The sequence below is a fragment of the Elephas maximus genome, chromosome 23 (assembly GCF_024166365.1).
Source record: "Elephas maximus indicus isolate mEleMax1 chromosome 23, mEleMax1 primary haplotype, whole genome shotgun sequence".
Classification (NCBI taxonomy): Eukaryota; Metazoa; Chordata; class Mammalia; order Proboscidea; family Elephantidae; genus Elephas; species Elephas maximus.
In genome coordinates, this window is record NC_064841.1 from 44,935,160 (window position 1) to 45,079,338 (window position 144,179).

Consider the following 144,179-nt stretch of genomic DNA (forward strand, 5'->3'; position numbering starts at 1 on the left):
AAGAGAAGAAAGGGCCAAAATCAAAGAATTATCCCTACCACTTGAACAAATAGAATGAGCAACAAAAGAAACTCTCAGCCACCAGAAGAAAGTATATAATAAAAATTGGAGCAGAATTAAATGATATAGAGGATAGACAAACAACTGAAAGAGTTAAAAAGACCAAAAGCTGGTTCTTTAAAAAGAATCATAAAATTGATAAACCATTGGCCAGACTGACAAAAGAACAACAGAAGATGAAGCAAATAACCCCAAAAAGAAATGAGATGGGTGATATCACAACAGAATCAACTGAAATTAGAAGAATCATATACAATTACTATGAAAAATTGTACCCTAACAAATTTGAAAACCTAGAAGAGATGGACAAATTTCTAGAAACATACTACCTACCTATACTAACACAAGCAGAGGTAGAACAACCAAATAAAGCCATAACAAAAGAAGAGATTGAAAAGGTAATTAAAAAACTCCCAACCAAAAAAAGCCCTGGAGCCAACGGCTTCACTGGAGAATCCTACCAAACTTTCAGAGAAGAGTTAACAGCACTACTACTAAAGGTATTTCAGAACATAGAAAAGGATGGATACTCCCAAACTCATTCTATGAAGCCAGCATTTCCCTGATACCAAAACCAGGTAAAGACAGCACAGAAAAAGAAAATTACAGGCCTATATCCCTCATGAACTTAGACACAAAAATCCTCAACAAAATTCTAGCCAATAGAATTCAACAACATATCAAAAATATGACCAAGTGGGATTCATACCAGGTATGCAGCAATGGTTCAACATTAGAAAAACAATCAATGTAATCAACCATAAGAGATAAGAACTACATGATCTTATCAACAGATGCAAAAGAGGCATTTGACAAAATCCAACACCTATTCATGATAAAAAATAACTCTTGGCAAAATAGGAATAGAAGAAAAATTCCCCAACATAATAAAGGGTATTTATAATTTTTTTTTTTTATACAAAGGCAAAAGCCAACATCATCCTAAATGGAGAGAGTCTAAAACTATTCCTGCTGAGAATGAGAAACAGACAAGGATCACCACTCTTATTCAACATTGTGCTAGAGGTCCTAGCCAGAGCAATTAGGCTAGATAAAAAAATAAAGGTCATCCAAATTGGCAAAGAAGAAGTAAACATATCTCTATTTGCAGATGACATGATCTTCTATAAAGAAAACCCTAAAGAATCCACAAGAAAACGACTGAAACTAATAGAAGAGTTCAGCAGAGTGTCAGGATACAATATAAACATACAAAAATCAGTTGGATTCCTCTACACCAACAAAGAGAACATCAAAGAGAAAATCACCAAATCAATACCATTGTACCCAAGAAGATAAAATACTTAGGAATAAATCTAACCAGAGATGTGAAAGACCTATACAAAGAAAACTACAAGACTCTACTGCAAGAAACCAAAAAAGACCTACACAAGTGGAAAAACATACCTTGCTCATTGTGTCTTAGTGATCTAGTGTTGCCATAACAGAAATACCATAAGTGGATGGCTTTAACAAAGAGAAATTTATTTTCTCACAGTCTAGTAGGTTACAAGTCCAAATTCAGGGTATCAGCTCCAGGGGAAGGCTTTCTCTCTCTTTTAGCTCTGGAAAAAGTCCTTGTTCTCAATCTTCCCATGGTTGAGGAGCTTCTCAGGCACAAGAGCCCCGGGTTCAAAGGACGCGCTCTGCTCCTTGTGCTGCTTTCTTGGTGGTATGTGGTCCCCAACTCTCTGCTTGCTTCCCTTTCCTTTTATCTCTTGAAAGATAAAAGGTGGTGCAGGCCACACCCCAGGGAAACCACCTTTACCTTGGATCGGGAGGCGACCTGAGTAAGGGTGGTGTTATAATCCCACTGTAATCCTCTTAACATAAAATTACAATCACAATATAGAGGACAACCACACAATACTGGGAATCATTGCCTAACCAAGTTGATACACACATTTTGGGGGGAACATAATCCAATCCACGACACACAGATAGGAAGACTCAACATTGTAAAAACGTCTATTCTACCCAAAGGGACCTATAGATAAAATGCAATCACTATCCAAATACCAATGACATTTTTTAGTGAGTTGGAGAAACAAATCACCGACTTCATATGAAAGGGAAAGAGGCCCCAGACAAGTAAAGCATTACTGAAGAGGTGGGAGGGCTCACACTACCTGATTTTAGAACCTATTATACAGCCACAGTAGTCAAAAGAGCCTGGTACTGGTACAACAGATACATAGACCAGTGGAACAGAATTGAGAACCCAGACATAAAGCCATCCACATATAAGCAGCTGATATTCGACAAAGGTCCAAAGTCAGTTAAACGGGGAAAAGGCAGGCTCTTTAACAACTGGCACTGGCATAACTCATATCCATCTGCAAAAAAATGAAACAAGACCCATACCTCACACCATGCACAATAACTAACGCAAAATGGATCAAAGACCTAAATATAAAACCTAAAACAATAAAGATCATGGAAGAAAAAATAGGGACAACACTAGGAGCTCAAATACATGACATAAACCGTGTACAAAACATTATTAACAATGCAAATATATCAGAAGAGAAACTAGATAACTGGGAGCTCCTAAAAATCAAACACCTATGCTCATCGAAAGAAGAGTAAAAAGATTACCTATAGATTGGGAAAAAGTTTTTAGCTATGAAATTTCCCATCAGCTTCTGATCTCTAAAATCTACATGATACTCCAAAAACTCAACAACATAATGGCAGATAACCCAATTAAAACTGGGCAAAGGATATGAACAGGCACTTCACCAAAGAAGATATTCAGGTGGCTAACAGACACAGGAAATGCTTACAATCATTAGCCATTAGAGATACGCAAATTAAAACTACGATGAGATTCATAAATGTCGAAGGAGTTGTGGAGAGACTGCAACCCTAATACATTGCTGGTGGGAATGTAGAATGGTACAACCACATTGGAAATCAATTTGGCGCTTCCTTTAAAAGCTAGAAATAGAACTACCATACAATCCAGCAGTCCCACTCCTTGGAATATATCCTAGAGAAATAAGAGCCTTTACACGAACAGATATATGTACACCCATGTTCATTGCAACACTGTTTACGATAGCAAAAAGATGGAAGCAATCAAGGTGCCCATCGATGGATGAATGAATTAATAAATTATGGTATGCTCACACAATGAAGTACTCACATTGACAAAGAACAATGATGAATCTGTGAAACAATTCATAACATGGAGGAATCTGGAAGGCATTATGCTGAGTGAAATTAGCCAGTTGCAAAAGGACAAATATTGTATGAGACCACTATTATAAGAACTTGAGAAATAGTTTAAACTGAGAAGAAAACATTCTTTTGTGCTTACAAGAGGCGGGAGGGAGGGGGTGGGAGAGGGGCACTCACTAATTAGCTAGTAGATAATAACTACTTTAGGTGAAGGGAAAGACAGCACGCAATACAGGGGAGGCCAGCACAGTTGGACTAAACCAAAGGCAAAGAAGTTTCCTGAATAAACTGAATGTTTCGAAGGCCAGCGTAGCAGGGGCAGGGGTCTGGGGACCATGGTTTCAGGGGACATCTAGGTCAATTGGCATAACAAAATCTATTAAGAAAACATTCTGCATCCCACTTTGAAGAGTGGCATCTGGGATCTTAAACACTAGCAAGCGGCCATCTAAGATGCATCAATGTATCTCAACCCACCTGGACCAAAGGAGAATGAAGAACACCAAAGACACAAGGTAATTATGAGCCCAAGAGACAGAAAGGACCACAGAAATCAGAGTACATCAGCCTGAGACCAGAAGAACTAGATAGTGCCTGGCTACCACCGATGACTGCCCTGACAGGCAACACAACAGAGAATCTCTGATAAAGCAGGAGAACAGCAGGATGCTGACCTCAAGTTCTTGAAAAAAGACCAGACTTAATGGTCTGACTGAGACTAGAGGGACCCCGGAGGTCATGGTTCCCGGGCTCTTTGTTAGCCCAAGACTGGAACCATTCCCAAAGCCAACTCTTCAGACAGGGATTGGACTGAACAATAAGATAGAAAACGATACTGGTGAGGAGTGAGCTTCTTGGCTGAAGTAGACACATGAGACTATGTGGGCAACTCGTGTCTGGAGGTGAGATGAGAAGGCAGAGGGCACAGGAGCTGGTTGAATGGACAAAGGGAATACAGGGTGGAGAGGAGGAGTGTGCTGTGTCATTAGGGGAGAGCAGGTAGGCGTAAATAGAAAGGTGTGTATAAGTTTGTATGAGAGACTGACTTTGTAAACTTTCACTTAAAGCACAATAAATTAAAAAAAAAAGAAAGAAATCAAATGGCGTATTGAATAAAAAATATATATATATCATATGATCCAGCATTCCCACTCCTAGGAATATACCCTAGAGAATTAAAAGCCATCACATGAATAGGCATATGTACACCCATGTTCAATGCAGCATTATTCACAATAGCAAAAAGATGGAAGCAACCTAAGTGCACATCAACAGATGAATGGATAAAAAAATTGTGGTATGATAGGCTACGGAACACTACAAAATAATAAAGAACAATGATGAAGCCACGAAAACATCTCACATCATGGATGAATCTGGAGGGCATTATACTGAGTGAAATAAATCAATCACAAAAGGATAAATATTGTATAAGACCACTATTATAAAAACTCACGAAAAGGTTTATACACAGAAAGAAACAATCTGATGTTTACGAGGGAGGGGAGGGCTGGGAAAGGGAAATCACTAACTAGATAGTAGACAAGTATCAACTTTGGTGAAGAGAAAGTCAACACACAATATGGAGGAAGTCAGCACAACATGTCCAACACAAAGTCATAGAAGCTTCCTAGACACATCAAACACCTTAAGGGACCAAGTTGCTGCGCCTGAGGGCTGGGGACCATAGTCTTGGCGAACACCTAGGTCAATTGGCATAACATAGTTTCATAAAGAAAACGTTCTCCATTCTACTTTGGCGAGTAGCTTCTGCAGTCTTAAAAGCTTGCAAGTGCCCATCTAAGGTACGTCTATTGGCCTCATCCTATCCGGAGCAAAGAAGAATGAAGAAAACAAAAGACACAAAGAAAATATTAGTCCAGAGGACTAAAAGACCACATGAACCACAGCTTCCACCAGCCTGAGCCCAGAAGAATTAGATGGTGCCCAGTTACAACCACCAAATGGTCTGACAGTAACCACAATAGAGAGGCCTGGACAGAGTAGGAGAAAATGTAGAACAAAATTCAAATTCACACAAAAAAAGACCAGACTTACTGGTGTGACAGAGACTGGAGGAAACCCTGAGACTATGGCCCCAGGACACCCTGCTAACTCAGAACCGAAGCCTCTCCTGAAGCTTACTTTTCAAAGATTAGACATGTCTCTAAAACAAACAACACAAGTGAAGAACACGCCTCTGAGTTCAATCATTATACGAGACTAAGTGGGCAACTCCTGCCCCAAAGCAAGATAAGAAGGCAGGAAAAGACAGGAAAACTGAACAAATGGACACGAGGAACCCAGTGTGGAAAGGGGGAGAATCCTGTCACATTGTGGGGATTGCAACCAACGTCACAAAACAATGTGTATAAATTTTTGAATGAGAAACTAACTTGAGACGTAAACTTTCACCTAAAGCACACATACACAAAAGAAAAAACTACGAGGTCCCTACCACTTCTACACCTTCACTGATGTCTGTCTCCTTTGGTCCCTTTTCATGTAACTGAAACTCCTTATCTCGGTGGGTCTCTTGGGAGTATATTATCTCTTTCTAATAAACAAGAGGTGGAGGTGGGCTGCAGAGTCTAACTGGCTACATTCACCCAATATGCAACTGGATCCAAAATGAGGGGTTACGGGACAAGGATGGATTATATTAATAGATAACAGGCCTCTGATCCATTTTCAGAGAACTGTCTTATACGCCGACATCTGCTGATCCAGCAACTCCAGCCAGAAGGGCCAGCAATGCTCTTTCCCATGATACAAACACAAGGGTATGCTCTTGCGCACGTCCTGTTTAACAACCAATTGGAACTTCAGTCCCAGATGACCCGCAAAATGAGAGAACTCAAATAAGTAGACCATTGCAATAAATTCGATTTGCTTTTTAACTGTATTGCATTTACATACAGTTATGTCCTAAATTTTGTAAACAATAATATTTATAACTTTAACTTTAAAGTATGTTTGGCATATGTGCTGATGCAATCTAGCATACATTTAACATAATATTAATATGGGTACTAATTTAATGCTAATGTAGAAAACGTACAAAAATACTAGAAATTTTAATATTTATCTAACACAAAAAGTTTTATGTATCAAGTGAGTTTCTTCTTTTTATTGTCTTTTGTGCAGGACACAGTGCTTGATATTACTCTATATATGCTAATGAATAAGGTATTAGGCACATTAAAGAGTCTGGTGGCACAGTGATTAAGAACTCAGCTGCTAACCGAAAGATTGGCAGTTTGAATCCATCAGCTGCTCCTTGGAAATCCTATAGGGCAGTTCTATTCTGTCTTATAGGGTCGTTATGAGTTGGAATCGACTCAACGGAAAGAGGTTTGGGGCTTGGGGGATTTTTTAGGCATATTAACAGGACCCAAAATCCAGTATTTATTTATCACGCAAAATATATTTCTGTTTTGCAACAATGAGTGTGTTTCTAAGTTCGTCTTCCAAGAACATAACATTCATATTTTATCAGAATATTTATGTATCTCCATGCAAGGAAACTGAACAATTCCTCAAGGAAATTAATTAAATGAGTATTTAGATAATAGAAATTATATAAATGTAATTTATTTTCCATTTCCCGTCAGGCTGACTTACTTTTAAGAAATTGATTGATATTGTTATGACTCACAAAACAAGCTTGCTGGTCAAGAAATGGTGCTATTGTTACATTAATGATGTATATATCTGCAAATATGGAAGTTGAGCAATATCACAAAGAAATAAAATGTACATTTTTTAAATTTTGTATATGATAACAATCATATTTTCCTTTTCATTTTGAACTGCTTGAGTATAACCTCACATTCAGTTCTGTCTCGTCAACCACATAAGAACTTGGCCAACAGCACTATAAACAGGTGACTCGTGACTTTTCTAGTTCTGTCCTGCTCAAAGTGAACCAAAACATATTTTCAGGTTGAACATACTCTTGTATTTGTGTCATGCTCTTTGCAATTGCTCTTGCCCCCAATGGGTATCAGCAGTAGTCCAATGAACTGTGAAGACCCAGAAGGCCAGAAAGTGAGCGAGCAAGTTTTAAAGTATTATTTCAAGGCAAAAAAATACTGGTGGAGATCTGTGAAGGGCACATCAACAAACATCATACTACAAATGAAGGAAATAATTTCCAACTGCCTTGTAAGTACTATTTCTTTTTACTATCTCAGACCTGAAGAACAAAATTACATGTTCCAAACCAATTTTTTTACTAATTTTCAAATGTAAATTATATAAATTTTTATGTTAATGTCCAAATTCAAATGCAAATTTTATTTTAAAAATTTTACTTGTTTATAAATTTTATTTATTTTCAATTATTCAAATTTATTTGCTACAGTAGAACCAAATTTAAAAAGTGACAATTTTATAGTCAGGTAAAATGAAACAGCAAGTGTAGCACAAAAACTAAAGCTAGCAGAAGATAAAAAGGATTTGTGAATCCTTAAAGACAATTCTGAATTGACTTCCATTTTAAAACATAATCAATCAGAAGAGACATCTTGCATTGAATGCTCAAGTTTAATGGGTACAAATCACTGTACTAGTACTGCTAGTGCTGAAATTACTAATAGCAATACAAATGTAACAGAATTTGTTACAAATTCTGCATCCATTCCTTGCTGTAGTAAAAAAATAATAATAATGGTGTAGAAAGTGAAACTATTTTAGAATCTGAAATTATCACATCTGCAGACCCCGTAAATATCAGACATACAGATCCTGCTTTGTGAAATAATTTTTCTTCTAAAATTTAAATTATTGGATTGAAAGAGGGGCAAGTGATTATCAACATCACAATGGACCATTTGAAAATTTGTGTTGAAAATTTCTGGATAGTAAACAAACAAGGTTGTGTAGCCAGAATATATTTCTAGGGTGCAAAATTCATGGTGAAAATCATAAGAGGGAGTGGCTACTGTATTCCCTATCAGTCAGTTCTGTATATTATTTCGTTTTCAAAGTATTCAGTCCTAAATCATTTAATTCTTGATTTGCTACAGATGGGTTTAGTGATTGGCATAACTCAAATATGATTGATAAACATGAAAACAGTTTGATTCACAGAGATTATATGTTGTTATATTTAAACAAAAGACATGGTTTTTTAACTCATGAACTGGAAACACAAATTGGTGAAGAATGTCAGCATTGCAACGCATTGTTGCTGTGATTGTAACAATTGCTGAACATGGACTATCTTTTTGAGGAAGAAATGAAGTGCTTGGGACCCCACAAAATGGATATTTTTGGCTTTACTTGAACTTGTTGCTCACTTTGATTCATTTCTAGCAGGTCACATCTCAAAATATGCTGACACATGAAAGGTCAACCCATTGTAAAACAACATGTGAAGAATTAATAAACTTAATAAATGATAAAGTTTGATCAACTATTGTCAGCCAAATAAGTATATCTCAATTTGTCGATTCCACTCCTGATCTTTCTCATACAGATCAGCTAAGTATTGTTTTATGCGTCTCCGACAGATGGAAAATTTGTGGAGCGACTGATCACATTTACTAGCTTAAAAAGTCGTACCAGTGAAGAAATTGAAAATCAAGTACTTCACTATTTACATAAAGTTTGCAAGTTTCTAAGTGGAGAGGCCAATCCTATGACAATGCTGTCAATATGTCATGGCTTTATAAAGGCATACAACAGAAAATTTTAGAACATAATGAACATGCCATTTTCATGCCATGTGCTGTGCATTCACTTAATCCTGTAGGATGTAGAGCAGTAGATTGTTGCCAGGAAGCAATTGATTTTTTTGTACTCTTCAGTTACTCTACACATTTTTTGCTTCCTTTACTCACTGATAGGCAGTTCTTAAGACGTATTTAGGCAACGATCAAGTATTAAAGTGTCTTTCTAATACACATTGGAAAGCACATGCTGTAGCAAGGGGTGTAATCCTGGAATCGTACACTCAGATTCTAAAGCCCTTACAAAATATTGCTGATGACTAGACACAAAAAGGAGATACCAGAAGAGAAGCTGAAAACATCATCAACAAAACGCAAACACTAGAGTATGTATTTATGTTGGTTATGCGGAACAATATATTGCAGCATTTTCATTGGATGAGTCAAGCTCTCCAAGATTCAGAAGTAAATTCAAAAACATGCACAGATCTCTACCAGTCATTAATAGGGATTTACATACTTTAAGAGATTTTGAAAAATTTGAAAACACAACAGATACTGCCAAATATTGATTATCAAGCAGTTTACCATCACAGAAGCATTAGAAAGAAACAAGTAAATGAAAGAAGTGCTTCACAAGTATTGAGTCCCAGAGATTAATTTCATGTAACCACATATTACACCATCATTGACACATTTGAATCTTGCATGAAAAGTAGGGGAAAGTGTATAAAGTTCTTTCAAATAGATTTTTCTTCTTTAACAATGTGTATATACTTACTGAAAAAACGCATGAAGGCATCCAAAAAATTGTTGTTGTTGATGTTATGTGCCATCAAGCCAGTTCCAACTAGTGCAGACTTATCTCGATGACTTAAATACAAACCTTTACGCAGAAGTGTGACAACTTCATTCTTACGGAAGAACTAAGTTTACAGATTCTGGAAAGACAAATTTTACTCATGAGAAAAATGTCTAATCTCTAAAGTCTACGAGATACTGCAACAACAAAAAAACAAATAATCCAATTAAAAAACGGGCAAAGGATATGAACAGACACTTCACCAAAGAAGACAACCAGGCCACTAACAGACACATGAGGAAATGTTCGAGATCAATAGCCATTATTGTGCTGTTGTTAGGTGCCAACGAGTCGGTTCTGACTCATAGTGATGCTATGTATAACAGATCGAAATACTGCCTGGTCCTGCACCATCCTCAGGATGGTTGCTATGCTTGAGCCCATTGTTGCAGCCACTGAATCAGTCCATCTTATTGAGGGTCTTCCTCTTTTTCAGTGACCCTCTACTTTACCAAGCATCATGTCCTTCTCCAGGGACTGATCCCTTCTGATAACATGTCCAAAGTATGGGAGACTAAGTCTCACCATCCTCGCTTCTAAGGAGCATTCCGGCTGTACTTTTCCCAGATTTGTTCCTTCTTTTGGCCTAACCTAATCTAGCTCATTGCCATTGAGTCAATTCCAAATCATAGCAACCCTATAGGACAGAGTAGAACTGCCCCACAGAGTTTCCAAGGAGCACCTGGTGGATTTGAACTGCTGGCCTTTTGGTTAGCAGCTGTAGCACTTAAACACTACTCCACCAGGTTTTCCCTCTTTTGGAAGTCCATGATATATTCAATATTCTTTGCCAGACACCATAATTCAAAAGCATGAATTCTTCTTCAGTCTTTCTTATTCATTGTCCAGCTTTCACATGCATATGAGGCAGTTGAAAATGCCATGACTTGTTGGGTCAGGTGAACCTTAGTCGTTAAAGTAACATCTTTGCTTTTTAACACTTTAAAGAGGTCTTTTGCAGATTTGCCCAAAGCAATGCATCATCTGATTCCACGGCTGCTGCTTTCATTGGTGTTGATTGTGGATCCGTATAAAATGAAATCCTTGGCAACTGCAATCTTTTCTGTTTATCATGATGTTGCTTATCAGTCCAGTTGTGAGATTTTTGTTTCTTTATGTTGAGGTGTAATCTATACAGAAGGCTGTGGTCTTTGATCTTCATCAGTAAGTACTTCAAGTCCTCCTCACTTTCAGCAAACAAGGTTGTGTCATCTGTATAACACAGGCTGTTAATGAGTCTTACTCCAATCCTGATGCTGCATTCTTCTTCATATAGTCCAGCTTCTTGGATTATGTGCTCAGCAAACCCACTAAATATGGCAAAAGGATACAACTCTGACACACACCTTTTCTGACTTTAAATCACGCAATATCCCCTTGTTCTGTTAGAACATCTGCCTCTTGATCTATGCACAGGTTCCTTATGAGCACGATTAAGTGCTCTGGAATTCCCATTCTTTGCAATGTTAACCATAATTTGTTATGATCCACACAGCCTTCGTATAGTCAATAAAACACAGTTAAACACCTTTCTGGTGTTCTCTGCCTTCAGCCAGGATTCATTTGACATGAGCAACGATACCCCTGGTTCCACATTCTCTTCTGAATCCAGCTTGAATTTCTGGCAGTTCCCTGTTGATGTACTGCTGAAAATACTTTTGAATGCTCTTCAGCAAAATTTCACTTGTGTGTAATATCACTAATATTGTTAGATAATTTCTGCATTTGGATGGGTCACCATTAGCCATTAGAGAAATGCAAATCAAAACTATATTGAGATACTAGCCCAACCCAACAATACTGGCACTAACGCAAAAAACACAAAATAACAAATGTTGGAGAGGTTGCGGGGAGATTGGAAGTCTTATGAACTGCTGGTGGGAATGTGAAATAGTACAACCACTTTGAAAAATAATATGGTGCTTCCTTAAAAAGCTAGAAACTGAAAACCATACAATCCAGCCATGCCACTCCTAGGAATATACCCTAGAGAAATAAGAGCTGTCACACGAATAGACATATGCACACTTGTGTTCATTGCAGCACTATTGACAATAGCAAAAAGATGGAAACAACCTAAATGCCCACCAGCAGATGAAAAGATAAACAAATTATGGTACATACACACAATGGAATAATATCCAACGATAAAGAACAATTATGAATCCGTGATATATATCACAATGTAGATGAATCTGGAGGGCATTATGCTGAGTGAAATAAGTCAGGCACAAAAAGACAAATATTGCATGAGACCACTATTATAAGAACTCAAGAAAAGGTTTACACACAGAAGCATTCTTTGATGGTTATGAGGGAGTGAGGATAAAGAGAAATCAGTAGATAGTAGACAAGTGTCAACTTCAGTGAAGGGAAGGACAACACACAATATAGGGGAAGTCAGCACACCTGGACAAAAGCAAAAAGTATAAAAGTTTCCTAGACACATCCAGACACTTTAAGGGAACCAGTAGCTGGGGATGGCACCTGGGGACCATGGTTTCAGAGGACATCTAGGTTAATTGGCATAACAAAGTCTATAAAGAAAATGATCTACATCCCACTTTGGTGAGTAGCTTCTGGGTTCTTAAAAACCTGAGAATGGCCATCTAAGATACATCTGTTGGTCCCATCCTGTCCAGAGCAAAGGAGAATGAAGAAAACCAAACACGCAAGGAAATTACCAGCCCAAAGGACTAAAGGATCACATGAACCAGAGACTCCATCAGTCTGAGACCAGAAGAAATAGAAGATGTCTAGTTACCACCAACCACCTCCCTAATAGGGGTCACAACAGAAAGTCCTAGACAGAGTGGGAGAAAAATGTAGAACAGAATTCAAACTCATGTAAAAAGACCAGACTTACTGGTCTGGTAGAGACTGCAGGAACCCCCAAAACTATGGCCCCCAGACACTCTGCTAACCCAGAACTGAAAATATTCCTAGAGCCCACTTTCCAGACAAAGATTAGACAGGCCTATAAAACAAAAATAACACGTGAGGAATGTGTTTCTTAGCTCAATCAAGTATACGAGACCAAATGGGCAGCAGGATGAGAGGGCAGGAAGGGACAGGAACTGAACGAATGAACACAGGGAACCCAGAGTGGAATGGAGGAGTGTGCTGTCACATTGAGGGGATTATAACCAGTGTCACAAAACAATATGTGTATAAATGTTTGAACGAGAAATTAACTTAAGCTGTGAACTTTCACCTAAAGCACAATAAAAAGAAATGCAAAAACAAAGGCACAACAGGACAGGAAATAGAAGCCACAGTCTCTGTGTTCCACCTTCACTACCTCCTGGCCTGAAGATGGGCACCATCCTCGGCAGTTCACACAGGGTGTTGTCAGCCTTTGGTAAACTCTGCTGGATCAGCCCAGAACAGGCATCTCACCCTCCCTGAACACCCAACACTAGATGGCTAGAGAGCCACAAGAGTTTAGGGCACCTATGATAGCCATAGGGGTCAGTGGTGATTCAGTGGCAGAATTCTCCCCTTTCATGTGAGAAACCTGGGTTTGATTCCTGGCCAACGCACCTCACGTATAACTACCATCCATCTGTCAGTGGAGGCTTGCATGTTGCTATGATGCTGAACAGGTTTCAGTGGAGCTTCTGGACTAAGAAGGACGAGGAAGAAAGGCCTAATGATCTACTTCTGAAAATCATCCAACCTTGTGGGTCACAATGGTCCAATCCACAACCAATCATGGGGATGCCAGAGGATCAGCAGCATTTTGTTCTTTTGTGCATGGAGTCATAATGAGTCAGGGGCTGACTTGATGGCAGCTAAGAACAACAACATGATAGCTAAGAAACCCACCATCCATTCGGCAAACATGTATGGCTGCCGCCTCTGTTCCAAACCATAGAATACCATGCAGCCATCAGAAATAATGCACCTGCTCCATATGACTGATATGGATTGTCAAGATATTGTAAATGAAAACAGCAAGGGCTGTACAGTATGAAACTTCTGAGATTTTTTAAAAAAAGGATACCCATAGAATATCCCTGGAAGGATACAAAAGAAAATAGTAACAGTGCTCCATTTGGTGAGGAGAACTTAGTGGCTAGGGATAGGGTGGGAAGGAGACTTCCTTTTCACGGTGTAACCTTATGTACCTTTTAATTGTTCCATATGTAGAGTATTACCTATTAAATTTGATAGTAAAAAAAAAATACAATCTGGAAAAAAAATTCTTTACTCATGTGTTGTTGTTAGGTGCCATTGAGTCAGTTCCAACCTTATGTACAACACTTGACTGGTCTCTCCTGATAATATGTCCAAAATACTTGAGACATAGTGTTACCATCCTCACGTCTAAGGAGCACTCTGACTGAACTTCTTCCAAGACGGACTTGTTCATTCTCCTCGCAGTCCATGGTATATTCAATATTCTTTGCCAACACCTTAATTCAAGGGTATCAATTCTTCTTTGGTCTTCTTTATTTATTGTCCAGCTTTTGCATCCATATGAGGTGACTGAAAATACCAAGGCTTTTTTTTTTTTCGGTCAGGCATACCTTAGTCTTCAAGGTGACATCTTTGCTTTTCAACACTTTAAAGAGGTCTTTTGCAGCAGATTTACCCAATCATTTGATTTCTTCTGCTGCTTCCACTGGTGTTAACTGGGGAGCCAAGTAAAATGAAATCCTTAACAATGTCAATCTTTTTTCTGTTTATCATGATGTTGCTTACTGGTCCAGTTGTGAGGACTTTTGTTTCTTTATGTTGAGGTGTAATCCATACAGAAGGCTGTTGTCTTTGATCTTCATCAGCAAGTGCTTCAAATCCTCTTCACTTTCAGCAAGTAAGGTTGTGTCATTTGCGTATCACAGGTTGTCAGTCTTCCTTCAAACCTAATGCTCCATTCTTCTTCATGTAGTACAGCTTCTCGGATTATTTGCTCAGCATACAGATTGAATAAGTATGGCAAAAGGATACAACCCTCACGCACACCTTTCCTGATTTTAAACCACACATTATCCCCTTTTTCTGTTTGAACAACTGCTTCTTGGTCTTTGCACAGGTTCCATATGAGCACAATTAAGTGTTCTGGAATTCTCAATGTTATCCATAATTTGCCATGATCCACACAGTCAAACGCCTTTGCATAGTCAATAAAACACAGGTAAACACTTTTCTGGTATTCTCTGCTTTCAGCCAAGATCCTTCTGACATCAGCGATGATATCCTTCATTCCACTATAAAGTCAGAGAAAATAGTTCGGGTTTATCTGCAAAACAGGTTATATGATTAAAAAATTATAAATAGGTTTTTACCTACATGACTGTTAGGACAAGTGAAAGTCCCAAGAGATGAGGGACAATTTGTGTTTTATGGGACCGTTCTGTGTACTGCAGACGATCTAGCATCCATGGCCCAATCAGTGGCAACAGAAACACTTGCATTTATTTACAAAATGTCCCCAAGTTCATTGAGAATCATCACTGCAGGCCTTCAAAAAGCCTGTAACATAAAGTGAGCTGTGGAGAGGGAAACAGTTCACCTTTACTTAAACACAAAACTTTTTTTCCCCCAAGTAGCTCGTTGAAGGACTGCTGTTTCACTGCTCATACTAGCTGGGTGCCTCTGACTCAGGACTTCTTAAAAAACAGCAATCAAGTGTTGGCTGAGGCTGCAGTCATCTCAAGGATCAAGTGGGGAGGATCTGTTTCCAAACTCACTCACAAAGCTGTTGGATGAAGACATCAGTTCTTTGCCTCATGGACTTCTCCATAGGGCAGTTCACAACATGGCAGTGTGCTTCCCCAGACAAGGGCTCTAAGAGAGAAAGAGAAATGGCAAGCAAGATAGAATTTACTCTCCTTTTGTAACTTAATCTCAGAAGTGACATGTTCTCACGCTTGCCGTTTTCTATTTATTAGAATTGAGTCACTGAGTCTAATTCACATTCAAGAGGGGGAGATTTAACAAGGGTGTGAATATCAGGAGGTAGGACCACTGGGAGCCTTTTTAGAGGCTGCCTACCACACTGGGTGTATATTCCAGAAATTATCAACAGTTTGACAAGAAAAGAGGGACGAGATTATTCATTGCAGCATTGTGTGTGAGACAGTTACAGGCAGCTTAGGTGCCTATCAATGGGAAAATTGATAAGACAAAATGTGGTGTATGCATACAGTAAATACCGTGCAACAAAAAAATAATAATCCAAATTTATGTACTGTAACATGGACCCATCCAATGCTCAGTGTAAGAAAAGCAATAAAGAGTAAAATTTTTAGCACATCATTTATTCAAATTCAGCCCATAGGATTATACTATACATCTTTCAAGAACTTCAATGTATCTAAATAAAATCACGGCAGATGGACATACGTGGCATGGGAAACAACAGGAGAAAGGAAATGGGCCTGGTGATTTGCATAGGTCAAAGTCAGTGTGCCGCAAAATGAGTTGAAGGCCTTAGAAACAAATCCAAGAAGGCAATAAGTAAAAAGAATGCATCCCTCCACTGCTGGGCCCTAGGAGTTCTCCTTCCTAGAGACAGGCTCAGTTACTTGTTTTTTATAGGAGATACATGCATATATATCCTATGTATCAAGTCTTTGCACGGGTCATTCATATATTGTTTTTCAGCCCCACCTCCTCTTCTATAACTACTCTGAACATCTGGGGCTGGGAAACATAAAACTACTTTTTTGGGCTCCTTCGCCTGATGTCTTCCTGTTAGGCACTGAAGGGAAAAGAGGAGACTGACCAAAAAGAAAGGCTCCTGGCTCCAAAACTGACAGTTGCTGGCAGCTACTCCTGCTGCCAGGGAACAGAGTGATTCCAGGTAAGTGGCTGGGGCAGAGGCAGCACCCTTTGGTTAAGTGTAACACCTCTTCAACAGATCCAGGCCTGACTGTAACAGTGTCTTCAACACTGCAGCAGCAGGTCCACTCAAAGGCTGAAGCCCAGAGGTATCCGTAGCTTCTGCTTTCTAGGTATCACCCTTCATCCTCCTTCTCAATTTCTGCCCCCATTTGTCTTGCCTTTTGCACTTCTGGCCCCTTTATGATAGTACAGAACCATCTGAAAAATACTGCTTTATATTTTGTTGTTAGTTGCTGTCAAGTCAGCTCTGCCTCACGCATGGCAGCTTTATGTATAACAGGACAAAACACTACCCGGTCCTGTACCATCTTTATGATCGTTGGTGTGTTTGAGTCCATTGTTGAGGCTATTGTGTTAATCCTTCTCATTGAGTGCTTTTCTTGTTTTTGCTGGCCCTCTAACCAAACATGATGTCCTTTCCTAGCAATTGCTTTTGTATTAAGCTCAGTAATAAAAACCAAACCAAACCCACCGCCATCGAGTAGATTCCGACTCATAGCAACCCTATAGGACAGAGTAGAACTGCACCATAGAGCTTCCAAGGAGCACCTGGCAGATTCAAACTGCCAACCTCTTGGTTAGCAGACACAAAACTTAACCACTACACCACCAGGTTTTCCAAGCTCAATAATAGGACCCCACAATTTTAAACAACTGAATTTCCATTTTACAGATGAGGAGATTAAGTCACAGAGAAGGTAAGTACTTGCCTGAGGGTCACAGCTATTAACTAGCAAAACTGGGATTACAATCTAGCTCTTTAGCCCATACATTTTACTATATTCTATACTTCATTTCACATACATAAAGTAAAATTACATTTCCACTTGATGCCATATTAAAAGCGGCTGTATGATAAAGACAGCTAAATAATGCCTGTGGGCCTTTTAAGTGTTTTTTGTATCCTCATTCCTTAAAAAAAGGAAAAAGGGAAAAAATAGTTATGCAATAAAGTGACATGACTAGCTTCTATGCATTCTTGATAAAACCAAAACCTGCTGTTGTTGAGTCCATTCCAACTTGTGGCGATCTCATGTGTTTCAGAGTATAACTGTTTTCCATAAAGTTTTCAATTTCTATCATCTTATGATAGTCGGTCACCATAACTTTCTTCTGTGGTGCTGCTGGGTAGGTTCAAACTGCTAACCTTTTGGCTACCAGACTAGCACAGTTTGCGCCACCTAGGGACCTGTCCTTGACAGACTTATTTATATGCCTGGGGTAAACCTAATATGATTTCATATATGTCATACCACATAACTGATGCTAAACTTCCATGATCCAGTTAATAGAAAGTGTCAGATGAGGTAAAGATATTATCAGGCCTGTCACAGTGATTAAGAGCTACAGCTGCTAGCCAAAAGGTCAGCAGTTCAAACCCACCAGCTGCTCCTTAGAAATCCTATGGGTCAGTTCTACTCTGCTGTATAGGATTGCTGAGTCACAATCAACTCAACAGCACGTAACAACAACATAACCCATGTTAGACTGTTTCTCATCATAAACTATTTTGAAATATTAAAAGTACTAGACAAGCCATATCACAACTTTTAAAATTCTCTTCAAAAAAAAATTAGAAAGCATTTGGTTTATTGTTGCTTGTATTGGAAATTCTCAAGTCATGAAGTCATGGGGAAAAAAAGTATAGGAAATTAGTGATGTTATCATCACCGAATTAGGGGATAGTCCAAAGCAAGGGGCTGTTAGATGATTCTGTTCCCAAATCACTAAGCCTCCACAGAACTCTCGTAAGCTTCAGCTTGTTCCCAAATATTTGACAGCAGAAGAGCATGTTACTGTGAACATTCACAGCTGTGAACACTCTGAATGAAAATAAACTTTTAATTTCCTAACACAGAAGTTTTTTTCTTTTGTGGGACTCTTCTAAATAACTTCCATTAGATGAAACAGAGTAAGAGACACACACTCTTGTCACATTAACTTTTCCCTAAAAATCACCTTCAGATTATTAGGGATAAACGTTGCTGTTAGCTCCTGTCAAGCCGGCCCTCGACTCACAGTGATCCCATGCACAACAGATTCAAATCATGATCCGCAGGGCTTTTATTGGTTGATTTTCAGAGGTAGATTGCTAGGCCTTTCTTTCTAGTCTTAGTCTGGAAGCAATGGTGAAACCTGCTCAGCATCATAGCAACATGCAAGCCTCCACCTCACAGACAGGTGACGGCTGCACTTGAGTCACTGGCCAGGAATCAAACCAGGTCTCCCGTGTGGAATGTGAGAATTCTACCAATGAACCACAAGCTGCCCAATAAAATGTGTCAATATTTACTCAGGTTTCTTTCAAATAAGTTACTTGATAAAAGCTAGGGAAAAATTACCTCTTTTCCTTTATTATTAGCTATTACACATGGTAATGTTTTTTATTAGCTTTTTAAATAATTATAGATTCACGAGAAGTTGCAAAAAAAAAAAATCCTATAGAGGTCCTATGAACCCTTCACCCAGCCTCCCACAATGGCAATGTGTTGCATAACTATAGTACACAATCAAAACCACAAAACTGATATGAACCATAGTGCTTTCAGATTTCATCTAAGCACTCGTGTGTGTGTGTGTGTGTGTGTGTGTGTGTGTATACACAGATAGTTCTATGCAACTTTATCACCTGTAGCTTTGTGTAGCCATCACCATTATCAAGATACAGAATTGTTCCATCGCCACAGGGCTTCCTTGTACTACCCCTTTATTCTCATGCCCACTCCCTCCCCAAATCCCATTCCTAACCCCTGGCAACCACTAAGTAAGCTGTTCTCCATCTCTGTAAATTTGTTATTTCAAGAACATTATGTAACTGGAACAATAAATAAAGCACGTAACTTTTTGAGATTGACTTTTTTCACTCAGTATAATTCCCTCAAGAGCTACCCAAGCTGTATCAACAGTTTGTTCCTTTTATAGCTAAATAAATTCCATGAAAGGGATATACCAATTTGGCTGTAACAATGTTTTTTTTAACTCCTTTTAAAGACTTTTTTTCGAACAAAATTTTACATGAAAACCCAGTATCTACAATAAAAGTGGGGCTGCTCAGCCCGAAGCAAGGCTGGGAACAACTGGAGTTAGGTCTTCTTAGTCTCCCTCCCTGCCCGAGATACCTTCCAGAGCACTATTAAACCAGTAAATTTATAATGCAGGCAAAAATGAGAATGTGTGAGAATGAACCAGATGTAATTTTTGTGCCCACTCAGGTCCAACAGTAGCAGTGAAAGACAGGCAGCTCTCTAAGAGAACCTACAGGGACACATATACTATCACCTGAACTTTAACCCTAACAAATAATCAGGGGAGGGGAGGTATCTCTGCTATCAGAGTAAGAATTATACATCAGCAACTGCTAAGCAAAATAAGTTTTAAAAATGCAGAAGGTATTATAATGCTCTATAATAAACCACATAAAAATTCAGTGGCCTAAAACAATTATTATTTATTCTCATACACATAGGTTTCTGAGTTGTCTGGGGTGCAGCTGCTTCACATATCCCATTCCGAGCCCAGATGGGGAGGCAGTGACCATCCCAGAGCATGGGGATAGTAGAAGCACAAGAACACAGTGCATATGAGCAAAAGCATTTCAGCTCTCTGCTTTTATCAAGTCCACTAACACCCCATTGGCCAATGCAAGTTACATGGCCAAGCCCAAAGTCAAAGAGCAGAGAGGTACACTCCACCTATGGGAGGACAGGGCAAGTGTATGGCTAAATATTAATTACTACAGAGGAAGGAAGAATTGTGACCAACAAGTCAGTCTACCCTACAGAAGACTTGCTACTTTTCAAAATATTTCCCCCATCTGAAAGTGCTTTTGCTTAAGCCTATGGTCCCTGACAAAAAAGACTGTACACTCAGAAGTAACACTTTACTCCATAACTATTTATCTCTTATTACAAACATCATACAATCTCCCATGAAAAGAGAGGGCCGGCAAACAAGACTAGAAAGGGTAAAGGGTAGGGGGTTAGGAGAACAACCCCAAACAAACTTTTGCCATATTACAAATTTACCTTGAATCAGTTTACTTATTCTCACAAAAGACAAAGTGCCAAAATGGAACTTTACAATCAAAACACTGATTTTTTTTTTTTTTGTAAAGAACCTCTTTCTGAGATACAGAATTTCATACACCAGACATTCAAAGTATCACAACCCAGGATTCTGCCAGGTGACATTGTCTGGAGACTTTCACAACCATCTTTTATGTTACACTGAATCCAGAAGAACACTGATTCATCTCAGTCTTTGTCAAGTAGTCAGCCCATCAATCTTATTCTGCTCTAGGTGTATAAACACAAGAAAGCTGGCAGACAAATTCTGTGCTTCTTAAAGAAGCTGTTAGTTTTTTCTTCTGTTTATAGGTCATTTATACTTCTCTACCCACCTGATTATTTACAAAGAGCATTATGTGTCATGCTATAAAGTACTTTTTTTTAATGTTTTTTAAAAATAATTTTTATTGCACTTTAAGTGAAAGTTTACAAATCAAGTCAGTCTCTCACATACAAACTTATATACACCTTACTACATACACCCACTCACTCTCCCCCTAATGAGTCAGCCAGCTCCCTCATTCCAGTTGCTCCTTTCATGACCGTTTTGCCAGTTTCTAACCCCCTCTACCCTACCCTCCCATCTCCCCTCTAGATAGGAGTTGCCAACATAGTCTCAAGTATCCACCTGATACAAGTAGCTCACTCCCCATCAGCATCTCTCGAACCCATTGTCCAGTCCAATCCATGTCTGATGAGTTGTCTTCTGGAATGGTTCCTGTCCTGGACCAACAGAAGGTTTGGGGACCATGACCCCCGGGATTCTTCTAGTCTCAGTCAGACCATTAAGTCTGGTCTTTTTATGAGAATTTAGGGTCTGCATCCCACTGTTCTCCTGCTCCCTCAGGGGTTCTCTGTTGTGCTCCCTGTCAGGGCAGTCATCGGTTATGGCCGGGCACCAACAAGTTCTTCTGGTCTCAGGATGATGTAAGTCTCTAGTTCATCTGGCCCTTTCTGTCTCTTGGGCTCATAGTTATCATGTGACCTTGGTGTTCTTCTTCCTCCTTTGATCCAGGTGGGTTGAGACCAATTGATGCATCTTAGATGGCCGTTTGTTACCATTTAAGACCCCACACGCCACACTTTAAAGTGGGATGTTTTCTTAATAGAATTTATTTTGCCAATTGACTTAGATGTCCCCTGAAGCCACAGTCCCCAAACCCCCGCCCTTGCTCCGCTGACCTTCGAAGCATTCAGTTTATTCAGGAAACTGCTTTTGGTCCAGTCCAGTTGAGCTGACCTTCCCTGTATTGACTGTTGTCCTTCCCTTAACCTAAAGTAGTTCTTATCTATTATCTAATCAGTAAATACTCGTCTCCCACCCTCCCTCCCGTAACCACAAAAGAATGTGTTCTCAGTTTAAACTATTTCTCAAGATGTTATAATAGTGGACTTATACAATATTTGTCCTTTTGCATCTGACTAATTTCACTCAGCATAATGCCTTCCAGGTTCTTCCATGTTATGAAATGTTTCACAGATTCCTCACTGTTCTTTATCGATGCATAGTATTCCATTGTGTGAATATACCATAATTTATCCATTCATCCATTCATGGACACCTTCGTTGCTTCCACCCTTTTGCTATTGTAGACAGTGCTGCAGTAAACATGGGTGTGCATATATCTCTTCATGTAAAGGCTCTTATTTCTCTAGGATATATTCTGAGGAGTGGGATTTCTGGGTTGTATGGTAGTTCTATTTCTAACTGTTTAAGAAAACACCAGATAGATTTCCAAAGTGGTTGTACCATTTTAATTTTCACCAGCAGTGTTTAAGAGTTCCAATCTCTCCATTGCCTCTCCAACATTTATTACTTTGTGTTTTTTGGATTAATGCCAGCCTTGTTGGAGTGAGATGGAATCTCATCGTAGTTTTGATTTGCATTTCTCTAATGGCTAATGATCAAGAGCACTTTCTCATGTATCTGTTAGCTGCCTGAATATCTTCTTTAGTGAACTGTGTGTTCATATCCTTTGCCGACTTCTTGATTGGGTTGTTTGTCTTTTTGTGGTTGAGTTTTAACAGAATCATATAGATTTTAGAGATCAGGCACTGGTCGGAGATGTCATAGCTGAAAATTTTTTCCCAGTCTGTAGGTGGTCTTTTTACTCTTTTGGTGAAGTCTTTAGATGAGCATAGGTGTTTGATTTTTAGGAGCTCCCAGTTATCTGGTCTCTCTTTGTCATTTTTGGTAATATTTTGTATTCTGTTTATGCCTTGTATTAGGGCTCCTAATGTTGTCCCTATTTTTTCTTCCATGATCTTTATCGTTTTAGTCTTTATGTTTAGGTCTTTGATTCACTTGGAGTTAGTTTTTGTGCGTGGTGTGAGGTATGGGTCCTGTTTCATTTTTTCTGCAAATGGATATCCAGTTATGCCAGCACCATTTGTTAAAAAGACTATCTTTTCCCCAATTTACTGACACTGGGCCTTTGTCAAATATCAGCTGCTCATATGTGGATGGAATTATATCTGGGTTCTCAGTTCTGTTCCATTGGTCTATGTGCCTGTTGTTGTGCCAGTACCAGGCTGTTTTGACTACTGTGGCCATATAATATGTTCTAAAACCAGCTAGCGTGAGGCCTCCCACTTTGTTCTTTTTCAGTAATGCTTTACTTATCTGGGGCTTCTTTCCCTTCCATATGAAGTTGGTGATTTGTTTTTCCATCATATTAAAAAATGTCATTGGAATTTGGATCAGAAGTGCATCATATATATAAACGGGTTTTGGTAGAATAGACATTTTTACTATGTTAAGTCTTCCTATCCATGAGCAAGGTATGTTTTTCCACTTATATAGGTCCCTTTTAGTTTCTTGCACTAGTACTTTGTAGTTTTCTTTGTATAGGTGTTTTACATCTTTGGTAAGATTTATTCCTAAGTATTTTATCTTCTTGGGGGCTACTGTGAATGGTATTGATTTGGTGATTTCCTCTTCGATGTTCTTTTTGTTGATGTAGAGGAATCCAAGTGATTTTTGTATGTTTATCATATAACCTGAGACTCTGCCAAACCCCTCTATTAGTTTCAGTAGTTTTCTGGAGAATTCCTTAGGGTTTTCTGTGTATAAGATCATGTCATCTGCAAATAGAGATAATTTTACTTCTTCCTTGCCAATCTGGATACCCTTTATTTCTTTGTCTAGCCTAATTGCTCTGGCTAAGACCTCTAGCACAATGTTGAATAAGAGCAGTGATAAAGGGCATCCTTGTCTGGTTCCCGTTCTCCAGGGAAATGCATTCAGGCTCTCTCCATTTAGAGTGATGTTGGCTGTTGGCTTTGTATACATGCCCTTTATCATGTTGAGGAATTTTCCTTCAATTCCTATTTTGCTGAGAGTTTTTATCATGAATGGGTGTTGGATTTTGTCAAATGCCTTTTCTGCATCAATTGATAACATCATGTGGTTTTTGTCTTTCGCTTTATTTATATGGTGGATTACATTAATGGTTTTTCTAATATTGAACCAACCTTGCATACCTGGTATAAATCCCACTTGGTCATGGTGGATTATTTTTTTGATATGTTGTTGAATTCTATTGGCTAGAATTTTGTTGAGGACTTTTGCATCTACGTTCATGAGGGATATAGGTGTGTAATTTTCTTTTTTTATAGTGTCTTTACCTGGTTTTGGTATCAGGGGTATGCTGGCTTCATAGAATGAGTTAGTTAGTATTCCATCATTTTCTATGCTTTGAAATACTTTTAGTAGTACTGGTGTTAAATCTTCTCTAAAAGTTTGGTAGAACCCTGCAGTGAAGCCATCCAGGCCAGGGCTTTTTTTTGTTGGGAGTTTTTTGATTACCTTTTCAATCTCTTTTTTTTGTTATGGGTCTATTTAGTTGTTCTACTTCTGATTGTGTTGGTTTAGGTAGGTAGTGTTTTTCTAGGAATTCATTTCTTCTAGGTTTGCAAATTTGTTAGAGTACAATTTTTCATAATAATCTGATAGGATTCTTTTAATTTCAGTTGGGTCTGTTATGATATGGCCCATCTCATTTCTTATTCAGATTATTTGTTTCCTTTCCTGTATTTCTTTAGCCAGTCTGGCCAATGGTTTATCAATTTTGTTAATTTTTTCAAAGAGCCAGCTTTTGGCTTTGTTAATTCTTTCAATTGTTTTTCTGTTCTCTATTTCATTTAGTTCAGCTCTAATTTTTATTATTTGTTTTCTTCTGGTGCCTGATGGATTCTTTTGTTGTTTGCTTTCTATTTGTTCAGGTTGTAGGGACAGTCCTCTGATTTTGGCTCTTTCTTCTTTATGTATGTGTGCATTTATCGATATAAATTGACCCCTGAGCACTGCTTTTGCTGTGTCCCAGAGGTTTTGATAGGAAGTATTTTCATTCTCATTGCATTCTGTGAATTTCTTTATTCCCTCCTTAATGTCTTCTATGACCCAGTCTTTTTTCAGCAGGGTATTGTTCAGTTTCCAAGTATTTGATTTCTTTTCCCTGATTTTTCTGTTATTGATTTCTACTTTTATGGCCTTGTGGTCTGAGAAGATGCTTTGTAATATTTTGATGTTTTGGATTCTGTGAAGGTTTGTTTTATGACCTAATCCTATTCTAGAGAATGTTCCATGTGTGGTAGGAAAAAAAAAGTATACTTTGCAGCTGTTGGGTTGAGTGTTCTGTATAAGTCTATGAGGTCAAGTTGGTTGATTGTAGCAATTAGGTCTTCCGTGTCTCTATTGAGGTTCTTATTGGAGGTCCTGTCCTTCTCCGAAAGTGGTGTGTTGAACACTCCTACTATAATTGTGGAGGTGTCTATCTCACTTTTCAATTCTGTTAATGTTTGTTTTATGTATCTTGCAGCCCTGTCATTGGGTGCATAAATATTTAATATGGTTATATCTTCCGGGTAAATCGTCCCTTTAATTATTATGTAGTGTCCTTCTTTATCCTTTGTGGTGTATTTAACTTTAAAGTCTATTTTGTCAGAAATTAATATTGCCACTCCTGCTCTTTTTTGATTGCTGTTTGTTTAATATATTTTTTTCCATTCTTTGAGTTTTAGTTCGTGTCTCTTAAGTCTCAGGTGTGCCTCTTGTAGGCAGCATATAGATGGATCGTGTTTCTTTATCCAGTCTGAGACTCTCTGTTTCTTTATTGGTGCGTTTAGTCCATTTACATTCAGCGTAATTATAGACGAGTTTAGTGCTTCATTTTGATGCCTTTTTGTGTGTGTTGTTGACAATTTCATTTTCCCACTTACTTTTTTGTACTGAGACGTTTTTCTTTGTAAATTGTGTGTTCCTCATTTTCATAGTAGTTGAATTTATGTTTGCTGAGTTGTGTTTTCTTGGTTTTTATTTTGAGTTATGGAATTGTTATACCTCTTTGTGGTTGCCTTAATATTTACCCCTATTTTTCTAAGTAAAAACCAAACTTGTATCATCCTTTATCGCCTTGTTTTCCTCTCCAGATGGAAGATCTATGCCTCCTGTATTTAGTCCCTCTTTTTGATTATTGTAATCTTTTACATAATGACTTCAATGATTCTCTGTTTTGAGCATTTTTTTTTCTTTTTAAAATTAATCTGAATTTGTTTTTGTGATTTCCCTATTTGAGTTGATATCAGGATGTTCTGTTCTGTGACCTTGTGTTGTATTGGTATCTGATATTATTGATTTTCTGACCAATTCCCTTTAGTAATTCTTGTAGCTTTGGTTTGGCTTTTGCAAATTCTCTAAGCTTGTAAACACCTTCATATTTGAGAGAGAGTTTTGCTGGATATATGATCCTTGGTTGGCAGTTTTTCTCCTTCAGTGCTCTATATATGTCATCCCATTGCCTTCTTGACTGCACAGTTTCTGCTGAGTAGTCTGACCTTACTGATTCTCCTTTGCAGGTGACTTTTCGTTTATCCCTGGCTACTTTTAAAATTTTCTCTTTATCTTTGGTTTTGGCAAGTTTGATTATAGTAATTCTTTGTGATTTTCTTTTTGGGTCAATCTTACATGGGGTTCGATGAGCATCTTGGATAGATACCTTTTTGTCTTTCATGATACCAGGGAAGTTTTCTGTCAACCGATCTTCAACTATTCTCTCTGTATTCTCTGTTATTCCTCCCTGTTCTGGAACTCCAATCACACACAAGTTATTCTTCTTGATAGAGTCCCACATGACTCTTAGGGTTTCTTCATTTAATTCTTTTATCTGATTTTTCTTTAACTATATTGGTGTCCATTGCCTTATCCTCCAACTCCCCCACTCTGCATTCCAATTCCTCAATTCTGCTCCTCTGACTTCCTATTGAGTTGTCTAATTCTGTAATTTTACTGTTAATCTTTTGGATTTCTGAATGCTGTCTCTCTATGGATTCCTGCAGCTTATTCCACTATGTTCTTGAACAATCTTTTTGAGTTCTTCAACTGCTTTATCAGTGTGTTCCTTGGCTTTTTCTGTAGATTGTCTTATTTCATTTCTGAGGTCATCCCTGATGTCTTGAAGCATTCTGTACATGAGTTTTTTATATTCTGCATCTGGCGATTCCAGGATGGTATCTTCATTTGGGAAAGATTTTGATTCTTTAATTTGGGGATTTGTAGAAGCAACCATGGTCTGCTTCTTTATGTGATTTGATATCGACTGCTGTCTCCAAGCCATCTATAAGATATTGTAATGATTTATTTTATATTTGCTCACTGAGTCTTATCTTGTTTTATTTTGTTTCAGTATACCCAGATGGGCTACTAGATTGCGCTGTCTTAATTGTACCTTTGAATCACTTATGTCCTATTACCAGCTGGTTTGGGCTGTTACCAGATATATAAGCCTGAGTCCATTCACTATTCTTGAATAGAATCAGCTTAGGTGTTCTGATTTTGGGTCACCAAGTGTGTGGTGTAGACTGTCACCTATTAACTTAGAGGAGTAGTGATAGTTGTGTGCACCACATTCTAGTAGCAGCAGGGGGTCACACTCCAAGGAGGGCAGGATCCTGACAGGCTTCCCCCATGTGCCAGTGAGGTAGGTGTGTCTCTATTCCTAAAGCACTTTGGTGGGTGCGCTCTGCAGCTGTACCTTAGGCACCCAATGCATGTACCTCTAAAGACTGGTAGGCGTCAGTATCCTCAGGCCCCTTTGCCAGGTGGCTAGGTAGTTTGGGTGGAGCTTCAGCCCTCAGTTCCCTGCTGTGGATCAGTGAGGGCTCTGTTTAATAGGTAGAGATATCAGACCTGGAAAACTTGTCTTTCTAGTGATCTGCTAAAACAATTACAGTCAGGTCTCTATCAGAATTGCCTTTTCATTATAATAGCCACTTTGTTCCCTGTAGGGATGAAAGCCAAAGACCGTGGATCTCATATGCTTGGCTGGAGCTGGTTCTGTATTTTTATTCTAGTTTAGGGAAGTCAGGGAAGGATTTTTCTCCCTGGGTTGTTAGTAGCTGCTTCTCTCAGGCCAGGAGAATGGGTTAGGAAACACTCCCCCCCAAACCCCGCAGAGCACTTCACTCCCTGGCCCAGGAAATTCCAATGTTAGTGAAGCCGCCTGGGGTAGGGAGGGGAGGGATCAGATAGATAGGAGAGAGTAGCAGCCAGCAATATAGACAAAGTTACTTATCTTGCTTGGTGATGACTGTTTTATCTGTGTGAGCTGGCTGGGTCGAGACTGCCCCCGAGTGTCAGGCCTGTGTCCTGTGCTTGTGTCGTCTCAGAAGCCGTGGTCAGCTCCTCTGCTCCTAGTCCAAAGCCCAGTGCCAAGTTTTCCTGGCTGGGATGCTGCACTCCAGGCTCCAAAAACAGTCACTGCTTCCCCGTGGTTGCCGGTTCTCGTATCAGCCGCGTCAGTATGCAGCCTGACTGCGCTGGATGAGTGTCTGCCAAGGTTACCCCAGGGGGTTAGGGGTTAGGGCTGTGTCCCGTGCTTGCCCCGCCTCATAAAGCCGCAGTCAGCCCCACCACTTGGCACCAAGGAACTGCGAGGGCTCAAGGCTGTGGCACGGGATGATGGTTCTAGAAGCGGTCGCTGCTTCAGGGCACGGCTTTTCGCTCCCCAGTCACTCAGGTCAACTTTTTAGTTATGTGTTTGATGGTCAGGGTTCATAGACTGTCATGTATGTGATCGATTCACTTGTTTTTCCGAGTCTTTATTGCAAGAGGGATCCGCAGTAGCTTCTACCTAGTCAGCCATCTTGGCCCCGCCTCCAGAATAAAGTACTTTTGACAAAGGCAACAATTTATCTGTTAAGCTGAACAGTTTGTATTAATGCATTATTAAATGAATGTAGTTAATTAGCAAACCTCGTTTGCACAGGTTACATAAAATTTACCAAAGTATAGAATCAGATGCAGGTTTTAGGTCTATAAACAAAACGAAGTCTTGACCAACATGACAACTCTCTTGACAAGTCTCATTTACTACCTCTCCAAATCCATTCAGATCTGTTTCTTATTTCATGTACTCTTAAGTAATCATTTTTCAAAATGTCAACTCAATTCAGATTGTACTACCAATTACTTAAGGACCTATACATTGTGCCATATCTGTGCTGCTCCAAACAAATGTATAGTCTAGCTTTAGAGGAAAACAAATACATATAAAAACAATAATGAAAATAACTCAAGGAGGCATATAAAAACTAATCAAGACCACTGGTAACTGCTAGAGAAGTTCAAAAAGCAGATCACTATGGACTGGTCCCACCTGATGAGGTTAGGAGACATAAGTGAAAAGAGAAAATACACCAAGCAAGAAGATAAGATTATAAGAGGTATTCTCATAAACTGCATGGTTAAAATCCAAAAAAACTGACAATACCAAAAGCTGACAAAAATGGAGAGCAATAGGAACTCACATTCATTACTAGTGGATTTGTAATATGATATAGCCTCTTATAAGCAGTTGTAAGCAGTTTCTTACAAAGCTACATATAGTCTTACCATAAAAAAAAAAAAGTAGGACCCAAATATCACCCTCCTTGGTATTTACTCAATTGATCTGAAAACGTACATTCACACAAAAACCTGCACATGAACGTTAATAGCAGCTTTATTAATAATAACCAGAGCCTGCAAACAACCATGCTGTCAATAGGCAAATGAGTACACAGACTGTGGTACATAAGTACAATGGAGTATTATTCAATGAAATAAAGAAATGAGCTATTAAGCCATGAAAAAACATGAAAGAATCTCAAAAGTATAGCTAGTCTGAAAATGGATATATTGTATGATTCAAATTATCTGGAAAAGGCAAAATTACAGACAGTAAAATGATCACTAGTTGCCAGGGGTTGGGGATTTGGGGTGAATAGGTGAAGCAACAGGGATTTTTAGAGCAGTGATACTGTAATGGTGGATATAGCATTAAGCATTTGTAAAAACTCATGCATATTTACATAACAAAGAATGAGCCTTAATGTATGCAAATTAAGTAGTAATAATTTATGAGTTTGGGGAATCCCAGGAAGGAATGCAGACTGTGACAAGATACTCATTTGTATAACAGATATATGAAACAACCTCACTAAAGGCAAAGAGGGGAAAAGATGCTGGCGTAACTAACTGTGGAAACAAAGAAAGTCTATAAAAGGCAATGGAACGGCACATATCCACTGTACTGTAGTTAATAGTTTCTCATGTTGGTATAGGTTAACAATTCTGATACTGCTATGCATGTATACTAGAATGGAATGACTGACTAAATGGATTGCACATGGCGGGAGCAAAGTTTCTCACTATTGGAGTGGGAGTTGGAGGAGAAGCAAGGGAGGAACCAAGAATGATCCATTTGCTAATGTATTAGAGATAAATCATCAGTATGAACTTATGTTTACTTCATAGAGTCATAGGCTACTTAGAGGAATATTCATAAATATGTTTACGTACACAAGTTAGTATAAACACGTTAGCTGAGAGGGCATGCTTGGTGCCTAGACCTTGGTTTCTAGTATCATTCCCCAATAAAAGGAACCAGAGCCTCTTGGAAAAATGGCAGGTTCTAGAGCAAGGACCTTGGAAGAAGTGCGGCCAGAATGCTCCCTAGAGGCGAGGATGGCAAGATTGCGTCTTACATACTTTGGACATGTTGTCAGGAGGGATCAGTCCCTGGAGAAGGACATCATGCTTGGCAAAGTACAGGGTCAGCAGGAAAGAGGAAGACCCTCAACGAGGTGGATTGACACAGTGGCTGCAACGAGCTCAAGCATAACAACGATTGTAAGGATGGCGCGGGACCCGGCGGTGTTTTGTTCTGCTTGGCATAGGGTCGCTATGAGTTGGAACCGACTTGATGGCACCTAACAACAGAACAAGGACAGGAGATGTAAAAGATGATCCTGTTGTACCTTGTAAGGCCAGAAAGGAATAGCTTTAAAAAAAAAAAAGATCCACATTGATGGGCATATATCAAAGGAACATACGAGTCAACTAAAAGAACTCCCAACGGCCAAAGCTGGAACTATTTGAACAATAAAGTAGTACTGGATTATGATCCCCAAAATATTCATGAGTTAATACTGATATAAATATATGGTTGTATGAATATATGGTTGAATAAATAAATGGAAGACAAATCTCTCATGCAGAAGAATTCCAAATAATTTATGCAAATAACCTCCCCATTCCTTAACTGTGGCCTGCAGATAGTGGATTTCCTTCCAAAGTGTACAGCATGGAAAGGAAGAAATTTGACAAATACTACCTCAACCAGGTGGATCAAGGTCAATACCAAGAGTGATATGTCACATATATAGTATGTACCCTTCATATCCCCACATGTCAGTTTGTCGTACTCTGGTAGCTTGTGTGTTGGCTGTGATGCTGGAAGCTATGCCACTGGTATTCAAATATCAGTAGGGTCACCCATGGTGAACAGGCTTCAGCAGCATTTCCAGACTAAGACAGACTAGGAAGGACCTGGTGGTCTACTTCTGAAAAAATTGGCTAGTGAAAACCTCATGAATAGCAGCAAAATGTCTGGTATAGTGCCAGAAGATGAGCACCTAAGGTTAGAAGACACTCAAAATACAAGCGGGGAGGAGCTGCCTCCTCAAAGTAGAGTTGACCTTAATGACGATAAATGGAGTCAAGCTTTCTTTCAGGAGCTTCATTTGCTGAGGTGGCACAGCTCAAAATAAGAAGAAACAATTGCAAACATCCATTAATAATCGGAACATGGAATGTATGAAGTATGAATCTAGGAAAATCAGAAGATGTCAAAAATGAAATGGAATGCATAAACTAATACCCTAGATATTAGTGAGCTGAAAGGAATGGCATTGGTCATTTTGAATCAGACAACCATATGGTCTACTATGCTGGAACGAAAAATTGAAGAGGAATGGCATCGCATTCACCATCAAAAAGAACATTTCAAGACCTATTCAGAAGTACAGTGCTGTCAGTGATAGGATAATATCCATGCCTACAGGAAAACCAGTTAATATGACTATTATTCAAATTTACACACCAACCACTAATGCCAAAGATGAGGAAATGGAAGATTTTTGTCAACCTTTGCAGTCTGAAATTGATCAAACATACAATCAAGATGCAATGATAATCACTGGTGATTGGAATGTCAAAGTTGGAAACAAAGAAGGATCAGTACTTGGAGAGTATGGCCTTGGTGACGGAAACAACGCCAGATATTTCACGACATAATTTTGCAAGACCAGCTTCTTCATGGCAAATACTTTTTTCAACAACATAAAAGGCCACGATACACATGGACCTTGCCGGACAGGATACACAGGAATCAAATCAACTATATCTGTGGAAAGAGACGATGGAGAAGCTCAGTATCATCACTCTGAATGAGGTGAGAGGCTGACTGCAGGACAGATCATCAATTGCTCCTATGCAAGTTCAAGTTGAAACTGAAGAAAATTAAAGTCCACGAGAGCCGAAATATGACCTTCAGTATACCCACCTGAATTTAGAGACCATCTCAAGAATAGATTTGACGCATTGAACACTAATGACCAAAGACCAGACGACTTGTGGGATGACACCAAGGACATCATAAATGAAGAAAGTGATCGTTAAAAAGACAGGAAAGAAAGAAAAGACCAAAATGGATGTCAGAAGACTCTGAAACTTGCTCTTGAATGCAGAGTAGCTAAAATGAATGGAAGAAATAATGAAGTAAACGAGCCGAAGAGAATATTTCAAAGGGCAGCTCAAGAAGACAAAGTATTATAATGAAATGTGCAAAGACCTGGGGTTAGAAAACCAAAAGGAAAGAACATGTATGGCATTTCTCAAGCTGAGGGAACTGAATAAAAACTTCAAGCCTCAAGTGGCAATAGTGACGGATTCTACGGAGAAAATATTAAACAAGCAGGAAGCATCAAAAGAAGATGGGAGGAATACACAGTCACTGTACCAAAAAGATTTGGTCAACGTTCAACCATTTCAGAAGGTAGCATAAGATCAACAGATGGAACTGAAGGAAGCCAAGTCCAAGCTGCACTGAAGGGAATGATGAAAAACAAGGTTCTAGGAATTGACAGAACACCAATTTACCAATTGAGATGTTTCAACAAACAGATACAGTGCTGGAGAAGCTATGTAAAAAAAATTTGGAAGACAGCTACCTGGTCAACTAACCGGAAGAGATCCATATTTATACCTATTCCAAAGAAAGGTGATTCAAGAGAATGCAGAAATTACTGAAAAATATCATTAATATCATCCTCCCCCCCAATTGCCATCAATTCAATTCCAACTCATAGCAACTCTATAGAACAGAGTAGAGCTGCTCCATAGGGTTTCCAAGGAGCAGGTGGTGGACTCCAACTGCCAACCTTTGGTTAACAGCCAAGTTCTTAACCACTGCACCACCGGGGCTCCAGTAATATCTCACATTAGTAAAATTTCACTGAAGATCATTCAGCAGTACATACAGAACTGCAAGAAGTTCAAGCTGGATTCAGAACAGGCCTTGGAATGAGGGATATCATTGCCGATGTCAGATGGATCTTGGCTAAAGGCACAGAATACCAGAAAGATGTTCACCTGAGTTTTATTGACTATGCAAAGGCACTCAACTGTGTGGATGATAACAAATTACAGGTAACACTGCAAAGAACTGGAATTCCAGAACACTTAATTGTGCTCAGGAGAACCTGTACATAGATCAAGAAGCAGTTGTTTGAACAGAACAGGGGGATAGGATACTGTGTGGTTTAATCAGGAAACATGTGCCTCAGGGTTGTATCCTTTTGTGGATTCAGTCTGTATACTGAGCAGATAATCCAAGAAGCTGAACTATATGAAGTAGAATGCAGCATTAGGATTGGAGGAAGACTCATTAACAGCCTGTGATATGGAGATGGCACAACCTTGCTTGCTGAAAGTGAAGAGGACTTGAAGCACTTACTGATGAAGATCAAAGACTACAGCCTTCAGTATGGATTACACCTCAACATAAAGAAAATAAAAGTCCTCACAACTGGACCAGTAAGGAACACCATGATAAATGGGAAGAAGATTGAAGTTGTCAAGGATTTCATTTTACTTGGATCCACAATCAACACCCATGGAAGCAGCAGTCAAGTAGTCAGATGACGCATTGCATCTGTTGCAAAAGACCTCTTTAAAGTGTTAAAGAGCAAAGTTATTAGTTTGCAGACTGAGGTACGGCTGACTCAAGCCATGGTATTTTCAATCACCTTATATGCATGTGAAAGCTGGACAATGAATAAGGAAGACTGAAGAACTGATGCCTTTGAATTAAAGTATTGGCAAAGAATACTGAATGCCAGAAGAACAAGTCTGTCTTGGAAGAAGTACAGCCAGAGTACTCCTTGGAAGCAAGGGTGGTGAGACTTTGTCTCACGTACTCTGGACGTGTTATCAGAAGGGACCAGTCCCTGGAGAAGGACATCACGCTTGGTAAAGTAGAGGGTCCACGAAAAAGAGGAAGACCCTCAATGAGATGGACTGAAACAGTGGCTGCAATAGACTCAAACATAAAAGACTGAGGATGGTGCAGGACAGGGCAGTGTTTCATTCTGTTGTACACAGGGTTGCTGTGAGTCAGAACTGACTGGACGGCAACCTAATAACAACAATAACCCTTGATACGATGTTATGAAAACTGCATTTTACCTTTGTGGTCTTCTTCCCAATAACCCATAAACCCAGTCTTATAAAAAAAAAAAAAAATCAAATTCCAATAGTGGGGCATCCTACAAAATACCTGACCAATACACCTCAAAACTATGAAAGTCATCCAAAACAAGGAGAGTGTAAGAAACTTTCACAGCCAAGAGAAGCCTAAAGAGACATGACAACTAAGTGTAATGTGGTATCCTGAGTGGGATTCTAGAAAAGGAACATTAAGTAAAACTAAGAAAATCTAAATAAACTATGGACTTTTGTTAATAATGATGCATCAATAAAAAAAAAAAAAATTTTTTTTAAACAAATGTACTAATATAAGATTTTATTAATAGAGAACATCGTGGGGTATATGGGAACTCACCATACTATCTTCTAATTTTTCTGTACAGCTAAAACTGTTCTTAAAAAGTAATTTTTTTAAAAGAGAAAGATACCAAAATGTTAACAGTGATCATCCCCTTGAGCTGGGATTTGGGCCATTTATCCTTTTGTCTTTATAAGTTGCTGTGCCATACACATTCTCTAGAATAAGTAATATGCTGCTCTAAAGTGTACCCAAAAGCATATGCATATAAAATTTGTCTTGTGCCCGATTCATTTAAACACTAAACATTAGAACTGTGATTATAAATTTTAAAAGCAGATACTATTTGTTGAAAAATTAAAATTTGTTATATACTATGTTAAGAATTTTAGCAATACTCTGTAGTGAACAGTACAACACCCTTTTACAAGATGAGGAAACAGGTTCAGAAAGTTTAAGTCACACGGCTTAATAAACAGGAGGTAAGGTGACTTCAAAACACATTATTTCCGTATAATAGAGCCTCCCCAGAACAATTACTTGTTAAGTACTTTATAAGCTAGTGCTAGTACATGTATTATCCTAAATTATTTCCATGTACCTAAATACTCAAATTGCTGTGAAAAAACCCACTGCTATCAAGTTGATTCTGACTCATAGCAACCCTACAAGACAGAGTAGAACTGCCCCACAAGGTTTCCAAGGAGTGGCTACTGGATCTGAACTGCCAACCCTTTGGTGAGCAGCTGAGCTCTTAACCACTGCACCAGGGCTCTGAAAATGCTGTGAAGTAGGTTACAAATACCTATATGTATATGAAATTGAGTCAGAAGAAAAATGTGTGACAGACACCACTATAGTGCTGATTCCACAAAAACTTCCAGCAAACAGCGTAAGCAGGATTGCCACAGAAACACAGTGGCTGTCAAACCTACTCCTAAACCAAACCAAATCAAACCCATTGTGCCATCTACTCGATTCTGACTCATAGCGACCCTATAGGACAGAGTAGAACTGACCAAGTAGGGTTTCCAAGGCTGTAATCTCTATGGACGCTAACTGCCCCATCTTTCTCCCACATAGCAGCTGGAGGGTTCCAGCCGCTGAGTGCTTAACCACTAACTTTTAGATGCTATAGAGATCTTGTTTTACCAGAATACACCCTGAATCATGCCTGTTCCCTAGGCAATAAGGCAGTTCTTTCAAAATGTATCAAAGAACTAAAATTGAGTATTTTCATCAGATACTAAGTTCAAAAAAATCATATCTAGACTGACCTCTTACCTTCATTAAGGCTCACCATTCAATTGGTAAAGCTATTTCACCATGTGGTAGAAGTGATAAACAGGATGAACAGTCCTTACATCTAGGTTATTTTTTTATACTCTTGTTTCATGATTCGTCAAGTCACAGGAAGTCTCAACTAAGGCTGGCCTAATTTTAAAACTGTTGCTATATCATGAAAGCAAAATAAGCACAGAGCAGACCGCAAATGGGGCCTGCCCCAGGGAAACTCAAAAAACCTACCCTAGGAGTTAAACATTATAATATCAGAAACAATAAACAAACGAGCCCTGGTGGAGCAATGGTTAAGTTCTAGGCTACAAACCAAAATGTCAGCAGCTTGAACCCACCAGCAGCTCTGTGGGAGAAAAGACCTAGTAATCTGCTACTATAAAGATTTCAGCCTAAGGAAACCCTATGTGGCAATTCTACTCTGACCCATAGGGTCCCTAACCAGAATTTACTCGATGGCACACAACAACCATGAAAAAGGTAAAATAAATGGAAAACGTACCTATCAAAAGGACACTGGAGCCAGCTTGAAGGAGTTCCCACTAGCCAATTTTAGGAAAATTTGAGCATCAAAGCAAAAATTATATTCAACAATAAGAAAACAAACAACAACAACAAAAAAAGCCACTTCACCAAAGATAGATAACACTTTGTTAGCTGTCATCAGGTCAGTACCAACTCACAGCGACTCTATGTACAACAGAACAAGACACTGCCCAATCCTGCGCCATCCTCATGGTCACTGTTATGCTTGAGCCCATTGTTGTAGCCTGTCCATCTCATTGAGGGCCTTCCTCTTTTTCACTGACCCTCTACTTCACCAAGCATGATGGCCTTCTCCAGGGACTGATCCCTCCTGATAACATGTCCAAACTATATGAGACGAAGTCTCACCATCCTCCCTCTGAGGAGCATTTTGGGTGCACTTCTTCCAAGACAAATTTGTTCATTTTTTTGGCAGTCCATGGTATATTCAATATTCTTTGCCAAAACGATAATTTGAAGGCATCAATTCGTCAGTCTTCCTTATTCACTGCCCAGGTTTCATATGTATATGAGGCAATTGAAAACACTATGGCTTGGGTCGGGTGCACCTTAGTACTTAAAGTGACATCTTTGGTTTTAACATTTTGAAAAGGTCTTTTGCAGCAGATTTGCCCAATGCAATGTGTCATCTGATTTCTTGACTGCTGCTTCCATGGGTGTTGACTGTGGATCCAAGTAAAGGGAAGTCCTTGACAAATGCAATCTTTTCTCCATTTATCATGATGTTCCTTACTGGTCCAGTTGTGAGGATTTTCATGTTGAGGTATAATCCATACTGAAAGTTGTAGCCTTTGAACTTCATCAGTTAAGTGCTTTAAGTCCTCTTCACTTTCAGTAAGCAAGGTTGTGTCATCAGCGTAACACAGGTTGTTTATGAGTCTTCCTCCAATCCTGATGCTGCATTCTTCTTCACATAGTCCAGCTTCTTGGATTATTTGCTCAGCATACATACTAAGTACAGGGAGAGGATACAACCCTGAGGCACATCTTTCCTGACTTTAAATCACACAGTATCCCCTAGTTCTGCTCGAACGACTGCCTCTGGATCTATGTACAGTTCCTCATGAGCACAGTTAAATGTTCTGGAATTCCCATTCTTCCCAATGTTATCCATAATTTGTTGCTATCCAACAGTCGAGTGCCTTTGCATAGTCAGTAAAACACAGGTAAACATCTTTCTGGTATTTCTGCTTCCAGCCAGGAATCATCTGAAAACAGCAATGGCATCTTTTGTTCTATGTCCTCTTCTGAATCCACCTTGAATTTCTGGCAGTTCTTTGTCTATGTATTTCTGCAACTGCTTTTGAATGATCTTCAGCAAAATGTTACTTGTGTGTAATATTCATGATATTGTTCGATAATTTCCACGTTTGGATGGATCACCTTTCTTTGGAATAGGCATAAATATGGATCTCTTCCAGTCAGTTGGCCAGGTAGCTGTCTTCCAAACTTCTTTGCAAAGACGAGTAGGCACTTCCAGTGCTGTATTGGTTTGCTGAAACATCTCAACCGGTATTCTGTCAATTCCTGGATTGTTGTTTTTTGCCAATGCCTTCAGTGCAGCTTTGACTTCTTCCTTCAGTACCATTGGTTCTTGATCATATGCTACCTCCTGAAATGACTGAACGTCAACCCATTTTTTTGACACAGTGACTCTGTATTCCTTCCATCTTCTTTTGAAGCTTCCTGAGTCATTCAATATTCTGCCAATAGAATTCTTCACTATTGCAACTCAAGGCTTAAATTTTTTCTTCAGTTCTTTCAGCTTGAGAAATGCCACACACATTCTTCCTGTTTGGTTTTCTAACTCCAGGTATTTGCACATTTCATTACAATACTTTGTCTTCTTGAGCCGCCCTTTGAAATGCTCTGTTCAGCTCTTTTACTTCATCATTTCTCCTGTTAGCTTTAGCTACCTGACATTTAAGAGCAAGTTTCAGTCTCTTCTGACATCCATTTTGGTCATTTATTTCTTTCCGTCTTTTTAATGACCTCTTGATGTATGATGTCCTTGATGTCATCCCACAGCTCATCTGGTCTTTGGTCATTAGTGCTCATGTGTCAAACCTATTCTTGAGATAGTCTCTAAATTCAGGGGGGGTAAACTCAAGGTCATACTTTGGCTCTCTTGGAGTTGCTGTAATCTTCATTAGCTTCAATTTTAACTTGCCTATGAGCAATTGATGGTCTGTTCCGCAGTCAGCCCCTGGCCTTGTCCTGACAATATCAAGCTTTTCCATCGTTTCTTTCCACAGATGTAGTCAACTTGATTCCTGTGTATTTCATCTGGTGAGGCCCATGTGTACAGTGGCCATTTATGTTGCTGAAAAAGGGTATTTGCAATAAAGAAGTCATTGGTCTTGCAAAATTCTATCCCGTGATCTCTAGCATCCTTTCTCTAATCAAAGCCATATTTTCCAACTACCGGTCCTTCTTTATTTCCAACTTTCGCATGCCAATCACCAGTAATTATCAATGCGTCCTGACTGCATATTCAATTTCAGAATGCAGAAGTTGGTAAAAACCTTCACTTTCTTCATCTTTGGCCTTAGTGGTTGGTGCATAAGTTTGAATAATAATCGTATTAACTGGTCTTCCTTGTAGGCATATGGATATTATCCTATCGCTGACAGCACTGTACTTCAGGACAGATCTTGAAATGTTCTTTTTGACGATGACTGCAATGTCATTACTGTTCAATTTGTCATTCCCAACATAGTAAACCATATGAGTGTTTGATTCAAAATGGCCAATACCAGTCCATTTCAGCTCACCAATGCCTAGGATATCTATTTTTATATGTTCCATTTCATTTTTGATGATTTCCAATTTTCCTACATTCATACTTCATACATTCCAGTTTTTGATTAATGGATGTTTGCAGTTGTTTCTTCTCACTTTGAGTCACGCCACCTCAGCAAATGAAGGTGCCAAAACTTTGCCTCCATCCACATCATTAAGGTCAACTCTACTTTGAGGCAGCACTTCCCTAGTCGTCTTTTGTGTGCCTTCCAACCTGAGGGGCTCATCTTCCAGCACTGTTAACAGAGAATGTTTTACTGCTATTCATAAGGTTTTCACTGGCTATTTTTTTTTTTTTTCAGAAATATACAGCCAGGTCCTTCTTTCTAGCCTGTCTTAGTCTGGAAGCTCACCTGAAACCTGTCCACCATGGGTGATCCTGCTGGTATTTGAATACCGGTGGCATAGCTTCCAGCATCACAGCAACACACAAGTCCCCACAATATAAAAATACATGAAAAGATGCTCAACATCATTAGCCATTAGGGATGTGAAAATTAAAACCACCCAAAGGACACCATCACCCACCTATTAGAATGGCTCAAATGAAAAAAGTGGCAACACTAAGTACTAACAACGATGCATTCCCACACTGCTGGTGGGAACACAAAATGGCACAGCCACTTTGAAAAACAGTTTGGCAGATTTTTATAAAGTTAAATATATACTTGCCATGTTGCTGCTGTATGCCACCGAGTTGATTCTGGCTGATAGTGACTCTGAAGGACAGAATAAAACTGTCCTACATGGTTTTCTAAGCTGTAATCTTCATTGAAGGAGTGCTGCTGCTGCAATGGTTACGAGCTCAAGTGCTAACCAAAAGGTCGGCAGTTTGAACCCACCAGCATCTCCACAGAAGAAAAGATCTCGTAATCTGCTCCTGTCAAGATTACAGCTAGGAAGCCCTATGGGGCAGTTCTACGGTGTCCTGTAGGTTCACTGAGTCAGACTCAACTTGACAGCTCACAACAACCTTTATAGGGGCAGATTGTCAGGTCTTTTCTCCTACGCAGTTGCTGGTAGGCTAAAAGCTCTAACCTTTTGATTAGCAGTCAAGCACTTAACCATTGTTAAGAGCCCCTACAATTACCACAGGACCCAGCAATCCCATTCCTAGTTATTTACCCAAACAGAATGATAACCTGTACAAAATTGTTCAGAGTAACTTTACTCCTAGTCATCAAAAATTGGAAGCAACTCAAATGTCTCTCAACAGCAAAATGGACAAACTGTAGTACATCATAAAATGCAATACTACTCAGAAATAAAAAGGAATAAACTCTTTATATATGTAACAAGTTGGTTGAATCTGAAATGCATTGCACTAAATGAAAGAACCCAGACTCAAAAGGCTACATACTATATGATTCCATTTATATGATACATAAAAAGCAAATCATAAAGTTAAAGAACACATCACAAGTTGACAGTAAAACTGTATTTTAGGGTTAAAGGGGCATGAGGTCTGTACCTTAGTTTTAAAAGATCCAGGAATAACAGAGATAAAGAGAAAGGGAGACAAAGAGAGACTTGTACAAGGCAAATGAAGTAAAATGTTAATATTTGGCAAATCTCAGTGAAAGGTACCCAGGAATTTTTTGTACTACTCTTGCACCTTTTTTTTAAGTCTGAGATTATGTCAAAATTAAAAATAAGCCATTAAAAAATACAAATGTCCCTTGGGCAAGAAATATCTGATCAAGTCAACATGAACACATCTACTAGACTCTAAGGAAAACTCTGGCAATGACTCAGTACTATGCAAGGGATATGTCCCCAGCACACAGCATGAAGTTCCTAAGTCCCCAGCACACAGCATGAAGTTCCTAAGTTCAGCTGCCAACCAAAGGGTTGGAGGTTCAAATCCACCCAGAAGCTCCCTGGAAGAAAGTCCTGGTGATATACCATATTTTTTCCCAAATAACGCACTCACACATTTAATGCAGTGTCCTAGCCCATTTATGAAAACAGTGCGGGAAGGGGAGGTTTGAGCAGTTGGCGAAAAAACATATGTGTTATTTGTGTAAAAAAAGGTACTTTTGAAAAATCTGTCATTGAAAACTCTATGAAGCACAATTCTACTCTGATACACACATGGTTGCCATTGAGTAAAAATGAACTCAAAGGCAGCTTTTTTTTTTTTTTTTACTGTGGCAAGGAATTAACTTGATATTATTAAACATTTAAATTACACAACCAACTCTGTCTCCTGTTTCCTTGCTCATCAAGGAACTTCTAACTATAGACAGCAGCTTCAAGAGCAAATCTGGCTACAAAGGAAGATAATGATCATATTGAATTGTAAGATATTTATGAATTGGGTTACTAATCAGCTTCTTGTGAATTAATCAATACCAGCGTCCCCAAGTAATATAAACTTTGGGACATCAGTAAGAAGATTTTAGAACCTGCAAGCCTGGAAACCAAACTCTAAAATGGTAGATTTATCAAGGTCATATAACTTCTGTGCAAGTTCTTTACTAAGTTTTTGTCTTAGCTATATTCCTTTACCTTGTCACAGCTTTCTTTCAACCAACAGATTTCATTACTTGTAAAGACACATCATCAAAAACAGTTAAGACCAAATTGGAATGGTGGGAAACTATTTTTCAGTGGAAAAATCATATATAACAAGCACTTAAAGAACATAACAATTCTACCTTAGAAAGCTACATGAGATACCCTTTCGTTTAAATATGACGTTGATGCCATCACTTCTGTGACACACAAAAAAGGGCGGAAATGTTTCTATTTTCATACTTTTAAAAGTCTTGATAAAGAAGAGGTAAAACACAGACCACAAGCGTGAACTGGCTATGGTCAAGCTCACCTGTGAAGAACTTGGCATCCCCGTTAGATTACCGTGAAAAAGAAAAGGACATAGCTCTTAGTTCTATAACTTTAACCGACTACGTAGACAAAAAGGAAGCCACTTTAGAAAGTTCAGGCCTTCATTCAAAACTTTAGAATTGGGGTATGCAATCCTTAAAAAAAAAAAATGTTCTATTCACACTTGCTCAGTCTCTTTATTTGGTGGTATACACAGAATTAAGGAGCCCTGGTGGCACAGTGGTTAAGCACTCAACTGCTAACCGAAAGGCTGGCAGTTCAAATCCATCCAGCAGCTGCACAAGAGAAAGACCCGGCAACCTGCTCCAATATATTAAAAAAAAAAAACAACCTAAAAAACCCTATGAGGCAGTTCTATCAGATGGGGTCCCTATGATTCAAAAACTGACTGGACAGCACCTAACAACATCACACATAGAATTAACGAATTAGCTCTTAGTTCTGGTATAATTAGTACGTCTGATCTTCCTTACAGAAATGGGAGCTTAATACTTCAAGGGTTTTCTTTCAAGAATGTAAGGCATTCCTCATTCAAACCTTATTCATGGTTTTAAAAAGCATGTAGCCCAATTTTATTAGTTCATCATCAATATCCTGGTATCTATTACTCTTCTGAACAGTGACATGTTCAATGACAGCAAATTCCTTCCTTCTCAAATCATAATCAAAACTTAAAACGAAATCCTTGAAATGATAGGAAAACATTTTTATGACAAAAGCAGCTACTTTCCTGAGCTGCAGGCACAGGCAAAATTAACAGAAGTACTATTTTTTTAATTTAAACTTTTATAAATATTGTTTGCTCAAATTCCGCAACTATTTTAAATGTATTTTCTTCTACTGTAATAAAAATCAAGACAACCCCCAGTCTAACAGTATTTAAAGATGTTAACTTTATGAAGAAATAAAGACTAACTTTCCTTCCAAATGCCTGGTGATAAGCTGAGCCTCAACATCTTAAACTCAACAACGTAAAAATAATCTAAAGTGGATCAAAGTGTGTAATAAGTTTACGCTAAAACAATTTTTATAAGCTCTTTTACTAAATCAATCTATGTGAAAAGAATGTAAAAGCTTATTATATGCTTGAAAATCTAGTTAATAAGTTGAGCTTCCAAATCTAGCATCACAGTACGCTAAAAAGCAATGTGATAAAACTCTACAAGTTCAGAAGTGGCCTAAATATCAGTAATAATTACATTCTTCATATTTTTTGTTATCTAAAATTTCAAAGTCATCCATGTTTTTCAGCGCTTTGAGTGAGCAATCAAAATACTCATGTTTATTCATGTTCCAAGCTAAACTTCTCTTCTTTCAATATGGAGACATAGATGGAATACTCGGAAAAGATTATTCTGTCCAATTCCCTGAAGTTCACAGATGTGAAAAGTCTACAGCATGATCTCATTCTGTCATCATTGATGCACCTTCTTCACCAGTGGCATCCTGGGAAATGTGAAGGTCTTCAAGCATTTCAGCCAGACTAATTCGAGGTGCTCCTTCATCATCTGTGTCACCTTCCACAGGGATGGTAGAATCTAAGAAAAAAATACAAGAAAGATTTCAAACGAATATAAATATGGAAATATACAAATACCTGCCCTCCCCCCGACCACACCACTGTTTTTATCTAACTATGTTTGATCAGGGGAGCCCTGGTGGCACAGTGGTTTAAAGCTTGGCTGCTAACCAAAAGGTCAGCAGTTAGAATCCATTAGCCACTCCTTGGAAACCCTATGGGGCAGTTCTGTAGGGTTGCTATGAGTTGGAATTGACTCGACAGCAATGGGTTTTTGGGTTTTTGTTTGATCAGAGGCTTCTGGATCATATCTAGAGCAGGCATTCAAATATGCACTGAATGAATGACGTGTACAAATGTATGAAATTTCCACTAATATAAAAAAAACCCAAACCCACTGCTGTCAAGTCGATCCGACTCATAGCGGCCCTATAGGACAGAGTAGAACTGCCCCATAGAGTTTCCAAGGAGCACCTGGTGGACTTGAACTGCCAACCTTTTGGTTAGCAGCTGTAGCACTTGACCACTATGCCACCAGGGTTTCCTCCACTAGTATAAAAAACCACCATTAGTATAGAGGCCAGCAATTTGAGGAATCAGGCTGAGATGCAAATGATACCAAATGTGGTACAGAAAATATTTTACTGTCTTACTGCTCTGCAAATACTATTTTTTAAAAAAGTGTGACTACAGAGTAGTTTAAAAAACAAACAATGATAATCAAAGTTTAAGATATCAAAATACTCATGCTACGGTAATAAATCCACACACACACAAGATATGGCTTAAGTCAAACACTCCTCAAAAACCAACCTCGGTAAATGTTGATATTTTTTCTAATTGCCTCATCTTCTTCGAGATCTTCAAGGAAATCTTCATATTGCCTATACAAGGGTATAGAAACATTTAAGTTTTTCATCTTTACCAAGAAAGCATAAAGTTACGTTTACTTTCAGCGCTGTAGGATAAATGTGCTCTAAGTATTAAAATCTTACAAAAGAATATTTGCAGGTCAAATACTAATGTTAATTAAATATTTCGACATAGGTTTAAAAACTTTTTTCTTTTAAAATTACATCACTGAAAAAAATTACATAGCTTAATAAAAAAAAAAAAATGAGTTGTTAAATATAAGACAATGAGAAGATTCCCTACTCTACCTTTCTCCTAAAAGTCTCATCGCCAAGTTGAATACATACACACTTCTAAGACTATAAGTAAAATAGTAAAATATATTAGTTAATATCTGATTAATTTAACATGCATATAAATATCTATTTTAAATTACATTTTAAGATTCTATTTTAGAAATATTGCTCTTTTCCACTCACATTTTACAAAACCATTTTATTTAAACTCTTCATTTTTTAGACATCTGTCTCTTCACAATCACTAGGGTTGATTTTGGAAAAAAACAATACAGTTCTCTAGAGCACATTACATTCATTTCTATTTAAGTTGTTTGAGAAATAGCATCTTTGATATTAGTGAGTTATGTCTTTAATCTCAAATCACAGGTGTCCATTTGCTATTGGTGATACCCTTCTCACTGTAATTGTCAGGTTATAACCCCAGAAGTAATTAGCAAACCTGTGTTAAATATCATTTTGTTCTTTTATACTGACTCAATTGATACCTCAACAAGAATCCAAAATTAATACTCAGTTAGGTCATTTCTGGAAAATTTGTCTTCCCTAATTGTACTTTGTCGTTCAAAATAATATAATTTGGGAGTAACTCAAACAAGAGACTGCACCTGCAAAAAAATCAGACAAGACCCATACCTCACACCATGCACAAAAACTAACTCAAAATGGATCAAAGACCTAAATATAAAATCTAAAACAATAAAGATTATGGAAGAAAAAATAGGGACAATGCACAAACACCAGAAGAGAAACTAGGTAAATGGGAGCTCCTAAAAATTAAACACCTATACTCATCCAAAGACTTCAACAGAAGAGTAAAAAGATTACCTACAGACTGGGAAAAAGTTTTTAGCTATGACATTTCTGATCAGCATCTGATCTCTAAAATCTACATGATGCTACAAAAACTCAACTACAAAAAGACAAATAATGCAATTAAAAATGGGCAAAGGATATGAACAGGCACTTCACTAAAGACATTCAGGTGGCTAACAGATACATGAAGAAATGCTCATGATCATTAGCCATTAGACAAATGCAAATCAAAACTACAATGAGACTCCATCTCACTCCAACAAGATTGGCATTAATCCAAAAAACACAAAATAATAAATGCTGGAGAGGTTGTGGAGAGACTGGAACACTTACATACTGCTGGTGGGAATGTAAAATGATACAACCACTCTCGAAATTGATTTGGCGTTTCCTTAAAAAGCTAGAAATAGAACTACCATAAAATAGAAACAGAAATAGAACTACCATATGATCCAGCAAGCCCACTTCTTGGAATTTATCCTATAGAAATAAGAGCCTTTACACGAACAGATGTATACACACCCATGTTCACTACAGCACTGTTTACAATAGCAAAAAGATGGAAGCAACCAATGTGCCCACCAATGGATGAATGGATAAGTAAATTATAGTATATTCACACAATGGAATACTACACATCAATAAAGAACAATGATGAATCCGTGAACATTTCATAATATGGAGAAATCTGGAAGGCATTATGCTGAGTGAAATTAGTCAGCTGCAAAAGGACAAGTATTGTACACTATTATAAGAACTCAAGAAATAGTTTAAACAGAGAGGAAAATATTCTTTGATGGTTACGAGAGTGGGGAGGGAGGGAGGGAGAGCAGTATTCACTAATTAGATAGTAAGCAAAAACTATCTTAAAAAAAAAAAAACTATCTTAGGTGAAGGGAAAGACAACACACTATACAAGAGAGGTCAGTACAACTGGACTAAACCAAAAGCAAAGAAGTTTCCTGAATAAACTGAACGCTTTGAAGGCCAGTGTAGCAGGGGTTTGGGGACCATAGTTTCAGGGGACATCTAGGTCAATTGGCATAATAAAATCTATTAAGAAAACATTCTGCATCCCACTTTGGTGAGTGCCATCTGGGGTCTTAAAAGCTAGCTCATGGCCATCTAAGATGCATCAATTGGTCTCAACCCACCTGGAGCAAAGGAGAATGAAGAACACCAAAGATACAAGGTAATTATGAGCCAGACAGAAAGGGCCACATAAACCAGAGACTACATCAGCCTGAGACCAGAAGAACTAGATGGTGCCCAGCTACAACCGATGACTGCCCTGACAGGGAACACAACTGAGAACCCCTGAGGGAGCAGCAGAGCATTGGGATGTAGACCTCAAATTCTTCTAAAAAGACCAGACTTAATGGTCTGACTGAGACTGAAAGGAGCCTGGAGGTCATGGCCCCCAGACCTTTTATTAGCCCAAGACAGGAACCATTCTCAAAGCCAACTCTTCAGACAGGGATTGGACTGGGCTATGGGATAGAAGATAATGCTGGTGATGAGTGGGCTTCTTGGATCAAGGAGACACATGAGACTATATGAGTGGCTCCTGTCTGGATGGGAGTTGAAAGGGCAGAGGGGGTCAGAAGCTGGCCGAACATGAACATTACGTGAAAGATTCATGAGGAGCTTTAAAATGGATGAATTTAACCGAAAACATGAAAACCCACTGATGAAGCAGCATCACAAAAAGTGAAACAACCAGACATGTATCTTCTGATGTGATGCAATAGGAAATTCATACCATCACCTAGGAATTCTTGCTCCCCTCCTAAAAAAAAAAAAGAAGAACCTAAATCTATTAAAATTTCTAGAACTGACTACCAGTTTACAGGAAATACAATGGATAGAGAACAAGTTGAGGAAGGCACCAGCACCCCTCCCTAAAAAAAAAGTGGTATTAAGTTGCAATCTTAATTACCAAGTTTTAATAATATTAATGCCACCTCTCATTTCATCTAGTGTTCTTAAGCACTAAGTGACCATTAAGGCCTTTGTAAACCTCCTACCAAGAGATATGCCCAGCTTTTATAATAAAACACTGTTAAAGTTCTTTCCTCCATGAAGAAAAGGCTGTGTGCCAGCTCAGCAGAGAGAAGCCTGCTCAGTATCACCCTGAACAGTGATGTCACTATTTTAATGATGAAAGGAAGGGCAGGACAAAATTCAAAGTAGAAGGGCAAGACAACAATGCCGAATAGTCTTCCAATTCCCCAGTCAGAATTTCGGTATGTCCTTAGTATCACTTTAAAATATCACAAAATTCCAAACTCTTTCACCTATACTCAAGATGAAATGCAAAAACATCTTCCAAAGCACACTGTTTCCATCCCATTTTGCAAAATTATCATACTATAGACCAACCAGATCATACTACTGACAATCTGGACGCAGAGCTGAGGCTGTTCTTTCTTTCTCCAAATAAAGAAGCATGCCAGTCGTTTTCACATTGTAGTATGCACCAGAATACCTTGTGGGGTTTATTTAAAATTAAGACGCTCTGAAAAGGCAACTCAGAGTGGGAGAAGATATTCACAATACATATATGCAACAAGTATTCATATCCAGAATATATGTCAAGAGCTACTACAAATCAAAAAGAAAAAAAGGCAAACCAACACAAAAAGGAGTATAAGAATTACACACTTGATTTCTAATTCATCAGTAAATGCATGAAAAGGTACACTAAACTTCAGCAGTCATCATAAAAATTAAACTAAAACTACAATGCATCATAAATGGCTAAAAAGAAAAACACAGAAAATAACAAGTGTTGACAGGGATGTGGAAGCAACCAGAACTCTCATACACTACTGAAAGGAATGAACATGTAACACAACCTCTTTGGAAAACCATTTGGCAGTATTACAAGAGGGCATACCCTATGACCAGTAGTTTCACTCCTAGAATATACTCAACAGAAAATAATCCATATGTTCTCCAAAAGACATGTACTAAAATGTTCATAGCAGCACAGACTGGCTGGCTTCTTTCTCCCCAAATGCTCACCATAGCAGAATAGAGAAATTAAATCCTATTCAGCAATGAAAATAAACAGTATATAATGACATACAACAATATCAATGAACTGTACAGAATTTTAAGCAAAATGTTGTACACAAAGGTCTGCTATATAAATTGAATTTATATACGGTACAAAAAACAGGTAAACCTTGTCCGTGGTGTTAGAAGTTGAGACTGGTTACTTGAGGGGCAGGGAGAAGAGTCAGTTTGGTACAATGGATCACTTTTATATGGCCTTTCTCACCATGGTCTTGTAACAGGTGGGACAATGCAAATAAGGTGCTTGCGGCCCACTAAGGTGATAGGACAGCTTGCTAATAATGCAAGTAAGGTACATGGTACACTTGTGTGGGTGGGGCCGTGCAAATAAGGTGTATGGAACCATAATGAGGGGATTGGTCAGTTTTGCCATTCCACTAGACTTAAAATGAGCCATACCAGAGGCAGAAAGGGGAGAACCTCACTACCACCAAGAAGATGAGACAAGAGTGAAGCACATCCTTTGGACCTGGGGTCCTTGTGCTGAGAACCTCCTAGATCCAGGAGACAGAGAGAGAGAGAGCTGTAATACCAAAGACTTGGGCCTGGGGTCCCTGTGCTGAGAACCTCCTAGACCCAGAAGACAAAGAGCTATAACACCGGAGATGGCACAAAATGGCAAGAAGTGGTGGCAGAGAAGTGTCAGCAGCAGAACCAGTAGACGAGCATGAGATGGCAGAGCTAGGCTTGCCAGCCCACAGAGCAAGAAAGCCGAGCATCTTCAAGCCAAGACTTACTGGCAGAGTGGGGTGCATCTGGGGTACTTACTGGCAAAGCTGAACAGCTTTGTAACACTTGCCCAAACAGGCCAGAGGGAGACCTGCCTGGAGGCACAACTGATAAGAGGCTGTCCTGATCGAAGAACTGTATCCTGAGTCGTTCCTGACCCTGAATTGTAACCTGTTACTTCTCTAATGAACCCCATAACTGTAAGTATAGCCTGTGAGTTCTGCGTGGCCACTGCAACCAATTATCAAACCCAGCAGAGAAGCAGAGTGCCGTGGGACGGATGGCTGGTGTCACAACTGGTAAAAAGGCTGGAGGGTGGAGGTATGTCTGACCTTCACCTCACAGCAATCAACCTTTGGCTGCTGGTACTGATTCTCCTCCCCTTTGTGAAGTTAGACAAAGTCTGACACCACTGCCATGCCACTTTTACAGTTGATGACTAGAAATAAGTATAGGAAGGAATGGCTTCTTGAGTGTTGGAGTTCTATTTCTTAATCTGGGTGCTAGCCACACAGGTATGTTCAGTTTGTGACCATTTATCAAACTTCCATACTAATTATCTATACCCTTCCTTATGTATATTACACTTCGGTGAAAAAGTTTTTTTAAATTTTCAGATGTCCAAGCCCTACTATGTATAAATTCCAAAAGCAACTTATTTTTATAGAGGCAGAGAAGCTAAACACCCCAATCTCTGGCTGTCTTTATGTCTTTGGTCATTGCCATTTAAAATACTGGCCATTTTCTGTAACTGACATAATGCATTATCAATGATTATTATCTATAATTTATATCCCTAATATAATTCCCCATCAACAAGAATTGGGGCTCTCTGGAAAAATGGTCAATTCCAAGTACTGGGGCAGGTAAGCCAGAAAGCAAGGAAGTCCTTACCAATGAGTTACATCAAAAGGCTGCCCCTGGCCAAATTTGGGACAATTTGAGCAACGAAGATAATAATATCTGAACTTGATAACACATCGAATAAATAATGACAGCTAATAAGTGTAGAAGGAATAAGAGAAAACCACCAAATTCTAAGACCCAATGTAATAAGTGAATCAGACAGTAGATACTAAAACAAAACTATTAGATGAAAGGTGTTAGAATAGCTGCACAGTAGCAAAGTATCACCTGTCAAATTGCTCACTTAACAGCAGGGACAATGAAAATATTAGACAGTCACCAGCTTAACAAGTAGCATCACCAATAATGTCAGTTTGTCCCATCCCATGCCTTCTAATACATATAACATACACCTTCACTCATTAATTATTCTTGCAAAAAAAAAAAAAATGTAATCAAGCTCTAAATTTCTAGTTTACCAAAAATATAGATGGATGACTAAGTTAAATAACACTAGAAGGAAACAATCAAGCAAATCCAGAAAGTTAGGCATTCTATAACTGGCCTGAGCTCTTCAGAAAGAAGAATGTTATCTAAAACAAAACAAAAAAGACAAGGAGAGACTGTTCTAGGTCAAAAAAGAATGAAAAGACATAAAAGATAATTTCAATATATAATCCTTGATTGGATCTTGGTTAAGAAAAAACTATAAAAGAAAGTTTGGGATAGCTAGAGAAATTTGAATGTGGGCGAGGTATTAGATAATATTATGGAGTTATTGCTATTTTTCCAGGTGTGGTAAGAGCCTTTATTTTTAATAGCTGGAGTATTTAGTGGTGAAATGTCTTGATACCTGCAACTTACTTTCAAATGGTTCAGCAAAAAATTTGTGTAGTGTGTGAAATAAACCAATTATGTATAGATTTTAACAACTGTTGAATCTATGTGGGGGAAATATGGTAACTTTAAAATTTTCAATATGTTTGAAAACTTTTACAATAAAATGTTGATATTTCTTAATGACTAGAGTGTTCAGTAAGTTCAATCCTCAAGTCTTCTCAGCCTAACCGCTCATACCTTGGTAAATGAGATCCAGGTAAGAATGGAAAGAACACCGTGACTGTGGAATTACTAATTCTTACCAGGTATAACATGCAAAACAGAAGAAACTCTGCTTCAGTGGTTAGAAAACGCTCACCAGGCTACGTGCAAGGATCAAATGTGTGATGACTTTCTTTACAATATAAAAATCATAACAATTTGTCACAAAGATTTCCTTTAAGAGACAACATATTAGCTTTAAAGAAAAGTGGGACCTTTCATCTTTTGTATCCATGTTTCCTCTATCTCTTGCAAGCTCTTTCAGTTTCCAGTTTCTGCGACGCTGACGTTTGATACGGTCATAGCTCTTCTTGATTAATACCTAAAGGTAACAGAATTATTTGAAGAGTTACCAAAAAGCAAGAACTATATAGTAAAAAATAGTAGGATCTCAAAATTCATTAGAGTTGAAAAATGAAAGGTTATGAGAATACCAGGGAAAAATCACCAACTGATGGTGTCAATACCTCATGAGACAGGAGTTTAAGGATTAAGAGACAATGTTGAGAGGGCATTTTTTTCAAGGTACTTAATGCGGCATGATTTGTATAACTGTTAACATATACCAACTGAAAATTTCCAGTGACTGAAAATTAAGACTGTGAATTTTTTTAAACCAAATTTCAGTTTTAGCTACTATTCTTACAAATCATTCTGAAACGTTATCACAGGCAGACACTTTTTCTCCTGTTTTTCCCATTATTAGCACTTACAACACTACATCATGATTTTCACAACTATATGTCCTAGCACAGTGTTCAATAAAGAATTATGGAAAAAATAAATAATTTTATACAATATAAAATTTTTTAAGACCATCTTGATCTCCTCCTCTAACCTTATTAAAAAAAAAATTTTTTTAGGAATGCTTATTTCAACTTACACATAAACCATGCTTCTATTTACTAATTTATTAGAAATAAAAACACAAGTGGATGGTGGGAGGTCATTCTCTGACCAGAACTTCACTTCTACTCACAGCTAAAGAAATCAATGCTCATTTGAAAATATTAAAGGAAACAGGAGACAGGGTCTTTCACACTGATTTCGTATTTACTCTAGATCATGAATCTTTTAAGTTCATCATGTTACAATTTAAGAGGTTTCTCAGAAATAATTTTCTCCAAGACTTGATGCTGTGAAGATTGTATTTGCAACTGCAATTATGTTATACATTAACTGCAATTTCAAAAAAAACCCTCTAAATTGATTTGCCATTTTCAAGAAAGTGTAAACTCATTCATCTTACCCTTAAAAGAGTTTTATCGGTCTCTTTAAAATAGGGAAAAAAGGAAAAATCTAAAGCCTTACCACATCTGGGACTCTATCTGAGTTCATTTTGTTGACATGTTCATCATTCAAGTTACAGTTGGCCAAGTCAAACCTGAAATGGACACATGTAATTCACTATGCAAGAAATATGCTTCTGTAATTTGTGGTAAAATTAATAATGCTCTGAGTTTCACATATTATCCACTTGTAAAAGAATCATAAATTAGTCTAACTTTAGAACTCAGGTGGCTGGTTCCATCTAGTGTATCAAAAAAACCGTCATTCTCCAGTAGAAAGAATTGAAACCTTAAGAGCAAAAGTCATGTTGAAGACATGCTGATAAGCTCTGTGTAAGAAAGGGTTATACTATGCCTGTGAAGACCCTTTGCATATATGGCTGCCATTTTTTTAAAGTAAAACATTTACATAATAAAAAACTACTTATCCTTCCAAAAAAACTGTAAATATAGATCAATTTCAGGGTTCAATTACACAAAAACTTGGAATGAATGACAAAGATTATGGCTAAGAATAGAAAACTAATGGCTTCCACCCAATTCAGTTTAATTACTTATCAATAATAAAATGAGTTAAAACCCTCCTAAGGACTATTATATTCTTTTCAGAATAAACAACTTTAGTATTTTAGACAGCTTTCCTGGCAACCAGAGAAAATCTGCAATGCTAATTGGATGCTTAAAATACGATAAAGTAATACAAACCCCAACACCAGGTCTCCAGGATTTAGAAGATGCCCCAAGTGTGTGCGACAAAAATACTGTTTATCTGTATTCATTTCAGAAGTTTTCTGTACCCAGACTTCCCCGAGGATATGCTTAACAGAAAAGAAAATGAACTCTTCAATAATCAAAACATAACTCAAAAAGTATCTCACAGAAAAGTTAAACACGATTTTGACTCTGGGTATTCTAACTGTAATTATGGAAAAAAGGAAAAAAAATTTTATTATTTTCCAGACCTCTGAAACAATCAAAATTAACAAATTACTGTACTGTGAGTATAGAAAAATACTCACAAGAAATTCATAAAAAATAAACCACTGTTTTTTGTTAAGATTTTATTTAAAGCTTTTATAAAACATTAAATTACTGATAAAATAGGACCTAAAAATAGACAGGGGAACGTTTTCAAAAGAAATGTTTCCACAGGAAAATGGGCCAATACAGATATTACAAAAAGGATAAGGAAATCTTAAAACCAGGAAATATTTGAGGCAACCCCTTGTTTTACTGATGGGGTACAGAAAGACAGGGTTCACACAAAGCCATATAGCAATCCTACTATAGGGTCACTATGAGTTGGAATTGACTCAATGGCAGTGGGTTTTTTTAGTGTCACACTACTACAGAACCCAAATCGTTATGAAATTAATTTTTAGATACCACTAGTTTGAGGGTAATCTTGCTTACTATTTGTTGCAGAAACAACAACCTAAATTTGAAATTTTAAACTAGAAAACCATTATAATCCCTTTCCACTCTGAATATTTACGAGCACTTATGGTATTCATAACCTGACATCTCAAACTTCCTGGTTGTGTTAACTATAGGACATACCACAAAGACCAACACAAGTAAAACTGGACCAAGAACTAAGACATAGAGGTAGAATTAGGAATCTCAAAGAGATGAAAAGGTAGAAGTAGAAGAGAGAACTGATATAAAGGACAGATCCTAGAATTAGGAAAGAACTGAAAAGAAAAAGTGAATTACCAGGTAGAGACTAATTCTACTTAAACAGGATTCAATTTCTAGCTACTATATTGCTTTTGGAAACCCTGGTGGCATAGTGGTTAAGTGCTACGGCTGCTAACCAAAGGGTCGGCAGTTCGAATCCGCCAGGCGCTCCTTGAAAACTCTATGGGGGCAGTTCTACTCTGTCCTATAGGGTCGCTATGAATCGGAATCAACTTGACAGCAGTGGGTTTGGTTTTTGGTTTACATGGCTTTTATTTGTAAGACTTTTAAACCTGTTCTGTTCTAGCTAAATGTACTTAAAAATATATGTATATAATACTATATTTAGTTTTATATGTATCTGAGGGGTTGTGGTAGTATTCTATACATTTATTAAAAGTGATCAAAGTTTGTTCTTAACTATATTATTATTTTAATAAATATATAAGAAGTAATCTCTCTTCTATTTCTACTGGTTTTCCCAATTTATCAGAAGTTATTTTTATCTTAAGAAGCAACGTTACCTTAATAGCAAGGAGTACCTTTAGTACCCATAATACCCATACTGGGGTCTGTAATTGCTATTTCAAATGAAAGGAAACCATATTCTTTTAAGAAATACCTGATCTCAGATATGGGGCAAGAACTATAACATGTAATTCTATTAACACCTTGCTGTGACATAAGCAAGACAAGGAAAGTCATGTCAAAAGGACATAGGAACCACTCTGAAGGAAGGTTCCCACTGGCTAAATTTGGGGCAATCTGAGCATTAAAAAAAAAAGGAAGGAAGAGAGGGAAGAAAAGAGGAAAAGAAAAGAAATAAAGACCACAATGACAATCAAAGAGAATATCAAAATATAAAAACTAATTTCCAGGACTAGAGGGGACTTAGACAAACTCCTTACCGTAACTGAAAATAGGTGCTAAAAGAGAAAGAACTAAGAAGTTATCCAGTGCTTCCATAAGAATAGTGTTTCACTGAGGAAACCACGGTGCTATTAGATAAGAGCACCATGCAGCCCCTCTGCCCCCAAAACCCCAAAAAACTAAGTAAAACAAATGCAAATGTCAATCCTGGAACCTTAAGTACCAAATGAAGGAATAAAGAACTCGATCAAGCACCGAATGGAATAAGAAACTGACAGAGAACAAGGAGCACTATGGAGTGGAAGTCCCATACAGGCTAACATGGCCGGATTTGCCATCTGGGGTCACTTCCTCCAGAGAACTGGGAGTACAGGAAGGTAACTTCATTGAGCTCCCAACAGAGACAGGGTATTCATGATTCAGGGATACACGCTTTCACACCCCATACCCTTTCTCCCTGTACAAGACCTCAACCGCTTGCCAATGGACCCGGGTGCTCAGCTGGAGAGATGCCAGCTCAACGCCACCCGGATTTGCCATCTTGGGCTACAGTCACCAAAGAACTCCAGAAAGGGAGTAGGGGAAGGTAACTTCACTGAGCTCCTAGCAGGAGACAGAGTACCTGCTGAGTGATTTGGACAAGGTACCAGAAGAATCATGCCCACAGGCAAGCAAGCAACAAAACACACCAAGCCCACCTGCTTTAACAAAACCAAATAAAACAAAAAAGCAGAAGGAAACAATCAAATCTACAATCAATAAACAAAATAATTCCTCAATGCCTCAGAGGCAGCAGATAATATCAAAACACTAAAAAGTAGAGGAAGATGGGTCCAGAAAGCAACCAAAATAAGATGACCTACTAATCCACCACGAAGACATAGTTATACTACATAAGCACTCAATGACAAACCACCAAAATACGTAAAACAACCTCTAACATTACTGACAAGAGAAACTGATAGATCCACAATAATAGCAGGATTCTTCTACTACTATTTTGTTGAGGAACACTCAACATTTAGATAATACCAAGTATGTTCTCTGATCACAACTTTATCAAAGTAGAAATTAACAATAGAAGAGCAAGGGAAAAAAATCAAATACATGGAAACTGAATAACACCTTGCTTGAAAACCACTGGGTAACAGAAGAAAATCAAGGATGGAATCAAAAAATTCGTAGACTCAAACAAGAGTGAACACACATCATACCAAAAACTTTGGGACACAGCAAAGTTACTGCTCAAAGGTCAATTTATAGAAATAGATGCACATACCAAAAAAGAAGGACAAAAAGTAACAGCTACACAACTGAAACAAATAGAGAACTGAAAAAGAAATCCACAGCCATCAGAAGGAAATAATAAAGATCAAAGCAGAAGTAAATAGAGAATAGAAAAACAATAGAAACAATCAACAAAACCAAAAAGTTGCTTCTTTGAAAGATCAAAACTGACAAATCAATGGCCAAACTGACAAAAGAAAAACAGAAAAAGACACAAATAACCCAAATAAGAAATGAAAGGGGAACATTACAAAAGACCCAACTGAAATAAAAAGGACCATGACAGAGTACTATGAAAAACTATACTCCAACTAATACAAAAACCTAGAGGAAACAGACAAATTTCTAGAAACACACTATTTACCCAAACTAAAACAAACTGAAGTCAAAAATCTGAACAGACCCATACAAGACACTGAAAGGTAATAAAAAAAAGGTTTTTTTCAACAACAAAAAAAGTCCTGGCCTAGATGGCTTCACTGGAGAATTCTACCAAACATTCAGAAAACAGCTTACACCAGCATTACTCAAACTATTTCAAAACACAGAAAAGGAAGGAATACTTCCAAATTCATTTTATGAAGCCAGCATAACCTGATAAAAAAAATTAGGCAAGGATAATACAAAAAGAAAATTACAAACCAATCTCTCTCATGAATATAGACGCAAAAATTCTCAGCAAAATTCTAGCCAATAGAATTCAGCATCATATAAAAAATACACCACGATCAAGTGAGACTCATACCAGGTATGCAAGGATGGTTCAACATTACAAAACCAATCAATGTAATCCACCATATAAATAAAAGAATCACAGGATCACCGCAAAAACAGCAAAAAAGGCATCTCACAAACTCCAACACCCATTCCTGATAAACACTTTCAATAAAAAAGGTATAGAAGAGAAATTCCTCAACATAATAAGAGCATTTATACAAAACCAACAGCTAACATCATTCTTTTTTTTTTTAACTTTTATTGAGCTTCAAGTGAACGTTTACAAATCAAGCCAGACTGTCACATATAAGTTTATATACACCTTACTCCGTACTCCCACTTGCTCTCCCCCTAATCAGTCAGCTCTTCCAGTCTCTCCTTTCGTGACAATTTTGCCAGCTTCCAACTCTCTCTATCCTCCCACCCCCCCTCCAGACAGGATATGCCAACACAGTCTCAAGTGTCCACCTGATATAATTAGCTCACTCTTCATCAGCATCTCTCTCCTACCCACTGTCCAGTCCCTTTCATGTCTGATGAGTTGTCTTCGGGAATGGTTCCTGTCCTGGGCCATCAGAAGGTTTAGGGACCATGACCGCTGGGATTCCTCTAGTCTCAGTCAGACCATTAAGTATGGTCTTTTTATGAGAATTTGGGATCTGCATCCCACTGATCTCCTGCTCCCTCAGGGGTTCTCTGTTGTGCTCCCTGTCAGGGCACTCATCGATTGTGGCTGGGCACCAACTAGTTCTTCTGGTCTCAGGATAATGTAGGTCTCTGGTTCATGTGGCTGTTACTGTCTCTTGGGCTCTTAGTTATCGTGTGACCTTGGTGTTCTTCATTCTCCTTTGCTGCAGGTGGGTTGAGACCAATTGATGCATCTTAGATGGCTGCTTGTTACCATTTAAGACCCCAGACGCCACATTTCAAAGTGGGATGCAGAATGTTTTCATAATAGAATTATTTTGCCAATTGACTTAGAAGTCCCCTTAAAACATGGTCCCCCAGCTCCCGCCCCTGTTCTGCTGACCTTTGAAGCATTCATTTTATCCCAGAAACTTCTTTGCTTTTGGTCCAGTCCAGTTGAGCTGACCTTCCATGTATTGAGTATTGTCTTCCCCTTCACCTAAAGCAGTTCTTATCTACTAATTAAAAAAAAAAATTAATCAGTGAAAAACCCTCTCCCACCCTCCCTCCCTCCGGCCCCTCGTAACCACAAAAGTATGTGTCCTTCTCAGTTTATGCTATTTCTCAAGATCTTATAATAGTGCTCTTATACAATATTTGTCCTTTTGCCTCTGACTAATTTCGCTCAGCATAATGCCTTCCAGGTTCCTCCATGTTATGAAATGTTTCACAGATTCGTCACTGTTCTTTATCGATGGGTACTATTCCATTGTGTGAATATACCACAATTTATTTAACCATTCATCCGTTGATGGACACCTTGGTTGCTTCCAGCTCTTTGCTATTGTAAACAGAGCTGCAATAAACATGGGCGTGCATATATCTGTTTGTGTGAAGGCTCTTATTTCTCTAGGGTATATTCCGAGGAGTGGGATTTCTGGGTTGTATGGTAGTTCTATTTCTAACTGTTTAAGATAACGCCAGATAGATTTCCAAAGTGGTTGTACCATTTTACATTCCCACCAGCAGTGTATAAGAGTTCCAATCTCTCCGCAGCCTCTCCAACATTTATTATTTTGTGTTTTTTGGATTAATGCCAGCCTTGTTGGAGTGAGTGAGATGGAATCTCATTGTAGTTTTAATTTGCATTTCTCTAATGGCTAATGATCGAGAGCATTTTTTCATGTATCTGTTAGCTGCCTGAATATCTTCTTTAGTCAAGTGTGTGTTCATATCCTTTGCCCACTTCTTGGTTGGGTAGTTTGTCTTTTTGTGGTTGAGTTTTGACAGAATCATATAGATTTTAGAGATGAGGCGCCGGTCGGAGATGTCATAGCTGAAAATTCTTTCCCAGTCTGTAGGTGGTCTTTTCACTCTTTGGTGAAGTACTTAGATGAGCATAACAAAAGATGAGGCGCTGGTCGGAGATGTCATAGCTGAAAATTCTTTCCCAGTCTGTAGGTGGTCTTTTTCTCTTTTGGTGAAGTGCTTAGATGAGCTTAGGTGTTTGATTTTTAGAAGCTCCCAGTTATCTGGTTTCTCTTCGTCATTTTTGGTAATGTTTTGTATTCTGTTCATGCCTCGTATTAGGGCTCCTAAGGTTGTCCCTATTTTTTCTTCCATGATCTTTATCGTTTTAGTCTTTATGTTTAGGCCTTTGATCCACTTGGAGTTAGTTTTTGTGCATGGTGTCAGGTATGGGTCCTGTTTCATTTTTTTGCAAATGGATATCCAGTTATGCCAGCACCATTTGTTAAAAAGACTATCTTTTCCCCAATTAACTGACACCGGGCCTTTGTCAAATATCAGCTGCTCATATGTGGATGGATTTATATCTGGGTTCTCAATTCTGTTCCACTGGTCTATGTGCCTGTTGCTGTACCAGTACCAGGCTGTTTTGACTACTGTGGCTGTATAATAGCTTCTGAAATCAGGTAGAGTGAGGCCTCCCACTTTCTTCTTCTTTTTCAGTAATGCTTTGCTTATCCGAGGCTTCTTTCCCTTCCACATGAAGTTGGTGATTTGTTTCTCTATCATCTTAAAAAATGACATTGGAATTTGGATCGGAAGTGCATTGTATGTATAGATGGCTTTTGGTAGAATAGACATTTTTACTACGTTAAGTCTTCCTATCCATGAGCAAGGTATGTTTTTCCACTTAAGTATATCCTTTTTAATTTCTTGCAGTAGAGCTTTGTAGTTTTCTTTGTATAGGTCTTTTACATCCTTGGTAAGATTTATTCCTAAGTATTTTATCTTCTTGGGGGCTACTGTGAATGGTATTGATTTGGTTATTTCCTCTTCGAGATAACATCATTCTCAATGGAGAAAGGTTGAAATCATTCCCTTGAGGACAGTAACAGGACAAGGATCCATTGTGCTAGAAGTCCTAGTTAGAGCAATAAAGCAAGAAAAAGAAATAAAGGGCATCCAAAGTGGTAAAGAAAAAGTAAAATTGCCCCTATTTGCGGAGAATATACTATACATAGAAAACTCAAAAGACTCCACGAGAAAACTAACGATCTAGTAGAAAATTCAGCAGAGTAGCAGAATATAAGATAAACATATAAAAACCAATTGGATTCCTATACACCAAAAAAAAGAGGATGAAAAGGAAATCAGGAAAACAACACCATATATAATAGTCCCTTAAAAAATAATAATAACAAAATCTAACCAGGGATGTAAAGGACCTATACAAAGGAAACTACAAAACACTACCGCAAGAAACCAAGAGACCTACGTAAATGGAAAACATACCATGCTCTTGGATAGGTAGACTCAACATTGTGAAAATGTCAATTCTACCCAAAGCAATCTACAAATAAAATGCAATTTCAATCCAAACACCAACAGCATTCTTTAAAGAGATGGGAAAAGTAATAATTATAAGGAAACCGAAGAGGCCCCCAATAAGTAAAGCACTACTGAAGAAGAATGAAGTAGGAGAACTCGCAGCACGTGACCTCAGAACCTACTATACACCTATAGTAGTCAAAACGGCCTGGTACTAGTAAAACAACAGACACACTGACCAAAGGAACAGAACTGAGAATCCAGATATAAATCCATCCACCTATGGTCATCTGATCTTCAACAAAGACCCAAAGTCCATCAAATGGGGAAAATACAGTCTTTTTAACAAATAGTGCTGGGAAAACTAATTCAAAATGGATCAGAGGCCTAAATATAAAACCAAAAACTATGGAGGTCATAGGAAAAAAAATAGGGTCAAAACTAGAGGCCCTAATACACGGCAATAATAAGATACAAACCACAACCAACAATACACAAACATCAGAAGATAAGCTAGATAACTGTAATCTTCTAAAAATTGAACACTTATGTTCATCAAAAGACTTCACCAAGAGTGAAAAGAGAACCTACAGATGGGGAAAAAATTTTTGACTGTTACAAATCCGATAAATGTCTAATCTCTGAAATCTACAGGAAAATCTAACACCTCTGTAACAAAAAGACAAATGATCCACTTAAAAAAATGGGCAAAAGAAATGAAAAGACACTTCACCAAAGAAGACATTCGGGAAGCTAATAGATAAATGAGGAAATGCTTGCAATCACTAGCCATTAGAGAAATGTAAATCAAAATCACAAGGAGATACCATCTCACCCCGACATTATTGGCACCAATCAAAAAACAAAAAATAACAAATGTCGGTTGGAGAGGCTGTGGGGAGACGGAAACTCTTACACACTGCTGGTGGGAACACAAAATGGTACAACCATTTTGGAAAACAATATGGTGATTCCTTTAAAAGCCAGAAATAGAGAAACACCATACAATCCACCAATCCCACTTGTAGAAATAAATCCTAGAGAAAAAAGAGCCATCACACAAATACACATACTCTGCCTGTGTTCACTGCAGCATTGTTCACAATAGTAAAAATGGAAAAACATATAGGTAACATCAACAGAAAAATTAATAAACAAACTATGGTATATACATACAATGGAATACTATGTAACAATAAAGAATGATGAATCTGAGAAGCATCTCACATGGATAGATCTAGAGAGTGCTGTGCTGAGTGAAATAAGTCAATCGCAAAAGGACAGATATTGTATGAAGCCACTACTATAAAAACTCACGAAAAGGTTTACACACACACAAAAAAAGAGCATTTTAGGGTAATCACATGACAATGGAACCCGTCACTGCCGTCAAGTAGATTTCCGACTCACAGCGACCCTATAGGACAGAGTAGAACTGCCCCATAGAGTTTCCAAGGAGCGCCAGGAGGATCTGAACTGCGAACCTCCTGGTTAGCAGCCGTAGCACTTAACCACTACGCCACCAGGGTTTCCTGACAATGGAAAGTTCTTCCTTAATAAATAATGCCAACTAACAAATGTATAAAAAATACTATCCAAAAAAAAAAACACCCAAACCCATTGCCAGCAACTTGATTCCAACTCACAGCGACCCTATGGGACACAGCAGAACTGTCCTATGGCTTTCCAAAGCTGTAATCTTTACAGAAACAGGCTACCAAATTTTTCTTCAATGGAGTGGCTGGTAGATTCGAATACCAACCTTTCAGCTGGCAGCCAAGGCCCTTACTACTAAGGCTCCAGAAAAAAAAAAAATAATAATACTAATAGAAACAGAAAACATGATTTTGCAGGTGGGGCCAAGATGGCAGAGTAGTCAGACACTTCCGGTGAAACCGCTTACAACAAAGACTCCCCAAAAAAACAAATGAAGTGATTATGTATATGACAAGCTGGGAGGCCTAAACATGAAACCCAAAGTTAGGACATGGGACTGAGTGGCAGGGGGATGGACAGATGGTTCAGAAGCAGCCAAGAGTTGCCAGACCTGACTGACTTGGAGGGAACCAGTGACTCTCAGGCACGATCCCCTGGCATGACCGCAGTGGAGCTGGCAGTAGCGTTTGGAACACGGGTTACTCAGGGAGAGACAGTGAGCTGCACAGCCTACACACACCTCTGGAATCAGAGAAGAACAACGCTTTCATCAAAAGTTAAGGACTTGCATCTAATTTACTGCACCCCAGGCTCCAAGCTGGCTTCAGTGGCTATCGACTTTCCTGGGCCTGAGATAGGTCCTGCTACACCCCCTGAGTCATTCTCCCAGCCTTGGAGAAGGAATAAATAAAAATTTGGGGAAAAGATAATCTGCTGGCTCCTATAACCTGTGAACCCAGGACAGAAGCAGATCATATACAGGCACAAACGGTCCATGGACTCTGAATGCCTTTCACGCCTGCTTGGAGCTCTGTGGGGCCCCTTCAGGAGCTTAGGCCCTTGTTAACAGACTACAGCAGTGCATGCACCTAACATCTGATTTCAACTGTTTCAGCTGTGCGGTAGGGAGATGGGTTTTTGACTTTTGACACGTCTCTGCCTATTAATCAGGGTCTTCACCTACCCACATCAGGGGCCTGAGGACTGGTGGCTCCACCCATGTCACTTAGCCAACTGCATCAGGGGTGCAAGGACACACAGTACTACCCAAATAATACAACTGAAAGTATCGGGTGCCCACAGTCTGTCTGCAGAACCCACCCACCTATGGGCTCTAGAACAGGGACAAGATTTCCAGACACTTGGGAACGACTAGTCAGCCCCCTGCTTTGCTTAGAGACTGACCCCTGGTGCTAGCAGATACCTGTGCAGAAGCCAATCACCCCTGCCACTCTAAGACTGCGGAACAAAGCCTGCATGACACACTTTGAGACTGACTACCTGAACACCTAAGCTGAATTCATACAGGAAAAGCGAATGGACTCCTAGGCTCATATACCTGGTAACAGCTCTAGCCATCGGGTGCCAGGAAGTTAGAGCTTCAAAGGCACAAATAATCAAGTTAACACACTCAAGCAGCCCATTTGGGCATATCAAAACAAAACAAAGAAGAAGCTAGGATACGGTAACCAAACATAAATTCATGCAATGACTTATAGATGGCACAGAAACAACGCTCGATATCAAACCAAATAAAGAAGGAGATCATGATTGCTCCAACAAGCTCTCAAAATGAAGAATCAAGGAATCTTCTGGATGAAGAGGTATTCCTGGAATTACCACAGGTAGAATACAAAAGATTAAAAAACAGAAATCTTCAGGTGAAACAGAACAGTCCAAGGAACAGACAGATAAACACGTTGAGGAAGTTAAGGTTATTCAAGAGCATAATGACAAATTTAAAAGGCTGCAAGAATCCATAGAGAGCAAACAGAAATCCCGAAGATTAACAATGAAATTTCAGAATCAGACAACTCAAGAGAAATTCAGAGGAGCAGAAATGAGGAAACGGAAATCAAAATGAGTGAGATTGAACATGAAACACTTGGCACCAACATATTTGAAGAAAAATCAGATAAAAGATGTAAAAACAACAAAGAAACCCTAAGAATCATGTGGGACTGTGTAAAGAGTAATAACCTACAAGTGATTGGAGTACGAGAACAGGGAGGGATAACAGAAAAAACAGGGAGAATTCTTGAAGATTTGTTGGCAGAAAACTTCCCTGGTATCGTGGAGTATGAGTACATATCTATCCAAGATGCTCATCGAACTCCACATAAGGTAGATCTTAAAAGGAAATCACCATGACATTCTAATCAAACTTGCTAAAAACCAAAAATAGGGAGAGAATTTTAAGAGCAGCTAGGGATAAACGAAAAGTCACCTACAAAGGAGAGTCAATAAGAATAAGCTCGGACTACTCAGCAGAAACCACGCAGGCAAGAAGGCAGTGGGATGGCTTATATAAAGCACTGAAGGAAAAAAAATTGCCAGCCGAGAATCATACATCCAGCAAAACTGTCTCTCAATTATGAAGGGGAAATTAGGACACTTCCAGATCAACAGAAGTTTAGGGAATTGGGAAAAACCAAACCAAAACTACAAGAAATACTAAAGGGAGTTCTCTGGTTATACAATCAGTAATGTCAGATATCAACTCAAGACTAGAACACTGGACAGAGCAATCAGATGTCAACCCAGATAAGAAAATCACAAAACTCAATCAAGATTAAAAAAACATTCAAAACAGGAAAACAGGGGTGTCACTATGTAAAAGAAGACAACATTAAAACAATAAAGAGGGACTAAGAAATGTAGTCATAGATCTTGCATACAGAGAGAAAGACAAGGCAATATAAAGAAATAAAAGTCAGGTTTAAACTTAGAAAAATAGGGGTAAATATTAAGATAACCATAAAGGAGACTAACAATCCTATACATCAAAATAAAATGCGAGAAAAACATAAAGACTCAAAAATAAAACAAAATCAACAACGATGAAAAAGAGAAAAAGACAATATATAAAGAAAAACTATGAGGCACAAAAAAATCAGTGGAAAAAAGAAACTGTCAACATACGAAAAAAGACATCAAAATGACAGCACAAAACTCATACCTATCCAGAATTACACTGAATGTAAATGGACTAAATGTACCAATAAAGAGACAGAGAGTGGCAGAAGGGATAAAAAAAAATGACCTGTCTATATGCCGCCTACAAGAAACAAACCTTAGACTTGAAGACACAAACAAACAAAAACTGGAAAAAAAATGTATCAAGCAAACAACAATGAAAAAAGAGGAGTGGCAATATTAATTTCTGACAAAATAGACTTTAAAGTTAAATCCACCACAAAGGATAAGGAAGGACACTATATAATGATTAAAGGGCCAAAATATAAGAGAGATACGAAGATATTAAATATTTACGCACCCAAAACAGGACTTCAAGATACAGAAAACAATTCTAACACCATTAAAAAGTGAGATAGACAGCTCCAAAATATACTAGGAGACTTCAACACACCACTTTTGGTGAAGGACAGAACATCCAGAAAGCTCAATAAAGACACAGAAGATCTAAATGCCACAATCAACCAACTTGACCTCACAGATATATACAGAACACTCCACCCAACAACAGCCAAGTATACTTTCCCTTCTAGCGCACATGGAACATTCTAGAGAATACACCTCCCATTAGGTCATGAAGCAAGCATTAGGACAATCCAAAACATCGAAATATTACAAAGCATCTTCCCTGACCATAGAAATAAGGCCATAAAAGTAGAAATCAGTTAACAGAAAAAGCAGGGAAAAGAAGTCAAACACTCGGAAACTGAACAATACCCTGCTCAAAAAAGACTGGGTTATAGAAGACATTAAGAATGCAATGAAGAAATTCATAGAATCCAATGAGAACGAAAACTCTACCTATCAGAACCTTTGGAACACAGCAAAAGCAGTGCTCAGAGGTCAATTTATATCAATAAATGCACACATACAAAAAGAAGACAGGACAAAAATCAACAAATTATCCCCACAACTTGGACAAACAGAAAGGGAGCAACAAAAGAAGCCCTCAGGCACCAGAAGAAAGCAAATAATAAAAATTAGAGCAGAATTAAACAAAACAGAGAACAGAAAAACAATTGAAAGAGTTAACAAGACCAAAAATTGGTTCTTTGAAAAAATTAACAAAATCAATAACCTACTGACCACACTGACAAAAGGAAAACAGGAAAGCAAATAATCCAAAAATGAAATGAGATAGTGATATCACCACAGACCCAACTGAAATTAAACGAATCATATCAGATTACTATGGAAAACCGTGCTTTAACAAATTTGAAAACCTAGAAGAAATGGACAAAATTCTAGAAACACACTACATACTTAAACTAACACAAACAGAGGTAGAATAACTAAATAAACCCACAACAAAAGAGACTGAAAAGGTTAATTTATAAACCCCAAACAAAAAAAAAGCCCTGGCCCTGACAGCTTCACGGGAGACTTCTACAAAACTTTCAGAGAAGAGCTGACACCACTGCTAATGAAGGTATTCCAGAGCATAGAAAAGGATGAGATACTCTCAAACTTATTCTATGAAGCCAGCACATCCCTGATACCTAAACCAGATAAAGACACCAGAAAAAAAGAAAATCCCTCACAAACTTAGATGCAAAAGTCCTCAACAAAATTTTAGCCACCAGAATAACATATCAAAAATATGATTCACCATGAACAAGTGGGATTCATACCAGATAAGCAGGGATGGTTCTACATTAGAAAATCAATGTCATCCATCACATAAATAAAACAAAAGAATCACATGTTCTTATCAATTGATGTACAAAAGGCATTTGACAAAGTTCAACACCCATTCATGATAAAAACTCTCAGCAAAATAGGAATAAAAGAGAAATTCCTCAACATAATAAAGGGCATTTATACAAAGCTAACAGCCAACATCATCCTAAATGGAAACAATCTGAAAGCATTCCTTTAGAGAACAGGAACCAGACAAGGATGCCCTTTATCACCACTCTTACTCAACATTTGCTGGAGGTCCTAGCCAGAGCAATTAGGCTAGATAAAGAAATAAAGAGTATTCAAATTGGTAAGGAAGCAGTAAAAGTATATCTGTTTGCAGATGACATGCTCTTATACACAGAAAACCCTAAAGAATCCACAAGAAAACTACTGAAGCTAACAGAAGAGTTCAGCAGAGTATCAGGTTATAAGATAAACATACAAAAATAAGTTGGATTCCTCTCCACCAACAAAGAGAACTCTGAAGAGGAAATCACCAAATCAATGCCATTTTCAATAACCCCAAGAAGATAAAATACTTGGGAATAAATCTAACCAGAGGTGTAAAAGACCTATAGAAAGAAAACTACAAGATACTACTGCAAAAAAACCAAAAAAAGACCTACATAAGTGGAAAAACATATCTTGCTCATGGATAGAAGACTCAACATTGTAAAAATGTCTATTCTACCCAAAGTGACCAGTAGATACAATGCACTTCCGGTCCGAATTCCAACGATATTTTTCAATGAGATGGAGAAACAAATCACCAACTTCATATGGAAGGGAAAGAGACCCCGGATAAGTAAAGCATTACCGAAAAAGAAGAACCAAGTGGCAGGCCTCACAGCCTGTACTGGTACAACAACAGATATACAGACCAATGGAACAGAATTGATAATCCAGACATAAATCCATCCACATATGAGCAGCTGATATTTGACAATGGCCCAAACTCAGTTAAACAGGGGAAAAGACAGTCTCTTTAACAAAAGGTTTTGGCATAACTGGATACCCATCTGCAAAAAAAAAAAAATTAAAAAGACCCATATCTCACACCACGCACAAAAACTAAACCAAAATGGATCAACGACCTAAATATAAAACCTAAAAGAATAAAGATCATGCAAGAAAAAAACAGGGACAACGTTAGGAGTCCTAATACATGGCATTAACAGCATAGAAAACATTACTAACAATGTACAAAAACGAGAAGAGAAACTAGGTAACTGGGAGCTCCTAAAAATCAAACGCTTATGCTCATTCAAAGACTTCACCAAAAGAGTAGAAAGATTACCTACAGACTAGGAAAAAATTTTTGGCTACAACAAACCTGAACAGTGTCTGATGTCTAAAATCTACATGATACTGCAAAAAACTCAACAAAGAGACAAATAACGCAATTAAAAGATGCGCAAAGGATATGAACAGGCACTTCACCAAAGAGAACATTCAGGGAGCTAAAAGATACATGAGGAAATGCTCATGATCATTAGCCATTAGAGAAATGCAAATCAAAACTACAATGAAATAGCATCTCACTCCACAAGGCTGGCATTAATCCAAAAAACACAACAAATGTTGGGAGAGGTTTTGGAGAGACTGGAACACTTATATACTGCTGGTGGGAAGGTAAAATGGTACAACCACTTTGGAAATCGATTTGGCGCTTCCTTATAAACCTAGAAATAGAACAATCCAGCAATCCTAGAGAAATAAGATCCTTAACAGGTATATGCCCACCAATGTTTGCTGCAGCACTGTTTACAATAGCAAAAAGATGGAAGCAACCAAGGTGCACATCAGCAGATGAGCAGATAAATAAACTATGTTATATTCACACAATGTAATACTACACCAACGATAAAGAAGGATGAATTTGTGAAACATCTCATAACATGGAGGAATCTAGAAGACATTATGCTGAGTAAAATTAGTCAGTTGCATAAGGACAAATACTGTATGAGACCACTATTACAAGAACTCAAGAAATAGTTTAAACACATAAGAAAATATTCTTTGATGGTTACGAAGGTAAAGAGGGAGTGAGGGAGAGGGGTATTCACTAATTAGTAGACAAGAACTATTTTAGGTGAAAGGAAAGACAACACACAATACAGGTCAGCCCTGAATAAACTAAAAGCTTCAAAGGCCACAGTAGCAGGGACAGGGGTCTGGGGACCATGGTTTCAGGGGACATCCAGGTCAATTGGCATAATGAAATCTATTAAGTGCCATCTGGGGTCTTAAATGCTAGCAAGCGGCCATCTAAGATGCATCAATTGGTCTCAACTCACCTGGACCAAAAGAGAATGAAGAACACCAAAGTCTCCAGGTAATTATGAGATGAGAAGGCAGAAGGGGACAGAAGCTGACTGAATGGACACGGTGAATCCAGGATGGAGAGGTGTGTGCTGTCTTATAGGTTGGAGAGCAACTAGGAGTACATAGCAAGGTGTATGTAAGCTTTTGTAGGAGAGACTGACTTGATTTGTAAACTTTCACTTGAAACACAATTAAAAACGAACCAAAAAAAACATTTAAAGAAAACTCATGATTTTGCAACTGTAAATAAAATAATTGATTTAGGTAAGAATTATTAACAGATGCTAAAACCAGGGGTACAAAAAGGTAATAGGAACTTGGTATTTACATATTATCAATATATCACCTCACAAATTACTTGCTGCTCACAAAGAGTTAAAAAAAAAATCATAATATTACATTGGAGGGATTTGGCTATCACCATTTTAAGCAGTGAAACAATCACCCATTATCTGTCTCTTGACATGATATCATAAAAGGCACACATCACCACCCCTGAAATATTCTGTCCAAAAATGTTTAACCTAAATTTAAGCAAGCCTTTAGATCTACTTTGCTGTATACAGGAAATACAAGGGATGAAAAGCATGTTAAATGATGAGGAAATAGTAAGAAAAATCCAAAAGGTGGAACATTCTGTAAAACAAATGCCTTACTTGCCTTAGGAAGTCAGTATCATAAAAAAAAGGATGGAAACGACTGCTATTAAATAAAAAATTTAAGACCCCTGAGGGCGGGGCCAAGATAGAATAATCAGACATTTCCTGTGGTACCTCTTTCAACAAAGACCCGAAAAAACAAGTGAATCATTTATATATGATAATCTAGGAGCCCTGAGCATCAAACACAAAGTTGAGGAGTAGAACTGAGCGGCAGGGGGAGGGAGAGGCAGTTCAGAAGCAACAAAGAAATGCCAGACTTCAGCTAGCCAGCATCTGACGGACTGAATAGGCTGGTGCATGTAGGCTGAGGCAATCAGTAGTGCTCGGGATGCATTTTACCACGTCAGGAGAGACCAGGAAGCAGAGCTTTTGCACAAGCCTCTGGACCCTGGGGGAAGCAAAGCCAGACCTAGAAAGTTAAGTATCTAACTTGCTGTTCGGGATCAAAAAAAGCACTCCCCCTCAGAGACTTTCCTAGAAGTGCCTCTTTTCCTCTCACCTTCCCCTTCCCGGCTCCACTCTGATGCCAGTCCATCAGTATTCAACAACTGCCATGCCCCCTAAGCCAGAAACAGGAGCTTGTCTCACCCAAACCAGTATGGAGGCTTTAGGGAAAAAAACAAACTCCCCTAAGCCCACTAAACCCAAAAACCAAACCCACTGCCATCAAGTCGATTCCAACTCACAGCAACCCTTATAGGACAGAGTAGAACTGCCCTGTAGAGTTTCCAAGGAGTGCCTGGAGGATTCAAACTGCCAACCTTTTGGTTAGCAGCCATAGCACTTAACCACTAAGCCACCAGAGTTTCCCTAAGCCCACTACTCTGGACTAATCACACCCAAACCAGTCTCATGGCTTTAAAAAATCGCCAGACTGGTAACTCAGGGTAGGCACTGCCTCTTTGCCTAGGCACAGGTATAAGGGTTTCATGGACTTGGAACACCTTTCGCCCCTTGCCTAGACCTGTGTGGGCTGATTCAACAGCACACGCCCTTATTAGTATAGAACAGGGTATATACCCGAAGCCTATTTTCAACTGCGACAGCCTAGGGGAACTGGTAGATTCTTGACATGTGGCACTTCCCTGCCCATTAAGCAGGGGCCTCACTCACCTACATCAGGGACCGGATGACTACCAGCTTCATCCACTGCACCTAGCCACCAAAGACAGAGGTCCATGAATAAGTGCTACCTCCTGGTTCTTACAGCCAACAGCACTGAGTGCCCAAAGTTCAGCTGCAAAACCTACCTACCTGCACGCTCTATGGGACAGGGACACGCCTTCCATCTACGCACTCAGGGGGAGCCATCAGCCCCCCTGCCTTGTTCAGAACATAGCCACCTACTGCAGCCAGATACCTATGCCTGCTCCAATCATCCCTACACAGCCCTGTCTGTCTAGGTCTGTAGGTGAGAGCCTGTACCACACACTCAATGACTGACGACCTGGACATCTAAGCTGAATTCACATAAGAAAAGTAAATGGACTACGGGGCTCACATACCTACTAGCAGGTCTAACTACCTGGTGACAGGACATGAGAACTTCAAAGACACCAATAATCAAATAACTCACACGGTGAGCCTATTTGTGCATATCAAAAGAAAACAAAATGCTAGGACACAGAACACAAACATACAATAAATATAATAACTTATTGATGGCTCAGACAGAAGTCAATATCAAATCACATAAAGAGGATGGCTTCAGCTAGCAACCAAAACAAAGAACCAGGAAACCTCCCAGAGGAAGAGAAAGCTTGGAATTCTCAGAGGCAGAATTCAAAAGATTAATATACATAACTCTTCAAGATCAGGAAGGAAATCAGGCAAAACTCAGACCAAGGCAAGGAACACACAGACAAAGCTATAGAGGATTTCAGGAAAGCTATACAAGATCAGCATGATAAACTTAATAGGCTGCTAGAATTTACAGGGAGACAGCAACTAGAAATCCGAAAGATTAACAACAAAATTTCAGAATTAGACAACCCAAAAGAAAGTCATAGGAGCAGAATTAAGGCAATGGTAGTCAGAATTAGTGAGACTGAAGATAAAGCATTTGACATCAATCTATTTGAGGACAAGTCAGATACAAGAATTTAAAAAAATGAAGAGACCCTAAAAATTTATGTGGGACACTATGAAGAGAAATAACCTTCAATTAATTGGCATACCAGAACATGGGGGTGGGGGGGAGGTAGGTGTAACAGAAAATACAGAAGGAATTGTTGAAGATTTGCTGGCAGAAAACTTACCTGATATCGTGAAAAATGAGACGGTATCTATCCAAGAAGCTGACTGAACCCCACACAGGGTAGATCCCAAAAGAGAGTCAGCAAGAAATATTATAATCAAACTTGTCGAAACCAAAGATAAAGAAGAGAATTTTAAGAGAGGCTAGGGATAAACAAAAAGTCACCTACAAAGCAGAGTTAGTAAGACTAGACTCTGACTACTCAGCAGAAACCAGGCAGGCAAGAAAGCAATGGGATCACCATATATAAAGCCTTCAAGTGAAAAATATTGCCAGCAAGCCCCATACTGTTCTCCGCAAGAAGACTGGCCGCTGTGGCTCTGTGCTGGTACGCCTTATCCCTGCCCCCAGGGGCACTGGCACAGACTCATGCCCTATGCCCAGGAAGCTGCTGCTGATGGCCAGTATTGACAACAGCTACACCTGAACCAGTGGCTGTGCTGCAATTTCGCCAAGGCCACCTTTGATGCCATCTCCAAGACCTACACCTATCTTACCCCATGACCTCTGCAAAGAGACTGTGTTCACCAAGTCTTCCTACCAGAAATTCACTGACCATCTCGTAAAGACCCATACCAGAGTCTCAGTGCAGAGGACCTGTATCACTGTGGCAACAATATAGTGGTTTTTATACACACACAAAAAAAGTGAACCAATTAAGCCTGAATAGAAACAAACAAAAAAAAAGATTAAAGAGGTAACAGAAAAAGCTCCCGACCAAAAAAAGCCCTGGCCCTAATGACTTCACTGGAGAATTCTACCAAACCTTCAGGGAAGAGTTAACACCAGTCTATTAAAGGTGTTTCAGAGCATAAAAAGGATGGAATACTTCCAAACTCATTCTGTGAAACCAGCATAACCCTAATACCAAAACCAGGTAAAACCAAAAAAACCCACTGCCATCGAGTCGATTCTGACTCATAGCAACCCCATAGCAACCCCATAGGTAAAGGCACCACAAAAAAAGAAAAATTTCATAGATGCAAACTCAACAAAATTCTAGTGAATAGAATTCAACAATGTATCAAAAAAATAATCCACCCTGACCAAGTGGAATTCATACCAGGTATACAGGGATTTTTATACAGGGATGGTTCAATGTTAGAAAAATAATCACTGTAATCCATCACATAAAACAAAAGGACCTCATGATCTTAACAATCGATGCAGAAATGCATTTGACAAAGTCCAAAACCCACTCATGATAAAAACCTCTCAGCGAGACAGAAACATTATGGAGATTCCTCGATGTAATAGAGGGCATTTATACAAAGCCAACAGCCAACATCATCCTAAATGGAGAGTCTAAAAGCAATCCCCCTGAGAACAGGAACCAGACAAGGATGCCCTTTATTACCACTCTTACTGAACATTGTGCTGGAGGTCCTAGCCAGAGCAGTAAGGCAAGAAACAGAAATAAAGAGCATCCAAATTGGTAAAGAAGTAAAACCAAAAAACCATACCCTCTGCCACTGAGTTGATTCTGTCTCATAGAGACCCTACGGGATAGAGTTGAAATTCCCCATAGGGTTTCCAAAGAGCGCCTGGTAGATTCGAACTAGTGACCTTTTGATCAGCAGCCGTTAACTCTTAACCACTACACCACCAGGGTTTAAAAGTATCCCTATTTGTAGATGATATGATCTTATATACAGAAAATCCCGAAGAATTCACAAGAGAACTACTGGAACTAATAAAAAATTTCATCAAAATATCAGGATACAAGATAAACATACAAAAATCAGTTGGATTCCTCCACACCGAGAAAGAGAGCTTCAAAAAGGAAATCACCAAACCAATACCATTTACAATAGCCCCCAAGAAGATAAAATACATAGGAATAAATCTAGCCAGAGAGTAAAAGACCTATACAAAGAAAACTAGAAGGCACTACTACAAGAAACCAAAGAAACCTATACAAGTCAAAAAACATATCATGCTCGTAACAGGAAGACTCAACATAGTGAAAGTCAATTCTTCCCAAAGCGATCTACAGATACAGAGCAATCCTGATCCAAATTCCAATGACATTTTTTAATGAGATACAGAAACAAATCACCATCTTTGTACAGAAAGGGAAGAGGCCCTGGATAACTAAAGCATTACTGAAGAAGAACAACAAAGTGGGAGGCCTCACACTACCTGATTTTAGAGCCTATTATACTGCCAAGGGAAACCCTGGTGGTGTAGTGGTTATGAACTAGGACTGCTAACCAAAAGGTAAGCAGTTCAAATCCACCAGGCACTCCCTGGAAACCCTACGGGGCAGTTCTACTCTGTCCTACAGGGTTGCTATGAGTCAGAATTGACTCAATGGCAATGGGTTTGGTGTTTTGTTTTTTTTTTTTTTGGTTTTATATTGCCAGGGTAGCCAGAACAGCCTGGTACTGGTACAACAACAGATAAAAAACACAGACCAATGGAACAGAATTGAGAGTCTAGATGTAAATTCATCTACCTATGAGCAGATGATATCTGACAAAGGCCCAAAGTCCTTTAAACGGGGAAAAGGCAGTCTCTTTAACAAATGGTGTTGGCTAACTGGACAACCATCTGCAAAAAAAAAGAAACAAGACCCATATCTCACATCAGGTACAAAATCTAACTCAAAATGGATCAAAGACCTAAATATAAAATCTAGAACAATAAAGATCATGGCAGAAAAAATAAGGACAATGCTAGGACCCCAATATACATGGTATAAGCAGAATATATAATTAATAATGCAGGAATATCAGAAGAGAAACTAGGTAACTGGCAGCTCCTAAAAGCTCTTCACCAAAACAGTAAAAAGAAAACCTAGAGACTGGAAAAAATTTTTGGCTACAACATATCCAATAAGGGTCTAATCTCTAAAATCTACAAGATGACTGCAACACCTCAACAATAAAAAGAAAAATAATTAAAAAACGGGCACAGGGCCCATCAACAGATGAATGGATAAATAAACTATGTTATATTCACACAATGTTTGTTGTTTCCCCCACGTGAAATGGAACGCATAAATATCGATATCCTAGAAATCAAAAGACGCATTGCATTGGGTAAATCTGCTGCAAAGGACCTCTTTAAAGTTTTGAAAAGTGAAGATGTCACCTTGAAGACTAAGGTGCACCTGACCCAAGCCATGGTATTTTCAATCGCATCATATGTATGTGAAAGCTGGACAATGAATAAGGAAGACCGAAGAAGAATTGACACCTTTGAATTGTGGTGTTGGCGAGGAATACTGAATATACCATAGACTGCCAAAAGAACAAACAAATTTGTCTTGGAGGAAGTGCGGCCAGAATGCTCCTTAGAGGCAAGGATGGCGAGACTGCGTCTTACATACTCAGGACATGTTGTCAGGAAGGATCAGTTCCTTATATCATGCTTGGCAGAGTACAGGGTCAGCGGAAAAGAGGAAGACCCTCACCGAGGTGGATTAACACAGTGGCTGCAACAATGAGCTCAAGGATAACAATAATTGTAAGGATGGCTCAGGACTGGGCGGTGTTTCGTTCTGTTGTGCATAGCATCACTTTGAGTCGGGACCAACTCGATGGCACCTAACAACAATTCACACAATGTAATACTATGCAACAATAAAGAACAATGATGAATCCATGAAACATCTCACAGCACGGATGAACCTGGAGAGCACTATGCTGAGTGAAATTAGTTAGTCGCAAAAGGACAAATATTGTACGAGACGGCTATCAGAAGGACTCAAAAAAGGCTTAAACACAGAAGAAAACATTCTTTGATGGTTATGAGGGTGTGTAGGGCAGAGGGAAATTCACTAACTAGACGGTAGACAAGAATTAGATGAGAGAAGGACAGCACACAATACAGGCGCGTCAGCACAACTGGACTAAAGCAAAAGCTAAGAAGTTTCCTGAACATAACCAAACACTTTTAGGGACAGAGTAACCAGGGCTGGGGTGTGGGGACCATGACTTCGGAGGACATCTAAGTCAACAGGCATAACGAAGTTTAAGAAAATGTTCTGCATCCCACTTTGGTGAGTGGCATCTGGGGTCTTAAAAGCCTGCAAGCAGCCATCTAAAATGCATCAATTGGTCCCAACCCACTTGGAGCAAAGGAGAATGAAGAACACCAATGACCCAGGAAAGTGTTACCCCAAGAGACACAACGGCCACATAAACCAGAGATTCCCTCAGCCTGAGACCAGAACTAGATGGTCCCCAGCTATCATCAATGACCACCCTGACAGGGAATATAAAAGAGTCCCTAATGTAGCAGGAGGAAAGTGTGGAGAAGTCAAATTAATGTAAAAAGGAAAAAAGTCAGACTTAACAGTCTGAGACTGGAGGAACCCCCAAAGGCATGGCCCCCATATACTCTGTCAACTCAGAACTAAAACCATTCCCGAAGCCCACTCTTCAGACAACGATTAGACTGGACTATAAAACATAAAATAATACTTATGAAAAGTGCGCTTCTTAGTTCAAGCAGATACATGAGAGCAAATGGGCAGCTACTGTCCAGAGGCATGATGGGAAGACAGGAAGGGTCAGGAACTGGTTGAATGGACACAAGAAACCCAGGGTGGAAAGCAGAAATGTGCTGTCACATTATAGGGATTGCAACTAATATCACATCACAATAAGTATATAAATGTTTATATGAGAAAACAGAGCTGTAACCTTTCACAAAAAGCACAATAAAAAGAATAAGAAAGATAATATTCAAATGTAATACGGGTCCTCAATTGGATACTAGTTTGAACAAATCATAAAAGACTCTTTTGGAAGAAATGAAAAAATGCAAATGTACACTAGAATTGTTTTATATATAACTGTATTACAACTAGTGTTTAGTGGTATATTATATCTATAATTCAAAATGTTCAAAAAAAATTTAAGTCAACAAAGGTTACCTGATCATTAAGTCCTTTTCTAAAAAACAAAGGAATGCTTTTTCCTAATAATGGAGTATTTTTTTAAATTAGCTTTCTAACATTGAAGATAAAAATTAACCAACAGATAAGCCTCATCACTTTCACCACAATAATCAAATCTTTAAAAAAAAAAAAAAAAAGGAATTCATTTTTAACCTAACGTGGTGTTCACGTTATTTGAACTGCACATTTGGGGGTTATCACCACATAAAAAGGAGGCAAAGGGGATACCTGCAAAAGAAAGGTGGGCAGGATGGAACTTACTTTTTTTGATATCATTCCAGCACCTGCACTGCGCTTTACATTACGGACTATGCTACATTCCATCACAAGAAACTCCTCTAGCTGTTTGAGATGGCACAAACTATTGAAAGGGTGACTCCAAAAAGTGCTCCCATCAATATCTGCAACTAAGAACAAATGCAGAACATTAAACAACAGGAGAATTAAAGGATTTCAAAGAGCTATCAGATGTGTTAACAGGGAAGGAGTTGGAATGAACTACAGTATCACACCTCACACTCCAGGATCATCATTTATTCCTATAAACCAGCCCCAAACTTCTCATAGCAAGAGAAGTTATCAGGTATTAAGTAGTCACTATAATCAGAATGCCACAGAGCTAAGTGCCTTTTAAATAAGGTCAGATCCAATCAGTTGTATAGCTGCTTCATGTGCTGGCATTTCATTTTAGAAACATACTAGTCCTCTTAGCTGTTTTCTGTTGTTGTCAGGTGCTGTCCAGTTGGCCCCGACTCATGGTGACTTTATGTATAACAGAGCAAAACATTGCCCTCTTCATGATCGTCAGTATGTTTGAGTCCATTATTTCCACTGAGTCCGTCATGGCTATCATGCCAATCCATCTCATTAAGGATTTCCCCTTAGCTGTGTTCTACCTGGCAGATAACAAATGTTCACCCCAATACTGTAAACAGGCCTTCACAAATGAATTTCAATTGATAAGGATAATAACTTTCTGAAAAATCTCAATAAGAACAAAAAAGAACAATTTTTAGTAACAGAATACTTCCATTAAAATATCTGAAAGATCAAAAAGATGCAGTCACATACTGTGATACCTGTTGATATGGGGTCTTCTTTAAAAAACAATTTCTATAAAGGAAATGTTAAAAAAATGATCTATAATAATGAAATCAGTTAAAATTCAGGCTCAAACTAAATATTCTATTAAAAATATTCTACTGAATCACAAAAAGTCCAATGTTCCAAACTTTAAAATACTTACTGTACACCGAAATTTGTCATAAGCTTAACTTACTAGTCACAAAAATTAAACAAGTAAATAAATAAGTTGGTTTCAACTATGAGTCAACGGGTAATGTACTATAATAACTAGTAAATTCTTAAAAGTTCACAGAACTGTTTCTCTAAATAATACAAGGGTACCTAACCAAAAGCTTTTTAATACCAATTTTTATAGGTATTAATTAAACAATAGTAAAAACATAACTAGTGTTTCCAATGTCGTTGTCAACGTTTGATAAAACTAGCAACATAAATTACAACATTTTGCTACACAGAACAAAACTGTTAATAGTTCCTGAAACTTACCTTGTAGAGTGTTGGGATCTATGAGATGAATGGCATTGGTTACTCGAATACACACACAAATCTGGTTCATATTTCCCAGGCTTTGAGCCAGTTTTGGAGACAGACAGACAACATTATCCTAGGCATAAGTATTAACATTTAAAATGAGGCAAATCCTAAATAACAGTCTCTAGTCAACACTCATCCATGTAAATCTGGTCCAACTGCATCTGTCTAAGCCCAAGTTATTTTTTTTAATTCTATTATCAACAAAGGGCCTAAAGAAAAGAATCAGACTTTACTGGAACAGAAAGTAAGCTATACCTTCTTAAAATGGGCATAATTAATAAAAATGCGTTAAAAAAATATCATCTTCCAGAACCTACTCATCACAATATTATTAAGTTTATTTCAATTTTATTGAAGTTTGAATGCTTCCTTACCATGGTATATGCTAATACAATGCACATTCCAAGCAACGTATTATAAACATCAGAAAGAGAGCGGCTTTATAAATCTACTGGATGACTCCTTTCAATCTCCATAAAAAACTAATTTCAAAGGAACAAAGTATTTCTCTTCCATGGCTACATGTACCAATATGGAATCAAAGATTTAATCCCCCCAAAAAACATACATGTCTGGGAGATATTATATTAACCAGTAATGCAATTATCCCTCTGTAAACTATATTAAAATATAAAAGGAATCTGAGTTTTCATTTTAAGCTATATTTTTCACAATCATGGGCTCCTCCACTGAAAGGAACATTCTGTGCATCCTTAATTGCAACTGGCCCAGTATTTTGTTCTTTTTTTAATAAGAGTCTCCAAACACAAATGAAAATACTCCTTATATTACGTATTCCTCTAGTGCTTCTAAGAGTCACTCAAAGCACTTAATACACAAGGTCTTAGTGTGCCCAAACTTTGTGTCAGGAAAATGTTCACTGCTTTAAACCAGGGGTCAGCAAAGTATGACCCTCAAGACAAATTTGGCCCACGACCACCTGTTTTTGTAATCAAGTTTTGTTGGATCACAGGCACAGCCAATCGTTTACATATTATCTACGGCTATTTCTGTGCTTTAATAGCAGACTTGAGTAGTTGCAAGAGAGACTATATGGCTGGCAAAGTCAAAAATATTTACTATCTGGCCCTTTACAGAAAAAGTTTGATAAGCTCCACCATGAATTAGTGATGATAATAGCTTTAAAGCTTTAGAGTCACAGACGTGGAAGCAAATCCTAGCTCCGACATTAGATAACTTTGGTCAGGTCATCTAACCTCAGCTTCAATTTCCTTGTCTTTAAAATGACGGTATGACTTACCTGAGTTATTACCAGAAGTGAACGAGGTTAAAGATACTAAAGTACCTCGATGCTAACTTTATGTAGAACGGTCACAATAAATTAACGCAGTTCTCATTATCAGTAATTTAATACTGACCTATAAGTTCCTACATGCCAGAGACCTCTAGATTACATAATTCTTAGCGCACTGGCTTCTATACAGTGAATTTGTTGAATTTTAATTCATTGATATTTTTTAAGCAAGGTTTTTACCTTACGACAATTAAATGAACTGATAATCTACATTTTAAATGTGTTATTTAGATTATGTTTTTAAATCATAGAAAAGATTCTGATTTCAGTAATACTGTTTAATTTTGGCTCTCCAAAATCCAATCTGCACACACGTTCCATGAAGTGGTTCCTGGATACTTATTTTAACGTTATTTCCTGTTTCAAAATTCTGTGTAACTGCCATGTGTCCACTAATTCGCAAATTTTAAGAAATATGGACCTTTAAAAACTACAACCGGGCCTTTTCATTCTAATTTATAAAAATGAAAACAAAAACCAAATCAAACCCACTGCCATCGAGTCAAGTCCAATTCTGACTCATAGCAACCCTACAGGACAGAGTAAAACTGCCCCACAGAGTTTCCAAGGAGCACCTGGTGGATTCGAACTTCAGACCTTTTGGTTAGCAGCTCTAGCTCTTAACCACTACGCCATCAGGGTTTCCACAAAAATGAAAGGCATGCCAATTTATAATTTTAAGCATGATTTTTTTTTTACATCTTTTTAATGTGGCTAAATGTGTCATGTCAGAAATCACGTTTAAGAAATTATTCTAAATTTTTAACCAACCACAGAAGGAAACCAGGAGTGAATAATTACATATAAACCAGTTAATGACTTCTACTCATGTATAAATATGAATTAAATGAGGAAAAAAATACCTTGCATATTGGAACAATTTCCACAGAAAAAGTACTTTTGTAATTGTACATATTACTATGGATATCCTGAGAGATCAATCTCTGGGATGCTTTGTACCTATTAAGACAAAAAAAGTGAACAGTAATTTAAAGACAACGTCCTTACTTGCCTAGACTCAGCATATTTATTTTTCATCAAATCAAATCAACCATCACTGTCCAAGGTCTGAAACGGCTTCTATGATGCCTACTATGATGAAGCCTAATTTCATCCACTTGCATTTCAAAACTTCCACCAAGTTGACTATGCCCTACCTATTAAACCTTATCTACCAAAAACCTCTAAAACATAGCCTTGGCTCAGACCAACTCAGTCTACACATCAAAAAAACTCCAAACTCACTCCCGTCAAGTCGATTCTGACTCATAGCGACCCTATAGGACAGAGAACTGCCCCGCTAGAGTTTCCAAGGAGTGCCTCGTGGATCTGAACTGCCGAACTTTTGGTTAGCAGCTGTTGCTTAACCATTACACCATTCAGGAGTCTTTGTTCACATGGCTCTCCTAACCTTTCAGTAAAAACTCCACCTATGAAAATTTCCCCATCTTTGGAGCTCAAGTCCTACATCTTTCATGAAGCCTCTCCTCAAAGCACTCTACCCTCACCTTTCCTTTCTCTTATCAAATATTTATGTTGCATGGCTCAGCACTACAGTGCTCTTAACTATCACATCTTAGTTCTAGCTCCTCAAAGAAATTCTTAAATGCTTCTTCAGCTACTATTTACCTTATAGTGGCTAATTCAATAAATACTTACTAAACCCATTACTAGTTGTACAAATAACCCTACTACAATTTAGAATATTTTTAACATAAGACAGTATGTCTAAACCTAAAGAACCAATGTAGCCTACACTTATTCCCAGCTCCTTGAATTCAGTCATATTCAGGTTTCGAACATACCTGCAGGGAACTGTACACTGAAGAAACTCTACCATCTTCTGAGCATGCTGTTTTGAGGAATAGTAGAAATCCAGACCATCTTTATTAAAAAAAAAAAAAAAGGCCCACATGAAAATAACCACAAAATAAGATTTTCCTCCACCAACATGACTACGTTACAAATTAAATCCACATTAAACAACAAAATCAAAATACTAGAAAAAAACATACTATGTTGTGGCCACAACAGATCAGGAACACCATTTAAGATTAATTTGGCAAAAGGATGGGCAAAATAAATCTGAGAAATGCTAGTAAAGGAAAACAAAATTCAAATTTTAACTTCAGAGAAAATCAATTCGATGCCAAAGAGGGAAGAAAAAACACCAAACAGAACAAGGGCATTTTATGTAATAAATGGAACAATCTACCAAGAAGATAATATGCTAATAACTTAGCATTGAGATGAATAAAATAAAGACTATTAAAAAGAAAAGAAAAAATTAACAAATGTTAACAAATACACAATCTTTATGGGAAATGGAAATACGTTTCTCTCAAAACAGAAATGATCAAATTGACAAAAAATAATTAGGATACAGAGAACTTGAATTCAACTGTCAAAGTTGATTTAATCAAGATGTATATAACAGTCCCAAAAAAGAATACATATTACTTTGAAATATTCATAAAACTTTCATAAGATAATCATGAACTAAGAATAAAAAAAAAAATTCAATAAATTCCAAAAGGTAAAAATTACAAGAAACAGCATTATCCAATCACAATGCAGCAGCATTAAAACTCAGCAACAAAAGGAGAGCCAAAAGCAAAACTATCTGTTAAAAAATATTTAAACATTCTCGTAAATAACTCAACTAAATAATAAAATTACCTAGAATAGTCAAAACAATTTTTAAGAAATTAAAAAAATGCATCTTCTTAATTTCAAAACTCACTATAAAGTTAAGCAATCAAGACAGTGTGGTACTGGCATAAGAATAAATATACAGATCAGTACAACAGGCCTAAGTGCAGGGGCTGATTAGCCAAAAAGCAAGGAAAACACGAGCTTACTTGTGCTTCCTTACTAATCTGTAGTGATCAATTTCACATGGTTTCACCACATAATGTGTAAGTAAGCACAAGTAAGCCCATGCTTGCCTTGCTTACTGGGTCACCTTCCCCTGTCAGTGATTGTAAATTTGAAAAGAGGTTTTGATTTTGTAGGAAGGTGCTGTGGGGTTGCGAGACAGACAGATGCCAGCCATACCTAGTAGCAGAATCTTTGATGTGGTGAAAAATGTGAAATTGTTCACTACAGATGATCTGATAAGCAAGGTAAGCACCATGCTTACCTTGTTTATTGGAAAATCCACCCCTACCTAAATGTAAGAGCTAAAACTGTAAAATTATTTTAAAAAATCCATAGGAGAAAATCCTTATGACCTGAGTTAGGCAAAAAGTTCTTAAATACAACACCAAAAGCATGATAGATAAAAGAAAAAAAAAATGATAAATTGGACTTCATCCAAATTTAAAACTTTTGCAATTCAAAAGTCACCATTAAAAAGAATGAAAAGATAAGCTATAGACTAGAAGAAAACATCTGCAAATTACGTACGTGATAAGAGACTTGCATCCAGAATACATAAATAAAGAACATCAACAATTCAGTAAGATGGACAATCCAATCCAAAAATGAGCTAAATATTTGAAAGATGATATACCCATTCCTGTCAAGTCGATTCTGATTCATAGCGACCCTATAGGCCAGAATAGAACTGCCCTGTAAGGTTTCCAAGGCCGTAATCTTTACAGAAACAGACTGCCACATCTTTCTCCCACAGAGGGGCTGTTGGGTTCAAACCACCAACCTTTCAGTTAGCAGCCAAGGGCTTAAGCACTGCGCAACCAGGGCTCCTTAAAAAGATACAGCAATGGCTAATAAGCTCACAAAAAGATGCTCAACATCATTACCAAAAAAAGCCAAACTCGTTGCCATCAATTTGATTTCAACTCATAGCGACCCTATACTATAAGACAGAGTAGAACTGCCCCAAAGGTTTCCAAGGAGCGGCTGGTGGATTCGAACTGCCAATCTTTTGGTTAGCAGCTGAGTTCTTAATCACTGCACCATCAAGAATACACATTCTTTACGAAAAAAAAACCAAACCCATTGCCGCCAAGTCGATTCCAACTCATAGCGGCCCTACAGGACAGAGTAGGACTGCCCCACAGAGTTTCCAAGGAGAGCCTGGTGGACCCGAACTGCAGACGCTTTGATTAGCAGCTGTAGCACTTAGCCACTACACCACCAGCGTTTCCGGTAGGGAAACGCTAATTAAAACCACACTGACGTATCACTTCATACCCTCTAGAATGGCTCTAATCAAAAAGACAGACAATAACAAGTGTTGATGAAGATCTGAATAAAATGGAACCCTCAAATGTTGTGGGAATGTAAAATAGCACAGCCACTTTGGAAACAGTGTGACAGTCTTTTAAAAAGATAAATACAAATTTACCATACGATTCTCTCAATTCCACACCTACATAAGTACTCAAGAGGTGCTTGCTGAGGGCAAAGGAAATACAGAATGGGTAGTAGAAAAAAAAAAAAAATTTTTTTTCTTTTTTTTTTTTTGGGTAGTAGAAGTAGCTATAAATACCAGCTACAGAGCCAACATGATACTGAAAAGAAAATTTATAACCTTAAGTATAGTTATTAGAAATTTAAATAAACTTTCAATTAATTCAAACAAAATAAAACTAAAGTAGAATTCAGTGACAAAGCAAAAATTAAGAAAAATAAGACTTTTCAATAAAATGAAAGCTAATTCTTAAGGAAAAAATAACTAACAGATAAAACTTTGGCAAGTCTGACCTAGGGGAAGGGGCGAGAAAAGACAAACATTAGGAACAAGAGGACTATTGTGGATGAAACTGAACATGAGAATGTATTACGTTCAATTTTATACCAAGAATGTCAAAAGCTAGGTGAAATGATTTCTTAGAAAATGCTATCAAAATTGATTCAAGAAGAGGTAGAAAACCTGAAAGCTATTAATGATCTTAAAAGAAACTAAAAGGATTTATACCCCTTTCCAATAAGGCACCAAATGGTGGATGGTTTAGTGGGCAGGTTCTTATAAACCTTCAAGAGGTAGATTAACCCTAAGTAGAAAATAACAGATACCAAGATTGGGCAGAATAGCATGAAGTATGTAAAAGTATGTATGTATATGTATCAAATAGAAACTTAAAATAAACATCATACTTAGGGGTGTCGATTCCAACTCACGGGGACTCTTCAGGACAGACTAGAACTGCCCCATAGTGTTTCCAAGGAGCGGCTGGTAGATTCCAACTGGTAGATTCTAACCTTTTGGTTAGTAGCCGAGCTTTTAACCACTGGGCCACCAGGGGTCCTTTTATCCACTAAGTCAGCAAAAATCAGAAAGGCCAATACAGTCTTATTCAGTAGTTGGCAAGTGTGTGAATAAATGAGAACTCTCATTGTGATGAGAATGTAAACTGCCACTATTTTAAGACAATCTACCAGTACTGATGAAAATTTAAAATTTGGATACTCTTATCTAGTAATTTCAATTCTGAAAATCAATTCCACAGAAATACCACTACACATGCACAAAAGTACAAAACGATATTCACTACAGTGCTATTTGTAGCAAAAAAATGGAACAACTTCCAAGCCCATTAATAAGGAAATCATTAAACATACATTACAAAATGAGTATCATGTAGCAGATAAAAACAACAAAACAGAACTATATGATGGGGAAATATTTATAAATACACTAAGAAAGCAAGTCACAGAACATTACAGAATGATCCCACATATGAGGGGAAACAACCACTATCACCACAGTTTACACACAGACATACAGATAATATATTCTATTTTAAGTGGCTATCTCTGGTGAAGACAAGTGAATGAGGGGGAAGGGGGAAATTCTTTATCCATATATACTTCAATGTTTGAATTTTTATAATTTTAAAAACAAAGTTAAAAATAAACAAGCAAGTCATCTAAATCAACATCAAGAACGGGGAGGAGGGGGACGGGACAGGACAAATTACTTTTTCTGGATGAAAGAATTCTTAAATTTGCAATGCTTGGTTTTGAAAGTGATCCCAAAACTATATCCCATATGTACCTGAGTCTTTTTGCTACCAAAAAATTCCAACAGTGTGGAGCTATTTCTGCAATGGTGATAAACTACAGTAATAGTGTTTTGCTTCCTCAGTTAAAATATTTGGGTCTCATTATCCCTAAAGAGTTACTTAAAACACAGTTACTCAAAACAAAGATGCATTTTTCTGCCTGGTGGCTAGCCAGAAATAACCAGTTAAACAGGCAGTAGGATCCACAAGTGTTTGGCTGCTAACCAAAAGGTCAGCAGTTCAAACCTACCAACCACTTGGCAGGAGAAAGATGTGGCAGTCTGCTTCCATAAAGATTACAGCCTTGGAAACCCTATGGGGCAGTTCTACTCTGTCTATATAGGGTTCCTATGGGTTGGAACTGACTTCAAGGTAATGGGGTAGGAAGCTGTGTTTCATTGATTTAGAATAATAACCCTACGGGTAATACACTCAGGTTTCAGATGGAAGCCTTACAATATTCATTCATTTATTGCAATATTAATTTAAAGATCCAAGACCACACACTTCTAACGACTTTTCTCGACACATAAAAAACAAATGAGTAATAGACCAGTAAGTACCAGTGGAATTCAAAGTTTTAAACTAAAAAGTATAATTTAAGAACTTGGCGATTGCTTCACAACAGCTAAAAAGTAAAATCACAACAGCTATCTCAAAACCTATACTTTAGAAAGACACTAGGAAAACAAAGCATGTCCACCAGTAGCAAGCACTACCCCACAACACTAACCTATAGCAAGAGGCTAGAGTTTGCCAAAGGATATTTATATTTCACAGTATTATTAAGCAAATATTTATCCAACATTTAATATATATAAGAACTATGCTACATCAACAATAAATGCTAAGACAGTACAAGCCCTAACAGGCCATTATGAAATTATGCAAAAATTTTAAAATTCTATCTTCAAGAAATCTATGATTTGTATGTTTATTGAGTTTAGGCTTCTGAATTGACGCATCCATCACAAACGCCTCTAAGCATATAAAAAACATAAAACCATTATAAAAGAACTTACAGATCTCAAAAATAATTATTTTCTTCCAACCAAACTGATCTCTGCATAAAATAAATCCAAGATGAATTTTCTGTAACAGCACTTTACTCTCCATTATTGTAGTCACTGGGTTACTCATCTGGCTATCCTATCAGACAAAATCCATCTGGCTATCCTATCAGACAAAATCTACTGAGGGCAGGGACTAACATTCTAACCAAACTGGATGGGGTGGGGGAACTTCAAAGAAAAAAATCTTAATTCTAGATATGTGCTATCCAACACAGTAGCCACTAGCCACGTGTGGCTATTTAAATGTGAATTTTAATTAACTAAAATTGAAAATTAAAAATTCAGCTTCTCAATTGCACTAGCCACATTTCAAAAGCTCAAGAGCCACATGTGGCTAGTGGCTACTATACTGGATGGTTCAGATAGAGAACTAAGATTTTTTCTTGCCTGGAGAAAGTTATTTTGGACAATACTATTCCAGGTATTATCAGTAAAGATAAAAACTTACTTAGGTAAGCTGAAATAAAATTTTGACACAATTTCAAATGCTTTTAAATTTTAACTCACCATGACTCTCTTTGACACGAAGTGTGTTCTGATGCATTCCATATTTCAAAATCAATTGTTCAAGATAGTAGAAAGTCTTTTTGTGCAAGGTCTAAATATAAATGCACTGTCAGATCAATAGATCAAATGCAAAAAAAAAACAGTCATACCATCTGCAGATATGGCACACTTATTTTTTAAAACAAAAACAACTGTAAAGATTATCTAAAATGTAACAGTGATCAATTTCCAAAAGTGAATGCTCCAAGACATAATTACCCCTGGAGTCTGAAGTATCTGAAAAGGAAAAGGAAGCTTTACTAGCTGTTTATACTGACAAAAATAAAATACAAGATGGAGAATTCACTCATGACCCTTCTCTCATTACCTTTTGCCTCACTTGAACTACAGCCTTCCAGAAATCCTTAGCTTCTACTCTATGGCAATCTCCACACATTTGAGACTGGATAACATAATCCACCATAAACACTTGCTGAAGGATAGCGCCGTTCATCACCTGATAAAGACAATTCATACTCTTTCATTCCTTTATTTCTGTTAAATAGCAAATATTTCTCTTAAGAGATGATGCTTTAATATTTAATTTAAAATCTTTTTTCATGAATGCTATGAGGGTATCAATAAAAAACCAGTTAAATGTAAAGTCATATGAATGAATCATACTATTTCAAGAAATTCATGCAGGCTTAATTTAATTCCTAGTGTTTATAAGATTAACATTTAAATTATAATTGAAGTGGTTGTGAGGATATTCTTTGAAGAATTATATATATATCAAGACAAAACTCTCGAAAAAGAAAACATTCCTTAATATTTCTCAAGCTTAGCCAACTATCAGAAATCACCTGGGAAGCTTTTTAAATATACACATTCCTGGGCTTTACATCCAGAAATTTTGATTCAGTTACTGTGAGTCATGACAAGCAAGTTTGAGAATCAGTGCTTTAGCTGACATAAATTTATTTTTTCCTAGTAAAAATGGCACTGAAAAGGTGATCTTAGCCCACTCAGCATCAGCAATGGCTGTTCTTCCTAGTGACCTCATCATTTGTGCAGATGATCCAAAAAACAAGGGCTAAAAAGTAAGAATTCATTATTTTCCTTTTCACCTGTTCTAGGCATGAAATAAATTAACCACTAGGCCTTCCCTCTCTCTACCTACAATTTAACCATGCTGAGAGAACGTGTCCACACATGGACTCGACGGCACTGGGCGGGAGAGAATGTGTACCGTGCTTACCTCTTTCTGAATTGTGAGTTTAACTTTAAGTCTCTTAGAATGGGGCTCAGTCCAAATAAAACCTGCATCTACAAGTCGTACCTTCAATAGAACACAAGCAGAAAGAAATATAAGTTCCCACCTGAGAAGAAATGATATGAAAGAATAATTCAACAACTGAAAGATTTTGTAAGATGCTTAAGGAATTTGTGATTAGCATCACTACACACTATTATCACTAAAGAAAGATTCACCATCAGAGGTAGGGCAGCAATAACAACAACTAAAAGTACAACTCAATGACTGCAATTAGTATAATCCATGCAAAAACATTAAAAGATTAGCATAGGGAAAAAAATCCTTTTCTCTAAAAAGTATACTGCTCTTTGGATGGAAATTATATTTTTTAGAAGAAAGCAAGGACCTAGTGACCTTATCATCCACTAGAAACCTCACAAACAAGTTTCCACTTGGTTTATTCCCATATATTAGATACATTCTTGTGGGTTTTTTTTTTGTTGTTTTTTGTTTTTTTTTTAAAGAATGGACACTTGTCAGAAGGAGTCTCATGCACTGAATACTGAACACGTAACAAGAACTCACTGCTGAGTCAGCAGCATCTTCAGAGGCCAAAATCAGTTTGCTATGTGTAGTGAACTGAACACAGCTCAATATGACTGGAATGAGTATACAAACTGCAAGGGAGATGGGCGAGATGAGAACAAAGATGTGAACACAGACCAGACCCTGCAGAATCTTACGACATGCTCATCTGAGGGTACTGAGGACCAGATAATCAAATCTGCATTCGAAACAATCACTCTGGCTGCTATGGGAAGAAGTGATTAGAGAACAAGGATGAAGGCTGTTGCAAAAATCTAGGCATGAGTTATAGGTACCCTGAACTAAGGAAGAGAAGCACTGGAAATACCAGAAGCAGAAAGATCCAATAGCTACTTAAAAGGTAAAATATAGGACATAATGCTAACTGGATATAGGAAAGAGAAAGAGAACAGACTTGAAAATGATGCCTGAGTATCCAGATTGGGCACCTAGGTAGTACTATTTTTCTGACCCAAGTACGTTGCTTACTGGGTAATCCATCCCTGAATCTACTGTGACCTACAAATGATTCGTCCTACCACAACTATTCCTCACCTTCTAAATGCCAACAGTACCTCAGCTTAATTTCAAAGTCAATCATCAAAATCATTCCGACGAACACACTCTCAAATCCCTTGGTCCTTCTCTCACTTTATACCTTTAGTCACTTGGCTAAATCATAATGTTGCTTAAGTCTAATGCCTTGCCTGCTCTATGCCTTACCTGTGCTGCTGATGTAGCCAGAGAAACAAATACACTATGCTTGACTACTCTTACTTTAAATAATCCTTAGTGCTACCAAGCAATCACACACTGTTCCAGTGCATTCACTCTCCTACTCTCGTAAAGGACTAGTTCATACCTTCTCCTCTCTCTCTCCTCTAACATCCAATACCTTCTTCCTTCACTGCTGCTGCGTATACCTGTTTTCTCAATTAAAAAAAAAAAAAGAGGAATCAAGAGAATCTCCACAAGCTCCCATTTATCAACACCTTCCCTCCTGTTATCACAAATGAACTGTCCACACTTCTATCAAGACCAACTATTGGGAGACAGATCTTTCTTTTGTTCTATGAAATACTCTAGGCTTCCAAAATGGTGTCTGGCAGAAAATTAAGTGCTAAATATTTGTTGAACGACTAAATTAACAAACAATTGTATTTTTCCACTAGCGTGCTATAGCTCATGTCTTTCCCACTTCTTAAGGACATTCCCCATGCCAATTACTGCCTCCTTGCAGCTTCACAAACTTTTCCTTTTGTACTGGATCATTACCAGACAGCTTACAAATATATTGTTACAGCTCGCATCTCAAAAAAAGATGTGCTCCTTCCCAACTTGTGCCTCCAGTCACTGCCCTACTTCTTTGTTCCCTTTTACAGCAATCTTAAATGCACTGTCTATTCACCTATTCCTCATTTATCAACTATCTTATTATGAAACATTTTACAATAGTAAAAAATCCGAATTAACGAAGCAACAGCTGCGGACCATTCCCTCCCTTGAGGAGGGTCTCCAAGCGGCCTCCAGGAAGCTGGGCCGTACTGCCCCATGGCCCCAACTCCCTCCTGCCAGTAGGGCCACTGTGTCCACCTGCCATATGGGTCCAGCCTCCTCCATGGTGTTTGCGTGCAGGCAGCTCTGCGCCAGCGGGCACCTGGTCTGGGTTCCCAGCTCCTATGCGACCTGAGGCCCTGCAGTTCAAAACTGCTGTGGGATACGAGGGAGGAAATAAAGAGGCAACGGAGAGGGTGTTTGGAAGAAATGCATGACAGTTTAATGACATCCTAAAAGTGAGCTGAACTGGGCCTGAAGCCTCCGCCTCAGTGTGGTTGGGTGTGCAGCTGGGCTGCCTTTGCCCTCACAGGAAGCCCTGGGCCTCAGTGACTCACCAGGCCCAGGGGACAACCAGGCTCCAGGATCATGTTGAATGGGAAGATTTGGCCCAGTACAGCAGAGAGGTGAAGTGGTTAAGCTGTGGGCCCTCCAGTCACACAGCCCAGCTTTAACCAACTGTGTCTTCTCCAAGCCTCCTTCTCCTCAGAGGAACAGTCCATAACTCAACTCATCACAATAATGAGCATAAAAGTAAATCTGTTATTATTTCTACAATCATATTTTCTAAATAAAAAAAACTGGACAAATGGATGGTCTGAAAACAGAAAAAAAAAAAAAATCCTCCATTTTCATACAGCGCCAGTTTTCACATAACAGCCTGATCTTTGGTACCTAATCATGTCAATGAGTGAGGAGTGGGTAAGTGGGTGTGTAGTACTTTCTGCCTCCAATTCCTCTCCTACTCCCTTCATTAACATTCAAACCAGGTCTTTATCCCTACCACTCAACAGAAGCTGCTTATCAAGGTCACTACTGACTTCCTGATTGCTAAATCCACAGAACTCATCTTAGTTGACCCAGCAGCTGCAAATGACAGAGCTAACCACTCCCTTCTTGAAACACTCCCTTGCTTTCCAGAACAAACACCACACTCACCTAATTTTCCTCCTGCCTCACCACTAGTGCTCCTTTTCAGTCTCTTTTGCTGGTTCCTCCTCATCTTCACCAACTTTTATCATTAAAGGGCCCCAGAACTCAGTCTTCAAATTTCCTCCCTTCTTTATCAAAACTAACTCCCTCGGGTAATCTCATGGCTTTAAATACCATCTATACCTCGAATTTATCATCACCACCCTGGACTACTCTGCTTATTTATCCAACTCCCTATTCCCTCTGGAAACCCCTGTGGCATAGTGGTTAAGTGCCATGGCTGCTAGCCAAAAGGTCGGCAGTTTGAATCCAAGAAGTGTTCCTTGGGAACTCTACAGGGCAGTTCCACTCTGTCCTACAGGGTCACTATGAGTGGGAATCAACTCACCACAATGGGTTTTTTCTTTTTTTCTTCCTACTCCTCCTGAAGCTTTTCCTACACCTTACTAACAGCAATTCCTTCCTTCTAGTTGTTCAGGACCAAAACCCTGGAAGATACCCTTAACTCTCCCACCTCACACATGTATCATGCTACGTCAGTAAATCCTACTGACCACCTTCAAAACAGATCCAGAATTTGTCCACTTCTCACCAGCTCCACTGCTGATCCAAATGCCATTATTTCTCATCATGATTGTTACAATCACTCCCTAAGATCCTTCAAAATATAACAACTGATGGGATTCTGACAAAACATCAGTCACATCATCTCACTACTCTGCCTTATACCCTGTACACCCATCACACTCAGAGTAAATACTAGTCCTTACAAGGACCTACAAAGCCTGACATACTCTGACCTTCCAAGACTTCTCTGACTTCATCCCAACTAATCTTCCCCTTACCACTCCACTCTAAGCTGCACTGCCATGCTTCTGCCTCTGGCCTCTACGCTTCTTGCTTCTTTCCCTGTACCCATAATGTTCTTGCTCCACATTTCTGCAGACTCCCTTCCTCACTGCCTTTACTGTTTACTCAAATGTTACTTATCAGTGAGGCCCTCCCTAACTGCCCTATTTTAAGTTGCAACCCTTCCCTACACATTCTTATCCACTTTCTAACTTTAATTTTCTCCACCTTTAATATACCATATAGTATACTTATTTAATTTTGTTCATTGCCTACTCCACATCCCTCAACTAGAAAATAAGCTCGCTAAGACAAAGATTTGTCTCTCTTATTCACTGCTGTATCCCAACACTAAAAACAATTTCGCACAGTTAGCACTTAATAAACATCTGCTGAATGAACTGATGAATTCCTAAGGCTCACTGTACATTTGACAAATGTTTGCAATATAAGGGCAAAAGACCAATGTACACAAAAAACTGAGTGGAGAGGGGAGAGGGCTGAGATAAATCAGGGAATAGAAGGAAACCTTAAAAAAAAAATCCTGTTATCAAAATTATTCAGGAAAAAAAATCACGGAAAGATTGCATTAAGAACATGAAACATGAGGCGGGGCCAAGACGGCTGAGTAGTCAGATGCTTCTGGTGATCCCTGTCAGAAAAAAGTCCTGAAAAAACAAGTGAAGCAATTATATATATTACAAGCTAGGAGCCCTGAACATCAAAGGCAAAGTTAGGAAATCAGACTGAGCGGCAGAGGAAGGGAGAGATGGTTCAGAAGCAGTGAGGAGTTGCCCGACCTAACTCAGCAGGAACCAGTGCCCCTCAGGCAGGATCCCCTGGCGCGACCACACGGCAGGGCTGGTGGTAGGGTTCGGGACGTGGTTTCCTCAGGGCGAGACAGCAAGCTGCACAGTCTACTCATGCTTCCAGAATCAAAGAAGAACAGTACTCTAGATAAAAGATAAGTACTTGCATTTAATTTACTGCACCCCCAACCTCCAAGCTGGCTTCAGTGGCTGTCGATTTCCCTGGGCCAGAATTAGGTTCTGCTGCGTGTACTGGGCCATTCTCCTGGACTTGGAGAAGGAATAAATTAACAATTTGTGGAAAAGATAATCTGCCGACTCCCCTAAGCTGGGACCAAAAGGCAGAAGAGGCTCCAGGCCAGGAACAAATGGTCCATGGACTCTGAATAATTTTCATCCCTGCAGGGACCTATATGGGCCCATTTCAGGAGCTTAGGCACCTGATGGCAGATTGCAACAGTGTATATGCCTGAGATCTGATTTCAATTGTTTCAGCTGTGCAGTGGAGAGGCAAGTTTTTGATGTTTGACACCACTCTGCCTATTAAACAGGGGCCTCACCTACCCACACAAGGGGCCTGATGACTGGTGGCTCCACCCATGTTACCTAGTGACAGCAACACAGGTCCAAGAATAAGTGGTGCCTCCAAGGCCTTACAACTAAAAGCACCGGATGCCCACGATCTGGATGAAGAACGCACCCACTTGTGCACTCTAGGGGACAGGGACGTGCTTTCCTCACAGACTCTCGGGGGACGGCTGTCAGCCCTCTGCCTTGCTGAGAGTGTGACCCCCTGCACCAACCAGATACCTCTGCCTACACCAATCACCCCCACTCCTCTAAAACTGTAGGACAGAGCTTGCACCACACACTTTATGACCAACTACCTGGACAGCCGAGTTGAATCCACACTAGAAAAGTGAATGGACTCCTGGGCTCATATACCTGGCAACATCTCTAGCCATCTTCAAAGGGGCAAAAAATCAAGCTAGGTCACTCAAGCAACCTACTTGGGCATATCGAAATAAAACAAAGCAAGAAGCTAAGACACAGTAGCCGACATAGAAGAAATTAATACAGTATGTTCTAGGTGGTTCAGAGACAATCAATAACAAATCACATGAAGCAGCAGACCATGATCACCTTGAAAAGTTCTCAAAAAAAAAAAAAAAGAATCAAGGAGCATTCCAGATGAAGGGTATTCCTAGAATTATCTGAGGTAGAATACAAAAGATTAATATATGGAACTCTTCAAGAGATCAGGAAAGAGATCGGGTAAAACACAGAACAAGCCAAGAAACAGAAAGATAAAGCAGTTGTGGAAATTAAGAAGGTTATTTAACAGCACAATGAAAAACTTAATAGGCTGCAAGAATCCATAGAGGGACAGCAAACTACAATTTAGAAGATTAAAAATAAAATTTCAGAATTAGACAACTCGGTAGAAAGTCAGAGGAGCAGAACTGAGGAAATGGAAGTCAAAATTAGTGAGACTGAAGAAAAAACGCTTGGCACCAATACATTCAAAAAAAAAAATCAGCTAAAAGAACTTAAAAAACTGAAGAAACCCTAAGTATCATATGGGACTCTACCAAGAGAAATAACCTATGAGTGACTGGAGTGCCAGAACACGTAGGAAGAAGAGAAAATACAAAGAGAATTGTTGAAGATTTGTTGGGAGAACCTTTGCTGATATCACAAACGATGAGATGATAATCTCTCCAAAATGCTCATGAAACCTCACAAAAGGCAGATCCCAAAAGAAAGTCACTGAAACATATTACAATCAAACTTACCAAAACCAAAGAAAAGGAGAGAATTTAAAGAGCAGCTAGGGATAAAAAGTCACCTACAAAGGAGACTCAATGAGAATAAACTCAGACTACTCAGCAGCAGAAACCATGCATGCAAGAAGGCAATGGGATGACATATATAAAGCCTTGAATGAAAAAAATTCCCAGCCAAGAATCATACATCCAGCAAAAGTCTCTCTCAAATACGAAGGTGAAATTAGGAAATTTCCAGATAAACAGAAGTTTAGGGAATTTGAAAAAACCCAAACCAAAACTACAATAAATACTAAACGGAGTTCTTTGGTCAGAAAAATCAATAACATCAGATATCAACCCAAGATTAGAACACAGGACGGAGCAAACAGGATAGTGACCCAGATAGGGAAATCGCAAAAATAAAGATTAAAAAACACTCAAAAAAGGGCAACAGCGATGTCATTATCTAAAAGACGACAACATTAAATCAATAAAGAGGGACTAAAAAATGTAGTCACACATCTTTCACAGGGAGAGGAAGTCAAGGCAATATAAAGAAATAAAAGTTTGGTTTAAACTTGGAAAAACGGGGATAAATACTAAGGTAACCACCAGGGAAACTAATAATCCTACACATCAAAATAAAATACAAGAAAAACATTCTCAGTAAAAACAAAATCATAAACAACGATAAAAAGACAATATATAAAGAAAAACTATGCAGCACAAAAAATTCAGTGGAAAAAAGAAACTGTCAACAACACACAAAAAAAGACATCAAAATCACAGCATTAACTCCTATCTATCCATAAAGATGATGAATGTTAATGGACTAAATGCACCCATAAAGATGCAGGGAGTGGCAAAATGGATTAAAAAAACACGATCCATCTATATGCTGCCTACAAGAGACACACCTTAAACACACAAACTAAAATGCAAAGGATGGAAAAAAAAAATGGATCAAGCAAACAACAATAAAAAAGAGCAGCAATGGCAATACTAAAGACAAAATAGACTTCAAAGTTAAATCCATCATAAAGGATAAGGAAGGACACTAATAATGATTAAAGGGACAATACAGCAGGAGGATATAAAGATATTAAATATTTACACATCCAACAACAGGGCTTCAAGATACATAAAACAAACTCTAACAGTATTGAAAAGTGAGACAATAAAGACACTGAAGATCTAAATACCACAATCAACCAACTTGACCTCACAGACATATACAGGACACTCCACCCAATGGCAGCCAAGTATACTTTCTTTTCCAACACACATGGAACATTCTCTAAAACAGGTAACATATTAGGTCACAGAGCACAGAGCAAGCCTTAACAGAATCCAAAACATCAAAATATTACAAAGCATCCTCTCGGACCACAGAGCCATGAAAGTAGGAAAAAATAACAGAAAAATCAGGAAAAAGCAATCAAACACTTGGAGACGAAACAACACCTTGTTCAAAAAACACTGGGTTATGGAGAAATGAAGGATGGAATAAAGAAATTCATAGAATCCAATGAGAATGAAAACATTTTCTACCAGAACGTTTGGAACATAGCTAAAGCAGTGCTCAGAGGTCACATTATAGCAATAAATGCACACTTTCAAAAGGATCAAAATCAAAGAATTATCCCTACAACTTGAACAGAAGGAGAACAACAGAAGAAACCCTCAGGCACCAGAAGAAAGCAAATAATAAAAATTAAAGCAGAATTAAATGAAACAGAGAACAGAAAAACAAATGGGTTAACAATACTAAAAACTGGTTCTTTGAAAAGATTAACAAAATCAATAAACCAATGGCCAAAATGACAATAGAAAAACAGGAGAGAAGGCAAATAACAGAAATAAGAAATGAGAGAGGCAGACCAAATTGGACCCAACTGAATTTAAAAAATCATACCAGATTACCATGAAACACTGTACTCTTAACAAATTTGAAAACCTAGAGGAAATGGACAAATTTCTAGGAGCACATTGCCTTCCTAAACTAACACAGAGGTAAAACTACTAAAACCCATAACAAAGAGATTGAAAAGGTAATTTAAAAACTACCAACAAAAAAAAAAACCCTGGCCCTGATGGCTTCACTGGAGAATTCTACCAAAATTTCAGAGAAGAGTTAACACCACTACTACTAAAGGTATTTCAAAGATTAGAAAAGGATGGAATACTCCCAAACTCATTCTATGAAGCCAGCATTTCCCTGGTACTAAAACTAGGTAAAGATACCACACAAAAAAAAAAAAATTACAGACCCATATCCCTCATGAACTTAGACACAAAAATTCTCAACAAAATTCTAGCCAATAGAATTAAATAACGTATCAAAAAAATAATTCACCATGGCCAAGTGGGATTCATACCAGGTATGCAGGGATGGTTCAACATTAGAAAAATATGATCGATCATATAAATAAAACAGAAAACAAGAACCACATGATCTTATCAACTAATGCATAAAAAGCATTTGGCAAAATCCAACATCCACTCATGATAAAAACTCTCAGCAAAACAAGAATAGAAGGAAAATTCCCCAACATAATAAACGGCATTTATACAAAGCTAACAGCCAGCATTATCCTAAATGGAGAGAGTCTGAAAGCATTCCCCTTGAGAATGGGAACCAGGGAAGGACGGCCTTTATTACCACTCTTATTCCCAGCCAGAGCATTAGGCTAGATAAAGAAATAAAGGGCATCCAAATTGGTAAGGAAGAAGTAGAAGTATCTCTATTTGCAGATGCCATGATCTTAGACACAGAAAACCCTAAAGAAAACTACTGAAACTAATAGAAGAGTTCAGCAGAGCGTCAGGATACAAGATAAACATACCAAAATCAGTTGGATTCCTCTACACCAACAAAGAGAACTTCGAAGAGGACATAACCAAATCAATACCATTTACAATAGCCCCCAAGAAGATAAAATACTTGGGAATAAATCTAATCGGAGACATAAAAAACCTATACAAAGGAAACTACAAGATGCTACTGCAAGAAACCGAAAGAGACCTACATAAGTGGAAAAACATACCTTGTTCATGGATAGGCAGACTGAACACTGTAAAAATGTCTATTCTACCCAAGGTGATCTATAGATACAATGCAATTCCAATCCAAATTCCAATGACATTTTTTAAAGAGATGGAGAAACAAATTCACCAACTTCATATAGAAGGAAAAGAGGCCCCAGATAAGTAAAGCATTACTGAAGAAGGAGAACAAAGTGGGAGGCCTCACACTACCTGGTTTTAGAACCTATTATACCACCACAGTAGTCAAAACAGCCTGGTACTGGTACAACAGATACAAAGACCAACGGAACGGAATTGAGAATCCAGACATAAATCCATGCACATATGAACAGCTGATATTTGACAAAGACCCCAGAGCAGCTGATATTTGACAAAGACCCCAAAGTCTGTTAAATAGGGAAAAGACAGTCTCTAACAAATGGTGCTGGCATAAGTGGATATCCCTCTGCAAAAAAATGAAACAAGACCCATACCTCACACCATGCACAAAAACGAACTCAAAATGGATCAAAGACCTAAATATAAAATCTAAAATGAAAAAGATCATGGAACAAAAAATAGGGACAATGCTAGGAGCCCTAAGACATGGCATAAACAGTATATAAAACATTACTAACAATGCAGAGGAGAAACTAGATAACTGCGGGCTCCTAAAAATCAAACACCTATGCTCATCCAAAGACTTCACCAAAAGGGTAAAAAGATTACCTACAGACTAGGAAAAAATTTTTGGCTATGAGAAATCCAATCAGTGTCTGATCTCTAAAATCTACGTGATACTGCAAAAACTCAACAACAAGAAGACAAATAACCCAATTAAAAACTGGGCAAAGGATATGAACAGACACTTCACCAAAGAAGACATTCAAGCAGCTAACAGATACATGAGGAAATGCTCATGATCATTAGCCATTACAGAAATACAAATCAAAACTACAATGAGATACCATCACACCCCAGCGATGCTGGCATTAATCCAAAAACACAAAATAATAAATGTTGGAGAGGTTGCAGAGAGACTGGAACACTTACACACTGCTGGTGGAAAGGTAAAATGGTACAACCACTTTGGAAATCCATTTGGCACTTCCTTAAAAAGCCTGAAATAGAACTACCATATGATCTAGCAATCCCAGTCCTTGGAATACATCCTAGAGAAATAAGAACCTTCACACAAACAGATATATGCACACCCATGTTCATTGCAGCACTGTTCACAACAGCAAAAAGATGTAAGCAACCAAGGTGCCCAACACTAGATCAATGGATAAATATACTATGGTACAGTCACATAACGGAATACTACATAATGATAAAGAACAATAATGAATCCACAAAACATCTCAAAACATGGAGGAATCTGGAAGGCATTATGCTGAGTGAAATTAGTTGCACAAGGACAAATACTGTATGAGACCACTATTATAAGAACTCAAGAAATAGTTTAAACAGAGAAGAAAATATTCTTTGATGTTTACAAGGGTGGGGAGGGAGGGAGTAGGGTATTCACTAATTAGTAGTAGACAAGAACTATTTTAGGTGAAGGGAAAGACAACACACAATGTAGAAGAGGTCAACACAACTGGACTAAACCAAAAGCAAAGAATTTTCCTAAACACAACCAAAGGCTTCAGACAAGTAACAGGGGCGGGGGTCTGGGGACCATGGTTCCAGGGGACATCTAGGTCAACTGGCATAACGAAATGTATTAAGAAAACATTCTGAATCCCACTTTGGTGAGTGGCATCTGGGATCCTAAATGCTAGCAAGCGGCAATCTAAGCTGCATCAATTGGCCTCAACCCACCTGGAGCAAAGGAAAATGAAGAGCACCAAAGGCACAAGGTAAGTATGAAACCAAGAGACATAAAGGGCCACATCAATCAGAGACTACAACAGTCTGAGACCAGTAGAACTAGATGGTGCCTGGCTACCACCAATGACTGCCCTGACAGGGAACACAACAGATAATCCCTGATGGAACAGAAGAGTGGGATATAGACATCAAATTCTTGTAAAAAGACCAGACCTAATGGTCTGAGACTAGAAAGACCCTGGAGGTCATGGTCCTAGGACCTTCTGTTAGCCCAAGACTGGAACCATTCCCAAAGCCAACTCTTCAGACAAGGATTGGACTAGATTGTAAGACAGAAAATCATGCTGGTGAGGAGTGAGATTCTTCGCTCAAGCAGACACATGAGGCTTTGTGGGCAGCTCCTGTCTGGAGAGATGAGAAGGCAGAGGGGCACATGAGCTGGCTGAACAGACAGAGGAAATACAGGGTGGAGAGGGGGAGTGTGCGGTCTCATTGGGGGAGAGCAAGTAGGAGTACACAGCAAGGTGTATACACATTTTTGTATGAGAGACTGACTTAATTTGTAAACTTTCACTTGAAGCACTATAAAAAAAGAACATGAAATGCTCTGGAACTTAAAAATATTACTGTCATGTCCCCCAAAAATATGTGTCAACTTGGCTAGGCCATGATTCCTAGTATTGTGTGATCTAACTGTCCTATATGTTACAAATCCTAATCTCTGCCTACGATTAATGAAGCAACATAAGGTTATGTTAATGAGGATTAGGGTAGGATGTAACACCTTTCCTTACTCAAGTCACAGCCCTGATGTATTTGAGAGGAGTTTCCCTGGGGTCTGGCCTGCATCATCTTTCATCTTACAAGAGATAAAAGGAGAGAGAACTAGGCAAAGGGACCTCATTACCACAAAGAAAGAAAAGCTGGGAACAGAGCATGTCCTTTGGACCCGGGGTCCCTGTGCTGAGTAACACCTAGACCCAGGAGAAGATTGATGCCAAGACACATGGACAGCTCCAAGAAACACTCGGCCCACAGATGTTGAAAGGAGACAAGAACTTTCTACAGAGCCTTCCCTTAGAGCTGGTGTCCTGATTTCAGACAACTAGCCTCCTAAACTGTGAGAGAATAAATTTGTTTGTTAAAGCCATCCACTTGTGGTATTTCTGTTATAACAGCAGCACTAGATAACTAGGACAATTACTGTTACTAAAAAACTAATGGAAGGATTGAGAGACAAAGTCAAGGAAATCATCAAGAACACAGAAAAAAGATGAAGAAATTTTGTTAAATGTGAGAGGAAAAAATTAAAAAGTTTTAAACCAGGGGGCCCATTTTTGTCTAACAGAATTTCTGGGAGATGGGTAGAAAGGGAAAATTTTCAAAGAACTATTTTATGAAACTTGGACAGCGCTGAAAAGAGAATCTGAAAAGCCTTCAAATTCTGAGTCCATTTCAGTTAAAAACATACCTTGTAGAAGTTAGTGATAAAGCTTAACAACAACAAAAACTTGAAAGTGTTATGTCAAATAAACTAGACTCACAATGACCTTTGAAGACATTTATCCACTGACGTTAAGTAACAGACACAAGTATTTTCTTTCCAGGGCAGTATCAAAAATTAAAAAAAAAAGAATACCATAGTCATAATGCTGTGATTTCCTAAATTATGTTTATGAATGGTTTTATACAAAGATGCTCACAAAAAATTACTGCAATAAGTGATTCTCAATAATGAAAAAAATGATTCTATAATGTTTTAACACTAAAAGATACTTTCATAAAAAAGAATATACATAATTTTCAAAATGAAAATAGGATTTGTAGTGGGGTATTTACCAAAAGTAACATTTAATAGTTGCTTCTGAAAAACCTACTCATTGGATTTTCTGAAAGTAAGAGCTTTAATAAAAGCTCACCTGCAAAAAAACTGATTTTAGCTATTTGACCTACCTTAGCCAGAGGTGCTTTGAGTTTTTTCAAACATAAAGCAAGAAGTTCCCTGGATTCTAAAGCACACTGTATCCAAGTTCCTGGTGGCTGAAAATATCTGAGAGAGAAGATAACGCACAGAAATTCAGTATCTCTCAGGAAAAAACAGAAATTTCCATCTGAATAGCACACATAACACAAACTATTGCCAAACATAATACTACTCAAGGCTGATCTGAAGCACTTAACCCAAATACATTTTAATAGTTCCAGAAAGCTTTCAATCAGACCACTACCTTTAGTTAAAATGGACTTGCTTTCTCAATAATTTATATCTCAAATAATTGAGAAAGCAAGTCTGAAATAACATTATTAAAGAGGCCTTATTACCGCAACCACCAGTAAGAATTCCAGGATGACAAAATGCCCAAGAGTTCCTTCCTTGAAATTATTCTCTGAAAAAATGAGGATCATCTCAAAATGGCATTAAAAATGACTTATTATATACTTCTGAAATGTTTGAGGACTGCTTATTTTCCATAAAAAAAGGTAAATTAGTCCCTCACAGCACTATGTTTCAGCAATAGCTCAGACTAATCACCTATTTTCAAAATTTAAATTACAAAATTCAAGTTTTAAAATCTTAGGTAAAACCTGATTAAATTAAAACTTAAAGGGCTCAGCACACAGTTGGTGCTCAGTAAATGTTTATTAAATACATAATACTTCCGTGTGTTATATGAATACTGTTTTTTGACATACTTGTTAAATGGTGAAAGTTCTGATGTTCACTATTAAATGGTTAATCAAAAACCTTACACAGGACCCTTTGCTTTTAAGAACACTTTCAGAGTTAGAACAGACTTCAAATATCATCTAATTAAAACCCCTTCATTCCGATGAGAAAACCAAAGCCTCAAAACAAACAAACAAACAAACAAACAAACCCACTGCCGTCGATTCCGACTCATAGCAACCCTACAGGACCCAGCAGAACTGCCCCTATTGAGTTTCCAAGGAGCGCATGGTGGATTCGAACTGCCAACCTTTTGGCTAGCAGCCATCGCTCTTAACCACTATGGTACTAGGGTTTCTTAGAGAGGTTAAACGGCCAAGAGTTTCCAAAAGCTGGTTTCCGAGAAATAAAGATATACATCTCCCCCTGATTCTTTGTCCAGTGCTTTTTTCACCCTGCAATGGATTCTTTGTCCAGCACTTTTTTCACCTTACTATGTTTTTAAAAATAGGAAATACTTATAAAAGATTAAACCTCACACTTTCCAAGCTTCTGCAGAATCGCTGAAAGAGTACACAAAGTTTCATGTGTTTGTATATATAAACATGTTAAATATTTTGGGGGCAAATACAGTTTTCAGTTCTTAAAAGAGTCCATGAACCTCATCTCCCCCTATAAAAACAGTTAAGAAGAACTAGTGTACTAACCCATCTAGGAAATCACAGGCATATGCTACATTCATTTGGCAGTTTCGTGTTACTAAATGGCCTACTAAATATAAGCTGTTTACACCAAGAACTAAAGAATATAAACAGGGAATGAAACATTATCTTTTAGAAGTCTTCTGCCTTCAAATTCAGACCATCCCAGATATGATTTACTGAGCTTTTCCATCAACTGCAGTCATTTTAATCATATGTGAACATTAATATTTTTTTCAAACACGTTAGTAAACTACTTAAAATATAAAGTACTTTTTTATCATACATTGCTCATAGTAACTGGAAAAGAAAAACAGGAATATGTCCTTAATAATCTGCTTTCTCACCCTTACAAACATCTACTCTCATTAACTATATATATTATACTCTTCAAAGAAAAAGAGAGTTAAATGTCTTTACACTATTTTTACCAGATTTGCAGGGCGAGCTAGAAAAGTACACTATAAAATTGCAAATTCTAAAGTCTTTGGTGACAACCAACATAAATAAAAATTGGATCTCATTTGAATGCACTTTATTCTATATATCTTGTCACAATCTCAGCATAACCTGGTAGCTTTCCTATCTATATCTCAACTCTAAGTAAGATGGAAGAGTATCACACTGTACCTTTGACACTGTTTGCAGAAAGAAATAGAAACCTGCTTCGGAATGCCTTGGCTGATGTCTACTTTACTTCTCAAACAGGCGACACATATATTGGCAGGATTTGGACTAATCAGGACACCACACTCGCAACATAAGCTTGAATAAATGAAGCATAAAATTCCCAAATTAGATTTCATAAATGCACTAATAAATAAAATACTACCCAAAAAGCAAAGAAAGTCTTCGTATTACCCATTGCCATCCAGTCGATTCTGACTCATAGCAACCCCACAGGACAGAACAGAACTGCCCCATGGGGTTTCCAAGGAGCAACTGGTGGATTCAAACTGTTGAACCGTTTGGTTAAGTCGTAACTCTTAACCACTGCACCACGGTAACTAGTATTAACTATTTGTATATACTTGCTTCCAGGCATTTTCTATGCACACAGAAACATCCACATTAATTTTTACTAATAAACAAGGACTTAGAATAAATTTCACAGCTGAAAATGTAATTGCAAATTTGAGAAAAGTTGGAAAGCATCATTATTCATCATCTTTTTTTAAAACTGGAAAACTAAGAAAGACATCAACAGCAAAAAGAGAATTCTATGTCAAAAATACGTAAGATCTATTTGTTTCTTTTTGGGGGGCGAAGGATCTTGGTGGTGCAGTGGTTAAGACCTCAACTGCTAACCAAAAGGTTGGCAGTATGAATCTACCAGCCACTCCTTGGAAACCCTATGGGGCAGTTCTATTCTGTCCTACAGGGTCACTATGAGTCGGAATCAACTAGATGGCAACAGGCATGTCTCTTTTTAATTAAACCACCTCATCTCTAAATACTAAGCCTTTAAAAAACGCAGTTACCTACTTAGTCTAGTTGATGCCACTTGTTCTGAACAGTCCTGAGTAAGGAGTATGGTATTATAAGATTAAAAACGACTACAGCTGTGTACCAATCTCTATCTGATAAACATTTCTAAAGTCTATTTCTGGAAAAAGGATAAACCACTGAACTACACCAAGAGAAACTGAAGTCAGTCATTTCTAGTTGTATTCATCAAACAGCAATATACTCCAAAAGTAATCTCCCCTTCCCTGCCAAAAAAGCCTCAGTATATAGGGTCGCTATGAGTAGGAATCAACTCGTAGACAACAGGTTTAGTTTCTGTTTCGTTTTTTATAGCACCAAAACCAAACCAGTTGCCCTTGAGTTGATTCCGGCTCATAGCAACCCTATAGGACAGCGTAGAACTGCTCCATAGGGTTTCCAAGGAGCAGCTGGTGGATTCGAACTGCCGACCTTTTTGTGGTTAGCAGCTGTACCTTAACCACTGTGCCACCAAGGCTCCCAGTATAGCACAAGGACTGTCAAAATGCAAACATTTACCCAGCACAGAAATATTTGAACGGAAAGGGAAGAATATCAATGTGTACTGATTGACCATAACTCGTGGGAATGTCAAAACACAAGGTGTACAGGGGGCAGAAAAAGTTTGAGAGCCACTGATGTAGAAGTGTTGTTCAAAAAAAAGTCATATAAGCTGCAAATCTAATATGCTAGCTACTAGACATGTGGCTACTGAGCTCCTGAAATGCTGCTAGAACTGAGAAAGTTATTTCATTTTAATTAATTTAAACTTAAATGGCCGCATGTGGCTCATGGCTACCATATCAAACAGTGACAATCCAGAAGGATAAACAGAACTGTTGCCCTCTTAAAGCATGTATTTATTACAACTTTCTAACTTAAAATGAATTCAATTTTCTTTAAAAATTGTTCCCATTTATGACAAAAAAATCTCTCCACACCACGAGGCGACAGTTTCAAAGACTCACTTTAACATACTTAAAATTAAGGGGGATGGGGAAGATGGGACGTGACTCACATGTGCCCAGGGCTGCGGTCTGTAGATTCTGTCATATACTCCATTGTCCCGTATGCCTTAATCAAAAAAAGACACACAAACGAATCGTGGGAATTATCTATTCACCTCTTACAAAAGTCGTCTTTCTGCCTCTCTGATTCGGCAGAAAGACATAGTAAATCAGGAGGTAAGTGTGGAAGATACAACTTTGAGGATCAAAACCAAGCAATTTTTGCAGTCTCCCATATGCGAGACCCTCAAGCCACCAAGCTGGGCCGCTGACCTTAGGCCTCGCCGGGGCACCAACCCCCGCGGACTACGCGGGGTCAGAGCAGGCCAGAGCCGCCCGGGTCCCGCTCACCGGCCACAAAGACCCTCCCCGCACCGGGCGACTGTACCTCAGTCCGCGCAGCAAGCGGTCTTGGGCGGCGTGACTCTCCCGCAGGTCACCCATCCCGACCCGCACCCGGACCCCGGGGGCGCGATTCCACCCGGGCTCCGGGCCAGAGGCGCACACGCGGCGCACACGCGTGTCAAGGCCCGCCCAAGGCCAGGGAGCCCGCCCACAGCCCATACTCAAGGACCCGCGCACCGGCAACCTCAGTCTCAGCGTCACAGAAACTGCTCAGCGCCTCCTGGCCGGACCAAAAAAAAAAAAAAAGGACCAAAATTTGATGGAAACGCGCTACAGACCCAAACGCCACCGCCACAACACCTCTTGCGCTATCGCCGACCGCCTGGCGCCCGTGAAGATATCGCGAGAAGATTCGAAATCCCGTGGCCCCAGAGCTGCCAGTTAAGGAAGAGCGTGAGGGCGGAGGAAAGAAAAAGCAACAACGACCCGAGAGGAGGGGAAGAGGTGCTGGTTTCTGGGAGGGAGCGTGGAGAGGCAAGTCATGGAACCTCCCTTAGGTCCCACAGTGCCTGAGACGTCTGTGGAGTTTCAGCCTTTCTATTGGGTTGTTTTCATTCCTGATTTTCCTCGGCCAGAGGTCATTCCAGACCAAGGTTGCCCGTGAGTGTATATAAATAACCTTTCAGGTATTCTAGACTGGAGCTTGCTTCTTGGTTAAATGATTAAACGTTCTCTACAAACAGTACATTACACAAAGAAATTACAGACCATGGAGAGTAATGTTTTATTTTGTTCACTGTCACGTACCCAATACTCGGCACAACCTAAGTGCTCAATGACTATTGAACAGATGAAGTAACGAAAAATAGGCATAATTATCTCTGAAGAAGGCTGTTATTTTTAGACTGCTCTAATTATTAAAATATGCTTCCTGATAGGGCATTCAGTACTTCCTTGACCTTATCTCTTGATCTTAGAGCAGCACAGGTCATGTCACAGTTCCTCTGCCTTAGAGGTTAAGCCCAAGCGTCCTGTATTAGTTTCCTATTGCTGCTATTTAAAAAAAAAAAAAATTGCCACAATTTTTTTAAGTTTTGATTTTACATTAAAGCAACACATTTCTTATAATTCCGGAGTTCCAAAGTCTAAAATGGGTGAGCGGGACTATGTTCCTTCTGAAGGCACTAAGAGAGACTCCCTTTCCTTGCTTTTCCAGCTTCTAGAGGCTGCCTGCATTCCTTGGCTCCTGGCCACAGCATTCTGTCATCATATCTCGTTCTGTGACCCTCCAGCCTCCCTTTTATAAGGGCTTTTGTGATTACAGAGAGCCCGACTGAATAATTCAGTATAATCTTCCCATCTCAAGATCCTTAATATCTGCAAAATCCCTTTTGCCATGTAATGTGATAATATTCACAGGTTTTGGGAGTTAAGATGCAGACATGGTTGGGGGGCCGTTATCCTGCCTACCACACATCTCCTCCTCTTCTAACCCATCCTTCCCTAAGAACCAGCAGATTTAGGTGCTCCTTTTTTTTTTTTCTATATATATTACAGGAGGTGTATGGCTCTATAAAAATGTTTACAGCATTGTCTTGGACCATAAATTTTCTACTCTGCATGTCCTACAGATTCAAACCCTGGAGAGCAGTCTGGGTTTTGTTCTTCTCAGTGTTTCCCACACCTAGCACAGTGCCTTGCACAAAACTGACACTCAATGTGTGCTGGTAAATTCGTTATCCATTTAATACCCACAACAGCTCTGAACCAATATTCTCCATTTTTTGCATTCACACTGTCAATGCCCTTTGGCCAAACAACACCAGGGTCATGACTATAATTAAACAGGTTGAGTTTACAACTCACTGCAGCAAGGAAGGGAGAACGTGAGGGATCATGGGGTGCCTCAGTGAAAGGGTGTTAGAAAGAGCCTATTATATAATATTTGGGCTGTGATTTAAGGGAGGGTCTAAGGGTCTAAGGAAGCAGGAAATTACTCTAGATTGGATGCTGCCAGAAACAGGGGTTATTCCATGATTGGGTCTTTTCCATAGGGAGGGGAGACTAGTGGGAGGATAAAGCTGTTAATTGATAAAGAAGTAGTAGTTACTCATTTTGGCCAAGAGAGGGAGCGTTTGGTATTTAAGGTAAAAACTAAAAAACTTGTCATTGAGTCCATTATGATTCATAGCAACCCTATAGGACAGAGTGGAACTGCCCCCAGAGGGTTTCCAAGGCTGTAAATCTTTACAGAAGCAGACTACCACCTGTTTCTCCCACCGAGCAGCTAGGAGCCGAGCACTTTAACCACTGCACCACCAGGGCTCCTCACAGAGGAGGTTTATCAAAGAGAACTTTTAGAATGAACACCTGTGGAAGGGAAGGGAAGGAAGCACATTGTAGTCTTAGCGGAGGCCTCAGCCAACCCTAGGGTTTGCTCTGAAGCTAAGAAAACTATTCAGATTTTTCCTGAGGGGCTGGGCCTTTGTTCACTGATGAGTCATTGAATTCGACTGCCCAAGGAAGGAGGTGTGACCTTGAAGAGTTTTCTCTTTTCAGCCAAGGGAGTCCCTGAGTGAGTGAAACTGAGGACTTTCTGCCAGCAGCACTCTCTGCCGCTGAGGATTAACCCCTTCACTCCCGGAGGGGGATCTGGGCAGTGCCTCACAATGTGCAGGAAGTGGTGTGTCTAGTAGAGCTGATATGAGACCTAGGCTCTGAAGACCTTGTTTCAAGTCCAAGATTGGCTACTTGAAGACTCTGGCCCTGTGAAGTTGCTTTACATATCTGAGCCTCAGTTTCCTCCTCTCTAAAACTATGTAATAATCCCTACCTTGTAAAGTTCTTGTGAGAATTGATTGAGGTAAAGTATGTTAAAGTGCTTAATGAACTGCAAAGAACTCTTATGAATGTAGGTATTGTTATTCTCAGATAAAGGTTCTTAACTGAAATTGCATTAAGTAGCAAGAAATGTTTTGTATTTGACACATCCAATGTGATACAGTACACTTGCAATTCTGCTTTACTATTAATTTACAATATAAAGAAATTTAGTAAACAAAAATTTGGGAGTTCACTTTGTGAACTTTGTGAAATTCATTCGGGTATAACTTATCTGTGCATATTTCTGCATGTATACTAAACTTCAACAAAAATACAATCTTAATAGAATTCTAGTAAGTGAAACAAAAATAAAATGCTGAAATTACAGTAATAATATTTGAGCAATTTCCACATTACTGTAAATTCCAGAATATTACAGATTGAATTTATGTTTCACTGTAGTTTTTAATAAATGTAATCACTGAATGACCTCTAAGTTCTGAGTGTTGGTGATGGAGGGAGAACTGTATACCAGGAAATATTTTATAAAGATAAATTTCATAGGTAACTTAAAACAGACGAAGAGGGGGAAAGCAGAAATAAACGAATTTAGATGTACCAAAATAACTTTCAAGAATAAAACTGAGTATACTCTGGGTCTCAAAGGACTAAGAAACTGGGGATATGAAAGTGACATATTTTCTGATCCTTTTTTTCCACAATTACTACCATGTCATCGTCTAATTCTTGCTGAAATCCTCCTCACCTCTTCCCCTCAGATGATCTCATAGATGGTTGATGCTCTATTTTATCATGTCATTTCAGTAGCAAGAATGGAGAAGACATCAAAACTGCACTAATGACAACCAGTGTGGAGGTGGTGGGGAGAATGTGCCTCCCAAAACTGTTTAGAAATGAACTTAGTTTGAATCTGTAGACATTTTATATTATCTGAAATTGAGTTTCAGGAGAGATTCTAAGGATATACAGAGGCTGTAAGTAAGCAAATTTGAACGTCAGAAAAAAATACTTTCTAAAATGTCTGAGTGTATAGCTGATTCATTTTAGAACACTTTTCAGTTAATGAAAACATGGCCTCCCAATTAATCTCCTAGCTGAACAGAGCACCACACCCATCACCACTGAAGCCATTCAAGAACTGAGAGTGTCACTGCAATTATGTGAAAGTACAGTAATATAATATTGCCCAAGCGTCTGAGGGCTGGAAACTTAAAGCAACCTCTCCTTAAAAATAGCTTGGAAGTTTATAATAACGTAGGCCAAATATTAGCAAGACTGGACAATTTTTACATTCATTTGAGATGTTCAAGCACAATATAGACATCAAGGATAATTTAAGAATGCCTAGTCACTATTTCCTGAGAAGAAAGGCCTGGCAATGTGCTTCCAAAAGGTCACAGCCATGAAAACCCTATAAACACCATTCTAGTCTGACATACATGGGGTTGCAATGAGTCAGAATTGACTCAACAGCAACTGGGTTAGTCACTATTTACTAATCAGTTTTTATGAAAAAAAATTCTGACAACTTTCTCCTGTATTACAAATTCACATTTAAGAGAGCAAAGAATAGAAGAAATTTATTAGAAGAACATTATTATTATTGAAGAAATAATCCAAGTGATATTTCCAGAATGGAATGACATTAAATTTACAGCTTGAAAGTAAGACAGGGAGCAAAGGCCCTGAGATCAGAGCATGCCTATTTGAGAAATAGCAAAGAGACTGGTGTGGTTATAGGAGAACCAACTAAAAGAGAAACAAACTATGTTATAAGGGAGGTAATAGGGGGTAGAGTGTGGAACCTAGAGACTTAGTAAGACAGGGAACAGAGGGGCCCTAAAATCTGCAAACAAAGTAACAAGAAACGGGCCAGGGCACAGAAACAAAGCCATTCCCCGGAACAATGGGGCAGGGTATCCAAAAATAGCCCACAAACTTCTTTAAAGTTGCCCTTCAGAAGCAGTTGGAGAAGACCAGGCCCAAGGACATGCGCAGAGCATCCACCTGTGACCACTGTGTGACCTTCCACCAGGGGCAGTGAGGGGCTACAGCCCCAGCCGGGGAATCGAATCCGGGAAGCGGGAAACTGCACAGGCGCAACACCTTGTAATAAGTCCTGCTACGAATCCCAGAGGCTTCCAGGACAGGAGCCATCTTGGAAAGCTGCTGCACACGCACCTTAGTTAACATATCCCTGCCTGTCTCTATGAATAAACATGAATCTTTTCCCGCCCAAGAACTTAAAAACTCAGGCCTGTCTTTTGTTCTGTGAGAGGAGGGTATTCGTTGCTCTACGCCCTCCTCGTCTCCGCTTGCAAGCCTCTTTAATAAAGCTTTGCTCGTGTAGAAAACTACATGCCTTACCTGCTCATTCTTGACCAGTGAGAATAAGAACCTTATTCCGGTAACAAAAGTGTTCCCTACATTCCCAGCAAAGTAGATGACAGTAGATATACACCAGAGATCATTATCTTGAGATATGAGAACACTGGTGATGAAAGGCAAATCCTAGGAGCTTCCGGGGAAAAAAAAAAGAGGCCACATACAGAGGATCAAGATCAGAATGGCTTCAGACTTCTCAATAGCAACGCCAGAAATTAGAATAATTTCCAACCTAGAATCCTATTCTGTGCAATAAAAGGAATGAACTGTTGATATACACAACAACCTGGGTGAATCTCCAAAGAATTATGCTGAGTAAAAAAAAAAAAAAGGCACTCCAAAAGATCACACACTTATGATTCCATTTACATAACACCCTTGAAATGACAAAATCATAGAAAAGGAGAACAGATTGGTGGTTGCCAGGGACTAAGTAGGGGGTGCAGGAGGGAAGGAAGTAATGTGGCTTTAAAAGGACAGCATGAGGAATCCCGATGTGATGGAAATGTTCTGTAGCTTGACTGAATCAATGTTATTATGTTGATTGTGGTAGTGTATATAATTTTGCAAGATGTTACCATTGGAGGAAACTGAGTAAAGAGTACAATCTCTCTGTATTATTTCTTACAACTGCATGTGAATCTACAATGATCCCCAAATTAAAAGTTTCGTTTAAAAAAATAGGGTAAAAATTTCTGTTTAAAGAAAACAACTTTCTGGTTTTATCTTTTGTAGCATTTTTTTTTTTTTTTTCACAAGGCTTCAACACTTTTCTCTGCATCGTTGATTGTCTGACTTACTTTAACATACCTCCCTTCTTCCCAGTCTCCTTCCAGGTAGGGTAAGCTATGACACACAATTTTTGGACAGTAGGTTGCAAGAGGATGTCTACTGGGCAGTCTTCCATGAAAGCTTTAGTTTTCTTAATAAAAAGGCACAGACTCAGTAGGTATGCCATTTTGCTCTCAGGCTTTGCTCATTTGCCCTTCTGTCTCCTTCCTGTCTAGAATGTAAATGTGATGTCTGGAGGTGCAGCAGCCATCTAATGACCATAGGCAACAAGGAATAAGGGCAAATACCATCATGCTAGGACAGTGAGGCAGAGAGCTAGAAAGAACCTGCGTCTTGGCAGTGTTAGTATGAAGGGACACTATTTTAGTCATCTAGTGCTGCTGTGGAAACCTTGGTAGCGTAGTGATTCAGAGTTATGGCTGCTAACCAAAAGGTTGGCAGCTTGAATCCACCAGGTGCTCCTTGGAAATCCTATGGGGCAGCTCTACTCTGTCCTATAAGGTCGCTATGAGTCAGAACTGACTCGAAGGCAATGGATTGGGTTAGTGCTGCTGTAACAGAAATACCACAAGTGGATGGCTTTAACAAAGAGAAGTTTATTTTCTCACAGTAAAGTAGGTTAAAAATTCAAACGCAGGGTGTCACCTCCAGGGGAAGGCTTTTTTCTCTCTGTGGGCTTTGGAGGAAGGTCCTTGTCCTCAATCTTCCCATGGTTGAGGAGCTTCTCAGGTGCAGGGACCCTGGGTCCAAAGGATGCCCTCTGCTTCTGGTGCTGTTTTCTTAGTGGTACGAGGTGCCCTGTCTCTCTGCTCACTTATATCTCAAGAGATTGCATCAAGACACAATCCAATCCTGTAGGTTGAGTCCTGGTTCACTAATACAACTGCCCATCCTCCCTCATTAACACCATAGAGGCATGATTTACAACATATAAGAAAATCACACAATGCCAGGAATCATGGCCCAGCCCAACTGATACATACATTTTTGGGGGGGACATAATTCAACCCATGACAGACACAAACACTGGACTGTCCACCTTTAGAGTTCTATGTAAGAAAATTGTGTGCGTGTGTGTGTAAGCCACTGTCGCTTGTTTTCTGTGATTTATAACCGAACACATTTCTAACAGATATGAAGACTCACAGGAGATTCGTGCTAGAGCTGATACACATTGCCTACCTTACAGGACAGTTGTAAGAATGAAGCCATGGAAAAAAAAAAAAAGAAAAGCCACTGCCATCGAGTCGATTCCGACTCATAACGACCCTATAGGACAAAACTTAATATTCCTCGTGCGTTTTAGCAATCAAATTGATGATATTGCCTTTTCTTTTCTCCTTTCCCTCTAGCATTTTGTTTCTTATTCTCCTCAGCTTGCCCTGAATTTGTGTTATAATCAGACTCTTGCCAGTAGCTCTCTTAATTGAATTAGGCTTTCGTTGGAGTTCAGACAGCTCAGAATTTTTTTTAGTAGTCTTCCTAAACCATTCCAGCTCAGGGCAGTCACTGCCTCCTCTGAGCCCACAGCACTTACTGTCTGTACCTCCCAATGGCCAATTCATCATCCACTGTCCCATGACACTTCTCATACAGCTGTCATAGACTAATCAATGTTGAGAGCCAGAGGGGACATTACAGATCATCTTCTCCAACCACCTTAATTGAGAGCCAGAGGGGACATTACAGATCATCTTCTCCAACCACCTTAGTACATGTGAATTATTGCTTAGCTCTCAGATGTTCTTTACTTTTTCATGGATTTACAGCTTTTCTTCCCAACTGGATCTTAAGCCCCTAGAAAAAAGAGAGATAAGGAAGAAATATTTGTTGAGTTACCTACTATATGCCAGACACCTTATTATACACGATTTAATTTAATTTTTATAACGATAGGTGTTAATCCCCATTTGGCAGGTGAAGTAACTGAAGCTTGGAGAGACTGTTACTTTGCAAAGCTAAGGTACCTAGAAAGAAGTGAAGCCCAGATTCTGACTTAAGCGTTAAGACCAATTTGAAGCAGAGTTATCCTGAATGCATGTTAACAATGCAGATTTCTTGGCCTCACCTCCAAACCTCTGCAGTGGGAACCAGAAATCAGTTCCTGAGGTTATTATGGAATTTAAGTAGAATTTAAAACTCTTATCTTCTATACTAACTACTCATGTCTATCCTTACCCTTCTCCATTATCCCACAATAGCAAAGCCCTATTGCGTGTGAAAAACTGAGTCAATAAACGATAACTACGCTTCCTTTCATCACATTTAAATTCTCTAGAACCCTTTCTGGAAACCCTGGTGGCGTAGTGGTTAAGTGCTACAGCTGCTAACCCAAGGGTCGGCAGTTCAAATCTGCCAGACGCTCCCTGGAATCTCTATGGGGCAGTTCTATGCTGTCCTATAGGGTCGCTATAAAACACTAGGGTGTTTTGTTTTAGCAACCCTTTCTGTATTTGCAGTCAGTTTCAGATTTTCTGTACAAATATAGCCTTAAGCCAACAAGATGATATCAAGTCGATTCTGAAACATTGCAACTCCATTAAAAAAAAAAAAAAGATAATGAAGTATCTGCACTGTCCTCTCAGACTGCTTCAAGGAATTCTGCATTCTGTTCATAGGCTTTCTTTCTTGTGAGCTTGTTACCGCGGAGGGCTCCAAGGCCCTTCGCATTCAATGGGTCGTGGTCTTTCTCTTACACAGGAGAGACAATTTTGGATTCAACTCTAACAGGTTCATTTTGCTTGTGACAAGTAAAAGGAGTCAGAGAGGGCTCATGCTGCTCCAAAAATCTGACTCAGAAAGGGGGGCAAGGCTAGGGCTTACATGGATTCGATGGAGACAATAGAGTAATGAATATTTAGTGGGTTTCTTTCAAGGGGTGGGTACTTCTCGGAATGGCAGTGCTTGCTAATTAGGTTGAGGTCCTCTTGGCAGCCCTTGGCATCACTTAATATGGAATATAGCATGGGCGCACTGATCTTGGGCACGTCGGTCGCCCTCTTCGGCCAGCTAAGGAAGCTCAAACACCACGGTCACACTTTGTTCCTCTGCACATGTGGAGCCTGTAAGAGGGGGAAGGGACTAGAAAAACACTAAGAAGGAGAAGGTAATTCACAGGTTGTTTTAACACTAAGAAGGTAGTCAGGATTGTTTTAACCATATTTCCTGTTGGCAGAGTGTGGTTCCTGTTTACTAAACTTTTAGATGGTAATCTTTTAACAGTTGTTTTGTTCCGCCAGCACAGTTAACCCTTTCTATCTCAGGCTCACAATTAAAGTCAAAGAAATTGGTTGTTGTTATTGTTAATATTAACATATTTTAAATGAAGTACTGACAGAACAAAAATATTGTGCTGTTTTGTTTTAATGGAAAAATATTAGCTATCATGTGCTAAGTGTTACAACAAAAATACAGAGATGGCTAATTAATGTAGAATACTTTGTGTTTTATCTGAATAGCAAATGACAAAAGTGTTTTGTAGAGAATGACTGTAAGCTATTCAAGATAACTTGTATTGCTAGAAGGAAATATTCAGAGACATAAAATTTAGTATTTCCAAGCTTCAAAAAAGTCAACAAATTTTTATATCTTTCAATAAACCAATCATTTTTTTTTCATCTGTAACATTCCATATATTAATTTGAGCCTAGCAGATTTTTAATTTGGAGTTTGAAATGTTTTGGTTGCATTACATTTTTTGCAGAACTTCCTTAATGCAAGATTTTCAGCTAAGATGGAGGTGTAGTTTTCTTTTAATGACATTGCAGTTCTTTTTTAGGCAATTAGAAAAATATTAGGTAACTGGCTTTAGATTTCTTTTTTTTCCCTAATTTCTTTCTAGATTTACTTTAATCCTATAACTGTTATTCATCTCTCTTATGTCCTTTTTTATTTTTGAAGTGTACACATAATCTCTTCATTTTTTCAAGATGTAATTTTACATTCCCACATTTAAAAAACAACTTTGTCATAATTCTACATACAATTTTTTTAAATTACTATACCTACGCATGTGACCATTGGGGACATACATTTGTCTGTATAATTTGGGTTTACTTATAACTTGGAGATTATATACTGCTTCACTATGTGTTCAAGTTAGTCAAGTGAATATAGTTTAAAAAAAAAAAACCTAGGGTATGATAATTGGTTATGTATGCTTGAAATATTAGCCAAAACTAAATAAATAACCAAACGAATAATTAAGTAAATATATCTAATAGACTTCTATGTATCACAAGGCCTCACAGGTCTCTGTTCTTGTTGTTGATAGGTGCCATGGTGTTGGTTCCAACTCATAGCAACCCTATGCACAACAGAATGAAGCACTGCCCCATCCTGCGCCATCCTCACAATTGTAGCTGTGCTTGAGCTCATTGTTGTAGCCACCGTGTCAATCCATCTCGTTGAGGGTCTTCCTCTCTTTCCCTAGGGACTGATCGCTCTTGATAAAAGTATGTAAGACGCAGTCTAGCCATCCTTGCTTCTAAGGAGCACTCTGGTTGTACTTCTCCCAAGACAGATTTATTTGTTCTTTTTGGCAGTCCATGGTATATTCAATATCCTTCGCCTATACCACAATTCAAAGGTGTCAATTCTCCTGTGGTCTTCCTTATTCATTGTCCAGCTTTGGCATGCATATGAGGCAATTGAAAGCATCATGGCTTGGATCAAGTGCACCTTAGTCCTCAAGGTGACACCTTTGCTTTTCCACACTTCAAAGAGATCTTTTGCAACAGATTTTCCCAGTGCAATACGTCTTTTGATTTCCTGACTGCTGCTTCCATGGGTGTTGATCGTGGATCCAAATAAAACGAAATCCTTGACAACCTCAATCTTTTCTCCATTTATCATGATGTTGTTTATTGGTCCAGTTGTGAGGATTTTTGTTTTCTTTATGTTGAGATGGAATCCATACTGAAGGCTATGGTCTTTGATCTTCATCAGGAGGTGCTTCAAGTCCTCTTCACTTTCAACAAGCAAGGTTGTGTCATCTGCATAATGCAGGTTGTTAATGAGTCTACCTCCAATCCTGATAGCCGCCGTGTCAATCCATCTCTTTGAGGGTCTTCCTCTCTTTCTCTAGGGACTGATCGCTCTTGATAAAAGTATGTAAGACGCAGTCTAGCCATCCTTGCTTCTAAGGAGCACTCTGGTTGTACTTCTCCCAAGACAGATTTGTTTGTTGTTCTTCATATAGTCCAGCTTCTGGGATTATTTGTTCAGCATATAGATTGAATAGGTATGGTGAAAAGATATAACCCCTATGCACACCTTTCTTGACTTTAAACCATGCAGTATCCTCTTGTTCTGTTAGAACAACTGCCTCTTTATCCATGTACAGATTCCTCATGAGCACAAATAAGTGCTCTGAAATGCCCATTCTTTGCAATGTTATCCATAATTTGTTATTATCCACAAAGTCCAATGCCTTAGCATCGATAATTGTATCGATAAAACACTGATAAACATCTTTCTGGTATTCTTTGCTTTCAGGCAGGATCCATCTGACATCAGCCATGATATCCCTGGTTCCACGTCCTCTTCTAAATCTGGCTTGACTTTCTACATGATTTTCTACCAGCCTACATGATTGTTTTGAATATTTTTAAATATGTATTTCCCAGCCAGCTTGTCTCAGGGCACCACAATGTGTCAAGAACTCAGGTAAACTATATGTGCCCTAAACCAACCAAACAACTCTTTGCGGTCATGTATGTGCCCTAAGGACAAACCATTCTACCCTTGACCGTTGCCGTTTCCCTGAACCTGTAACAATTGGTTAAAGAGTTCCTTTACGATTACTACTCTATTAAAAATGTTGTTTTAAAAAGGCAGGACAATGTATTACTTTGATGATTAGGAAAAAATTGAAGAAACTTAACTTGTATTGACTATTTTTTTTGTCTTCTCCTGATTCATTTATGACGTTACTCATTGCTGTTGAGTTGATTCCTACTCATAGCTTCCGTATAGAACAGAGTAGAACTGCCCCACAGGGTTTCCAAGGCTGTAAGCTTTACAGAAGCTGACTGACCAATCTTTCTTCTGTGGAGCAGCTGGTAGGTTCAAACTGCCAACTTTTCAGTTCGCAGCCAAGCACTTAACTACTGTGCCACCAGGACTCCTTATAATTCATCTATAAAGAAGCTTATAATTTATCAGGGAATTCTCAAATTAGTGGGCTACACACTGAATTTAATCCGTGAGAGTTTTTTGGTAGACCTAACATTGGTTACCTCCACTCGTCTGTCAGTTTATCATACTGTGGTGGCATGAGTGTTGCTGCGATGCTGGAAGCTATGCCACCAGTATTTCAAATATTGGGTCACCCATCGTGGACAGGTTTCAGTAGAGCTTCCAGACTAAGACAGACTAGGACATACTAAGGCAATCTATTCCTGAAAATTAGCCAATGAAATCCCTGTGGATCACAACAGAATATTGTCCAATAAGGGCTGGAAGATGAGCCCCTCCACGTTGGAAGTCACTCAGAACACACAGTGGCCACAACAGCCTCAAACATACCAATGATCATAAAGATTGTGCAGAACCCCAGTAATGTTTTATCCTGTTGTACATGGGGTTGCTGTGAGTCGAAACCAACTCAATGGCAACTAATAACAACAACGACAATACTGGTTTTAAAAAAATTGACTTGGTTGCTCTAGCACACAATGTTCTTAGATACAAGTGAGAGAAACTGACTCATTCGTTTAACAGAAAAAGAATTTGTAAACATGCTCTTAGGTAATTACCAGAATCCCGGGTGTGATGGTTTATGTTATGTGTCAACTTGACTGGGCCAAGATTCTCAGTGGTTTGGCAGATATTACGTAATCATCCTCCATTTTGTCATCCGATATGAGCAACCAATCAGTTGGAAGGAGATTTTCCTTGGGGGTGTGGCCTGAACCCAATATATATGGATGTTCTGGAAAAGCTCACAGTTTCTCTGGATCCAGCATTTGTCTCATCGTTCTCTGACCTCCAGTTCTTGGGGTGTGAGCCAGCAGCCTGCACCTGACCTGCAGAGTTTCGATTCAACAGTTCCTGCAGCCCCGAGAGCCAGCAGTCTGAAACCTTACCTTTGGGTTTGGTAGCCCTTGCAACCACATGAGTCAGGAGAAGCCTCTATCAGCCCGCTGCCTGACCCATGGATATGGGACTTGCCAGTCTCCATAACTGCATGAGCCATTTCCTTGAAAAAAATCTCTCCCTGTATATTTATATATATATTTTATTGGTTTTGCTCTGGAGAACCCAGCCTAAGACACTAGGGAAGGTTGGAGGACCAGATACAGGGCCTGGCTAACTAACTACGCCACCCAAAATCACAAAGCAGAAGCAACTCATGCAGCCAAGACCACACAGACATCACACTCACAAAGACATGCTGTAGCTTGCACCATAGACATCAGCTGCTGCTAGTAGCACCACAGCCCCTGCTCCCCTGAATATTGACTACGCAGTCACCATAGGTCCCCACACAGTCTCCACTCCTTTGCATCATTAGCTCAGAAGTGCATGGCATGTTCATGTCATCAGCAGAGCCTAAATCATGCAAGCAAATGAAGGAGACTTGTCATTACTAGAGATGGAGAAAAACTGAATCACCGCCTCCTGTTTTACAGTTCCTTTTTTGCTAGTTTTTATTTTATTGTGCTTTAGTGAAAGTTTACAGTGCAAATTAGTTTCTCATTCAAAAATTTATACACAAATTGTTTTGAGACATTGGTTGCACTCCCCACATTGTGTCAGCACTCTCCCCCTTTCCACCCCAGGTTCCCCATGTCCATTCCTGCAGTTTTCCTGTCCCTTCCTGCCTTCTTGTCTTGCCTTTGGGCAGGAGTTGCCTGTTTTGTCTTGTATACTTGATCGAACTAAAAAGCACATTCCTCATGTGTGTTACCATTTGTTTTATAGGCCTGTCTAATCTTTGCCTGAAAAGTGGACTTCAGGAGTGGCTTCAGTTATGAGTTAGCAGGGTGTCCTAGGGCCACGGTCTCAGGGGTTCCTCCAGTCTCTGTCAGACCAGTAAGCTTGGTCTTTTTATTTTTTGTGAATTTGAATTTTGTTCTACGTTTATATTTTACTCTGTCTGAGACCCTCTACCGTGATCTCTGTCAGAGCAGTCAGTGGTTGTAGGTACCACCCAGAAGGGCTCAGGCTGGTGGAGGCTATGGTTCATGTGGTCCATTAGTCCTTTAGACTATTATTGGTTTTCTTCACTCCACTTTTCTCCTGATAGGATGGAACTAACAGATGTATCTTAGATGGCAGCTTGCAAGCTTTTAAGACCCCAGATGCTGCTCACCAAAGTAGAATGTAGAACATTTTCTTTGTGAACTATGCTATGCCAATTGACCTAGATGTACCCCGAGACCATGGTCCCCAGCCCTCAACACTGGCAACTTTGTCCGTCAGGTGTTTGGATGTATCTAGGAAGCTTCTATGACTTTCCCTTGGTCAAGTTGTGCTGACTTCCCCTATATTGTGTATTATCTTCCCCTTCACCAAAGTTGACATTTGTCTATTCTCTAGTTAGTGATTTCCCCTTTAGGTCCCTCCCCCTCATAACCATCAAAGTTTGTTTTTTTCTGTATATAAACCTTTTCTTGAGTTTTTGTAACAGTGGCCTCATGCAACATTTGTCCTTTTGTGATTGACTTATTTCACTCTGCATAATGCCCTCCAGATTCATCCATGCTGTAATACGTTTCGAGGGTTCATCATTGTTCTTTATCATTGCATAGTATTCCATTGCTTGTATGCACCATAATTTGTTTATCCATTCATGTGTTGATGAGCACCTAGGTTGTTTCCATCTTTTTACTATTTTGAATAATGCTGCCATGAACTTGGGTGTACATATGTCTATTAGTATGACGGCTCTTATATCTCCAGGATATACTCCTAGGAGTGGGATTGCTGGATTCTACGGTATTTCTATTTCCAGCCTTTTAAGGAAGCACCATATAGATTTCTATAGTGGTTGTTATCATTTTACATTCCCAACAACAGTGCATAAGGGTTCCAATCTCCCCATAACCTCTCTAATATTTATTATTTTCTACCTTTTTGGTTTAGTGCCAGTATTGTTGGGTGATATGGTATCTCATTGTAGTTTTGATTAGCATTTCTGTAATGGCTAATGATGGCAAGCATTTCCTCATATGTCTGTTAGCCTCATGAATGTCTTCTTTGGTGAAGTGCCTATTCATATCCTTTGCCCACTTTTTTTAATTGGATTATTTGTGTTTTTGTTGCTGAGGTGTTGAAGTATTTTGTAGATTTCAGATATTAGACCCTTGTGGGATATGTCATAGCCAAGGATTTTTTCCCAGTCTGTAGGTTCTCTTTTTACTCTTTTGATGAAGTCATTTGATGAGCATAAGTGTTTAATTTTTAGGAGTTCCCAGTTATCAACTTTATTTTCTGGTATTTGTGCATGGTTAGTTATGGTTTGTATTGTATTTATGCCATATATTAGGGCCCCTAGAGTTGTCCCTATGTTTTCTTCTACGATCTTAATCATTTCAGGTTTTATATTTAGGTTTTTGATCCTTTTTGAGTTGGTATTCGTAAGGATGAGTCCTGTTTCATTTTTTTACAGACCGACATCCAGTTATGCCAGTACCATTTGTTAAAGAGAGTGTCTTTTCCTCATTTAATGGACTTTGGGCATTTGACAAATATCAGCCCCCATAGTTGGATGGATTTATATCTGGGTTCTCAGTTCTGTTCCATTGGTCTATATGTCTGTTGTTTTGTACCAGTACCAGGCTCTTTTGACTACCATGGCTGTATAATAGGTTCTAGATCAGGTAGTGTGAGGCATCCCACTTTGTTCTTCTTCAACAATGCTTTACTTATCCAGGGCCCCTTCCTTTTCAATATAAAGTTGGTGTTTGATTTCTCCATCTCACTAAAGAATGCAGTTTGAATTTGGATTTGGGTTGCATTATATCTGTAGATTGCTTTGGGTAGTACTGACATTTTCACAATGTTGAGTTTCTTATCCATGAACATGGTATGTTTTTCCATTTGTGTAGGTCTTTTTTGGTTTCTTGCAGTAGCATTTTATAGTTTTCTTTGTATAGGTCTTTTACATCCCTGGTTAGATTTATTCCTATGTATTTTATCTTCTTTGTGGCTATTGTAAATGGTATTGTTTTCCTGATTTCCTTTTCTGAGTTTTCTTTGTTGATGTAGAGTAATTCAACTAATTTTTGTACATTAATGCTGAAAACTTATGTTCCAGTAGCTTTCTTGTTGATTCTTTGAGGTTTTTATGTTTAAGATCATGTTGTTGTTGTTAGGTGCCACAGAGTTAATTCTGACTCATAGCAACCCTATGTACAACAGAATAAAACCCTGCCAAGTCCTGTGCCATTCTCACAATCATTGCTATGTTTGAGCCCATTGTTGCAGCCCTGTGTCAATCCATCTGGTCAAGGGTCTTCCTCTTTTTTTTTCTGACTCTCTACCTATAGGATCACATCATCTGAAAATAGGAATAGTTCTACCTATTCCTCACTAATTTGGATGCCCTTTATTTCTTTTTCTTGCCTTATTACTCTAGCTAGGACATCACATGATGGTAAATAAGAGTGGTAATAAAGGTCATCCTTGTCTGGTTCCCATTCTCAAGGGGAATGTTTTCAGCCTCTCTCCATTGAGAATAATGTTGGCTGTTGGTTTTTGTATAAATGCTCTTTATTATACCGAGGAATTTTCCTTCTATTTCTATTTTGCTGAGAGTTTTTATCAGGAATGGGTGCTGGACTTCATTAAATGCCTTTTCTGTTTCAATCAAGATAATCATGTGATTCTTCTATTTTATTTTATTTGTGTGGTCTATTACGTTGACTGATTTTCTAATATCGAACAAACCTTACATACCTGGTATGAATCCCACCTGGTCTTGATGTATTACTTTTTGATATGCTGTTGAATCCTATTGGCTAGAATTTTCTTGAGACTTTTTGCGTCTGTATTCATGAGGGATAATGGTTGGTAGTTTTGTTTTTTGTGGTGTTTTTATCTGGCTTTGGTGTCAGGGTTATGCTGGCTTCATAGAATGAATTGGGAAGTATTCCTTCCTTTTCTGTGCTCTGAAATAGTTTGAATAGTATTGGTGCGACCTCTTCTTTATATGTTTGGTAGAACTCTCCAGTGAAGCCATCCAGGTCAAGGCTTTTTTTTTTTGGTTGGGAGTTTTTTTGTTTGTTTGTTTTAATTACCTCTTCAATCTCTCCTTTTGTTATAGATCTGTTTTCTACCTTAGTTTATGTTAGTTTAGCTAGGTGCTGTGTTTTTAGAAATTTCTTCATTTCTTCTAGGTTTTCATTTTTGTTGGAGTATAATTGTTAATAGTATTCCATTATAATCCTTTTTATTTCAGTTGATTCTCTTGTGATACCACCCATGTACTTATTTCAGTTATTTTCTTCCTATCCTACTCCTCCTGTGCTATATATCCAAATGCAACAAGTGATATTTACTACAGCACAGATTACACTTTCGTGGGCTAACAAAAAATCTAAGGCTATTTTGTTATCTCATCTCAACTTGGTATCTTTAAGATACGTAAATTTTCACAAAGTAAGAGGGTGAGAGGCAGAGCCAAGATGGCAGAATAGACAGACGCTTCCATCGAGCCCTCCTTACAAGAAAGACCCAAAAAAACAAGTGAAACAAGTATATTTGTGACAAGCTGGGAGCACTGAGCATCAAAGGCAAGCTTAGACAACGAACTGAGGGGCAGGGGTAGGAAGAGGTCATTTAGAAGTGGAGAGGAGTTACCAAACCTGAATCGCGGGGAGCACTCAGGCACCATTCCTGGAGTGGGGGTGACGGCGGGGGCAGTGGCGGTGGCAGCAGAGGGCTGGTACTAGCATTCAGCCACAGTGTCCTCAGGGAGAAGCAGCCAGCCATGCAGCCTACTCACAGTACTGGAATCTGAGGAGAACGGCGCTCTCAACAAAAGATAAGTACTTGCATATATTTTCCCGTGCCCTCCCCCCGCCCCCAAGCCGGCTTCAGCGGCTGAATCCCTGGGCCTGAGGTAGACCCTAATGCGCACCTAGAGCCATCCTCCCAGCCTTGGGGAAGGAAAAAATTTTCAACTGGGGGGAAAAGATAATTTGCTAGCTCCACTAACTGGGGGAGCTCGGGACAGAAGCGGCTCCTGTCCAGGCATAAATCATCCATGGACCTTGAGCACCTTTCGCTTCTGCATGGACCTGTGTGGGCCTATTTTGGGAGAATAGGGCCTTGTTGGCAAACTCCAACCATTTCAGCAGTGCGGTGGAGAGGTGGGTGTTTGATGTTTGACGTTGCCTATTAAACAAGGTCCTCACCTACTCACATCTGGGACCTAAGGACTGGTACCTCCACTCAGGTCACCCAGCCATCCTCAACAGGGGTCCAAAGATAACTGGTACCTCCCAGTCCTTACAACCAAAAACTTTGGGTGCCCATGGTCCCTCTGCAGAACCCACCCACCAGCACGCTCTAGGGAACAGAGACGCATTTTCCTCAGAGACACTTGGGGGTCAGTTCTCAGCCCCCTGCCTTGTTCAGAGCATGACCCTCTGCTGCAATCAGATACCAGTATATACGCCAATCACCCTTGCCCCTCTAAGCCTATACGACAGAGCCTGTACCACACACTTGATATCAGCTACCTGGAAACCTGAGCTGAATTCCTACAAGAAAACTGAATGGACTCCTTGACTGATATACCTGATAACAGATTTAGCCAGCTGGGGACAAGACACCAGAGCTCCAAAAGCAAAAATAATCAAGCTAGCTCACTCGAGCAACCCATAGGTGTATACCAAAACAAAACAAAGCAAGAAGCTATGACACAGTAAGCAAACATAAAATAAATACAATAACTTATAGATGGCTTGGAGACAACAATCGATATCAAGTCACATACAGAAACAGACCATGATCACCTCAACAGGCTCTCAAAACAAAGAATCCAGGAATCTTTTAGATGAAAGTGCATTCCTGGAATTACCAGATGCAGAATACAAAAGTTTAATATACAGAACCCTTCAAGACATCAGGAAGGAAATAATGCAATACGTAGAACAAGCCAAGGAACACACAGATAAAGCAACTGAAGAACTCAGAAAGATTATTCAGGAACATAATGAAAAGTTTAATAAGCTGGAAAAATCCATAGACAGACACCAATCTGAAATGCAGAAGATTCACAAATAAGTTACAGAAGTAGATAACTCAATAGAAAGTCAGAGGAGCAGAATTGAGTAAGTAGAGGCTAGAATTTCTGAACTCAAAGATAAATCACTTGGCACTTATATATTGAGGAAATATCAGACAAAAGAATTTTAAAAAATGAAGAAACCTTAAGAATCATGTGGGACTCTATCAAGAGAAATAACCTATAAGTAATTGGAGTACCAGAACAGGGAGAGATAACAGAACATACAGAGAAAATTGTTGAAGATTTGTTGGCAGAAAACTTCCCTGAAATTGTGAAAGATGAGAAGATATGTATCCAAGATGCTCATCAAACTCCACATAAGCTAGATCTTAAAAGAAAGTCACCAAGACATATTATAATTAAGCTTGCCAAAACCAAAGATAAAGAGAGAATTATAAGAGCAGCAAGGGATAAAAGAAAAGTCACCTACAAATGAGAGCCAATAAGAGTAAGCTCGGACTACTCGGCAGAAATCATGCAGGCAAGAAGGCAAATGGATGACATGTTTAAAAAATTGAAGGAAAAAAATTGCCTGCCAAGAATCATATATCCATCAAAACTGTGTCTCAAATATGAAGGTGAAATTAAGACATTTCCAGACAAACACAAGTTGAAGGAATTCGGAAAAACCAAACTAAAACTACAAGAAGTACTAAAGGGAGTTCTTTGGTTAGAAAAATCAATAATATCAGGTATCAACCCAAGACTAGAACACTGGGCAGAGCAACCAGGAGTCAATCCAGACAGGGAAACCAAAAAAGAAAACAAAGCAAGATTATTTTTTTAAAAAGCCCCAAACAGGTAACAGTGATGTTATTAGATAAAAGAAGACAACATTAGAATAATAAAGGGGGACTAAGAAATGTAATCCTATACCTTCCATGTGGATAGGAAGATACGGCAATACAAAGAAGTAAAAGTTAGTTTTAAATTTAGAAAAATAGGGTAAATAATAAGGTAACCACAAAGGAGACAAACTATCCTACTCATCAAAATAAAACACAAGAAAAAAATAGAGACTCAGCAGAAACAAAATCAACAACAATAAATATGAGGAAAGGACAATATATAAAGAAAATCTACTCAGCACATAAAATCAAGTGGGAAAAAGAAGCTGTCAACACACAAAAAAAGACATCAAAATGATAGCACTAAATTCGTACCTATCCACAATTACCCTGAATGTAGATGGACTAAATGCACCAATAAAGACACAGAGAGTGGCAGAATGGATTAAAAAACGAGATGTGTATCTACAAGAGACACACCTTAGACTTAGAGACACAAACAAACTAAAACTCAAAGGATGGGAAAAAAAACTCTACCAAGCAAACAAGAATCACAAAACAGCAGGAGTGGCAATATTAATTTCTGACAAAATAGACTTTCAAGTTAAATCCATCAGAAAGGATAAGGAAGGACACTATATAATGATTAAAGGGGCAATACACCAAGAAGATATAACCATATTAAATACTTATGCACCCAATGACAGGGATGCAATATACATAAAACAAAACTCTATCAGCACTGAAAAGTGAGATAGACAGATCCACAATAATAGTAGGAGACTTCAACACACCACTTTTGCGAAGGACAGGATATCCAGAAAGAAGCTCAATAAAGACACAGAAGATCTAAATGCCACAATCAACCATCTTGACCTCGTAGACATATACAGAACACGTCACCCAACAGCAACCAAGGATACTTTCGTTTCTAGTGCACAAGGAACGATCTTTAGAAGAGACCACATATTAGGTCATAAAGCAAGCCTTAGCAGAATCCAAAACATTGAAATATTAAAAAGCATCTTCACTGACCATAAGGCTAGAAAAGTGGAAATCAATAACAGGAAAAGCAGGGAAAAGAAATCAAACACTTGGAAACTGAACAATACCCTGCTCAAAAAAGACTAGATTATAGAAGACATTAACGGTGGAATAAAGAAATTCATAGAACCCGAACTGGGAGGCGGGGCCAAGATGGCGGACTAGGCAGACGCTACCTCGGATCCCTCTTGCAACAAAGACATGGAAAAACAAGTGAATCCATCACATACGTAACAATCTACGAACCCTGAACAACAAACACAGATTTAGAGACGGAGAACAAACTAATACCGGGAAGCAGCGATTGTTTTCAGAGCCTGAAGCCAGCGTAACAGTCAGGTACGGCACAAGCACAGAGAGCTGCTCCACCCCCCTGAACTAACCCTGGGAGGGGGACCAGCCGGTTCGCTTGGTGGCGTGGGATGCAGCCGGTGGGAGAAGTCCCCAGGAGGCAGTGACTGGTCTTGGAGCGGGGAGAGCAGCGTCCCAGCCAGGGAACCATCCCGCCGAGATTTGGATTGGACGCAGGTATGGCATAAACACGGAGAGCTGCTCCACCCCCCTGAACTAACCCTGGGAGGGGGCCCAGCCGGTTCGCTTGGTGGCATGGGACGCAGCCGGTAGGAGAAGTCCCTGGGAGGCAGCGACTGGTATTGGAGCAGGGAGAGCAGTGTCCCAGCTGGGACACTCGGTCACGGCACAAGCATGGGGAGCTACTCCACTCACCTGAACTAACCCCGGGAGGGGACCCAGCCGGTTCGCGGGGCGGCACGGCGACGCAGATGGCGGGACGAGAAGTCCCTGGGAGGCAGCAACTGATTTTGGAGTCGAGAGTGCACCGTCCCAACAGGGGAGCCTTAACCCTGGGCGTGGGGCTGGAAGTGGAGGATCTGACCGTGACTCCAGCAGCCCAGACCCCCAGGGGGCAATCTCCACACAGCCAGCATACATAGGCGACGCGCCCCGCGGGAATCTCAGATATAATAGTCATTCCAAGCAAGACTAGCAACTCTGGCTATATTCTGAGGTGCTACTCTCCTATCTCTCTGTTCCCTCCCCCACATTCCCCAGGCAGCTTCATTAATATCCAAATAGCCTAAGCCAGAGGGAGAACTCTGATAGGGATCTGACTGCATTTTTTTTTAGCGGATTTTTTGGAAAAACTAGTTTCCCAGTGATGGCTCGGAGACAGCAGTCCATATCAAACCACATAAAGAAGCAGACCACGACAGCTTCTCCAACCCCCCAAACAAAAGAATCAAAATCTTTCCCAAATGAAGATACAATCCTGAAATTATCAGATACAGAATATAAAAAACTAATTTACAGAATGCTTCAAGACATCACAAACAAAAGAAGGCAAACTGCAGAAAAAGCCAAGGAACACACTGATAAAACTGTTGAAGAACTCAAAAAGATTATTCAAGAACATAGTGGAAAAATTAATAAGTTGCAAGAATCCATAGAGAGACAGCATGTAGAAATCCAAAAGATTAACAATAAAATTACAGAATTAGACAACGCAATAGGAAGTCAGAGGAGCAGACTCGAGCAATTAGAATGCAGACTGGGACATCTGGAGGACCAGGGAATCAACACCAACATAGCTGAAAAAAAATCAGATAAAACAATTAAAAAAAATGAAGAAACCCTAAGAATCATGTGGGACTGTATCAAGAAGGATAACCTGCGGGTGATTGGAGTCCCAGAAAAGGGAGGGGTGACAGAAAACACAGAGAAAATAGTTGAAGATTTCCTGGCAGAAAACTTCCCTGACATCATGAAAGACGAAAGGATATCTATCCAAGATGCTCATCGAACCCCATTTAAGATTGATCCAAAAAGAAAAACACAAGACATATTATCAACAAACTCACCAAAACCAAAGATAAACAGAAAATTTTAAAAGCAGCCAGGGAGAAAAGAAAGGTTTCCTTCAAGGGAGAATCAATAAGTTCAGACTACTCAACAGAAACCATGCAGGCAAGAAGGGAATGGGATGACATATACAGTACACTGAAGGAGAAAAACTGCCAGCCAAGGATCATATATCCAGCAAAACTCTCTCTGAAATATGAAGGCGAAATTAAGATATTTACAGATAAACACAAGTTTAGAGAATTTGCAAAAACCAAACCAAAGCTACAAGAAATACTAAAGGATATTGTTTGGTCAGAAAACCAATAATATCAGATATCAGCACAACACAAGGTCACAAAACAGAACATCCTGATATCAACTAAAATAGGGAAATCACAAAAACAAATTAAGATTACTTAAAAAAAAAATGCTCATAACAGGGAATCACTGAAGTCAAAATGTAAAAGATCACAATAATGAAAAAGAGGGACTAAATAGAGGAGGCATAGAACTGCCATATGGAGAGTGATACAAGGTGACATAGAACGATACAAGTTAGGTTTTTACTTAGAAACATAGGGGTAAATAATAAGGTAACCACAAAGAGGTATAACAACTCCATAACTCAAGACAAAAGCCAAGAAAAACGTAATGACTCAACAAACATAAAGCCAAACACTACGAAAATGAGGATCTCACAATTTACTAAGAAAAACGTCTCAGCACAAAAAAGTATGTGGAAAAATGAAATTGTCAACAACACACATAAAAAGGCATCAAAATGACAGCACTAAAAACTTATTTATCTATAATTACGCTGAATGTAAATGGACTAAATGCACCAATAAAGAGACAGAGAGTCACGGACTGGATAAAGAAACATGATCCATCTATATGCTGCCTACAAGAGACACACCTTAGACTTAGAGACACAAACAAACTAAAACTCAAAGGATGGGAAAAAATATATCAAGCAAACAATAAGCAAAAAGAAGAGGAGTAACAATATTAATTTCTGACAAAATAGACTTTAGACTTAAATCTGCCACAAAGGAAAAAGAAGGACACTACATAATGATAAAAGGGATAATTGATCAGGAAGACATAACCATATTAAATATTTATGCACCCAATGACAGGGCTGCCAGATACATAAATCAAATTTTAACAGAACTGAAAAGTGAGATAGACACCTCCACAACTATACCAGGAGACTTCAACACACCACTTTCGGAGAAGGACAGGACATCCAGTAAGAAGCTCAATAGAGACACGGAAGACCTACTTACAACAATCAACCAACTTGACCTCATTGACTTATACAGAACTCTCCACCCAACTGCTGCAAAGTATACTTTTTTTTCTAGCGCACATGGAACATTCCCTAGAATAGACCACATATTAGGTCATAAAACAAACCTTTGCAGAGTCCAAAACATCAAAATATTACAAAGCATCTTCTCAGACCACAAGGCAATAAAAGTAGAAATCAATAACAGAAAAACTAGGGAAAAGAAATCAAATACTTGGAAACTGAACAATACCCTCCTGAAAAAAGACTGGGTTATAGAAGACGTTAAGGAGGGAATAAGGAAATTCATAGAATGCAATGAGAATGAAAATACTTCCTATCGAAACCTCTGGGACACAGCAAAAGCAGTGCTCAGAGGCCAATTTATACCGATAAATGCACACATACAAAAAGAAGAAAGAGCCAAAATCAGAGAACTGTCCCTACAACTTGAACAAATAGAAAGTGAGCAACAAAAGAATCCATCAGACACCAGAAGAAAACAAATAATAAAAATTAGAGCTGAACTGAATGAATTAGAGAACAGAAAAACAATTGAAAGAATTAACAAAGCCAAAAGTTGGTTCTCTGAAAAAATTAACAAAATTGATAAACCATTGGCTAGACTGACTAAAGAAATACAGGAAAGGAAACAAATAACCCGAATAAGAAACGAGAAGGACCACATCACAACAGAACCAAATGAAATTAAAAGAATCATATCAGATTATTACAAAAAATTGTACTCTAACAAATTTGCAAACCTAGAAGAAATGGATGAATTCCTGGAAAAACACTACCTACCTAAACTAACACATTCAGAAGTAGAACAACTAAATAGACCCATAGCAAAAGAAGAGATTGAAACGGTAATCAAAAAACTCCCAACAAAAAAAGCCCTGGCCCGGACGGCTTCACTGCAGAGTTCTACCAAACATTCAGAGAAGAGTTAACACCACTACTTCTGAAGGTATTCCAAAGCATAGAAAGTGACGGAATACTACCCAACTCATTCTATGAAGCCACCATCTCCCTGATACCAAAACCAGGTAAAGGCATTACAAAAAAAGAAAATTATAGACCTATATCCCTCATGAACATAGATGCAAAAATCCTCAACAAAATTCTAGCCAATAGAATTCAACAACATATCAAAAAAAATAATTCACCACGATCAAGTGGGATTTATACCAGGTATGCAAGGCTGGTTTAATATCAGAAAAACCATTAATGTAATCCACCATATAAATAAAACAAAAGACAAAAACCACATGATCTTATCAATTGATGCAGAAAAGGCATTTGACAAAATCCAACACCCATTTATGATAAAAACTCTCACCAAAATAGGAATTGAAGGAAAATTCCTCAACATAATAAAGGGCATCTATGCAAACCCAACAGCCAACGTCACTCTAAATGGAGAGAGCCTGAAAGCATTTCCCTTGAGAACAGGAACCAGACAAGGATGCCCTTTATCACCGCTCTTATTCAACATCGTGCTAGAAGTCCTAGCCAGGGCAATTAGGCTAGACAAAGAAATAAAAGGTATCCCGACTGGCAAGGAGGAAGTAAAATTATCACTATTTGCAGATGACGTGATTTAATACACAGAAAACCCTAAGGAATCCTCCAGAAAATTACTGAAACTAATAGAAGAGTTTGGCAGAGTCTCAGGTTATAAAATAAACATACAAAAATCACTTGGATTCCTCTACATCAACAAAAAGAACATCGAAGAGGAAATCACCAAATCAATACCATTCTCAGTAGTCCCCAAGAAGATAAAATACTTAGGAATAAATCTTACCAAGGAAGTAAAAGACCTATACAAAGAAAACTACAAAGCTCTACTACAAGAAATTCAAAAGGACTTAATTAAGTGGAAAAACATACCTTGCTCATGGATAGGAAGACTTAACATAGTAAAAATGTCTATTCTACCAGAAGCCATCTATACATACAATGCACTTCCGATCCAAATTCCAATGTCATTTTTAAGGTGATAGAGAAACAAATCACCAACTTCATATGGAAGGGAAAGAAGCCTCGGATAAGCAAAGCATTACTGAAAAAGAAGAAGAAAGTGGGAGGCCTCACTCTACCTGATTTCAGAACCTATTATACAGCCACAGTAGTCAAAACAGCCTGGTACTGGTACAACAACAGGCACATAGACCAATGGAACAGAATTGAGAACCCAGATATAAATCCATCCACGTATGAGCAGCTGATATTTGACAAAGCCCCAGTGTCAGTCAATTGGGGAAAAGATAGTCTTTTTAACAAATGGTGCTGGCATAACTTGATATCCATTTGCAAAAAAATGAAACAGGACCCATACCTCACACCATGCACAAAAACTAACTCCAAGTGGATCAAAGACCTAAACATAAAGACTAAAACGATAAAGATCATGGAAGAAAAAATTGGGACAACCCTAGGAGCCCTAATACAAGGTATAAACAGAATACAAAACATTACCAAAAATGACGAAGGGAAACCCGATAACTGGGAGCTCCTAAAAATCAAACACCTATGCTCATCTAAAGACTTCACCAAAAGAGTAAAAAGACCACCTACAGATTGGGAAAGAGTTTTCAGCTATGACATCTCCGACCAGCGCCTGATCTCTAAAATCTACATGATTCTGTCAAAACTCAACCACAAAAAGACAAACAACCCAAGCAAGAAGTGGGAAAAGGATATGAACACACGCTTCACTAAAGAAGATATTCAGGCAGCTAACAGATACATGAGAAAATGCTCTCGATCATTAGCCATTAGAGAAATGCAAATTAAAACTACGATGAGATTCCATCTCACACCAACAAGGCTGGCATTAATCCAAAATAATAAATGTTGGAGAGGCTGCGGAGAGATTGGAACTCTTATACACTGCTGGTGGGAATGTAAAATGGTACAACCACTTTGGAAATCTATCTGGCGTTATCTTAAACAGTTAGAAATAGAACTACCATACAACCCAGAAATCCCACTCCTCGGAATATACCCTAGAGAAATAAGAGCCTTCACACAAACAGATATATGCACACCCATGTTTATTGCAGCTCTGGTTACAATAGCAAAAAGCTGGAAGCAACCAAGGTGTCCATCAACGGATGAATGGGTAAATATATTGTGGTATATTCACACAGTGGAATACTATGCATCGATAAAGAACAGTGACGAATCTGTCAAACATTTCATAACATGGAGAAACCTGGAAGGCATTATGCTGAGCAAAATCAGTCAGAGGCAAAAGGACAAATATTGTATAAGACCACTACTATAAGATCTTGAGAAATAGTATAAACTGAGAAGAACACATACTTTTGTGGTTACGAGGGGGGGAGGGAGGGAGGGAGGGAGAGGTTTTTTTTACTGATTAATTAGCTGAAAAGAACTGCTTTAGGTGAAGGGAAGGACAACACTCAATATATGGAAGGTCAGCTCGACTGGACTGGACTGGACCAAAAGCAAAGAAGCTTCCGGGATAAACTGAATGCTTCAAAGGTCAGCGGAGCAAGGGCGGGGGTTTGGGAACCATGGTTTAAGGGGACTTCTAATCCAATTGGCAAAATAATTCTATTATGAAAAGATTCTGCATCCCACTTTGAAATGTGGCGTCTGGGGTCTTAAAAGCTAACAAGCGGCCATCTAAGATGCATCAACTGGTCTCAACTCACCTGGAGCAAAGGAGAATGAAGAACACCAAGGTCACACGACAACTAAGAGCCCAAGAGACAGAAAGGGCCACATGAACCAGAGACCTACATTATCCTGAGAACCAAAGAACTAGTTGGTGCCCGGCCACAATCGATGACTGCCCTGACAGGGAGCACAATAGAGAACCCCTGAGGGAGCAGGAGATAAGTGGGATGCAGACCCCAAATTCTCATAAAAAGACCATACTTAATGGTCTGGATGTGACTAGAGGAATCCTGGCGGTCATGGTCCCCAAACCTTCTGTTGGCACAGGACGGGAACCATCCCCGAAGACAATTCATCAGACATGAAAGGGACTGGACAGTGGGTGGGAGAGAGATGCTGATGAAGAGTGAGCTAATAATATTAGGTGGATACTTGAGACTGTGTTGGCATCTCCTGTCTGGAGGGGGGATGGGAGGATAGAGAGAGTTGGAGGCTGCCAAAGTTTTCACGAAAGGAGAGACTGGAAGGGCTGACTCATTAGGGGGAGAGCAAGTGGGAGTAAGGAGTAAGATGTATATTAAGTTATATGTGACAGACTGACTTGATTTGTAAACGTTCACTTGAAGCTCAATAAAAGTTAATAAAAAAATGGGCAAAAGATGAATGGACACTTCACTAAAGAAGACAATCAGGTAGCTAACAGATACATGAGGAAATGTTCACAATCATTAGCCATCAGAGAAATGCAAATCAAAACTACAATGAGATTTCATCTCACTCCAACAAGGCTGGCATTAATCCAAAGAACACAAAATAATAAATGTTGGAGACGTTGTGGAGAAATTGGAACACTTCTACAGTGCTGGTGGGAATGTCAAATGGTACAACCACTTTGGACATCGATTTGGCGCTGCCTTAAAAAGCTAGAGATAGAGCTACCATATGATCCAGGCATCCCACTCCTTGGAATATACCCTAGAGATATAAGAGCCTTTACACGAACAGATATATGCAGTCCCATGTTTATTGTAGCACTGTTTACAATAGCAAAAAGATGGAAGTAACCAAGGTGCCCATCAAAGGATGAATGGATAAATAAATTATGGTATATTCACACAATGGAATATAACGCATCAATAAAGACCAGTGATGAATCTGTGAAACATTTCATAACATGGAGGAACGTGGAAGGCATTATGCTGAGTGAAATTAGTCAGTTGCCAAAGGACAAATTTGTATAAGACCGCTATTGTAAGAATTGAGAAATAGTTTAATCTGAGAAGAAAACATTCTTTTGTGGTTCTGAGAGGGGGAGGGAGGGAGGGTGGGAGAGGGGCATTCACTAATTAGATAGTAGATAAGAACTACTTTTTTTAAGAACTACTTTAGGTGAAGGGAAAGACAGCACACAATACAGGGGAGGTCAGCACAATTGGACTAAAGCAAAAGCAAAGACGTTTCCTGAATAAATTGAATGCTTCAAAGGCCAGCGTAGCAGGGGCGGGGGTCTCGGGACCATGGTTTCAGGGGACGTCTAAGTCAATTGGCATAATAAAATCTATTAAGAACACATTCTGCGTCCCACCTTGAAGAGTGGCGTCTGGGGTCTTAAACACTAGCAAGCAGCCATCTAAGATGCATCAATTAGTCTCAACCCACCTGGATCAGAGGAGAATGAAGAACACCAAGGACACAGGGCGATTACGAGCCCAAGAGATAGAAAGGGCCACATGAACCAGAGACTACATCATCCTGAGACCAGAAGAACTAGATGGTGCCCGGCTACAACCGATGACTGCACTGACAGGGAACACAACAGAGAACTCCTGAGGAAGCAGGAGAGCAGTGGGATGCAGACCCCAAATTCTCATAAGACCAGACTTAATGGTCTGACTGAGACTAGAAGGACCCTGTGGTCATGGCCCCCAGACCTTCTGTTGGCCTAGGACAGGAACCATTCCCAAAGCCAACTCTTCAGACATGGATTGGACTGGACAATAATTTGGAGAGGGATGCTGATGAGGAGTGAGCTTCTTGGATCAGGTGGACACTTGAGACTATGCTGGCATCTCCTGCTTGGAGGGGAGATGAGAGGGTGGAGGGGGTTAGAAGCTGGCGAAAGTGACAGGTAAAGAGAGAGTGGAAGGAGGGAGTGGGCTGTCTCATTAAGGGGAGGGTAATTGGGAGTGTGTAGCAAGGTGTATATGGGTTTTTGTGTGAGAGACTGGCTTGATTTGTAAACTTTCACTTAAAGCATAATGAAAATTATTTTAAAAAAGCAAACCTGGATCCTGCATTTCCAGAGATTCTGCTTCCACACACATCTGCATTTTTAATACCCATGCAAGGCAGTTCTACTGCGCAAAATTTATAAAAAAAAAAAAAAAAGAGGGTGAGAGTATGATTACAAACATTAGACAGGTATTTCATACAAAATTGTCTTGAAGACTGATAAAACTATTTACTGATTTACCTTAAACATAAACCTCAATCTGATCTTATGGGTCAGTTTCATAAAACAGGCTGAATTCTTTAAAACACACACACACACACACACACACACACACACACACACACACACACACACAATGCCCAGAGCAAAAGGGTCTTACTAGTTTATCTGGACTATCATTTGACTCAAAGTGGCTTCAGGAATTTTTTTTTTTTTCCTCAAAGCTTGAGCTTCAAAATGACACACAAAGGTGGTGGCTTATGTTGGTTGCCCCAACCTACATGAAAGCCAGAAATCTGGATTTCAGGAGAATTACATATGTCTCTCCAACATTCTTTCCTTTGGATTAAGAACTTGCTACAGAATCTTCAAAAATGCTCAATAAATGGTAAATGGGCATCATCTGTTTTTTAAGATCCTGGGCACCATGCAGCAAACCATGAAGTAAAACAGAAACACTAACAATAATATTAGGCCAATTGTCTGAAATAACCAAAGAAACCATGACTCTAAGGTCTTTGAACCAAGGAAACAAATCTCATGAGGTATTTGTTTATGCAGAAACAACAGCAGTAACTGCTTTTCATGTTCCTCAACAGCAACTACTTTCTGCAAAACCTCAGCTTGCATTTTAACATAAATAGAGAAACATTTATCCATTAAGGCAGAAATTGTTCCAAAAGAACTAGGAAATCTAATGCTGTTCTATTTTGTAAAATCATAGCTCAAATTTCAGACACTTATCTGGTTACGATATTACAACTTTGCTGAGTTTACCAATAATTAAAAAAAAACAAACCCAGTGCCATCGAGTCGGTTCCAACTTATAGCGACCCTATAGGACAGAGTAAAACTGTCCCCATGGAGTTTCCAAGGAGCACCTGGCGGATTTGAACTGCCGACCCTTTGGTTAGCAGCCGTAGCACTTAACCACTACACCACCAGGGTTTCCATAGGAACTTCTAATTTGAGAGTTACAATATCTAAACCCATAAGTTAGATAATTTAGGAAAAAGGAAAATGATTTCTTATATCCAGGAAGTAGAACCTTAAAACAGCAGCAATATTCTCACATAAAAACCCTTAGTATCCTTTCGTTTACTCATTCTTATGTAATTTCTGTTCCATGTGATTCTGGATCAGGCACAGTCTGTGAACCCATCAGTTTCTGCATGGGAGTTCTGGAAATCTTGATTGAGTCTAGCCACAGTTTTTTTTTCATAAGTCAAATATAGTCCATCTTGTTGAGATATTTTGGTCAAACATTTTCAGCAAATCAGCAAAGTAAAAACTTATCTGCAGATAACAAAACTTAATATGGCCATGATTCATTTATAAAAATAATACACTTAATAGTGAAAGACCTGACAGAAATTAATTACAAGCGTAACATAAAGGCCAAAATAAAGTCAGATAAAAAAACTTTAGATAAAAATATTTCTAATATAACCATTAAGCATACTTTTAAAGAACTTCAGATATAATACATAATAATCTTGAAACAAAATATCATAGTCAGGGTATACCAAGATTATCAAGAATCTAAATGCCTGAATAGTAATTTAAAAAACTTCATAGGTAAACGATGTGAATTCCCCAATTAAATCATTGGTTTGATAAAGTTGCAACCAAGTTAACAATTAAGAAATAATAATAAAATTATGACACAATATAATGCATTTGCTGTCTAATATTAGGAAAAACATAACAGGAAATACTAAAGTATAAATTTTAACCCAAAGAGAACCAGGCCCTTCTCTTGATTTTGACAACTCATTCCATATAATATATAATGTCAAACAAACCTTTTCAGCACTTTTCCTTCATAAAAATTTTGTGGCTCTCCATGAAGTTTTAGAGTTACCAGGAGTTTATTATAGGTCACCATGACATAATACTTAAGTTATTTAACTAAAGATCTTAAAGTTAAAAACCTTGCCTTTTTTTTTTTTTCCCCTAAAGCCATGCGGCTTTATTTCTGACTCAGGAATCTTATTCTAATGAGAGACCGAACCTTTATCTTCAAGGCAAATTACACAAAGAATAGATTCAACTCAGTAATCAAAGAAAATTTTGTTGTTTTAACAGCAAGAAACCTAAGTCTTTGTTTTACATGTTATTTAACATTAAAGATCCCAAAAATTTCATAAATTAAACTGTTAAACTTTAGTCAGACAGATAAAGATTTTGACCATATCAAATTAAATTTTTTTCAATGAATCTTTTAAACATTGTCTTTGGTGCATACCTCTTATACTGCACCCCTTTAAAATGGCAAAAAATGAACTCATTCATTAGTAGACACAAATATACACATATATACATTATTTCTTTTGTGGTATAAAAAGCAAAAGTATATGAACTTAAATTATTATGATTATTACTCAGTTTAACATCAATAAGTTAGCTAGGGGGAGCCGGGGCCAAGATGGTGGAGTAGTCTGATGCTTCCAGTGAAATCTCTTACAACAAAGACCCGAAAAAACAAGTGAAATGATTACATTTATGATGAGCTAGAAGCCCTGAACATCAAAGGTGAAGTTAGAAAACGGACTGAGCAGCAGGGGGAGGGAGAGACGGTTCAGAAGCAGAGAGAAATTGCCAGTACTGAATTGCCAGGAACCCTTGGGCTGTTGTGGGCTGGTGGTAGAGTTTGGAAGCAATTTCCTCAGGGAGAAACAGCCAGCCGCACACCCTACTCACACCTCCAGAATCAGAGCCCTCGGCAAAAGCTAAGTATTTGCATATATTTTACCTTGCCCCTGGCCCTCAAGCTGGCTTCAGTGGCTGTCGATTTCCCTGGGCCTGAGATAGGTCCTGTTGTGCATCCTGAGCCATTCTCCCTGCCTGGAGAGGGAATAAATTCACATTGGGGAAAAGATAATCTGCCAGCTCTCCTAACCTGGGGAGCTCATGACAGAATCAGCTCCTATCCAAGCATAAATGGGGCATGGACTTTGAATACCTTTCCCCTATACATGGACCTGTGTGGGCCTATTTTAGGAGAAGAGGCCCTTGTTGACAGACTGCAACTGTTTAGCTGTGCAGTGGAGAGGTGGGTATTTGATATTTGACACCACGTTCACTGTTAAACAAGGTCCTCACCTACCCACATCAGGACCTAAGGACTAGTGGCTCCAGCCAGGTCACCTAGCCACCAGCAACAGGGTTCCGAGGATAACTGGTACCCCCCAGTCCTTGCAACATAAAGCATTGAGTGCCCATGGTCTGTCGGCAGAACCCACCCACCTGTGCATTCTAGGGGTGAGGGGCGCGCTTTCCTCACACACACTAGGGGGATGGATGTCAGTCCCCTGCCTTGTTCAGAGTGTAACTACCTGCTGCAACCAGATACTGGTACCTACACCAATCACCACTGCATCTCTCAGACTGTAGGACAGAGCCTGTCCAACACACGTGATGACCAACTACCTGGACACCTGAGCCAAATCCATACCAGAAAAGTGAATGGACTCCTAGTTTCATAGACCTGGTAACAGCCCTAGCTATCTGATGACAGGACGTCAGAGCTTCAAAGGCAAAAAAAAATCAAGCTAGCTCACTCAAGCAACCTTTCGGACATATCAAAACAAAACAAAGCAAGAAGCTAGGATATAGAAAACAAACATAAAATAAACTAATATGATAACTTATAAGTGGCATGGAGACAACAGTCAATATCAAGTCACACAAAGAAGCAGACCATGATCACTTCAACAAGCCCTCAAAAAAGAATCAAGGGATCTTCTGGATGAAGGTGCCTTCCTGGAATTACTGGATGCAGAATACAAAAGGTTAATGTACAGAACTCTTCAAGACATCAGGAATGAGATCTGGAGGGAGATCAGGCAATACACAGAACAAGCCAAGAAACACACAGATAAAGCAGTTGAAGAAATTAAAAAGGTTATTCAAGAACATAATGAAAAATTTAATAAGCTGCAAGAAACCATAGAGAGAGCAATCATAAATTCAGAAGATTAACAATAAAATTAGACAACTCAAGAGAAAGTCAGAGGAGCAGAATTGAGCAAGTGGAAGGCAGAATGGGTGAGACTGAAGATAAAACACTTGGCACCAATATATTCAAAGAAAAATCAGATAAAAGAATTTTTAAAAAATGAAGAAATCCTAAGAATCATGTGGGACGCTATTAAGACAAATAACCTAAGGGTCATTGGAGTACCAGAACAGGGAAGGAAAACATGAAAATACAGACAGAATTGCTGAAGATTTGTTGGCAGAAAACTTCTCTGATATCGTGAAAGATGAGAAGGTGTCTATCCAAGATGCTCATCAAACTCCACATAAGGTAGATGTTAAAAGGAAATCACCATGGCATATTCTAATCAAAGTTGCTAAAACCAGAGATAGGGAAAGAATTTTAAGAGCAGCTAGGGATAAATGAAAAGTCACCTACAAAGGAGAGTCAATAAGAATAAGCTCGGACTACTCAGCAGAAACCATGCAGGCAAGAAGGCAGTGGGATGACTTATATAAAGCACTGAAGGAAAAAAATTGCCACCCAAGAATAATATATCCAGCAAAACTGTCTCTCAAAAATGAAGGTGAAATTAGGACATTTCCAGATAAACAGAAGTTTAGGGAATTTGTAAAAACCAAACCAAAACTACGAGAAATACTAAAGGGAGTTCTCTGGTTAGAAAATCAATAATATCAGATATCAAGTCAAGACTAGAACACTGGACAGAGCAATCAGATTTCAACACAAATAGGGAAATCACAAAACTAAATCAAGATAAAAAAGTTCAAAAGAGGGAAACAGCTAAGTAATTATGTAAAAGAAGACAACACTAAAACAATAAAGAGGAACTAAGAAATGTAGTCAGAGATCTTTCATATGGAGAGGAAGACAAGGCCATATAAAGAAATAAAAGTTAGGTTTAAACTTAGAAAAATAGGGGTAAATATTAAGGTAACCACAAAGGAGACTAAAAATCCTACTCATCAAAATAAAAGAAAAAAATAGAGACTCAGCAGAAACAAAATCAACTAAAACAAATAAGAGGAAAAGACAATATATAAATTAATCAGCACAAAAAATTAAATGGGAAAAAGAAACTGTCAACAACACACAAAAAAAGACATCAAAATGACTGCACTAAACTCAGACCTATCCATAATTACACTGAATGTAAACGGACTAAACACATCAATAAAGAGACAGAGAGTGGCAGAATGGATTTAAAAAAACACACAATCTGTCTATACGCTGCCTACAAAAGACACACCTTAGATTAAAGACACAAATTAAAACTCAAAAAAAAAAATTTTTTTTTTTTTTTATAGGAAAAATACATCAAGCAAACAACAATCAAAAAACACCAGGAGTGGCAATATTAATTTCTGACAAATAGACTTTGAAGTTAAATCCACCACAAAGGATAAAGAAGTTCACTATACAATGATTAAAGGGACACTATAACCATACTAAATATTTCTGCACCTAATGACAGGGCTGCAAGATACATAAAACAAACTCTATCCCCATTGAAAAGTGAGATAGGCAGCTCCACAATGATATAGGAGACTTCAACACACCACTTCTGGTGAAGGACAGAACATGCAGAAAGAAGCCCAATAAAGACACAGAAGATCTAAATGCCACAATTAACTAACTTGACCTCACAGACACATACAGAACAATCCACCCAACGGCAGCCAAGTACACTTTCTTTTCCAACACACATGGAACATTCTCTAGAATAGACCACGTATTAGGACATAAAGTAACCCTTTGCAGAATCCAAAACATCAAAATATTACAAAGCATCTACTCTGACCATAGGCCTTAAAAGTAGAAATCAATAACAGAAAAAGCAGGGAAAAGAAGTCAAACACTTGGAAACTGAACAATACCCTGTGCAAAAACTACTGGGTTATAGAAGACACCAGGGATGGAATAAAGACATTCACAGAATCCAAGGAGAATGAAAACACTTCATATCAGAACCTTCAGGACAGCAAAAGCAATGCTCGGAGGTCAATTTATATCAGTAAATGCACACATACAAAAAGAAGAAAGGGACATAATCAAAGAATTATCCCTACAACTTGAACCAATAGAAAGAGAACAACAAAAGAAACTGTCAGCCACCAAAAGAAAGCAAATAATAAAAATTAGAGCACAATTAAAAGACATAGAGAACACAAAAACAATTGAAAGAGTTAACAAGACCGAAAGCAAGTTCTTTGAAAAAATTAACAAAATTGATAAACCATTGGCCAAATTGACAAAAGAAACACAGGAGAGGAAGCAAATAACCCAAATAAAATATGAGATAGGTGATATTGTAACAGACCCAATTGAAATTACAAGAGCCATATCAGATTACTATGAAAACTGTACTCTTAACAAATCTGAAAACCTAGAAGAAATGGATGAATTTATAGAAACACACTACCTACCTAAGTTAACGCAGAAGTAGAACAACTAAATAAACCTATAACAAAAGAAGACATTGAAAATGTAATTAAAAAACTCCCAATAACAAAAAAAAAGCCCTGGCCCGGATGGCTTCACTGTAGAGATCTACCAAACTTTCAGAGAAGAGTTAACACTGCTACTACTAAAGGTATTTCAGAGCATAGAAAAGGATGGAATACTCCCAAACACATTCTATGAAGCCACCGTATCCCTGATACCAAAACCAGGTGAAGACACCACAAAAAAAGAAAATTACAGACCTATATCCCTCATGAACTTAGATGCAAAAATCTTCAACAAAATTCTAGCCAATAGAATTCAACAACACATCAAAAAAAAAAAAATTCACCATGACCAAGTGGGATTCATACCAGGTATGCAGGGATGGTTCAACATTAGAAAACAATTACTGTAATCCATTGTACAAAAACAAAAGACAAGAACCACATGATCTTATCAACTGATGCAGAAAAGGTATTTGACAAAGTTCAACACCCATTTATGATAAAAAGTCTCAGCAAAATAGAAATAGAAG

General features: G+C 38.7%; 1 protein-coding gene across 5 annotated transcripts; it reads right to left on the reverse strand.

Moving 5' to 3' along the window:
* Positions 1–29,557: 29,557 nt before the first annotated feature.
* On the reverse strand, positions 29,558–107,281 carry NMD3 (NMD3 ribosome export adaptor). Of its 5 annotated transcripts, none has more exons than XM_049867567.1 (17): positions 107,182–107,281; positions 106,510–106,565; positions 104,637–104,771; positions 102,591–102,687; positions 89,279–89,359; positions 88,406–88,534; positions 88,297–88,314; positions 88,039–88,129; positions 82,292–82,370; positions 81,350–81,446; positions 79,124–79,241; positions 77,813–77,958; positions 53,812–53,924; positions 53,129–53,201; positions 52,033–52,139; positions 44,910–44,980; positions 29,558–44,115 (listed from the first exon to the last, which is right to left on the reverse strand). In XM_049867567.1, the coding sequence occupies exons 2-17, from the start codon at positions 106,551–106,553 to the stop codon at positions 43,982–43,984; spliced, it is 1,533 nt and encodes a 510-aa protein (XP_049723524.1). In that variant the 5' UTR covers positions 106,554–106,565; positions 107,182–107,281; the 3' UTR covers positions 29,558–43,981. The 5 variants fall into 5 exon arrangements, with proteins under 5 accessions (XP_049723524.1, XP_049723526.1, XP_049723525.1 ...); XM_049867569.1 differs by lacking the exon at positions 107,182–107,281 and adding an exon at positions 107,088–107,175; XM_049867568.1 differs by lacking the exon at positions 107,182–107,281 and adding an exon at positions 107,081–107,175.
* Positions 107,282–144,179: the final 36,898 nt, after the last annotated feature.

Excerpts from the sequence above, each read along its gene's own strand:
- NMD3 (XM_049867567.1), bottom strand. The coding sequence starts at position 106,553 with ATGGAGTATATGACAGAATCTACAGACCGCAGCCCTGGGCACAT. Across the intron at positions 79,242-81,349 it reads AAATTGTTCCAATATGCAAG|GATAATGTTGTCTGTCTGTC; the intron begins GTATTTTTTTCC and ends ACTTATGCCTAG. Across the intron at positions 52,140-53,128 it reads CAGATAGAGTCCCAGATGTG|GTATTAATCAAGAAGAGCTA; the intron begins GTAAGGCTTTAG and ends TGTTACCTTTAG.